General features: G+C 47.3%; 3 protein-coding genes across 10 annotated transcripts; 1 reads left to right on the forward strand and 2 right to left on the reverse strand.

Annotated features, from left to right (window-relative positions):
• Window positions 1–1,124: 1,124 nt before the first annotated feature.
• LOC116819143 (cathelicidin-2-like) lies at window positions 1,125–13,918 on the reverse strand. Its single transcript, XM_032770651.2, has 4 exons — window positions 13,656–13,918; window positions 9,449–9,559; window positions 4,522–4,608; window positions 1,125–3,690 (listed from the first exon to the last, which is right to left on the reverse strand). Exons 1-4 carry the CDS (start codon window positions 13,842–13,844, stop codon window positions 3,574–3,576), a joined length of 504 nt encoding a protein of 167 aa, XP_032626542.1. The 5' UTR covers window positions 13,845–13,918; the 3' UTR covers window positions 1,125–3,573.
• A 9,498-nt stretch (window positions 13,919–23,416) lies between these two features.
• On the reverse strand, window positions 23,417–65,498 carry KLHL18 (kelch like family member 18). 2 transcript variants are annotated; one of them, XM_032770650.2, is made up of 10 exons: window positions 65,228–65,498; window positions 43,544–43,674; window positions 43,163–43,303; window positions 40,115–40,313; window positions 36,787–36,947; window positions 36,356–36,492; window positions 33,880–34,102; window positions 30,324–30,428; window positions 29,356–29,467; window positions 23,417–26,886 (listed from the first exon to the last, which is right to left on the reverse strand). In XM_032770650.2, exons 1-10 carry the CDS (start codon window positions 65,363–65,365, stop codon window positions 26,500–26,502), a joined length of 1,734 nt encoding a protein of 577 aa, XP_032626541.1. In that variant the 5' UTR covers window positions 65,366–65,498; the 3' UTR covers window positions 23,417–26,499. The 2 variants fall into 2 exon arrangements, with proteins under 2 accessions (XP_032626541.1, XP_032626540.1); XM_032770649.2 differs by having other exon boundaries at window positions 33,880–34,117.
• A 66-nt stretch (window positions 65,499–65,564) lies between these two features.
• On the forward strand, window positions 65,565–102,973 carry KIF9 (kinesin family member 9). Of its 7 annotated transcripts, none has more exons than XM_075062145.1 (21): window positions 65,565–65,701; window positions 70,129–70,229; window positions 70,388–70,553; window positions 70,683–70,789; window positions 71,747–71,971; window positions 74,264–74,347; window positions 74,458–74,550; window positions 75,569–75,716; window positions 76,933–76,997; window positions 79,000–79,077; window positions 80,419–80,487; window positions 81,003–81,107; window positions 82,575–82,630; window positions 83,512–83,602; window positions 84,295–84,425; window positions 86,430–86,627; window positions 88,308–88,516; window positions 93,074–93,253; window positions 94,962–95,077; window positions 99,312–99,416; window positions 101,149–102,973. In XM_075062145.1, exons 1-21 carry the CDS (start codon window positions 65,569–65,571, stop codon window positions 101,254–101,256), a joined length of 2,568 nt encoding a protein of 855 aa, XP_074918246.1. In that variant the 5' UTR covers window positions 65,565–65,568; the 3' UTR covers window positions 101,257–102,973. The 7 variants fall into 7 exon arrangements, with proteins under 7 accessions (XP_074918246.1, XP_032626527.1, XP_074918247.1 ...); XM_032770636.2 differs by having other exon boundaries at window positions 76,879–76,997; window positions 101,149–101,673; XM_032770639.2 differs by lacking the exon at window positions 65,565–65,701 and adding an exon at window positions 69,527–69,642 and having other exon boundaries at window positions 76,879–76,997; window positions 101,149–101,673.
• The last annotated feature ends 30,846 nt before the right edge of the window (window positions 102,974–133,819 follow it).

Here is a 133,819-nt window from a genome sequence, read left to right on the forward strand (position 1 = left end):
AGAAGGAGATAAGGATGGACCACAAGACACACCTCCTGGACCTCTCGATGCTTCAGGTAAATCGCTCATTAATTCCTCTTACAGTCACACCCAGAAATCGAGTCATTCAACGGCAGTCGCACGAGTCACTCAATATGCCGTAATGGTTGCCTGTTCACACGCCAAGTTAAAAGACAGGTACAGGGCGCAGTGAAGAGACATTAGTAGCCATCGAATGATCCATGCATACAATAGGATAATCAAATTCAGACCACAATCATACTTTTTCAATGACATCTACCATGACTTATCTTGCCTATGCATTATAATTATGTCATAAGCCTATCATAAAATAATAATCACTGGAGAAATATGGGTTGCAGTGTCACAGACCAGCCACCTGAAGAAATATTCTCTGGAGTAACATCAAGAGGCCTCCCCCTCCCCCTAAGCGTCCTGTCTCCGCATTGGAGATATTTGGCCAGTGCCGGTCTAGGCAACCAGCATCCAAATTGTGACCTTGGCAGCCTTTTCAAGGTGCACACTCCGCGAGGAGGGGTTGGGATGGTGGCTACCCCCACCCTTTTTTATTTTTTGCTTGAGGTTGCAAACCTGGAGCTGGGCCCTGATATGACTTTTTTTTTTTTTGCCAGTCACCAATCAGCCATATCCACGGAGCAATTCTCATCGTACGCTACGTGGTTCGTACGGTTGGTACACACTTTAAGGAGGTGGCCATTTTAATTGTAATGTCATTTGCCACTTCCTTTGTTGTCTCTTTACATCCCAGCACCTGAAGCTGTGGCATTTCCTGTCTCGTGTGGTGGATGAATAGGACACAAGGGGGGATGATAGGAAGGCACCCCTGGTCCGTTAGCAATGACAAACAACGGCAGATCGGTCTCCATTCCTCACCCTCACCGAGGTTGCTGGGGGCTACGGATTCCTCACTGCTGGAGCTAAAGCAATGAGTTGCGATTAGACGTGCACGCGCTGCAAGAAAGAAAGGAGGCCCTATCACTATCTTGACAGGGAAAAGACACAGTGCGTTGGGTGAGACGCACAACGAGCGTAACCAAAAGGGTGTTGGGTGAAGGGTGCAAGTCACCAGGCTGACATTACAGCTACAGCTGATCACACACACTCACAACCGATATCTTTATTACAAACAACAAAGCTGCCCCCAACACAAACACTGGCAATGCTTTTGGCGATACTTAAATCAGACAAGATACAGATGGGGCAATTTTCAACAGCACCTAGCCCACTATAGTGAGTCCTCAAGTCCTCATCTGACTGAACACCAATTCCAGCCACTAAAAAGCGAATTTAGCCTCCTTAAAGGGTAAGTCTACACTACCGCCGTAATCAGTGGGTAGGATTGATTTTCCGGGGATCGATATATCGTGTCTAATCTAGACACTATATCGATCCTGAACGCGCTTCTTGTCGACTCACGGAACTCCACACAGCGCGAACGGTGGATAGTGGAAAGTCGACGGGGGAGACGGCACGTTGATCCCGCGCGCCGTGAGGACAGGAAGGTAAGTCAAAATAAGATACTTTGACTTCAGCTACCTATTCACGTAGCTGAAGTTGTGTATCTTAGATCTATTCCATCCCCACCCCAGTGTAGACAGCCCTAAGTCTGCCTGAAAAAATGGGACTTGGCTGCTTTTGAAAATTTTGCCCTGGATCTTCAATATCGGCAGCGATTACATTCTCGGGGGCAAACTCGGGATGATTATATGCTGTGATCAAGGAATGCAATTGATTAAGTCTATGAATTGATGCTTATTTCTATAGAGGATTGTGAGATTGCGCAGAAGCAGGCTTAAAACTAGTGTTAAATTGAGTGTTTTGCTGACAAAGTAGCAAAGAATCCTGTGGCACCTTGTAGACAGACGTTTCAGAGCATGAGCTTTCGTGGTGAATACTTCCCACTTTGTCAGATGCATCCCACGAAAGCTCATGCTCCAAAACGTCTGTTAGTCTATAAGGTGCTACAGGATTCTTTGATACTTTTGCAAAATCCAGACTAACACAACTACCCCTCTGATACTTGCTGACAAAGGGAAGTGTTACAAGGGGAGGACAGTTCCAAACTAGAGCACTAGGTGGCACTGTTTACTATGGCTCCGCAGGGACCAGCAGCCCCACTGGAGGCAGGTGCCAGCCAAGCAGCTGACCTGGGAACCTATGTAGCCACAGCATATGCCGGAGTAGCAGCAAGGGTGTGGGGCAGGAGGAGGGGAGACTGAGCCCTTCAACCTGACTGGAAGCCTTTCCCCTTTACGGATTAAGCTGTTGGACAGCCAGAGAAGCCCAATCCAAAGGAACTCGGGCAAAGCAAAGCTGGAAAGGGCTGTCAGGGAGGCAGCCCTGCCATGGGGAGTTACTGGGGAGCAGGAGAAACAACAGCAGGTGTTTCAGTTTTATTGGAATGAAGTTCTGCTCAGCTCCTCATACAAGAATTTCTGGCTCTGCCTATTCCCCTCAGCCTTCCCGTCAGGACAGCTCCATGCAGCATGTCCCTTCCCTGCAGAGCCTCTGGCCCTGAAAGATTCTGCCTTGCGTTTGCCCTTGCTTATCCTCTAGGAGTGGTACCTGGAAATCCTTGACTCCCTATTGCCAGCCCCAAGCGTTCCAAAACATAGGTCAAGGGTCCTGACAATCATGAAATGGACTTAGCAAATCACAAGGTTTTTAAACTACTGTCCTTTCAGTTCTTTTATTAGCCTTTTGATTTCTGAGCCTCAGGGCACCACGATTTCAAGCTTTTTTCTCCCACCCACAGGGCTAGAAACCTGCTTTTATAGATTTAAAATGAAAAGCTCCGATTCTCACGTCATCACATGACTCCAGGAGCTGGGTCTGTAAGAAAAGCACCAGCTGTCATGACACTTGCAGTAAGACTGCGAGAGTTGGCCAGTAACCGTGGGAGTAACCATCACCAGGATCTCTACCTTGTGACTGAGCCTTTGGTAGGACTGGGGCACCTCACATAAAGCTCCATCTCTTCCCAGCAATCTCATGTGTCACCCCTTTAGTCACACACTCAGAATTCAATTAAGGCCAAGGTTTTCAAAAGTCAAAAGTGTCTAGCAATTAAAACAGGCCTGGCTTCCAGAAGGCAGCTGCTCAGCACTTGCAGAAAATCGGGCCCTGTTAAAGGATCTCAGATTTGGCACCTGAACATGAAGGCACCAAAATGCCTAAATCTTTGGCAACTCAAGCAGAGGAGACCCTGTGAGAACGGCTGTCTCTGGAAGGGAGCGTGGCCGGGATGGATATAACGTGTGTGAGGTCTGCAAGCGAGGGGCAGCTCGGCCACACGCTTCAGTCCTTGTTGTGGCTTAGCAGAGAATATCAAACTGAAAAGGCTTCCCCCGTTTTGCAAGGGCTTTTTCAGGCATGCCTCTCAGTCATCCCAAAGCAAAGCAAAGAAAACCAGTGAAAGAGACTAGCCAAGAATAACATGGACCCAAAAGCTCTCAAATTATCTGTCGGCTGAGATGGTGGCGTGGCAGGAAAGCAAACAGGCCATTTGAAGAAGATGGCAGCACCCTAATTCGACGTCAGGCAGGCTGTGCTTTAGTCTTCTGGTCCTGTCAGGGCCGCGGTAGAGAAAGACGACGGGAAGTACTCTACAGTCACTTTGGGGACAGTCTGGGCCTTGGGTTTTGGTTTCTTGCTGGGTTTTTTCGCCCGCTGGAATTTGAAGGGATCAGAAGTGTCAATATTTCCCACCCAAAGTTCAAGTTTCTATTTCATAGTCTTCAACCAAACCATCCATCTACCCAGTTAGCTCATGATTGCCTCCTGCTGGAATGAATGGCAAATAATTTCCCAGGCCCTTGCTCAATCCTGAATGGGTCCTGGATTGAAACTAATTCTATCCCTGGCCTCACCTCTGGGGCTGCAGCCAACTCTCTGAAAACTGGACAGGGTCATTGATCTTAACCCCGATTCTACCCCTTCCAGCCATGGTCAGAGTGAAGGACGGAGGGGCCTATGGTGACTCATTCCTCCATTTCCCTCCCTTCTCGCACCAGAGAAAGGAAAACCCAGACCCACAGGGACATGTGCTGCCATCAGAGTTCGTGAGCATCTTCCACTGATGCCCACAGGAGCTGCAGATTGAGAGCAGAATATGGGTCTCTGTCCTGGGAGAGACTAATATCCCGACACCTGGTGGGCCCACAGTGCAGCTACACATCTCTACAAGGCCCACACTGAAGGCCTTAGACTTAGCAGCACCATGCGTAACCATGGGGACCACCATGGCCTCCTCCTTCTGGTGGCCCCATATGTTTCAAGAAGAGTTTCCATGTAGGTTTGTCCAAGGATGAGATGACCAATAGCCAGCCAAGGAAAACATGGACTGATTCCCTCATTGACCCGTGTTGGTTCTGTATCAGTTTCCTCTAGGGACAGTCAAGGGACAACACAAAGCACTGTAACTTCATTACCATGGGGGCAGATTGTACCTGGCTCCATGACCCCAATGGAGTGCGCCTACCTAGAAAGGTAACAGCTCACCTGCTGCTGGGTGCATTTCACAGACGTTAAAGGTGCCTCTTGTACGAAGTCCAGAACTGACACGTCGGCGGAACAATCCCTTGTTATCTGGGGAGAGAGTGAGGGAGAAGTACTTCAAAGTGGGTATCTGAGGAGCCCCGTTTCAAAGCTTCATGGAAGTGCAGTTTTGCAATCGTTTTCAACTCAGAGGAAACCTCCAGTGACAGTAATAATCATGGTGAATCATACTAAATAACACTAATACAGAACACCCTAACGGAGGCCCCATCGTGCCAAGAGCTGGACAGACATATCGCAAAGGACAATTCCTGCCCCAAAGAGCAGGCCTCACAATCTAAGTAAAGAATTATATCCGAACTAGAAACACTGGCTGTTAAACAGTGACCTCTTCTCTAGAGTTGTGCAAATCACCGATTTGTCAGTTCAGCGGCTGAATCTGTTTTTTTTCCTGAGTTGTCCCAAAGCAAATTTAAAAAAAAAAAATATGATGAAATAAAAGAGTCAGAAAAATTGTGCATCAGGTCAAATGAAGCATTTTGTTTGAGTTTTTAACCTGGTTTAATAAAAATGAAGTAAAATTCAAACCAAAAGGTTGTTTAGGATCATAAATCAAAAAAAGTCAAAACATTTTGTAATTGTTTTTTCCCCCGACTGACTCCATTTGGTGAATTCGACGCAAATTCACAAAGTGTTTCACTCGACCCAAATGTGTGTGAATAAAGTTCCTTTAGAAAAATGTTACCCAACTCTGCTGTCCTCAACCTCCATTCTAGCAGCGTTACCTGACCACTCCACTCTTCTACTGAAACAGTTCTAAGCTCTACCTTCCACTATTTCACTATATTCACCATGATAAATAGTGACCATGTCTACCTCAGTTGAAGCAGCCATTTCACAGAGCGAACCCCTTGGAATTCAGCCCCTGTTCAGAAGCTGATTTTCCAAGGTTGCTGTGCAGTTGGTTTTATTATCTAAGGAACGTAAATTATCTGACCACAAATGGGACAATGCTGGTGTTTTGTTTATTAAAATGGGAACTATGTTTTTTGGAGTCCTGTTGTACCTAGGGTGACCAGATGTCCCAATTTTTTAGGGACACTCCTGGTATTTGGGGCTTTTTCTTATATAGTCACCAATTATCCACCCCTCCACCCCGGTCGCGATTTTTCACACTCGCTATCTGGTCACTCTAGTTCTACCTCACACTGCTGGAGATGGAGCCTTCTTGCCTGAATTGTTAATTTCTTTGCAACAACATTTAAGATGGTTCAAATCATTTTACTCCTTGCAGTAACTGGTGAGTCGAATGCCTTGTAGCTTGGGACAATAGATCCTTTGCAAAGCAACATCTTCTTGAGGCCACTAGAGAGGCTGGAACATCTGGCTTAAACACATCACTCGTTTTAAGTTCTGTGGCAGGTGTAATTCTCTGGCAATGCCACGCAGCCCCTGGCAGGTGTTGTTCTGAGTCAGGTCTGAGTACAGCAGGGGTAGTCAATTATTTTTTGTCATGGTCCAAATTCCTTGGTCAAGGTGTAGTTAAAGTCCAGACTCCATAGAAGAAAATAACAACAATGATTTTGGAGTCTGTTCAAAAGCATCTGATGGTTGGGATTTGGCCTATTAACTACCCCAGGATATACAGGATCCTAAACCGTCCACAGCTCAAAGATAAAGGGCAGGTGGCTTTGACAGTGAATACACTCCCAGCTCAGCACCACTGTCCACTGAGGATACAAACTTCACATGCCCAAAAGAAAGGTTCTGCAGCACCAGTAGATTCAACCGTGTTCCCTAGAGGTGACCACAAAAAGGAGGAGAAAAAAAAAGAAAAAACCACAAGACCTACCCCTGGAACAGGCAACCTTGCAGACACAAGCCAATGGTTGAAGAGGGCTGGACACCAATTTCCTCCTTCCTTCGTTGGCGCAATGTGCAGAGGGTCAAGAGAACTAGCTTCTCTTCTGCCACTGCTGGGCTGGGTGACCATGGACCAGTCACGACCTCTGTCTGTCTGTTTGCCCTGCTATCCTTTCTCAGTCTTAGCTTCTTACATTGCAAGCTCTTGGGGGCAGAGACTTACTTTAAGGACAGCACCTAGCACACAGGGGCCCCGATCTCGGCTGGGGCCTCTAGACAGCACCATAGTACAAGGAAACTCACCAGCCCTACATTCATTTGCTTACCAAAATAACAGCAGGACTAGAAAGTCTGGGGAGGAGACCCTCTTGTGCGTGCAAATAAGAACACAGACCTGGGAGGGTGAATCATAGAAGGTTAAGGTTGGACAGGGCCGCCTGGGGGAGGGGCAAGTGGGGCAATTTGCCCCAGGCCCTGGGCCCCCCAGAGGCCCCCACGAGAGTTTTTCGGGGGCCCTGGAGTGGGGTCCTTCACTCGCTCTGAGGGCCCCAGAAAACTCTCATGGGGCCCAGGCCCCCGGAGCTTCTTCCGCTCCAGGTCTTCGGCAGCGAGAACCCCCCACCGCTGAAGACCCCAGGCCCCCTGAATCCTCTGGGCGTCCCTGAGGTTGGAAGAGACCTCAGGAGGTCATCTAGTCCAACCCCCTGCTCAAAACAGGACCAACACCAACTAAATCATCCCAGCCAGGGCTTTGCTGAGCCAGGCCTTAAAAATCTCTAAGGAAGGAGATTCCACTACCTCCCTAGATAATCCATTCCAGTGCTTCATCACCCTCCTAGTGATGTGTTCCCATGTCACATCAATCCGCGTGGGTCAAAGCCCTGGTTCCACCATCGTGCAGCAGTACCAGCCCCACACACTTCCCCTCTGAGGTTGTTTTAACAAGACATGAAGATGGCACCTGGCCATGCAAAACGCTTTACAGGACTGTTTTACATACAACAACTGCAGCCACTGGCATACAAACACCTCCCCGGCCTCCTAAAATGGGGAGGAGAATCAGGATGTGGCATGATGGATGTGGTGAGGCACGAACATCTCACCATGACCGGAGCCACGTGAAGCATGGACAGGTTTGGTCTGCAGGGAGCTGTGCCCAGATTTTCCCTCTGAACTTCTGATTTGATGAAATGCAGCTGAACCTGCCTAAGTTCCCGTCCAACAAAACCCACTCACTGTCCCCATTCCCCTGTCATGTGACCCAGGCACGCTGGACAGCTTGCAGACAACTAGGAACAGATCTGTGCCCAGTGAAACCTGAAACTCGATGATCTGCCCCAATTTCATCTGTAGGAGTTTAGCAAAACTCTAGGCGTGATGTAATGCCAGGTCAGCAGGGGTGGCAGATTGGTGTGAAACTCCATGGCTGAGGCTGTACTTAAACTTCCTTTCACCTTCAGAGCTTTCTGAGTTATAGCAACAGCCACAATGATAACTTGTGTGTTTATATACCTAGCTCAGATGAGCAAGGGCGCCCCAACTAGAACAGGGAAAACTGGAACAAAATGAATGTTACAGAGGGGCGATCGGGAACTTTTTTCTCCCAGCCCCATGACAGAAAAGCAAGGACACATTCAATGACACTTTAAAGTCAGCACAAGGAAATGCATTGTTTCACCCTCACACAAGAGCCTGTGGAACTCACTGCCACAAGACATCCCTGAGGCCAAGAGCTTAGCAGGATTCAAAAAGAGGGATCAGACATTTATATGGGTAATGAGGATATCCAGAGTGATAGTGTTAAAAGCAAACATGAGTTCTGGAAGGGATATGAACCCTCATGCGCCAGGGCTCAAGCCAATTTCTGCTGGGGGTCAGGAGGACACTTCCACTGGGGGGCTTTGTGCACCTTTCTCTGAATCAGCTGGCACCTGCCACTGCTGGAGGCAGGAGACTGGTGTGACAAACTGGGACTGTTCCATATGTTTGCTCTGAATACTGTGTTGGTGCCTCAGTGTTCCTAGGCAGTTCTTAGTATCTTGGTGTGGGATAAGGGTGTGTGATTGCTACAGAGGAAGGGCCAGTGCCCCTAACTGCCGCGGCACTCTGCTCCTAGCAACTGATGGCCTGGGCCCCTCCTCTGCAAAGGTGCCAGCTGAAAGTGTTGGAGACAAAGGGATCAGGTGACCTCCTGGCCCGGGAAAGGAGCTGAGCGAGAGGAGGGCTGGAGGAGGTTAGTCTGGAGCTACCTGGGATAAGAGTGAAGTGCAGACCTAGGGGTCTGGCTCACTGCCCCCAGAATGGACCCAGCCGAGGGGTCTGGTTCGCGGTATCTACAAGCTCTGTTTTAGACCCTGTTCCTGTATCGAATAAACCTCTGTTTTGCTGGCTGAGAGTCACGTCTGACTGCAAAGTGGGGGTGCAGCACCTGTGGCTTCCCCAGGCCCACCTGGGTGGGCTCGCTGTGGAAGCCCACGAGGGCAGAGGATGCTGAATGCTCCAAGGAGAGACCCAGGAGGTGAAGACGTGTGAGCTTCTTGCCTGAACAGTCTGCTCCACAGGAGAGGAGGCTCCCCAAAGTCCTGACTGGCTTAGTGGGGAGCAGTTCCAGAGCATCGCCCGGTGACTCCGTGACACAGGACTGACAGACCAGGGGTCTGCGCAGGCTGGCAGCTACTATGTCCAAGTGGTGCAAAGCTCGTAGCAAGAAAGGGGACAGTTTCAACAGACATACCAAACCTGTCAGAAAAATGCAGAAATTGGGCTTGGTTTTGGCTTAATTGGCTTGGGAGTTGCTAGTTGGCTAGTTTTTGGCTTAGCTTTTCCCCCCCCCCCCAGCTCCTGGGAAGTAGGAGCAAGGGGCAAGCAGGGTTAGGGGATAGTCAAGGGTGCATAGCGGGCCCACCACAGTCCCAGACTGCACGCCGGGGGGATCTAGTCGCATGGAGTGTTGGGGTTCTCAGGGACTGGCTTGTTTTGAAATGGGATTAGCTTGAGTTTTGGCGTATTGTGAAAGTCAGGGGGCTTATTTACCGCATGAAAGTTGGCAGCTGTGTTTCACACCTACCCCGTTTGGCTGATATCTGCAGTCCTCAAGGCGGTAGCTAGCCACGCTTTTCCGGCACTTCGTCTCTCTGATGGTGAAGTTGATTCTGAAGTGCGTGCCCCAGTCAAATTGCTACAAGTACAAGGACAAATCTTTTAATGGCGTCACAAAGCGATGCCTCGTGCATGAGCCAGGGCTCCCCCGGCATCCGCTACACCTGCTCGTGTCAAGGAAGCCGCTTGCTTTTCGAGGAGCATGGCAACCACACAAGGGGCTTTAAGGAGACCAATAGCTACTTGTGCGCGCATCCTGTTTGCTATCAGGCATCTATTAGGCACTGATCTCTGGGCGCATGTCTAATGGTGCACACTCGTGCTCTTACGCCAAGGTGGTAGCATAGAGACCTGCAGCACACACTCCCCTTGTTCACCAGCCATCCCTGCTTTCCCATCTGGTACCCCCCCCTCCCCCAAATAATCATCAGGGGCACAGAACTCTCCAGCCATGGACAGGGGGGCGGGGAGGGGGGCGGGAGAGCGAGCGCCTTTGAGCCCAGGTCTTGGTGGGGGAACAGACCATGCCTGCCCAAAAGGAGTCTCTCACAAACTCTTCTGCATGCCCCTGCTCGCTGCCTTTCCTCCCCCGGCACCTCTTGGTGTCCTGTGATGTGTGCTGGGACCTGGGTCAGGCCAGGCCACCACAAAGTGACACAGACTGGTGGAAGACACTAGGGAACAGCAGCAAGACATCCACCGAAGGTGAAATACACCAGGGAACTGAGTGCCCACACTGGCATCTGTGCCACTTGAGTTCTGCCCAAACCTGCTTTGAGGATTTAAATCAGGGGGCCCGAGGGCCACATCTGGGTATGGAAATTGTACGGCGGATCATGAATGCTCATAGAATTGGGGTTGGGGTGCGGGAGGGGGTGAGGGCTCTGGAGTGGGACCAGAAATGAAGAGTTCAGGGTGCAGGAGGGGGCTCCAGATTGGGGCAGAAGGTTGGGGGGGGGTGAGGACTCTGGCTGGGGGTGCAGGCTCTGGGGTGGGGCAGGGATGAAGGGTTTGGGGTGCAGGAGGATGCTCCAGGCTGGGACTAAGGGGTTCAGAGAGCAGGAGAGGGGCATGGGGTTGTGGCAAGGGGGGGAGGCTTAGAAGCATGCTCCAGGTGGTGCTTACTTCAAGCAGCTCCCAGAAACATGTACCCTCTCTAGCTCCTATGCAGAGGCATGGCCAGGTGGCAGGCAGTGCCCCGCATCTCCCATTGGCTGTGGTTCCTGGCCATTGGGAGCTGTGAGGGCAGCACTTGGGGAGGGGGCAGTGTGTGGAGCTCCCTGGCTGCCCCTATGCATAGGAACTGGGGGCGGGGGGGGCATGCTGCTGCTTCCAGGAGCCGCATGGAGCTCGAGGGCCAGATTAAAACATCTGAGGGGCCGGATGCAGCCTGTAGTTTGCCCACCCCTGATTTAAATGGTGCTTAGGTCTCTGCCCAGGGGTGAACTTCAGCCAGCAGCAGGAAAGGCACTTGCAGGCAACTGGCACATTGGGGCCAGGGGGATTGTTATGGGGATAGAGAGATGGGGAAAGAAACAGATGGCACCTGGCTCATTCTGATTCACATAGGGCCCTGCCAAAACTGGGACTGGCCCTAGCTGGGAGTGTAAATGCTCCCATCCTCCAGCGGCTGGGGGTCGATTTACTTGAGTTTCCTCTGGTAAAATAACCCTTGGTCAAACAGCAACATTCAAGAGAGGTGTAACAGACATTTCACCGCTGAAGGAGGCTGTCCCCCTGCCCACACATTATCATTTCTCCTCTCATTCCCAGCTCTGCTGGCCCCTCCCCAAGCCGGTTCTGCAGCAGCCCGCAGGTAGGCATGACCAGCAAAAAGGGACGCCGGCAGAGGCTGACCGGGCCCAAAAGGAAACGGGTGCAAAACGTAAGCAAACCTTTGACACTTCCAAGCAGCTCTGTTTACACTGGCAGCATTGGCTGGTAGGCAGAGCAAGGGCCTGGAAGTCAGGACTCCTGGATCCCGCCCCAGCCCCTTCACTCGTTCTGTGACTGAGGCTGTTTCACGCCAGGGCCTTGGTTTATGCATTTGTAAAATAGGGATGGTACGTACAGGAGTCAGACATACAGTAAAGTTCTGCGCTGAAGAGCGTCTGTGTGACAACGACAGCTCCCACCCCCCTTCAGAGTCACGGCTGCTGTGACGGAAATACCTCTTCCTTACTCCTGACACAGCTAATGGGGGAGGGAGCGGCAGTCTGCTCCCCCTCAGAGGGGTCTCGGGATGTGTAAGGTCCACTCGGCCACATCTGGGCAAGCCTTTTGGAGCCCATGGGGCTTGAGCGGGTGGCACAGAAGGCCAAACGGTGGCTTATGGGATCTGTTTTACAAAGCACACAGAAAAAGGAAAGCCGCCAGCTTGACTCTCAGAACTCTCATTTGTAAAGAGAGCACTCCAACCAGTAGGGGGCGGTGTTCTGAACTGAAGCGATAAGAAGAGGCAGCAGCAATCTAGAGGGCAAATTATGTTTCATCTCAATTAGTTGGGATCAAGTAGAAATCAGTTAAGTGGGGAAGAATCACAAGGAAACCAGAGAGTTATTTTAGCAGGAACCACTGCTTAGGCTTCCACAGTGAATTACTGTTATCTGCTGGAGATGAGTTATCTTAATTAAACTCACTTTGTAGCTAACCTCCATTTGTGAAATAAACAGAAGTCTGAATTGGAAAAAACAATGCTCTGGAACATAACCTCCACCATTCTGTTCCCTTGTCAGTTTCCATCCTCTGTAAGCCCTGAGTTTGGAGGAAAAGTTCTGCAGTGGTTTAGTCAGATCTTAAGCAATCCTCTTGTGCAATCTTTCGTTGCAGTTGATGGAATGCATTGGCTATTTTCCCTCCTGTCCTTTCTGGCTTACAGGCCCTGAGCTCTCTGACACTTTCTCTATTCCTGTCACTTCACCTTGTTTGCCTTACTGTGCTCTCTGGCTGTTTTGGATTTGTCATTCTCTTCCTTTTGCGATAGCTCCCTTCCCCACCCCTGGCTCCCCACATACTGTGTCCCTTCTTTTCCAGTGCCTGTTGGTGCCTTGCCTGCTACTGGCCTCTCCCCCACCCAGCTCTGGGCAGGCTCCCTCCAGACTCCACCAGCTGTTTCCACCGCTCTGTTTAGCCTGCTAACAACAGTGCTCTGTGTTGATGGGTGAGAGAGACTGCTGCCTGCTCTTCCCTGCTGGTTTTGATCCCCACCCTGCCTTGATGCGCCAAAACAGACATTCCAAGAATCAAGCGCGCTTAGGGTGACCAGATGTCCCGATTTTATAGGGACAGTCCCACTATTTGGGGCTTTTTTTAAATATATATATATATATAGGCTTCTATTATCTCCCACTCCCTTTCCTGATTTTTCATGCCTGCTATCTGGTCACCCTAAGTGCACCCCACTTCAATGGCTCCAGAATCTCTGGAGTTCTCTAGGTCCCCATTAAAACAAACAAAAAAAATCCTTTCTGAACACCAGGAGGCTGCTCAGAAGCAGCCAACTTGCACGGTTCCCGTGGCTCATTCGACCCACCAGCCTCCAGCACACTTGGGGATTTGCAGCCCCCTTGATCTGGCGTCCAGGAGAGAGTGAATGCAGAGCCCTGAGAATCCTCTGCCCAGTCCCTCTTCCCAGCAGGGCGACAGTGACCTGGTTTGTCCAGCGCTTTGCTAGAGAAGGAGGGCAGCCTAGTTCCCTAGGAGACAAGGAGTCAATAAGTCTCCACGGGAAAGTTGCACCAGTTTAAAGGGAATTTTGAAACCAATTTGGTGAATGTGGTACAAACCCACATGGAGACATTTCCATTTCAAGGTGGCTTATTTCCATTTAGATTAAATCCCTTTCTGGTCTACTTAAAGCTACACTGAAATAAATGCCCCCGATCCTGGCTTAAATTCACACCTTCCGCTAAACCAGTTCAGCTCCCATGTAGACAAGCTTTGCCTATGGGGAGAATTCAGCAGGAAATCTGGCTTTATATAGGATTTGTTTTATAGGCTTGCCTATATCACGCTCCTCGTTGTATCTTTAGCACTTACATTCCTGCCTCAGTTCAGTTTCAAGAGTTCTTCCTGCTATTATACATATATTGTAAAAGCCCCCATCTCCCCCCCCCCCCGCACTATGGGCTAACGTCTATGGGGAAAAGGAGAATCCAAAACCAATGCATTCTTACCGTTTTGTGGAAGCTTTTGAGCTTCAACAGCTTGAACATTGCCTGCGTTCCAGTTTCTTGATTATAGGCCTCGACCGCAGAACGAGCCACATCTCGGGGTGACAGCAGTTGAGCCTCCAAAAGGGGACTGGCAGTAACGGACACCCCGAGAGACGCCAGCAGGGCCACCAGGAATAGCACCACCGCCATGGCTGCTGCCGCTTCACTGACTCCGGTGGGCGAAATACGCCGACACAGCACTTCATTCCCAGTGTTAAAGACAGCAAGGCTAATGGGTCAGAGTCAATGAACTCACTGCATCAAACTTGGCAAGATGCATCCCTTTCAAAAACAAACCCAAGCCTTAGCGGCGCTCTCTGAGCTAGGCTTCGGGATGGTGCAACATATTTCAATGGTATTGATGCTGACTTCTTGGAATCCTAACTCTAAACAGCAATTTCCCAGGATCTCAGCCCAGGAACACTTAAACGGGGGTATTTATGCAGCTGGAAATAATTCTGGCCTTGGCTAAAGATAAAACGCAGCCAAACCCTTCGAGGTTTGTTGACGTGCAGCAAAGTTTGTAGGGCTCCTTTTTTCTCCCACTTCCTCCCCCCTGCAAGAGAGAAGGTTCCCAGCTGGCTGGGAGACACTGGAAACTCAGACCTTTGGGTGAAGTCATTCCTGTACTGAAGGAGTAACTATGCTTTATGCAGATTAATTTTCGGCTGGGAGGGCTGAGTAGAAGGTAGGAGCTTCATCTCCGTTGGTCCAAGAGTCAGAACCATAAAGCTGCACTGAGTGATGGCCAAACTCGCCTGGCAATCATGGGAGAGAAAACTTTGTAAGGGGTTTAGAGAAGCATGTGAGATTTTTGAAGGCATGTCCCCCTGCTGAAGCCACCATGGAACAGTCCACCTGGAGCTAAAACCACCTTTGCTAGCTAATGAGGTAGTGTGGGTTAGTGGATGGACCATAGGGCTGGGAGCCTGGAGTTCCACCACTCATTACTGTGGGGCCAGGAATAGGCCCCATAATCTCACGGCGCCTATTTTCCTGTCTTGAAAAACCGAGATCATGCTTACCAGTCTCTGTTGTGAGTGGGTCCGTTAGTTAATGATCGCACGGGCCATTGGAGATGCAGGTGCTACAAGAACCTATTGCAAAGCCAATTGACTTCAGTTGTCTTTGAATCAGACTCCAGAAGGGATGAGAGATGCTAGGTATTAATCTGAGTTCTCCAGCATACACAGCCAGACAGGGGAAAGCTCCACAGTGCGAGCACATCAGGACAGCTGAGGCGGTCACCAATGCTAGTCATTTTTTTGACCTTGCACCAAAAGGTTCAAAGACTAAACAGAGCATCCAAAAGGAGGGCCGATCCAAAGCACTGCCCAAACCCTCTTATCAAAGTCACGTCTACAATGCACCCAGAATCAGTGCACCCGACCGGCCCATTCCTCAGGGATGCCGCACAATCTGTGCGCTTGAAACAGAGAATCCCAGCAGTGTAGGACTGGAAGGCACCTCAGTACGTCATCTAGTCCAGTCCCCTGCACTTAAGACAGGACTAAGACCATTCCTGTCAGGTGTTTGTCTAACTTGTTCTTTCCAAAGATCATCACCTGCCTCTGAATTACACCAATTCACTGAGAAAGTTTGTTCCGTCCGCCCCCCTACCCCCCGTTCCTCGCAGCAAAATCCCCCAAGATCCATTGTGGTAAGATCACTGGTTTCCCATTGTTCATCACCTGCTTCAAAAGGAACAGCACCTCTGCCTTGTATGGTTCCCAAAGAAGAGAGTCATCAGTTAACACTAGTGATGAGATACATGGGTTAAGTAGGGACTTCAGACATTTCAGCCCTTGCCCTACTCCCACCACCAGCTACTTGGCTGCCACACGCCCCAACGCTCTCCTAAATGCTTCAACTCTGGAATGGCCACGGACTGAAAGCCCGGACTGCTGGGATTATTTTATATGTGGGTGGCACTTTACAACAGCAATGGGCTCTTCCTCCTCAGCCTGCGAAGGACAAGGAAGGTCCTCTCCATCATACATGGACACTTCTAGGGGTCATCAAAGGAAATTAATGGGCAGCAGGTTTAAAACAAATAAAAGGAAGTTCTTCTTCATGCAGCGCACAGTCAACTTGTGGAACTCCTTGCCTGAGGAAGTTGTGGAGGCTGCGACTATAACAGGGTTTAAAAGAGAACTGGATAAATTCATTGGGAGGTTAAGTCCACTAATGGCTATTAGCCAGGATGAGAAGGAATGGTGTCCTAGCCTCTGTTTGTCGAGGGTGGTGATGGATGGCAGGAGAGAGATCACTTGATCATTACTGTTAGGTTCATTCCCTCTGGGGCACTTGGCATTGTCATGCTGGTAGACAGGATACTGGGCGGATGGACCTTTGGTCTGACCAGTATGGCAGCTCTTACATTCTTATATGTTCTTTTGTACATGGGGGTGCTTTAGGAAAGTCACTGAGCTCTAGATTTTCATCCTAGGGGAAAAAGGGCACAAGTGTCTACGGTGCCTCTTTTGACAAATGGAAACAGAGTGCAACAAGAGAAAAAGTGCAGATAGTTCCGGGAAGGGGAACATATGCGGGCATTTTCAATTCAGGTCTCGTTCCAGGCACTGGCCCACTGAACGACTCTGGACTAAGCTAGCGCAGAGGTTCCAAACTTTCATTGGCGTTCCCCTCGTCCAATTACCAGTGCACACATACCCTTCAGACTTTTCACCACAGTACCTTTGTGGGATACTTGACACTACCTGTCTTTTAGCCATCTGTCCACATTTCATGGTTACGTACGGTTATAGTTACAGTGCAACGTATCCCACCAAAAAACCCTTAAGTTCTGAGTTCTTTAGACTGGGCAGTTGCTGGGCAACTGAAGCTGCCCTGTAGGTGACCGGAGGTGAGAGCTCGTACATTAGCATCTCTGTATCTGTGTTCTCATTGTACATCCCTGAAAATTAGCTGCCGCAATTTATATAAAAAATTCAAATTTTAGCTTCGACTGAGTAGTCTATAGGAAAATGAAATGAATACATACATACATAAATCTAGCTGTCACAGAGTCCCTGGGCAATGCTCTGGAACAGCTCCCCACAAAGCCAGGCAGGACTTTTGGGAGCCTCCTCTCCCTTGGAGCAGACTTGTTCAGGCAAGAAGCTCAGTCTTCACCTCCTGGGTCTCTCCTTGGAGCATTCAGCATCCTCTGCCCTCCGTGCGCTTCCCACAGCGAGCCCACCCAAGGTGGGGTCCTGGGAAGCACAGGTCCTGCGCCCCCCACTTTGCAGTTCAGACGTGACTCTTAGCCAGCCAGTAACACAGAGGTTTATCGATGACAGGAACAGGTCTAAACAGGCTTGTAGATACAGCGAACCGGACCCCTCGGCCGGGTCCATTCTAGGGGCAGTGAGCCAGACCCCAAATCTGCACTTCACTCCTCTCCCCAGCAAGCTCCAACTAACAACCCCCTCCAGCTCCTCCTCTCTGCTCAGCTCCTTTCCCGGGCAGGAGGTCACCTGACCTCTTGTCTCCAACACCTTCAGTTGGCACCTTTGCAGAAGAGGGGCCCAAGCCATTAGTTGTTAGGAGACAGAGTGCCAGGCATTTAGGTGCACTGGCCCTTTGCTCTGCAGCAATCATACACCCTTATCCCACCACCTAGATACTTAAGAACTGCATAGGGGACACTGAGGCACCAACACAATATTCAGAGAAAACATTAAGAACATTCCCAGTTCATCACACCGCCTTTATACAATTTCTCCCGTATACCTCCATATCCACTGTGGAAACCCAAGCTAGTGTAAGCCCACTGATTTCAGCCATGAATTTGGCCCCACTGTTTTCCTCCTCAGACTTTTCCTGATGAGGGCCTAATGAATCCACTGGTCTATTTTATTATCATATCCTGTTGCTTTGCACTAGGAGCCTTAGAGGGGCAGGAAGTTAACGAAGCCTGGTCTGAAATCCACATCCAGATACAGCAGCACACTTTCGCATGAGGATGGACTGGATGTTGGAGAACTTCCACGCCCTCACTTTGGTGGGAGAGGCAGGAGGAAGGGATAAGGTGGGAACATGAATCAGTTCCAGGGAAAGGGATCAGCTGGATTTTCAGTTTGTGATTACAACTTGCTTCACAAGGGTGATGGGATTAATATCACTGGGTAGAGCAGAGTACAGGAGAAGCTTCTACCAGGGAGAGAAGCTTCTCCAATGCAGTTCAGTCACATCTGCAATTGCAGGGTGGGTTCCTCCTCAGCCTCAGGTTCTGACATTTCACTTTACTCCTACAGCAGAGGAGGAGTATTCCCCATCACAGAGCAAAGACTGGGACCCAACTGTGCTGGAAATGGTATCAGTGTGTGTGGTGCTATGCAGGAATATGGACTATGAGGAGAGAAACTCACCTTATACACCAAGCAGGATCTGACCCCGGGTCTCCACTGGTAAAATGCCAACACACGAACTCCCATCCCCTGCCTAAACAGTTGTTTTGTTTGCCTTTCACCTTCTTGACACACAAGATCTTCCAACCCCCACCACATTGTATAAGTCCAGGTCTCCCCTTGGAAGGCAATTTCTCAAACTGCATCCCCGTTTGCTTCCAAATTAAAGTTAAAATCATAGAATATCAGGATTGGAATGGACCTCAGGAGGTCATCTAGTCCAACCCCCTGCTCAAAGCAGGACCAACCCCCAGATTTTGCCCCAGATGCCTAACTGGCCCCCTCAAGGATTGAACTTACAACCCTGGGTTTAGCAGGCAAATGCTCAAACCACTGAGCTATCCCTCCCCCTCATGCCAGCTAAACCAGTTTCTAAGTTAGGTCAGACAGTGTAGATGGGGCCTAGCCAAATGGGAACCACAGTTCAGTCTAGGGTTTTAAACAACATTCTAAAGCCATCTGGTCACAACGGCTGTCCCAGGACTGTGAACTGCCTTAGCTGGAGCCATGTTTAAGACCAACTCTTAAGTGTTTAATCCTAGACAAGGCCACAGTTTGTGCTGCACTCAGGTTTAATATATATCCCCCCACCCTCCCGAGATCAGGTTTAATATATTCGTCACTTCCGGATGGAAAACCACCTCCTTTCCATGTGATCGCTAGCGTAGAACATGTCTCACGACTAAGATGACACTTGCAATATAGACATGTGGAACTGTCATCTAGAACAGTTGGACATCACAAGAGTTGGACAGAAAAGACATTTCTACCATTTTTTAATATAAAAAAGGATGAAGTTACCATAAAAGTGCCCTTTTCACATACACACAAGAGAGATCATCATTAGCCAAGCGGGAGGGGAATTGGATCTTTGTGCATCAAAAAATACAATCAAAGCAATTCACATTTCTATCGCTCTGCCACGCGATGACAATAAATAGAAGCTGCAGAACCGTGGGTGAGATGCGGTTTGTTTTTTTTTTAAAGCAAACTTTAAAATTATAAAAAAGTTTTGGTTTTCTTTAACTTAAAGTCATGATTATAGTACAATGCACTGAAACAAAAGGGATGTATAAGGTGAAAATGGCACCATTCCCACGCAGTTTACGTCCCACTGGCTTCCTTAATGTTCATTTTCCAGAATCAAACATTTTTAATTTCTCCCCAGCACACAGAGAATTTTCTCTGATACTGAAGAACCCAGCTACAAAGGCCTGTTGGAGAATCAGGGGCTCAGTACGTGCTTGCATAGATGGTACCAAACGATGCTTCAGCCATCTTACCAAACTCATTCAAAACAAACTCGATTCTTCTTTGAACAGTGAGTAAACCTCTCACTAGAGTAGTTCACCCGCCATCTAAAACATGCAAAGACTAGGATCATACTTGCCTTCAAAGAAAAGGTAACCTTGGTTCTCATTTCTCTTTGGTTCAGGAACACAGAACAACCATTCACAAAGATTCTCAAGCGCAGGGAGCAGATTGACATACCACAAGGGGAATCCTTAGAGGGCTTCTTTTCCACTATAGCCTATGGGGATGTGGGTAGCCCGGTGGAAAAAAGGCCCAGATCCCCTCTTCTGTCTGGTCTGCAGAGCTTTGGAACCAGACAGAAAGGCTAGGTAGTGGCTGCAAATCTGCTAGGTCTGGCAGACACTCAGAAAAAAGGACTGGGTAGTGGCGGTGGGACATTGCTAACCCAGAGGAGGGAGATTGCATACTGAAGACCACTTTGTGGACCCTGTTTATACCTTGGAAGAGCAGGAGGCATTAGACACTTCATTTCTCCTTTGGGAATGGGCGACTTGCACTACTGGGAAACAAAAGCCCCCCTCCAATACCACATAAGAGATGGGACCTGCAACACCTCTGCCACAGGCAGAATGCATGGTACATCGTCGGTACTTCACTAATGGTGTCAGAGCCGACACTGCCAGACACGTGCTCTCATACCTGTTGAAAGCTGAAGCTGGAGAACCGAGATGACTCGGTTATTTGCGGTAGCTCAAGGCAGCTGGCATGGATAGATAAGAACATAAAAGATTTGTCAAATCAGATCAGATCAATAGCCAATCAAGCCCAGCATCCCACCTCCTGCTGCGGCCATTAAAATTTAGACATAAAATGTTTTGATCAGGGTGAATCATCACCAAAAACAGAGCCCTTGGTCACCCATCTAGTCCCATCATTTTAGCAGTTAATATTCAACCAACCTTCAATAGCTCAAGAAACCCTAATCAAATCATGTGTACAAAAAGGAGTCGTCAAAAGGCCTGGCTTAAGTCTTCTGTCTTGCCGCATGGACGTACACCCAGGTGAGCTTGTGTTGGCAAGGACTGAGAATGTCAAAGGAAAGGTGGCATTTACTATCATCTCCAAGAGTTGTTACAACTGGACACAGTTATCACATTAACAAATCTCCCAACATCTTTGAAGCAAACCCCTTCCCATCAGCTGCTCTGAGACTTGGAGCAAAATATGCATTAGCTTGGCTGAATTCATAATCTTGATGCTTGTCAGCTCTGATGCTAACCAACCATGACAGGTTTTAGATTAATCCAATAAAGAAAAATCAAAGAGCCAGATTCTCAAATATTGGTTATCAGATAACAGTGAAAAAGCCCCCGCTGTCTTATACAAGTGGCCTCACATAAATACTTCCATATGCTTTTCTGCATTGTAACAGTCCTCCTGTTATCGAACACATCCGACTGCCAAAGATGAAGCAAAAAGCATTTTGTAAAACAGAAGGCAAGTACGTCCCACATTTGCATGCCACTTGGATTAAGAAGTGGACTATGCCAGCAGGAAATCATGAGGTCATGCGAGCCGTGCTTTAGAACTCCCCAACCCAGCTGTCTGGGCATTGCTTTGGGGAGGTACCATAATTGTAAGAAGTGCGCTAAAAGCCTAGAGAAAACGCTCAGCAAGATCTGTAACACTGTTATGCCAGAAGAGCCTAGGCAAAAAATTGGAGTGGCCCGAATGTCTCCAACCCATCGGAAGCTTAGAGTTGATTTAGCAACTTCATCCCTCCCAGGTTGTCACAGACACACTCCATCCATTGGATAACTGATTAGAATATTAAATTTGTAAACACTATTAGTTTTCTATTAATAACCGATCAGCAAGAGACCTAACTCTGCACTCTTCCATGCTAGCTAATGGGCCAACAGCCTCCTAATCACCATATTTGGGTATATATGGGCATATACACTCTTCTACCAGCTCCTCGGCGTGCAGCAGTTCAAAAGTATGCTCAGAGCCAGATTCTCAGCTGGTGTAAGTGCGCCCTGCTCTGCGGACTTCAATGCTTTGATCAATGGCTCTTCTATATGTATTTGAATAGAATGGTGACCAGACAGGCTACCTACCCGTCAGGCCTGACAAGTTCAGGGCTGTGCATTTCCCTTGCAGCAGCTGGTGCTATCCTAGACACCAGGCCAGAGGGACAGCACTCCTTCCACAGCTTTGGGGGCTAGGGAGACCCTCAACTGTAGAAGGCCAAGAAACAAACGAACTCAAGTCTTGGTGAGAAGAGGAAGAGCTGAGTTTCAAGGACTTCGCTTTACAGATGTACTATTGTGATTTCATTCTGCTGTGGATTTGGGATTTTAAAACCAGGCTGGTTCCCCTTCCTTGCCCCTTGTAACAGTGACCTGAAAAAGGAAGCAGTATTATCTAGTGGCTAGGGCACTGCACTGGGAGTCAGGATACCTGGGGTCTGTTCCTGGCTCTGACATGGACTGGCTGTGTGACCTTGCGGACTCTGTGCCTCAGTTAACCCTCTCATCATTTAGATAGGCCCTGCCTCAGAGAGTTTCTCTTTTGCCAGACACCTGTCCAGCACTCAGCACAGGGGGCCCTGATCCAGGCTGTTAACTGTAATACAAACACATTGTAAAGAGAGGATGCTGCTCACTTTGTGGGGAATAAGGTTATAAGATATTCAAACTGCTGGGTGCACTCTGCATAACCTGTGTCCAAAGAGGTGGGAATGCAGGCAGCCAGAGACCCCCTAGCAACATTTCCCGCCCCATCCTCCAAAGTGTTCTCTTTGCTACAGCCTGTTGGTTCAGCTAGCCAGGAAGTGAACTTGAATATGAGTCTTTAACTGTCCCTAAATCACAGCTGTAGTGGATGAGGATTCCTGCAACCCTATGGCATTAAAGACATTATTAAAGATGTGTTTGGAGTACTTACTATCCAGATCTCTCCTGGTCTAGCTAGCCCTCAGAACTGCTCTGAACGCAGTTAGGAATCTGTTCTCTGCAAACAGGCATAAGATTGACTCAGAAAATGCACAAAGCTTCCCTAATTAGCGAACAGGCTGCTGGAGTAACCATTAGCCCACCAGCTGTTTATGGGCATGAAACAGGGTTGGTCAGGCAATTCCCAGTCCACTAGAACCATGCCAATCTCCCTGCCAAGTAAACTCATGGAATGACCATTATGGGAAGCATTCAAGGCAAGGCTAATGGTAAAGTTCATCCTTACGCAAAGAAAAAGAGTCACAAGGGTAAATGCAGTTTTGAAAGAGTTCTCCTTCTCCACTCCCCTTGGGTAACTTTTGATGGGCCTGCAGGATATTTACATACTCAGTGATGCAAATACATTCTCGCTGAGGGGAAAAAATTAGGATGATGGATTAATATAGAGGCAGGAGATAAACGATCCTCCCCCCTAGGAGAGCAACCCCATGATGATCACCATGGTTGCTCTACGGAAGTGGGCACCAAATGACTCGACAGCTGCTGAGCCTTGCTATGTCAACGCAGCGCCCCTGCTAAGACAGACACAGAAACTCCAGTATTTATAGCAGGGGCGGCTCTAGGTATTTTGCACGGCTCTAGGCAGGCTGCCTTCGGTGGCTTGCATGTGGGAGGTGCCCGGTCCCGCGGATTCGGCGGCACCCCTGCGGGAGGTCCACTGAAGCCGCAGGACCAGCGGACCCTCTGCAGGCATGCCACTGAAGGCAACCTGCCTGCCGCCCTCGTGGTGACTGGCAGAGCGCCCCTGGTGGCTTGCCGCCCCAGGCATGTGCTTGGTGTGTTGGTGCCTGGAGCCGCCCTTGTAACAGACAGGGTCCATGATCCCCTAAAGAAATGTGCACACTCAGACCCCTGCTAGTGAGGCTTGGCTGAGTGTGGAAAACACAAGTTGGGAAGATGAATGGGACAGAATGAAATTGCTGATTCCTTCCTTGCCACATACTTTACTTTCAAATTCAAATAAATCGAAAATCCCTCCTCCCCCAGCCACACACACTCACTCCTTTCCCAAGATACACAGTTTAAAAGCCTTGCAGCTAGTGGCAAACAATTTTATTTTTCTACTATCTTTCAGTTCATGGCCCGAAAACCACCTTAGTCTTGATGTCAATGTTTAAAAAAAAGTCTTAGCAGCATGGAAATGCCAAACGAATGTTTATCCTCAAGCATGATCCATTGGTTGGTAAATGTATACAAACAGGAAATAGATATTGATCCCTAGACAAACCACTCACATTTAGAACCAGACATGCTCATATTATACATCTACAATATAAATGGTACCTGAAAACAGAGACGTCCACATCCACACCCAACGAAAAAAATCCAAGCAGCATTGAGGTTTTTTATATGAACAAAAAAAAAACAAAAAAACAACAACCCACGACGACGCGCAGAAATTCAGACTCAGGACCCTGTTTGAAGAGATGCAGAGCATGCTCAGCTCCCGCTGAGTGACCAAAACTAGGGTGCTTCAGGTCTCACAGGATCTGGCCCTTGCAGAGGAAGGTTCGAACATTAAAAAGCATACACGAAAAGGAATGGACTTAAATTTATCATTTTCCCATGTCCCTTTGTGTCAATCGAAGAGATTAGTGTTGGAATACAGCATCCTTCCCTTCCCAGCTGCTCGTCCCATCAGAAGCCTGTGCTGGCATTCTCACAGACTGTGACCAGGGCTTCACTAAAGGAGCATACAGGAGGAAGTAGGCTGAGAAGGAAGCCCTAGATTAGCGACAGACCATATTCATGCAGTGAAATACTGAAGAGCTAATAAATACATTTCACATCATTTTATAACATTATTCCCAAGTTCAAAGGGGTCTCTCCTAGGCCATGCTGTCCTTCCCTCATCCTGCTGCGTCTAGATATTGCACACCACACAGGCTGTCAGTGTCATGCGCTACTCTAACCCCTCTGTGATGGAAGTTAAGCAGAGTGCTGGCTTCATGCTTGGACTGACTAAAGCAGTCATAGACCTACTTGGATTTTGAAAAAGTTGTTGCTTCTTGATTTAGCACAAAAGAAAGTTTCAAAGAATTGTCCCCCTCAGATGTGAGAGAACTCTGACAACTTGTCCACAACCATACCTTGTGCTGGCCACTCACATTTACCTCAACCAAATCATCATGGGATGATCTGCTTCCAAAATAGGGGCAAAGTTTGCCACCTTGAAGCATTTAAAAAAAAAAATCATTGTAAAGCCGGATCTCGGTGCCTGAAGTAGCTACACGGGTAGCAATGTAGGACAAGACTCAGACATGGACCAAGCCATCCACTCTTCAGGTCTACAAAGGTTAACAGGCAACATAAAGGCATCTGACACGTCTCCAGGGCACAGGTGCAGACGCGGACACTCCAAAGCATCTCTTTGTCAGGTGGTACGTGCCACTGCAGCTGCAGTAAGAACACATGGATCCATGTGTCCTTCCATTTGCAATCGTTACAGAAGAGGAGTGACAGGGATATTAAAAAGGCAAAGAACCAAGGAAGAAGGGGAAGAGAACGCTTTATCTTCTGCCAGTATAGGGGTACATGATAGGAAAACAACAATGGGGAACATCTGGGCACGGACTCCTGGGGAAAGACCGGACTGACAGCTTGGTCACTAATAGTCTTTCACATTCATCTCTCCTTTAAGTGAAGGATGTGCACAATTTCACACTTTCGCAACGGTCATTGTTTGGCTGTAAAAAAATGGCTGCATGGCTAGGTTAACAGAGCATCAACCAAGCGTGCTGTAAAGATCTTTCCAGTGTAGCTAAACAGAAAAACCTAGACACTGATTTAACAAAACCTTCGGCTGTGCTGAAAGTTTGTGCATGTTGCGATTTTCCCGGGGCCCAAGTTATGCACAAACCCTTATTGTCTTTACCTATGCATTATTTCTCTGTTAAGGACTAGTCTGTATTTGAGCTTTCTTAAGTGAATGACAGCTGTCAAACAGACCAACAATAGATGTAAGAGCTCAGAACACAACACGCCAAGTGCCTATTTCAAAACCCACAAAACATTTTTGTGAAACCAAAAACATCTGAATGCACAACAGGAACTTTCCAAAACAAAGCACATGTGAGGTGCTACATATTCATCTCTGCGCAAAAGATCAAAAGAACAGATCTTGACCATACTGCAATCGAGCTGTTTCTAATTGTATTTTGGAAACCAATGCCCTAAGTTTTGTGAAAGGATAAAGATTTAAAACAGATTTAATTTAAAAAAAAAGGATCTGTATAATTAACATTTTGGCAATTTTCCTATTTAAATATAAGTTTGCTGCTACTATCATTTATATTCAATTTTTTTCTCAGCAGTCTTTTAGTACTGTTAGATGTTTTAATCTATTTTTTTGGAGAATGTGAAAGGGGAAAACATTTGTCATCCTCTCTTAATGGTTACATCCAATTTTCCTGATCCAGCAGAATAAAGTAAATTACATTCAAAAGACATAAAATGAAACACACTGGTCATAGGGATAGATCCTCCGAAATTAAGGAAGCTACACATCTCCAAGGATTACCCCACTCATGGGCTTCTAAGGACCAATACTGGTGAGAAAGCCCCTCCTGTTTTGTAAGAGTGGGTAAAATCCAACATGCCTGCTAACGAAACAGAATGAACAGGACTGTTTGCAATATTCAAGCTCCTGCAGTGAACAATAAACTGAATCATGGCATTAGGGTCTTTTGCCCTGAACATACTGCATACATACTCTCCCCCACTGATCTGGCCAATATTAGTTTATACAGGGTCAAACCAACATATAGACTCCACCACTGCTTCCCAACAGCATAACCAGAAGTAGACCACGTCTGGATCAATGCAGTACCTGAAGCAAAGGCTAGGAGAAGGAAGCATCTACCTAGCCTTAGATCCACATAATGACCAAAGTGTGGGGGAAGGGAAGGGAGTAGGTTACACACGCATGATCTGAACGGTGAATTATTCATCTGTTGTGGAGCCTCAGCCCAAAAAATCGCAGGGCGACTTTCTTTTGAACCGTTTGTGTTCGCGAATGACACTTGAGCACCTAGAATGTACCTCTTGATATATCACATCAAAAAACCCTCGCTAAACCTCTCCAGGGATTGTTGCTTGAAGATGGTCACCAATGCTTCCTTCTCAGATGGTAAGGAGCGGTATGCACCCCACACCAACCCCTCCCTCGTGACACACCATAGGGGCCATGAATGTCCAGCGGTTGGTTTCTGGGTCGTACATCTCCACAGAGCTCAGGTTGGACTGTCCGTCATAGCCACCCACACAATACAGGCGGCCACAGTTGGCTACCAGGGAGACGCGGCTCCGTCGGGTGTTCATCGGGACAATTAGGTACCACTGATCCGCCATGGAGCTGTACACCTCGGCGATGCTGAGGAAGCCAGACCCATCGTAGCCGCCACAGACGAACATCTTGCTGCCCAGGGAGGCGGCTCCATGCCGACAACGCTTGTTCAGCATGCTTGCAACAGGGTGCCACGTGGCTGTGTGAGGGTTGTAGTACTCCACCTGCAGTTAAGAGAGTGTCGACACATTAAGTGAGTTCTGGCATTAGTATCCCTGCATTGTGCATTGCACACGGACAAGAAACGATACCTGCCCTTGAGTCCAGGTAAGTATATGTCACTAAGATAATTACAGGCAGACTAGGAAATTTTTATCATGACTTCATAGATTTAGAGTTTAAGACAGAAAGGGACCATCAATTCATCTAGTCTGGCCCTCTGTTTAACACAGGCCACTAAATTATACCCAGTTATACCTGTATAAAGGTATACAATAACTTGCACTTGGCTAACGCATCTTCCAGAAAGGCAGCCAGTCTTTGTTTGGAGATGTGGTGGTTGTGATTCCACCACCTCCATCAGTAGGTGGTGCCAATGGTTAATCACCCTCAGTTTTAAAATAGCATGTCGAATTTCTAAATTTGAACTTGTCTGGTTTCAGCTTTCAGCCATTCTTGCTAACCTTCCGTATGGCTTATAGAGGCATAGAAACGTAGGGCTGGAACAGGAAATCGAATCCAACCTTGACATGCTAGAGGCAGGACTGAGTAAATCTAGACCATCCCTGACAGGTGTTTGCCTAACCTCTTTCTTAAAAAAGATAGGGATGGGACTCTATTCCAGTGCCTAAGTATCCTTACAGCTGGAAAGGTTTCCTAATATGTAACCTAAATCTTGCTTGCTGCAGATTAAATCCATTACTTCTTGTTCTCCATGTCCGCCAAAGGCAGGATAATTGATTACCATCCTCTTTATAATGGCCCTTAATCTGAGGACTTATGAGAACACCCCTCCCAGACACACACACCGTCTCCTTTTCACAAGAAGAAACATGCCCAGTGTTATTCAATCTTTCCTCATAACCTTACGTCAGGTTTTTTAAACCTTTTATCAGTATTGTTGCTCTCCTCTGGACTTTCTCATTTGTCCACATCTTTCTTAAAGTGTGGTGCCTAAAACTGGACAATACTCCAGCTGAAGCCTCACCAGCACTGATTAGACTGGGAAAATCACTTCTGGTGTCTTACATATGACACTCCTATTAATGCCATCCAGAATGATATTTGCCTTTTTTTGCAACTCGGTCACATTGTTGGTTCCTATTCATTTTGTAATCCCCTATAGCCCCCAGCGCCTTTTCTGCAGTACAACTGCCTAGCCAGTTAGTCCCCATTTTGTAATTGTGCCTTTGATTTTTCCTTCTTAAGTATATTACTTTGCACTTGTCTTTACTGAACTACATTGTGTTGTTTTCAGATAATTCACCGTTTATTAAGTTGATTTTGAATTCTAATCTTGTCCTCCAAAGTGCTTGCACCCCCTCCCAGCTTGGCGCCATCAGCAAATTTTATAAGCATGCTTCCTATTCCATTATTCAAGTCATAAAAAAAATATGGAATAGTACCAGACCCAGGACAGACCCCTGCTGTCTAGCTATGTCCTCCCAGACTGACAGTGAACATTCATAATTACTCTTTGAGTATGGTTTTTCAATCAGTTGTGCACTCCCACCTTGTAATAATTTTATCCAGACTTGTACAAGGAAAACTTGGATCTCAAAATGGTTTTTCAACAAGAAAATACGGTCGTCAGAATGTATCTGTGGTAGATCTGGAGCGTGGCAAAGCTGTGGTCCAGGCAGGCCGATATGTTAGCCCAGATTCAGCTTTTGGGTGTCCCAGGCTGACAGACAATAGGATTTTTTCCTAGTCTGCTAGGGAAGGCAGTAATAGTCAATATTACAGCCCAGTCTGAAGGCTGGACCTCCAGTTGACAAGCTAATGTTCCAAGAGCACTTAATGGGTGGCAAGACTGATTCAGATACAACAAACCGCACTTCTGTGCCCAGTAGGACAGAAGAGAACCCTCATAACAGACTTTTCTGAATAAAAAAATATAAGGAAATCTATAAATTAGGACTGAGACTGGAATCACAGTAGGAACAGCAGCTCTGTCCTGCACAGTCAACTCCCGCTGCCTTCTGAGTTTGTTTAAAGGGTCACAATAGTTTCTGAAACGACATCCCACAAACAGGCAAAGAAAGCAGATAGAATGAACATGGCCACCTGGGAGTTTTAATGGAGCTAGAAACATGAAGGACCAAAGACACGAGGCTAAAATGATTTACTAAACGAAGAGGGAGGAACTGGTGAGAACCGAGTCGACTGCTGGAGCAGTCTCACTTCTTGGCTCAGACCACAAAAGAGCAGGAGTTGCACTGTCTCAGGCTAGCCCCTAGTGGGTATTTGGGTGGCTCAGTTAGCAGTCCCTGCTCAGGAACCATCCAGGAATAGATCAACAGGTGCCGTTAAAGACAAGGACTAACGAGCTGTATGCTTAGATTAGGGAGCTGTGTAAGCTTTCCCACCTGCCCTTTTACCGATCTCTGGTCAGTGCTCTTAGTCCAACTTCATCAGCACAAAGTTACAAGAAATCAACGTGGTACAGAACGGGCTCTAAAATTCAAACTTACGCTGCTGAAAATTTGTAAACCGTCGTGTCCTCCAGACACATAGATCCTGCCTTCGAACACGGTGACTCCAGCCGCGCTGCGATTCGAACTCATGGGAGTCGCTACCGTCCACCTTGCCAAAAGAAGCAAACAGCAGAAGTGCAAGAGTCTCTTCCTTCCATAGGCAGAGCTCATGTAGCTTCACATAAAACACATTCAGTGAGCTGCTCCATGGATTATACAAATGTTTCAGCAGACCCAGAAGCCTTTCAGATACTGAGTTTCTAGTATTTTTCACTCAACTATCCATAAGTTCTGGACAAAGCCCTTCATTCTCAGATTTTATTTTGTTTAAATAAACAAAAAAATTCTCTAGAATTTATCAGTGTTTATTACAAAGATTCATAATTGGGTGAATATCAGCACAATAAATTAACTTCACCGATTTCTGGGTAAACACTGGAGATAATATTGGGGAACAGAAGGATGGAAAAAAGCAACAATAGGGAAAAGTAAGAGTATTGAAAGTAAAAATAACGTAATGCTGTGGTTTATTTCATGAACTGGATGTTAACAGGACGTACACATGTGTCTTCGACTATGTCACCGTACTTTAACAATCTTGTATTTACACTTCATCTATTTGGATATTAACAAACAGATCTCTCTCATGTAACGTACTGAATTTTCTTAAGACAAATCAGTATTTCCATGTACCTGAATGTGGGGAGGGCGGGTGAGAGGGGGGGAAATCAGTAAAAACTGAAAACGAAGGGCCTTAGCTCTGTATCAAAACTTTACTCCATTCACTTCTCTCGAGCGAGGGCGCATGGTTTGAAGCCAAATATAGTGCTATACAGGAAATCAAAGGTTTTCCAGCATATCGTAGCTCATTGGTTTTTAAAAACAGCACTCTCAGCTATTATTTCTATGCTTCAGGATGTGGGCAGAGCCCAGTGCGAGAAGCAGTAGTACATTTAGAAGCTTACTTGTCTGTTTCTGGTGAGTACGTTTCCACAGAGTTGAGGGATGAGTTTCCATCATACCCACCGCATACATAGATCTGCCCATCCAGCACTACTGTTCCCATTGCACTGCAATGAAGTGCACAACACCAGGTTAGATTGCTTTGGGCAAACGATACATGTTGAATTACAAAACACATTTTTTCAACGTTATCTTGGCTAACACCTGGCGGATAAAACAGCTTAATGTGGAAATGGGAGTTTGACAATCAGGTCGATAGATACAGTACTGAACTACATATTTATATAGCCTGCATGACCATAGCATCTGGCTAACACTGAGATGTTCATGAATAAAGTCTACTGCAGACAATCAGAAAACTGCTTGAGAGATGTAGAGAAATTGTTAATAACATTCTGCAAATGCGCCTCGATCCTGCCCTGAAAGAACCAACTCTAGGGAGCGTAACGTTTAGTCTTTGCTCCTTTTTAACTCTATCAACAGTGGCCACCCATGGAGCTGACTGGTGGCGGAGTTCAGCAAGCTAGGTAGTAGTCTGAGATGGTCAACTCAACCAGGCACACTTTGGTCACTATTGACCTAATATGGAATCAATGAACTGACCTAGGAGGGAAAGGCTCAGTATCCTATCACCGGTGTGCTAAACCATCTGTCTGGCCCCAAAACTGGTTTCACAGTAACAGACCTTTCTACATTAAGTCCCCACAAAACGTCCCCTTTTGTTCCCCTCCCCCTTCCAACTCCCACCCCAAGAAGAGGTTTGGCCCTGAAAAGGGAGACATGCCATAGACTCTGTAGCGGGGTGAGCACTCACTCTGACCTTGGAGGGGTTGGAAAAACCCTGCAGTAGCTGGGGCTGAGTAAGGTAAAACCCTGGCTGATTGGGGGAAGTGGATGCAGCTGGGGCCATGCCCCAAACTGAGCCACAGGGCTTTATAAGGCGGCCAGGGAAGCCAGAAACAGCAGTCTCCCTCTGCCTGTAGAGGGAGAAGGGCCTAGCTGCAGGGAGCTAGATACAGGGTACCTGAGTGGAACAGGGCTGGGGAAAGGCAGAGGAGCTGGGGAGCTCCAGCCTGGAAAGCCCCAGGCTGCAGCCTAGCATAAGGCCAAGAGGTACTGGGGGTTGCAGGGCGCAACCCAAGGGGGAGGCAAAGGCAGCAGGTCCAAACCACTTTGCCTATGATGAGTGGCTGATATTGCAGTCTGCCACAGTGAACGGGGGCTAGATGGAAACTGGGCAGTAGCCAAAACTGAGGTGAAGTGGGGATAGTGGGTTGGAGGTTCCTCAGGGAGGGGAGACCTAGGTTGGTGGGGTACTGCCAGGGGCACCACCCCAGGTAAAAGGGCACTGGGGTCCCGGGAAGGGACACGAGGGCCAAGAGGACAGGCAGATCACCGGCCTGAAGAGGGCGCTCTTTGCTGGAAAAAGAGCTAATTCCTGAAGACAACCAGCAGGAGACGCCGCAGGGGTGAGTCCGCATGTCTACAGACTCCATGAAGTCCACCAGGGACGTTACTCTTACTGTTGATTTTGTGTGGAAGATGGTGATGGGCTTCAGTACAAAACCCTTATATAGACAGCAGTACCAATGTCAACTCCATTAAGCTGATCAGCTCTCCACTGTGTTTGACAGGTTAAACATTTGGCTCACAATGCACATTAAGGAATGGGATAATGGCATTCCACCTTCAGTTTAAACCTGCAGCTTCACATTCATGTTCTCCTCTTAAAGCCCCCCACCCCCTTTTCCTCTCAGCACTCATCATGCAATGAGAAAACCATTATGGACTGCAAAAGCCAAGCTCTTGGATACAATCCTTCAGGTGCACTCTGCTCTGTGTAAAACACCCTCTTATGGACACCCACTCTGCTTGGATTCAAAGGACTAAGTTTTAGTGAGGATGAAACGACAACACTCTCATCATGCAAGCTTCAGTGAAGTGCGAGCAGAACAGGATCCTCGTGGCAGGGTTGCAGCCCAGAATGTTGTTTAGGGGATTAGCAAACTCAGCTGCTTTGTTCCTAGTGCAAAGAGCAGAATAAGTCAGCTACGGAAGAAAAGCAGTCATCTTACTGTGGGAAAAACTCCATACAAGGAACTTCATAGCTATGCAAAAACAGAGTTTTCCTACTAGAGATTATGATATGCGTGGAAATGGTTTCAGGTCTTTACACTCAAGATCACCCCTGGAGCCAGACCTAAAGCCTTGGCCAGCTACCAGTCTGAACAGGGCTTACTTGGCACAACCTGCTTAACTCCCGGATTGCACACTACAGACTTTAAATTGTATTTGCTTGAACAGAGCAGCTAACCACCCTGAACGAGTGCAATCGCAGCAGAATCGCACTGATGCCACCAAGCATCTGGGTTGTACACAGAATTTCAAGTAATAAGATACATGCAGTACGCTCTTCCCAAGCAATTAGCATTTGAAACCACATTAAAATAAGGCGCACAAATGACTATGGGGAAAACGTGCTGCAAAGCTAGCAGAAGCGGGCAGTTTAAGAACTCAGTGACCAAGGAGCAGGAAAAAGAAACCAGAGTAAAAACACTGAAAGCCACAAACACATTTAAATTTGGAAGGAGATAAATGAGCCACAGGCTGCTGCAGAAGGAGAGAAAGTGCTGCCAGGAGAGTTAATAGGTGGGTTTTCAATATTGTTGGCCACATAACGCTGTGTGCCTTTCCAAGTGCCACCACAACATAATTCCTAGGTTGGTGTGAACTGCATCAACTTCCCCTTGCTCAGCATATAAACCACCAGCTCTTCCGCTCAGCCATAAGATCACTCCAGACTCATTTTGCAAAGCCTGGACTGCAAGCCCTGCATTGTGTGAACTGGCAACGCTTTCCAGTGGAGGAGTCTATACGCTCAGTGATGCATGAATGCACCACAGAGACAGAAGACCCATGTGTCCATCACCTTGCCTGTCAGTGGATGAGTGTTCCCTACAACACATTTTCCACTGCTTTATAGAGTCTAGTTTTAAAAAGGTCCCAAGCAACATGGCTTCTACTACTTCCTTTGGGAATCTATTCCACATCCTTACAGATCTACCAGCGATTCTTTCTGATATTCAGCCTGTCATCTCTGTCTCAATTTCATCTTATTTTTCTTTGTGCCACCACAAATTCTCCCTCCAGCACTTACACCAACACAGCCCTTGGTCACTGTGTAGCCACACCATAGATATGTAGCTTTTCATATCTTTCCTCATACATCAGTCCCTCTAGACTCGCCCTGATGTTCTCTGAACTCCCTCCGGTGAATCATTTTGGTAAAGAGGAGGCCAGAACGGAATGTAACATTTCAAGCGCACTTGCACCAGAGCTATGCAAAGTGCAACCATTCCCTTCCTGTTCCATTCCTTTGTGCATGCAGCCCAAAATGTGTATTGACCTTTCTCCTATTGTACTGCACTGCAAACTCTGATCTCCCAGGTCACCTCAGCCATTTTCAGCACTTCCTAGATTTTTTCCCTGCCATTGTGAACATTTCATCTCTTCCCCGCTCAAATTCTCTGTACAGAATGGAGTGTATGTCTCACGTACCTTCGTTTGCTGTTCATGCTTCCCACTTTGGACCAAGAATCCATCTCTGGGTTGTAAACTTCTACCGTACTCAGTCTTAATTGGCCATCATATCCACCAATGGCATACAAGAGTCCATTCACCACAGCCACACCCACTCGGCTACGTGCTGTCGTCATCGGCTGGCACTTCTCCCAGCGATTTGCAATGGGGTCAAAGACTTCCACCACGTTCAGTGAATCACCTGCATAAAAATTTGCTACTCAAATTTAAAAAAGTGACAGGTTTTGGGTTTCTTTTTTTTTTTTTTTGCTGGCATCTCTGCTGAACAGGGGGCAGAAGCAGAAAGTGATGGACTTTTCCCATCTGTTCATGCATGCATGGAAGGATAATGGCAATACAGGGTTTGCGCTCTGAGCATTAAGGGCAAAACCTGGACTCAGTGCCTGGAGTATCTGTAGGGATGGCCTGTGCAGGCAGCAGTGGAGAAGAGATCCTGCCCCCCAGGCTATGGAATGGTAGTGGAGCCTGTAAACAGTCCGTATTCGAGTCTCTGGGTTGGTGCAACCTCCTCAGCCCCTGCATCTCCACATTCCTACATAAACGTCAGCAGGTGCAAGAAGACCCCATCAGCACATTGGCCCATCCCCACCCAACCCCGATGGGGAACTGCTCAACATTGGAGGGAGTTCCTGTAAAACTGGGCTCCACAATCCTTGCAGACTCCTGACATCCTGCTCCTGCCCAGTCCCTGCAATCAAACCACAGGCAGGACGCTCAGAGCGGGTAGCCGGGTTTGAGACTTAACAATTAACATAGCAGGGGCCAGTCAACTCCCTGGAATCACAGCAACAACATTCCCGCATGGCTGACTTCATTCTTCTAGGGTAGGGAATCCAGGTCTCAGGAAGCAGCCCTGTAGTAAGTGCGTGTTCATTGGATAATAGGATAAATGCCATGCAGCAGCCCATTTTAAAAGCTATTATTAAGTTTCTTGGGTTTAAGCAGGTTGACCGTGGGCCTAAAGAACTATGGAAGAGACCAGTTTATCTGAAATCCTACTTGCTGAACCTGCGCTTTATCAAATCCCTTCCTTGTCCCACAAGGATCTCATGCTGGGGGAACAAGGCAGGGATTTGGATAACTGGGAGGCTCAGATAATAGAGCAGAGACCCCCGTTCAGGACTGTGAGGAAGACGAGTCCCCGGCCGCAGAGGAGGCCACCCTCCTGCTGAATGGCTCCTGTGGCAGTGCGGAGAACCCTCTGCAGCCGGGTAGTCATGGGAGAGAACGAGTGGGGTAGTAACAGCAGGGCTGCAGAGGGCTCCTTCCACTGCTGCTGGGCCGCTGACATCTGATCCCTGCAGGCACAAGGTTCAGGGATGGCTACGGTCCTGGAGGGGCAGAGTCCTGGTCAGGGGCGTTTGTGTCCCAAGGGATTGGGCGTCAATGGCTCTGTGGCAGCACAGCGAGCCCTCTGCATCCCCAGTGTCAGGGGAGCAAATGAGCAGGGCAGCGCAGACACCCCTGGCCAGGACTGCGGGGAAGAGGCTCCTGTCCTCTCCATCATCCAAACACCTGATTATTTGGATAAAACTTGTGTGCCCCCTGCTAATCAGATAATGGGGAGCACCGTCCTTGGAGTGACTCCCTGTGTACCTAAATCAAAGAGAAGCTGAACAACTAATACGTGCTCTTGTTCCCATGATGATGCTTTGCATGGCACGAGCCACGTTTTCATGGTCAAGGTACAACAGAAAGGTTCATAATGGAAATGGAAACAGCCTTTACTACACAGGCTTTGCTTCTCTGAAAGAGACCAAAGAGCACTGCAATTATTTTACCTGTTGTATGCTTGAATGCAATGCATGAATCCTGCCAATCAGGGGCAGCTCTAGGGATTTTGCCGCCCCAAGCACGGGAGGCAGACTGCCTTTGGCGGCTTGCCTGTGGAGGGTCCGCTGGACCTGCGGCTTCGGACCTCCCGCAGGTGCATCGAAGCCGCGGGCCCAGCGGACCCTCCACAGGCAAGCCACCGAAGGCAGCCTGCCTGCCACCCTCGCGGCGACCGGCAGAGCGCCCCTCGCGGCTTGCCGCCCCAAGCACGCACTTGGCATGCTGGAGCCTGGAGCTGCCCCTGCTGCCAATATGTTCTTCTAGTACTGCCTTCAGGGTTCTCCGCACTTCCACTGGACCCCATGATTTTAAAGAGACGCATGCAACAGGTTTGTGTTCAGCGCAATTTCACAAAAACTGGAAACACCCCTCAGCAATTCAGCCAGCATTCCTAGAGTGATAAAGATTCAACAACTGGCAACAGCCCCCTTCAGCATTTTATCGGCTGGATGACATGAGTGTCAACCCAGGGCTGCAGAAAAAGGGAAGTGCAGGAGAGACTGCTCACCATTGTATGGGTGAAGAATGAAGTTAACAGTCTGATGCCGTTACTCAATAGACACATCACTGTGTAGTTGTGGGAAGTGGATATGCAAGGTACCTGCTGAATTAAGACCTCCAACAGCATAAATCAATCCTGCGATCGACGTGCAGCACCGGGGACGCGTTTTGAATGCCGGGAGGTGCGGCCGGCGTTCTGGCATTAGGTGATAGTCTTTTGCTTCATCCACCAGGTCTCTGAAAATAAGACCAAACGTTAGAACGATAGTTTGGTGGGTCTTGGGACCACCGTCCAAACTGGCCCCTCTGCTGAAGCTGCCAATGATTACGTCAACTGATCTCTTCTCTACCCTACAGAGCAAATCCTTCTAGATGATGGTTTAGCCACGTCAGCAGGGCAGCATGAGAGAATCGCTCTTCTGCTACATGTTCCCATTTCATGGAGAGAGGATTTCAGTCTCTGGGACAGCCAATCCAACACACTATCAGCAGGGAGGCCCACACACACTGGACAACTCCTGAACAGCTCACCGGCATTTGTGGCAGCAGCGGACAAGGTCATCCTGTTGCACACGGTCAGTGAGGAACTGAGGTCGACAAAGGGGCAGTCGGATTTTGGACAGTAGCTCAGGTAAGCAGGGTTCCCTCTGATCTCGGTCGTACCGCACCCAGGCTAACGCAGCTTCGAATACCTGCCAGAAGAGAGAGGAGCCATTTCTTTGCTAGGTCTCTGCACCCGGGGGAGACATGAGATTTTGTTTTCTCTGTCCTGAAGCAGCTCACAAAAGGAGGGATGAGGATAAACTTGAACAGATGGACTGTAATAAAAGGAACGTCTCACCAAGGTGCACAGGTGATCAGGAAAACAAGTTACTCAAGGGATCTAGCCCAGGGTCAGCAACCTTTCAGAAGTGGCATGCCGAGTCTTCATTTATTCACTCTAATTTAAGGTTTTGCATGCCAGTAATAAATTTTAATGTTTTTAGAAGGTCTCTTTCCATAAGTCTATAATATATAACTAAACTATTGTTGCATGTAAAGTAAATAAGGTTTTTAAAATGTTTACGAAGCTTCATTTAAAATTAAATTAAAATGCAGAGCCCCCCCGGACCGTTGGCCAGGACCCAGGCAGTGTGAGTGCCACAGAAAATCAGCTCGAATGCCGCCTTCCACACACGCGCCATAGGTTGCTTACCCCGATCTAGAGCAAAGATAGTTACACTTTGCCATTCAGAGTACAGCATGTCTCAGCTAACATCCAGCTCAGCACATTATTCCTTCCCCATTCTTAGCATACACCTTTCAATCACAGAGGCTATCAATGCCATTCCTGAATCCACCAGAGGGGTCCATTATAACACAGGGCCCAGATTTGGAATCAATTCCCCACCCATGTGTCTGAAATAGCCCCAGCATGTTGACCTTCTGGGTGTGCAGCTGAGAACTTCCATTTCAGGGGGCACTGTTCCACTGGTCTAACCAGGCTACCGCCACTGCACTCAGAGATCCTGCTGGGCTGATCAGCAGCAGAAAAGAATTTAAACCAAGGTCTCCACAATACTGATGTGGAACAGCATTAATGCCTTTAAGGCCAACAGTTTACAGGGTTCGGCCCCTCTTCTCCCAAGAACTGAACTAATAGCACCAGAAAAAGTTTTGCTTTGTAAACATCTGATTATTGGCATTTGTGGTTACTGCTGCCACCTTGTGGTGCAATCTTGTCACTGAAACAGGCCACTAACCATCATGCATACTTGCTAAATATTGAGTTGTCATGGAGAAAATATGGATAGCCACACACATCAAACCGAAGTTTCCAAGCCTTTCATTTTACACTGGACAAAGCCAGAACCTCCCACTTCCGTTCTCTAGAGGGTTCTAGCATAAAGTATTTCTCCAACAGATCAGCTGGCAGTCATATCTTTAAATGCAACTTGCACCCCAGAAGACCCCAAAACATTGAACAGTAGAACCTCAGCGTTACGAACACCCTGGGGTTGGAGGTTGTTTGTAACTCTGAACAAAATGTTATGGTTGTTCTTTCATAGATTTATAGACTCTAGGACTGGAAGGGAACTCGAGAGGTCATTGAGTCCAGTCCCCTGCCCTCATGGCAGGACCAAATATGTCTAGACCATCCCTGATAGACTTTCAAAATAAAAAAAGATAAACTTTCAAAAGTTTACAACTGAACATTGGACTTAAATACAGCTTGAAACTTTACAATGCAAAAGAAAAATGATTCTTTAACCATCTTAATTTAAGTGAAACAAGCACAGAAACCATTTCCTTACATTATCAAATCTTTTTTTAAAAACTTTCCCTGTATTTTTAGTAGGTTATATTTAAAACAATACTGTACTGCATTTGCTTTTTTTTGTCTCTGTTGCTCTCTGACTGTGTACTTCTGGTTCCAAATGAGGCGTGTGGTTGACCAGTCAGTTCCTAACTCTGGTGTTCGTAACTCTGAGGTTCTACTGTAAACCCAACTGCATGCTGCTCTGCACTAAAATGCAACCAGCTCAGAGGTGGAGGGTGGCGGCCAGCCTGCTGCACAACAGTTAGAAGGGAAATGGTCACCAAGGGCATTGGGACAGAGTCCGCCCCTCACAAGGAGAGTCCTGGAATCATAACTGCTTCAGGCAGCAGGGAGGACTTCTCATTTTAAAATCCTATGAAAGATACAAAGCCTGCGCTAAAGTTTACCTGCCTCAAAAGAAGGCGGCTTGATTTGAGCATGCCTGAAATTTGAACAAGAGGTTCTAAGAAAATAAGACGTTTCAGACCTGATGCTTATACCCCTAACCAGGGCCCTCTTTTTCCAACCCGGACTTTCTAGAAGTCTGATTTCTCTCTTTAGGAATAAGCCCCCAGCACCACCAGAGGGGACGCAATGGCTTGAGAACTGGCAGTAGGATGCTGAGCCTTTCAGCTGCAGATCTCCAGTTCAGATCGGGATTGCTGCTGCTACGGGTCAAAGTGGCGACAGTTATTCAAAGTGGTGACGGTTATTTATAATGGCCTATGCGAAGTGACTTGGTGTGGTTCAGTCCAGTTCCTTGTACAAAGGCCTTCATATTATGTAAGCCACCAACCTGACCACCTCATTGGCCATTTCAGGAGGAAGAGTCATTACAAAATGCTGTAGAGAATCTCAATCCTCGAAGGAATCCCTCCAGAATAAGGCTGAAACACTGTTTATTATGTAGTTCTAGAGATTGCCTCCAGGACAGAGATCTTGGCACCTTTCACCAGAATTGAAGTCACTCATTAAAGCAAGAGGCACAATCACTAGAAGCAGCAAAGAATCCTGTGGCACCTTATAGACTAACAGATGTTTTGGAGCATGAGCTTTCGTGGGTGAATACTCACTTCATCAGATGCATCTGACGAAGTGGGTATTCACCCACGAAAGCTCATGCTCCAAAACGTCTGTTAGTCTATAAGGTGTCACAGGATTCTTTGCTGCTTTTACAGATCCAGACTAACATGGCTACCCCTCTGATACTTGACAATCACTAGAGTTCAGGATGTCAAGGTTTCTCTGCCATGAACATTTCAGCACAGTTCAGTGCCATGCTTGGCAAATAACAGATGCTCCCCAGAACAGTGTTCTGATAACTAAGCTGAGAGAAGCCCCAATTCTTACAAGTTATGTACAGAATGAAAGAGTCAGAGCACCACTATTCTAGCCAAGGGCATACACACACCATCCACAAGACCATCTTCTCAGCTTTGGTCATTGCATGGACCAGTTCAACTTCTCACCCAGATCTGCTGTGTGACTGCCCCAATGGTTTCAAATCCTCTGGTGGCAAAAGGTGCCTCTGCTATGCCATATACTGGCTGGTGCACATACCTGCTCCTCAGACTTGACGTTGAGCTCTTCCCTTGAAACCAGCTCCAGCACGTCTTCGAAGGGTAGACCAAGGAACTCTTCAGACATGGACACCTCCACAAAATGCTGGTGGATGAAGCTATTGGCAGATTCGTAGAGCACGGCACACATCATGGTTTCTGCAAACTGACGTACACCCAGGCAGTTCTTAGGATGAAGCCTTGGGGGGGATACAAATTAACATTATTTTAATAGGGGGTTAGCAATTTACACCTTTTTAATGCAGTCCAAAGAAGCAGTGAATATGAAACTGAACCAAGGGAAAACGTAACCTTGTGAAACTGATGGATGCGCCACATTAGAGAATTCACCCTTCCAACAGACACCAGTTCGCAGGTTAAACTGGCCAGTCTATGCACAGTCATGGAGACTGACACATGCCAAATTAAGAGGATGGAGAATCGCACCATATGGACAATAAGCCCCCTTGCTGACATTCTCTGAAGTAGCAAAGACTGAGTGGACCTAGAGACTGATGTACACTCTCCCCGGGCGGGTCTCCTAAAGTCAAGGCTGTGACATGTAGGAGTAGCAGTACAAGAGTCTACACAATGTCTATTCCATGCATAAGTCTGACTTCAGATTCCAGGAATGAAACCTGTTGGTTTGACAGCAAGGATAAGCGTGTTCTTCAGAAACTTACAAACCTTGTTTGTTTTCACCAGGGACCTTTGCTAATTATCGAAGTGAGATGTTGGTCACCTCTTCTTACTTGACTTTCCTGGCCAACAAAGCTTTATTGAGGATGTCTTTTAGCAATTAAAGGTCAGAATGGAGGAACAATCCCTGCAGAAATGAACTAGTGATCAGACCAGCTGAACAGGTGCTGCTGCATGCCATCATAAAGCAGCACAAAAACTGAAAATGTATTGTTCTAAACAACAGTGCGGTGCAAGGAGCTTTCGCACAGATGTTTCCTAAAAACTTGCAAAAATGCTGAAAATCAAGTCCACGCTATGGGAGATTTGGAAACTCCCATCTAAGGGAGAAATTCTGCCACCAGATCTGTGCATCTCTGTTCAACAAGAGATGACCATTCTGGTTGTTTCACAGTATTTATGGGTCATGTAGCTATGAGACATGTCAGAATACTATTGTTTGTTTCTCTTCTTCTAACCGAAATGAAAATAGTTTGTGGAAACATTTGGTACCACTCTTGCCTCACCATTAAACTAGGCCTACAATGCCCAGAATCAGATTCTGACAGAGATGCCTCAGCTTTGCCTAACTGGGGACCACAAAGTCACCAGTACCACAGCAGGGCAAACTCAGTAGTTTGAGCCAAGACCATTCACTACAGCAGCAGCAAACAGAATGCTCTGTCAGGATGGAGCCATGTATGCTTGGCGTTTCCAGAGACCACACCTCCACATTTAAGAGCTTACTGGCTGTGTGTTACCATTCAAAGACTCCATAAACTGCCAGTAGCCCAAAGGTCAAAGTTTCGGCACCTTCCTTTTACGCTCTTTCTCCTCCTTTCAGTCCTGACGCCTAAACGGAAATAAACCCTAGGCGCAAGTTTCTGCAGTCTTTAGAAGGGGTCAAGGGGAGATCCACCACAAGGAAGTTGCCTTTTTGGATTTGATCCTTTGAAGAGGGAATCTTCATGGTTGCTTTCAAACTTTAGATAACCAGTTCTGAGCATCCAAGCAACGACCACAGAGAGGATGGGACAGAACCCCTAAGGTCTGGCAATGCCAAGCTCTTACAGGGTATAAAGATCCAAACATTTAAAACAACACTGTGGTACGTATAATAATGGAGTGAACCAAGAGTACTTTACAACACAAAGAGTTAGATATTGCGAGTGGAGGGAAAGAGCAGCCATTGCCTGCCAAGTAAAGGTTTACACAACCTTGGACTTTACATCCTCGCAAGCTGTGAGGTCACCAACACCCAGAAAATCCCCAGGAACACATAGTAAAATCAAAGTAGAAAACCCCCCAGTCATCATATCCTTCCTGTAAAAACTGGAACTAGACATGCATGTTCTGGCTATTCCTGAGGCACGTGATCAGAGCCCACTGAATTTCAAATGTATCTCGTTATACATAAAAACCTTAACTACACCTCTTAAATTCATATTTAGGAGCTCAGTAAGAGTGGCCCGCCATTCAAACGTGCTCAGCATAAGCAGCTCTCATTAACTTTAGGTGGAGCTGCGGCAGCTCAGAACCTTTGGGAAAAAAAAAAAATCAGGCTACTTTTATTTAAGTGCCTAAAAATGGATTTGAGTCTCTAAGCTTGGCCCCAGCACTTCACCAGTGCAATCCAGTTCTCTCCGTTTGGTACCGAGCCCAGTGTGCAAAAATTTATTTTTTTTGCCAGGAAAAACCAAGTATGTAATATATGACTAACTATTTGACCTAAGTATCTATGTTTTACACATAATAGAGAACCCCTGGGTTCACACGGAAATATCTGAAACAGGGCCAAAGTACATTTCTTCTCTGAATCATGCATTTTAGGATAAGTCCATGTAGAATGAAAAAAACTGGTCAAGATGTTGCATTTATTATGTATGTTTGGTGCAATATCCTGGAATGAATGGAGGAGCTGTGGAAGAACATGGCATAGTAAAACACAAAAACTAAGTTTACCTAACACTACCAATGCTGAACGTATGGCGTATTTCCAGACACACTGAGTGCAGTAAAACATGTCAGTTTAGCATTTCCATTTTTCTGTCTGAGTGATCGGGATGTGTTACCTTTGTTCCAGAGAGTAACTCGTGCCCATCTAAGGTCGCATAGCCTGCCCCACCACCCACAGCTGGACAACCAGTTCTACTGAGACATTGAACGAAGATACAGAGACCTCCACCCTTCTCCTAAAGGACCAAAGGATATTTAACTTTTTCCTGAACCCACCACAAGCAACTGGAAGGAAGGACCACAGTTTAGCATCTTGTCCTCTAACAGCACAATCCCACCACCCTGTTCCACAGCAATACCAGAACCCATGACCCCATGTTCCAAGGGACCAGTCAAAGGCACAGGGTACCCTTACCTCTCTCTGAGAAAGGTACAGCAGGCGTCTTTGATATTTTGCAGCTGAAGGAAACTTGCCCCCATGAGCAAAGACTGAACATTCTGCTGATCAATTGCTAGGTGTCCGTTGTAAGCAAAGTTGATCAGAGCCTCTAGCGCACTAAACAGGGTGGAGAAGAGCAGAAAAAGGGTCATTTGCGTTCAGCTCTATTAGATTATTTCAACTTAATAACAATCTAAGATGCTAGTAGCAACATAAATTTATTGAAAAATGTGGTTTATCTTAACGCTTTAAGGCATGTTTGTAAATTGACACACTTGCATGTGTCTGCAGATATAGGCCAAAACACCATTGACAAGCCGTATTGGCTGTGGTCCCTTGCCTGTCCCAGGGAGTTACCTTGGATCCATTCCTTGCATGACAATCTCATCCTGTTTGCATTCCATCATATCATTTGTAAACATGGCATGAAAGTAAGGGATGGAAGCGGCTAGCACGATCCGGTGGGCGCTGAATTTGTGGTCCCCTACCTATGAACAGACAGAAGGGGAACAAGGGCAGTAAGCATAACTAGATGATCCACTTCAGGGCGTTGACACCTTTTGGGGTAACCGGGGGGTTAAAAAGGTTGTTCAAAAATTCTCTAATTTGACCTCTAGAGTTCGGCACTTAAATAAGTGCCTCATTTTTAGAGGCGCTGACCACCTACAGCTGCAGCTAAAGTCATTGAAAGCTGCATATGCTCAGCATCTCTGGAAAAAAAAAATCAAATCACTTCTATTTAGAGGCCTACATGTGGCAATAAGTTTCTAACCGTAGACACCAAAGCACACCTCTCTCCTATCCCAGTCTAACGTTTGGAACATTTTCAGTCTCATTTATCAGCCAGTGTGACTGCCTGTTGTTTGGGATCTGCTGGACTCTGTTGTAGATTAACAGCAGGGTCATCTCTGGATTGTTAAGAACCACCACCAAGGTTGGTAGAGTCAGTTTACCTACAATAATTCATTGGTTCAATAGTATGCGACTTCTCTAGTCCCAGATCTGTCTCTCCTACCTGCTTCAGTACAGGAAATACCAAGCTGTCTGGGGAAACTGTTATAATCATAATTTTTCATATCACCCATCTGCTGTCAGGGCACCGACGCCAGGAAAACAGTCAGGTCAGTTAGCTCTGACATGAATCATGGATTCCAGTCATTCCACAGAATTCAAAGTTGGGCTAATCAAGTTATTAGTTTTCTCTTCCCTCAGCCACCCATTCCTAGCTGCTCGTCAACTTAAATGCACATCTTTATTTTAGGGTTTCCATTCTGTGATTTCAGCCTCTGCCGTTTCCTTCATTATGGTCATTATACTCCAATGTCTCATCTGTTCGTTTACCTTCATTCCTACATAAACTCACTTCCCCACCCCTAATATATCTGCTCATATTTATGTTCTCTGTACAGCCCTTAACCACACTTTATGCTCTGGCATGTGCATTAGCAAAATGGTTGTGTGGTTACACCATATCAACACAACCTCGCTTCGCAGACAGTTGGACGACTGACCCCAAAGAAGAGCCATCAAACTTAGCACTCCTGTGATGAGCGCATTATAAATGCCGTCAAACAAACTGGGGAAGAGTCACACACTATACATAATTATCTGTAATCTATGCTTATTTGTCTTTAAAAAACAAATACCCTTACCTCTGTCATTAGTAGACGGCTAGAGATTTTAAAAGCCTATTTTTGCCACTAAGTTGCTTACCGCATCTCAACTTGTACAACAAAAGTTTCACTTTAGACTTTTGTCATCAACAATCAATTATAGAGATGTGAATTAGGTTTGTTACAAAGGATAAACATTTCCACACAAACAACATTTTCCACCTCTCACCTACTGACATAACCTTATTTAAACTGCAAATAATCAAGCAGGCCTCTAGATCAGGGGTGGGCAACCTTTTTGGCCTGATGGCCACATCTGGGTATGGAAATTGAATGCTCATGAAATTGGGGCTTGGAGTGCGGGCTCTGGGGTGGGGCCAGAAATGAGGAGTTCAAGCTGCGGGAGGGGGATCAGAGCTGGGGCAGAGGGTTGGGGCATGGAAGGGAGTCAAGGTGCAGGCTCCGGGTGGCATTTACCTCAAGCACCTCCCAGAAGCAGCGGCATGTCCTCCCTCTGGCTCCTATGTGGAGGCATGACCAGGTGGCTCTGTGTGCTTCCCTATCCACAGGCAGCACCCCTGCGGCTCCCACTGACTGTGGTTGCTGGCCAATAGGAGCTGCGGGGCCAGCGGTTGGGGCAGAGGCAGCATGCGGAGCCTCCTGACTGCCCTTATGCATAGGAGCCGGAGGAAGGAAGATGCTTTTGCTTCTGGGAGCCACACAGAGCCACGGCACGCATGGAGTGGGGCAAGCCCTGGACCCTGCTCCCTGGCAGGAGCTTGAGTGCCAGATTAAAACAACTGAAGGGCTGGATGCGGCTCCAGGACGTAGTTTGCCCACCCCTGCTCTAGACAGTAACATCACAAATAACAATTAGGAAGGCCAACTCTATAGTGTAAAGGTATTTCCCTATTATTTTTCTGTCTATAAATCGTGTAAAGTCATATGTATGCCACACATCACTTTCTAGTTCTACTGTATTATTATACACATTTCCTGCTGTAGCAGGCTGGTCACCCCGCTTCTGCCTGGAAGGGCTCAAAGCAGCCTGGGAGACGCTGTGGCAGAGAAAAGCTAGGCTGATCTGGAAAGCAGCCACTGTTGTAGTCAGTGTAATCAGGGCCTGGCTGGCCCTTATCAGAGGGCAGTGGGCCAGAAGCAGAAACAGTCTCTCTCTGTGTTCAAAGAGGGAGAGGGGCCTGGCTGCTAGGAAGCTCAGGGCACCTAGAGTGAGGCAGGGCTGAGGGATGGCCAGAGGGGCTGGGGAGCTGCAGGCCGGCAACTCCCCAGGCGGCAGGGCCTTGTCCAAGGCCCCATATAGGTACTGGGTTGCAGAGAAAGGCAGCAGGTCCAAACACCCCCTTGCCTGTGATGAGTGGCTTATACTGAAGTCTGCCCCAGGGAACGGGGACTAGTTGGTGACTGGCAGTAGCCTATGACTGAGGCAAGGTGGGGACAGCGGCTGGGGGTTCCCTGGGGAGGGGAGACCCTGAGACTGAGAGGTGCACTGCCAAGAGGCAGCACCCCAGATAACAGGGCACCGTGTCCGGGACATGGGGCCAAGCGGCAGCAGGACACTGGCCTGCAGAGGGTGCTTCGGAGGCTGGATGAGCTAATTCCCTGAGACGACCAGCAGGAGGCGCCACGGGGTGAGTCTCACATTGCTACACTTGCCCTTCAGAGCTTAGGCTGAACAAAACAACACCAGTCAGTAGACAGGAGTTCAAAGGAGACCGAGTGTGGAGGAGAAAGAGGAAAGACTGCTTGAGGAAGAAAGGAATTAGAAGTGGCTGACATAGGAGAGCAAGGAGAGTGGTCCAGGGGTAAGGCCAGCCTGAGAACATACAGGAAGCAGAGAGTGGGGAAGAGGCCAGAGGGAGGACTAGGAAGAGTTTAGGAAGGGGGAAGTAGGAAATGAGAACAGACAGGTTGGGGAGGGGGTAAGATTATGCCAAGCAAGAACAGCGAACTTGAATCAGACTTGGGAGAAGACAGAAAGCCAATGAAGGGACTTGAGTAGGCACGTGGGTTGGCGTGACTTGGTTGAAAAGGGAAGAAAAAGCTTATTTAGCAACTGCACTTTGAACAGATTGGGCAGGGGGAGAGCTGAGAGGCAGTGAGGAAAGGTTACAATAATCAATGCAAACGTGGAGACAGCGAGGAAAGGTCTGGTTTTGGAGGTATTAAAGCAAGAGGACGTAGTAAGACAGCAGCTCGCACAGTTCTGCCGTGTTTGGGTTGCAGCCACAATACAGATTTCCACATACTTCTACAGTACCCACGTGCCTCACAAACTTGACCACAGATGTCCTGCAATGGGGCACAGGGTGATAAGTGACTTGCCCAAGGTCAGATAAGAAGCCTGTGGCAGGGCAGGGAACTGAATGTAAATCTCCTGAGTTGCAGGCTAGTTCCTCAGGTTTATTTAAACCCCAAAGATTTGTTTCTGTGGATGTTAAGGAGAGCAGAAGGGTTCCTACTAAGGGTTTTATGAAGCCACTTCTGCTTAAAAGTGAACCCAAATCTTGCACTGAGCCTACCTGAGAGAACCCATGAACACACACAAGTACACAACACAGAGGGTGCTTGGTGAGCCAAGCCCACAAAGAGGAAGAAAATTTTCAGTTAGAGAGCCTCTGCACCTCAGGAAGCTAATGAGCATAACAAGCTCCTACTATGCAAATGTTCTTTTATTGCATTTCCTTTTCCATCACGGTGAATTACTGAGCTTCTGTGTCTAAATGTTGGAAGAGATTTTGCTTTTGCATAATCACTTCCATGTGGGTGAACAAATCCCGCCACAAGTATCAGGCTGTGGAATTACGCAGCACACAACGAAGAGCAGTCAGAGTGGAAATGAGACAGCCACTGAGCCAGCTTTCAGGTGAGATACCGTTATTTAGTGGCCTGAATGCACGACTGGGATGTGGGATCAGCTAGGCCAGGGGTCGGCAACTTTCAGAAGTAGTGTGCCAAATAATACATTTTTATTCACTCTAATTTAAGGTTTGGCGTGCCAGTAATACATTTTTAGAAGGTCTTTCTATACAGCTATAATATATAACTAAACTAGTTGTTGTATGTAAAGTAAATAAGATTTTTAAAATATTTAAGAAGCTTCATTTAAAATTAAATTAAAATGCAGAGCCCTCCGGACTGGTAGCCAGGACATGGGCAGTGAGCGTGCCACTGAAAATAAGTTCATGTGCTGTCTTCGGCACGCCTGCCATAGGTTGCCTACCCCTGAGCTAGGCTCTAATCTCAACCCGTCCACAGCTGACTTTGGCCAAATCACTGCACGCACCGTGCCTCAGTTTCCCTCACCTATATGACTGAGTTGATCATCACTCACCTCCCAGGACCATTGAAGGTAAGTGTTTCTACAATAGTGTGAAGGTGTAAAACATATTAAAAGTAGATCAAGAGTCAGAAGAGGTGGAAAGCAAGAAAAGTATCAGTTTCATGGGGTTTTGGTAAAACATTATTTCTCTAAAAACATCAGCCAACATGCTGGCTCTGACTCTCCAAAGCCAGCGGTCCCTGTGGTGCGACTGCAGGAGACAATGTTCTTTGAACTACTGCACTTTTAGTACATATAGCCACAGTAAAGTGGTTATTGCCACCCCTATCCTCTAAACTCAGCCCCTTTGTGCTGAAGCAGTAACGAACATATGATCCATCCCATGTCACAGGATGCCCTATTATGCAAATGATCCCCTGCCCCCAGTAACATGGGTTTTCATCCACCCACATACGTGGACCCCATTTGTTTTATTGACTCCAAAAATCCATGTACAGGCCACCACTTTATAACAACAGCATCCCTGGTCAGATTACCCGTAGTATCCCATTACAGACTGAGAAGACAGCCTGGATTCAGCCGAGTTTTGCTCGATTCCCTGTACCTATTTCACATGCCTGCCTGCACAGCACTTCACCTGCAAGAATGTTAGTGACACACTGAGAGCAGAAGACTGCAACTAGACTAGGTTTCCACCACACAACTTATTCTAGAATAGGAAAGGAACCTGCTTATAATGCAACAACCTGCACAAGCACTGTAATTAAATCAGAACGCACTGCCTCGTCAGTGCCCAGTTACACCTTGTGAGACTTTAGAACAAAACCTCTGACCTGAGCAGTAGTTTTGCTGGTGAAAGATTTAGAAAGAAACAGCAGCAGGGTTGGCTGCCAGAGGTAACCTGGCTGTGGTTCAGCTAGTCTAGATTCCAGACCAGATGTCAGAGATGCCAGGCCTGCTCAGCGGGTTCGGCATTCTTCTGTGCCCTTCCTACGCTGCATTTGAATGTATGCTAGCAACAGTCATTTAAACAGCTGTTGCTAGCCCAGGACTCCAGATCAGTGTGGGAAGGAATAATTTTTATTTGAAACACATTCTAACAACAACATCGATCGTACCAGGACATCAGACACCAAGAGATCAAGCAGTTGGTACTGGTATTGGTGACATCTCCAAATGATGGAACCTTATCTATCTAGGGTACTTATGTGGCTCCCCACTACCACAGCATCTGAGCACCTCAATCTTCAGTGAGGTACAGAAATACCATTATCCCCATTTTACGGACGGGAACTACAACACAAAGGATGTATCCAAGGTCACAGGAAGTCTGTAACAGAGCAGAGACTAGAATCCAGGTCTTCCAAGTCTAAGTCCTGCGCCCTCGCTGCTGGACCATACTTACTCTAACCTCCTATTCCTGCCTCCCCCCAAGGTCAGCTGGCTTTTCCCCTGCTCCCACAATCCACTCCCGTTATTAAAGTGGCACTTCTTAGGGGCTGCCTCAACCAAATGAGGCACTCAACGGCCTGAGCTCAGAGTGTCCAGAAGATTGCCTAAAGCTTCGGGATAAAGACTGGTCAACAATTCCACTCCCCTGGGACAACACACCTCTCTACAGTAAGGGTAAAGCTTGTCTGTGCAAGAGACAGGGCTTTCTCAGCTGCCTGCCGGAGACTCTGGAATGTACTCCCACAGGAACTAGGGACCATCACAAAACTCTTCCTCTCCAAGTGCACCTTAGGCCTTACCATCTCTAACAAACATATAGCAATGTTGGTGTGTGCATTATATATATGAAAATATACTCCACGGGACCCAGTTCTGCCCCCTGTGGGGAGGAGCAGAGAACATATGTGACAGTCATGCTGCTCAATGCATTTCTGGATGACATTCAGATACTACAATAATGAACACAGGATAAGAACCAATATAGAAGTGCTCCAGGATAGGTAGTGGTTCCTTCACAAACGCTTTTATCAAACACATTCTTTTGCAGAAATTGCACAGTGATGTTACCCCAAAACCACGTGGTCTCATTAAAACAAGTTGCCTGCAGTGCTGGTCCCAGGATATTAGAGAGACCAGATGAGTGAGGTGCTCTGTGTAGCTCAAAAATGTGTCTCTCTCACTAACAGAAGCTGGTCCAATAAAAGTACCTCACTCATCTGGTCTCTCTCATTAAAATGAGGTTTATTAGCGAGAGAACTGGACTAAAATAAAAGTAATGGTCTGCATGTCATACCAAATTTTGTCAATAGCAAGAAATGGAGACTAATTTTTCCTGCACAAGAGTTCTTTTGATGATAGATACATGCAACAGTTTCTCAATCCATCTTTACATCTCATCCAAACAAGCATTCCCACCTCTAAGGACAGTCTGCTCCTCTCTTCGGTTGGTCCTAACAAACGTGGGTTTGCATGATAGTTATCAGCCTGGAAGAATCAACATGGACTGGTCTGGCTTCAATGTTAAAGATACAGGGTTTATAACATTCTTACAATTCATTCTTAATATTAATTCTACTGTATCAAATATAAATTACAGACAGATCAAAGGCTGTTGGACAAGCATCTCTAGCGAAACCAGAAGTGTCAGCAGATTTTGTTGAAGATAAAAAAATAACACCCCTCCATCCCCCTAGTTTAGGGTTCAGTAAAGCCAAGTGAATGCCCCACAATTAGTGTGAGTGGTCAATACATGTTATTGGGGCCATTCAGTTTCTGTTTTGACTTTGTAGGGCATGGTTAACACAACAGTGCCATTTTTGGAATTGACTATTATGCCCAGCCTTTATCAGGGCATCTCACTGAGTACAGTTTAAACGCAGGCAAAGAGGAAAGGCATTTTCTTTTTGTTGTACATTTAAACAAACCAATAAATTGTAGACATTCACTGAACAGATCACTCCCTGGACTGAACGCATCTAAAGCGAAAAGGAATTAGATGAGAAGCTCAGCTGAAGTTAAAACAGTTGTTTCCAAAGAAAGTAAGAAGTGGCTAAATCTAAAGGTTTGGCGTTTTGCATAGTAGCACCCCAAAACGGGAGTTCACTGGGCAATTGCTCTCACAAGGCAAACGGAAGCATTCTACTTCAAAACATCTACACTGATGTGTCATTTTCAGTATCCGCTGTCCTTTGTTCCATGTTACTAAGTGATATTTCCCTAAAATAAGGTGTGATGTAGGCAGGCCAGATGCCAGCCCTTGCCCAGGCTGCAGGCATTAGCTAAGAATTAACAAACTCATAGCTGGAGACTGGCCAGTTCACCTGTACATTTGTTTTGCTCGAAATAGGTATCAGTCTTATAAGAATGCATCCAGTGTTTAGACTACGAAATGCTTGCATGCATTCATCTCATGTAATATGTGCATTCCAGGCTATAAGAAAATACGTCAATTTTGCTTTATAACTTCGAAAATGTTTGCTCTAAAGTTGTGAACCCAGGCACTGGAATCATCCCCACACCCATCCAAAAGGACTATCAAAATCAGATCAGCCATCAAGGAACATCCCAATATACAGAAGTGGTTACTGGCCCTGTTGCACCATGGAAATGCTATGGGCAAGGAAGCTTGTCCTGTGGACTTGGAAGCTGAATTAAGGAAATAAAACTAAGTCACAGGAAATTTTTTCCATCTTTTTTGACTGTTTGAACTCTGACAAGGCTAGAGACAAACTGAAGCCAGAGATCCTGGGCCTGTCCTGAGACATACTTTGAATTGATAGATCACAACAACTCTTCACTCTTAGGATTTAGATGATAACTCACTTGCGTGTGTATATGTTTGCTTGCTTTAACCTATAAATAACTCATTTCTTTTTCCCAGTTAATAAACCTTGAGAGAGTTTATTACAGGATTGGCTACAGGTGTTTTCTTTGATGTAAGATCAAGAGTACCAGCTGATTTGGGGCAAGTAACTGGTCTCTTGGGACTGGAAGCAACCTGAACATTTGGAGTAAGTGATCACTTATCAGTATGCCCAGTTTGTCTGGGTGGCAAGATGGACTGGAAAGTCTAAGAGGACTGTCTGTGAATCCATGATAAGATTGTTTTAGTGATCCAGAAGAAACACTTGTTACTGGCTTGATGAAATAAAATTATAGAGCACACCACCAGTTCAGGGTGTCTGCCCTGTTTTTGACAGTCTGCCCGGAGGTAGGCACTTAGTCGTGAGCCACTCCAGACAGCATGACACAAGGATCTTTAAGATTTCATCCATACTTTAAGTCAGAAGCTTCCATTTGCAAAGACCTAATCTGTGTCATGGGAACATCTGAAAGGTCATAAAAACACAGGCACTCATGTGAGTTCATACAGATTAGTACATTCACCTTTCACTTTTACAGACTAGAGTTCAAGTCAGTCTTCAGGCACAAACGAAATGCCAGGGCCTAAAGTGCTGTTGACAGGAGCCCCAGGAATAGACAGAACAGGGCACTACTGGTCAGGATTGGTAGAGCTGTTTGAGACCGCTCTGCACATCGCTTGCGTGCTCAAATTAGCTCTTCTAACCCTTCCATTTCCTGAGCAAAAATCTTAGTACTAAAGGGCAAGGAGTCTGGGAAGAGTTGACAGAAGGACAAAACTATTTTTAGAACTATTTTACAGTCCATATTAACAAGTGTCTTGACGTTTCCTTGAGAAAGACACAGTTTACAGGGACTCAGCGGAACCCATTACAGGCAGAATCACCCATGCAGTTTATTCCATTCTAACACAGGATATTATGCAATGCTCCTTTACTATGAGTACTAGACTAATGAAAAATCATTCTCCCACACGCTTAAAATATTAATTAGTTCCAACACATAATGGAGCCTTCTTCATAGAAAAACATGGTAGGTGTAATAAAAAGACAACTATTGTTTTCATTAAAACAGGAGGCTGCATAGCTGAGAAGCCATTAGTAAACCCCTTGGTGCAAAGATCTCGTCTTTTTTTTTTTTGGGGTGGGGGGGGAGGGGGGACATCTTAAGGAGCCTTTGTTAACAGGACCACAGCTACCTAACATGACACTGGGACCTCTTTTTGCTACAATTTCTGGGGTTATTACATTCTGAAGGGAAAAGTCAAAAGGAAAAAAGACCAAGCAGTCAATTCTAGTGTAAATTAGAGCAGTGGTCTCCAAAGTGGGGTGCATGCACCCCAGGAGATGCAAAAGAGGATCCTGAGGGGTGAGTGGCAGGAGGAGCGCTTTTTTTTTTCTTCGTCTGTTTGGGTGGGAGTCTGAGCAGTTTTTTTTTTTTTTTTGCTTCAGCAAAAATGGTAGAGCCAGCGTGGCAGGGGGTGCGTGCTCAAAATTTTTTTACTGATGGGGGTGCGCGATCAAAAAAGTTTGGAGACCACTGAATTAGAGAGTCAAAAACAGCATAAGCTTAGGGCAAGTCTACGCTATCACGCTACATCGGCGCAGCTGTAGCATGTCTGATAAAGATGCACTATGCTGATGGGAGAGTGCTTGCTTGTCGGCATAATTACTCCACCTCAAGGAGAGGCGGAAGCTACGTTGGTGGGAGAGCATCTCCCACTGACATAATGCAGTGTGGATGTCGCTTTAAGTCGATATAACTTACATCGGTCAGGGGGGTGGCTTTTTCACACTCCTGAGCAACATAAGTTACATCGATTTAAGTGGTAGTGTAGACAAGCCCGCAGATAGGAGGAAGGTAATCAAACATCCCAGTTTAGGGTATTGTCACATGTCACCATTCAGCCAATCACTATGTATAAAAAGATCCCCTCATGTGCAATACAGGATAAAAGTAGTTAGATGTAAAAAAAAATCCCCTCCATTGAACCCAATCGCCAGCAAAGACACCAAAAAGCATTGCATGCCTCTAATCAAGAGCAACAGAAGGAAAAACGCCTTAAGAGAATTAGTAAAGCCAACTGATAGCTTTAAAAGAGGGGGAAAATGGCATCAACAAGAAATTTAAATGGAACACACAGTGGTATTGTGCTTTAAACTCAGAGGAGACAGGTGGATTTTTTGGACTCCAATTTCTTAGATTCCTTTAGCTTTTCAAGGTATTATCTGCTGTGGATTGCCTCCAGCCTGGCATACGTGCAATTTTCCTAGATGGCCAGTGAAAAGGAATGCTGTTGATTAGTTCAAACTATGCAGAGAACTACGCCCCACTCACAACCTTTACTTCAAGATACAAGGAAGATCTAAACCAGGGGTTGGTAACTTTTCAGAAGTGCTGTGCTGAGCCTTCATTTATTCACTCTAAATAAGGTTGTGCGTGCCAGTAATACATTTTAACATTTGTGGAAGGTCTCTCGCTGTCTATATTATATAACTAAACTATTGTCGTATGTAAAGAAAACGAGGTTTTCAAAATGTTTAAGAAGTTTCATTTAAAATTAAATTAAAATGCTGATCTTACGCCGCTGGCCCGCTCAGTCTGCTGCCGACCTGGGGTTCCGTTCACCTAGGCTGGCAGCAAGCTGAGTAGGACCGGCTGCCGAGACCTCCAGACGCTCAGGGGTCCCGGCCCTGCCCACACAGAGTGGGTACCTACCTTCTTCCTGGTTTGAGCCCATTCTCTTCCTCTCTGCACTGAGCTGAGGGTGGGAGTGCACTGAGCACAGGGCTGGGGATGAAGGAGCAGGCCGGGGGTTGGGGTGTAGTGCCTGGCCAGGAGCTAAAATGAAGGAGGAGGCTCAGGGTTGGGGCAGAAGATTTGGGTGTGGAGTGCTTACCTGGGCAGCTCCCATTTGGTGTGAGGGGTGCAGGTGGGAAAGTGTCTGTGTGTGTGGGGGCAATGCAGAAGCTCCCATTTAGTGCTCAGGGTGGGGATGTTGGGGGGTGCAAGAGTCAGGGCATGGGGTGTGTGGGGGTGCTAGAGTCAGGGCTGGGGTCATGGGAGGTGCAGGGGTCAGGGCAGAGGACTGGGTGTGTGTGAGGGGGCTGCAGGGGTCAGGGCAGAGGGCTGGAGGATGTGGGGGGTGCAGGGATCAGGGCAGAGGGCTGGGTGTGTGTGAAGGGGTGAAGGAATCAGGGCAGGGGCTTGAGAGGGCGTGTGGGGGCAGGGCAGGGATCAAGGTGGGAGCTGGAACTCCTGGGCTCCGGGAAGGGGCTGGTGTCTGAGGCTTGGGAGAGGAGTGCTGGGAGCAAGGACTCTGGATTCCTAGGTTTCCAGCTGGGCTCTAGTTGTTTGAGAGGGTGGGGGACAGATGGAGACTAGGGCTCCGGACTCCTGGGTTCTGCCCTCAATGCCGGAGAGGAGTGGAGTCTAGTGACCTGAGGTGGGGAAAGAGGCGTGACCCAGCTGTTCCCAGGTCCAGCAAGCGGCGAGCCGCAGCCCCACAGGCTCGGGTTTGGGCTGTGGGACACAGCCTACCCCAGTACAGAGCCGAGCTCATCCCAGCACCGGGGATCCAATGCCAGGGCAGCCTGCCTGAGTCCAGGGAGCGGGGCCGGCCATGCTTGGGGCAGGCAGGCAGGTGCACAATGCAGCTGGGACCCAGGACCCTTCCCCACTTACAGGCCTCGCAGGCGCTGCGACTCCTGTGGGGCTGGGTCCCTCTTCTTGCCCCTGCCGACGGGGCCGCTCAGACTCCACGGACACCAGATAGCAGTATGGACACGCAAACCCAGAAACACAACCTCCCGCCGGAAGTGACGGAGGTCAGGAAAGCATGTGCAAATGCCAGCAGGAGGGGCGGAGAAGAGTGGGCCAGGCAGGATTTTTAATGGCAAACTGCTGCCTGCTGGGGTCCCGGCAACCAGCCCCGCTCAGCCTGCTGCCGGCCTTGGTTCAGCAGTGGTCTGAGAGGGGCCAGCAGCCGGGACCCCACCAGGCAGCAGCTTGCCATTAAAAGTCAGCTCGTGTGCCGCCTTTGGCATGCGTGCCATAGGTTGCTGACCCCTGATCTAAACCATGAGCTCTACTTCCTGTCTGCCCGTGAGGGTTTATATGAGGCAAGTTTATACCGACAAAACGCCTTGCTGCTAGTATACAGCTGAGCTATTGTTCGAAGTGGGCTGATTCCAAAGATGAAGACAGACTACCCATGTAATTCCTCTTAAGAACATGTAGAGAGAGACAGCCTAAAAACACTAGTTTCAGATGAATTCGAGAATCACCTATTAGGTCTATTTGCTGTAGGTAAACAATGATAAGATACCCCAGGAGGACAGAAGTACATTGTTTCTGGTGATGCCACAGATTTAAATTCAAGGCAAAGTAGACGAAGTGTTCATCTCAGTGTTTGGGGGAAGAATGCCTAGTTGAGATTAAAAAATAAACCTTATTACAGTCTCAAACAGCTGTAACTGGAACAGGGACATTTTTATAGTACTGCTTCTCTGAAAATATAATTCAGCCAACATTCTTCCTCTTGGTTCTTAGCTTCCAAGTGTGAGGCCACCAGAATTCCTACAAATCCTTAAGAATGTTGACACTTGAGGGCAGCTGTAACAGGGTAGTAAGAACCAGGACACTGTGTGCCACCACATCCCCATGCCATATAAACACTGCCCTTAACACATTCTAGTGAGTCTTCAAAGACAGTCCCGTTGTCCATGGATTTCTCTGGCACTCTCGCTCTTCTATTGTGCCTTCCCCTTTTTGATCACCACCCCGCTCCGCAGTAGGTTTCAATTGCAACACCTTTGCCTGAGCACTCTCATGCCTTTTCTTAATGTTTCAGAATTTGTTCTGCTCCAGTTTTGGACATTAATTTTGCCACTACAGTGACACTGGTCTCCAATCATCCCTTCCTTTGTTCCTTTCATATCCAGGGCCCCATTCTACAAACCTGTATTTACATGATTATGGGTCTGCAGAATCAGGCTTATACAATGTAAGATTTGTTAAAGTGCTTGGATCAAAAAATTAAAAAACTGAGACGACTGTAAGCATCTGAAATTTGCAAAAGCCAAGGTAATGTAATGTAATTATAACGTTAACATCAACTTCATTTTTCTAGGGATTTGCTTTAAATGTATTGGGAGGTGTGGGTTATGGTGGAGGTTGGTTAATCCTTGAATGAATTGTTATTTTAAATTGTGAGAGTGACTCGAGCTGGAGATAATTGGGGGCCTGGGGGAAGTTCTGTTAAGGACACTGGAACAAATCTGCATTGTTAAGAAAAGTTGCAATGATCTTTAGCGGCTGCAGAGAGCACACAGGTGCAGGGTTGTGTTGTTGGGGTTGGGTTTTTTCAGGTCTCATCTGAAATTATACACATAATAAACTGCATGGAATTCCATTTATCTACCGTGGAAGGATGAAGGAAAGTTCTGATATCTTTATGAGTCTGTTTTCTAACATGCTCCACAACTATAGACAATCAGATCTGTGCATTTATTGATGTGAAACCCTTCTAACACTGACATAGCTGACTTTGGGATAAGCATGATTAGGCTTGTCTGAACCACTGGAGCAGAGCCAGCAAGTCTATCTGCAGTCAATTTAATCTGGAGACGTTTCCGATAAAGGCTTTATTCTAGCAAGGTTACACGTCAAGTGAAGGTGTATCATTTGAGTGCAGCATAAGAGTGGGATATCCTGCCAGACCTGTACACTTTCAAATATTCTAATCAGCCATATGTAATTAGTAGTAATCTGAATGAGGCCTTCCTACTGTTCCAGTCCAGGTGACAAACAGCAACAACAGAAATTAACCCTGGTAGAACTAACTAATGTTAAAGTGGTGGGAGGGGGGCATCATTTCTGAAAGAGATACAGTTATAAAGAGCACATGTCCCGGCATGCTATTCTTCAGTCTTGCTCTGTCTCAGCTTGGAGATCAAGAGAGAGAGATTGGGACCTGTAACTTTTGCAAGACACACTTCTGCAATAACAATGACTGCTGCTGTGATTGGCTCCATTGTATATAAATTGGGTGCAGTCCTTGGGCTTCCAGCAATATGCTAATATGGCCCACGGACATATTTGAACCTGGGAACAAAGGAAAAAAGCAAACTGTAGAAAGCAGACCAGTCCAGATGATGTTTATCCTAACAAGGTATCTGCGTCCGAGAAGGCTCAGTAAGAGTGCAAACCCTTGTCAATTGGTTTTGGTTTGACTTAAAAGTCCATTGGGTCTCTCAAGCAGAGCTGAGCAAGAATGGAGTCTAACTTCATTGTAATAGCTAATTTCTTCAGTTAACTGTGATTCTTGGCACCTCCATAACACTTTTCATTTGAGAATCTCAAAAACACCATTAGTAAAGCTTCAAACGCCCCTGTGAGAGATGAGCAAGAAGGACCACTCTCATATTACTGATGAGAAAAACTGGAACAGTGAGATGAAGTAAACTGGCCAAAATCTCTCCAAGCACAGCATTTCTAATCTCTCAATTCATCCACAAGGCAAATCAATACCAGAGCTATGGGACTAGAACACACTACCATTGGTTCCCAGTCCCCTGCTTTTATCATTAGACCACATTTTCTCTGTCCAGTGTTTCTTCCAAACAAACTGCTCCAGTAAAAACCACACTGCTTTGTCTGAAGGAAGGGAGCACGCCAATACTACAACACGCCCACCAGCTTGAGAAATGAAAGAATTTAGAGCATCAAGATCTCCTTCCTCTAGGGAACCGCTTCTATCATCACATGACCACCCAATAAAACTGTTTTTATACCCAGTTCCTGTACAGAACCAGAGGGCCCCGCATACCAGAAAAATCAAATCTTTAGGTTTCCGTTTAAAAAACGCAACACAGCTGTAACTAAAGAATTATTCAATCTTATCTGACTCAATGGGTTATAATCCCTGAAGACCTCAGTACTGCAGAGTTTGTGCTGTGCTTCTGAAGTTACTAGGCTATGCCATCTTTTGCTTAGGGATGGGCTAAATGTATGAATTGCACCACTCCTAAATCTTTCCAAAGCCTCTAAAAAAGTTTAAAGTATCCAAATACTGTTCATTTTCCTGTACCTCTGCACTCTCTAGTTCTGTCCCTGAGAAAGCAAGAGAAAAACTGCTCTTGTTGTAGCTGCAGACCAACCTGGAACACCTCATCTCACAAGATACCTAGTTTGAATCTAATTTGCAGATAAGAAGTTTAAAGTAAGCACTAATTCTCAAACCACCTGAGGCACCCAGATACACAACAGTCAGGGCAGTATAAATGCCTTACAGTAGTCAATGGCAAAACAGCCCTCAATTTCCAGATACTGACATTCCTGGTAGTTGTACTTTATTCTTGGAGGCGGTCAAAAAAGCCTCTAGAAACCCTGAACTCAGAAAAAAAGAGCCCCTCTTCGCATTTGGTGATTCTCTGGTGTAAAGTCAACTGATCTACTTCACCGACAGTACTAATATTGGAAACCTAGGACATATCTTATCTGTTAGGAAACTTGCCCCAGTGTAATTAAAATTGATCTAGAATAGTTACAGTGGTGCAAGATTTCTAACAGACAAGGCTACAGACGAAAACAGAAACAAAGAACAAAGCAACCTGAAGAGATTAGAGCAGTGGGAGATGCAGAGAAGCAGGTAAGATTTGGTTCTGTTACACATAAATCCCCATATATGGGAAAGGGAAGTTAACAGCACAGTGACAGAACAGGGAATACATCCAAGAAGCCACGCTGCAGTTGAATTTCCTTTGTTTCCTTAAAGACATGCTAAAATTTTTCTTCATGGAACCAAGTAACTTAGTTGCCCCAGGGAAGCACAGGAACGCCTCACTTACCAATGTTTCGTTATGTTGCTGATCTATTAGGGAACATACTCATGTAAGTTGTGCAACGTTCACTTATAATGTCATTTTGCGGGTGGGGACTTGGAACTAGGGTGGGCTGCAAGCCCCCATTAGCTCCCGTCCGCCCCGCCCCCCAGCGCCTCCTGCCTCCGAGGCCCATGGATCAGAACCTCCCCCATCCCGAACGCAGCTGGGGAGAGGAGTGAGGATGCGGCACACAGACTCTCCCCCATCCCCTCCCTGTGCACCTCCTGCTCGCAGCAATCAGCTGTTTTGCCGCACTTGGGAGGTGCGGGGGAGGCACTGATCCGCGGGGCCCTCTGTGGGGTGGGAGACACTGGGGGATGGGTGGCGGGGAGCTGATAGAGGGGCTGATAGGAGGGCCAGCCCACCCTGGTTCCAAGCCATCACCTGCTAGATCTGATGGGCTGCTCTTCCAGAGAATCCCGCAAGTAGTGGACAAAGTACTGTATTCGCAGGCAGAGAAAAAAACATCCCTGGAACCTAACTCCCCTATTTACATTAATTCAGTGGCTCTCAAATTTTTATACTTGTGACCCCTTTCACATAGCAAGCCTCTAAGTGTGACCCCCCCCTTATAAATTAAAAATACTTTTAAAATATATTTAACACCATTATAAATGCTGGAGGCAAAGTGGGATGGAGGTTGACAGCTCGTGACCCTCAATGCAATAACCTCACGACCCCATGAGGGGTCCCAACCCCCAGTTCGAGAAGCCCTGCATTAATACTTCTAGGGAAATTAGATTTGATTACCATCGTTTCGCTTAAAGTCACATTTTTCAAGAATATGACTACAACGTTAAGCAAGGAGTTACTGTAATGGAACAGGGGCTGGGAGGAGAGGTGCCTAGCTTAAGGTGGGATCCACAATCTGGAACAGTTTGAGAAAGACTGGACTAAGGAATGGTGTTACAAGCCCCTGATCTTAGCAACCTAGACAAACCCTTTATGTTGGCGCAGAAATGCAAGAGCATGAGCCCTCAATGGGCACCTTGTACCCAAGCAGGATGCTCTTCTACCAGACACACAGCTTAACTTCTACCCCAGAAACCTTGTGTTCACAGAGATGATCATGAGGAGCAGCGACAGACTTCCCCAAACCCAGTTTAGAATAATCAGAGACTTGACAGATCCAGTCAAATCAGCACTTCTTTGTCTAATCACAGCTAAACCAAGCTGCCAGCTGCTGCTGAAACAGCACCATGGTCTATTGAGCAATCTGAATTGCAGCGGCAGTGATTCTCAGATGAGAAATAAGTTGGAAGAGAAATGTTGGTACAACGTTAAAGTTATCTTACAGGTTTCTTTTGGCAACGATCATTTGAATATTGCTGTTTGTTAATTGTGCACTTTTCCAATAGATAAGTAGAGGTGTCAAATACCTGGCCCATTTATGTGGCTTTAATGACACATTCAGATTCTTTCATTTTAAAATTAAAGTTTCTAGACACAGTGGTTGTGAAGTTATTTTTTCAAACATGAGCCAACTGTAAACTGATGTAGTGTTGTCGGCCTGAGGCCATGTCTACACTACAAAATTAAGCTGACCTAACTTATGTCAGCATTCAGCCACTGCAGTAATTACACAGCTTGTACGTGTCTACATTTTGCTCCTTGTGTTGGAGGTGTACGTCCTCACCAGGAATGCCTGTATCGATTGTGCTGTCAGCATGGGACAGCTCCTGAAAGTCAGTAACAGTCGACGTAAGCAACGCAGTGCCTACACTGAGACCATGTCGACCTAACCACATTGACCTTGACTCTATGCCACTCGTGGAGGTTGAGTTATGAAGTTGGCGTAGCGGGGCCATTACGTCACCAGAAACCAAATTTAAGGTTGACACTTCCATAGATGCAAGGCAGCTTACATCAACCTAACTCTGAAGTGCAGACCAGGCCTGAGTATGCAAGCAGACAAGAGGATGTCTGAAAGCTGAGAACTCCTCATGTCCCCTGACCTATTCATCTTATTGAGGTGTTGACTTTGAACGACACAGTCAGCTAAGTAGTCAGAAAAGAAGAGGAGCAAAAAACAGAAGTGGTCCCAAAGATTAGCCCAATTAATGAGCCAAGTGAGACACAGGAACTTTAATAACAATGTACAAACTTCCTACTGATGTCTATCGATCCAGAGTAAGGTTTTGTCCTAGATTCGTACCTCAGGCCCACAGACTACTGTTACATATTGAATTCAGCCTTTAACACAGGAGTTAAGACACTCCAAGGCTAATTCATTGTAATCCAAATAATAAAGAGAATAGTAAACCCAGAACACTTACATCATATTAAATTAGCTCCTCTTTCAGTTATGGCCTTAACGCTCATTTTTGTCACTGATTTTATCCCTTCTATCTCTACTTACAGGAAGCAGAAAGTTAGGTAGAGCTAATACTACTGAACCATTTAGGTCCTGTCCACCCAGCAACCACTACCATATGCTAGGGGAATCCCATTTACAGCCATTGTCCTCCAACACAGTTAAAGCACTGATCAACATCGGAGAAGAGACCATTATTCAACTGATCTGTACTATGGCCCACATTATTTATTCCTGCTTCCCTTGCAGGATGGAACAGTGCTTTAACCACACCAGGGCCAGTTTTGGAAATCGGTCTGCAACACAATGTTTTTATTGTGCAGATAGTACCTTTTAGGTGCTGTCTCCATTACATCTGAAGTCAGCAAATCATAGTAAGCAACAATTGTTAAAATGGTGAAACGTGTACTAACACCCACCACCGAAGGGAACCCAGTGACTAAAGCCTCCCCATGTTGTTTCTTCCACAGTTTGATGCTTGACATCATCTCTGCTAGACATGCTATTTTGCAGGCCCCTTGTGTGGTCAACACATTTCACTGAATTTAAAGTTTCATCAATACATGTTAAAAAAGTGTTCTGTACAAGATCAGTGAACAAGTACATTTCGTAAGTCAGCTATGTATTGAAGTGGCTGCTACCTCTATTTGAAAAATACACTCAAAGTTGATAAAATTTTCTTCCATAACACCCAGTACTGCATAATGAACAAAGCTGGAAAAGGCATCTTGCATTGAATGATCAGGAAGAAAGATTTGGTTTGAAGAGAATGAGAATGTCAACTCAGCTGCTAAGGGACGTGCAGGTCAGTGCTGAAAAGTGAGTTGGCAGCCAGAGGAAGTGGCAGAGAAGTAGGATAGTTCACTATCATGATTAATTACATTGAGACACACTCTTGAAGAGAACATAGTGTTAACGAAATAGTCTTAGACGTCCAAAGTCCTTTATCGACACAAAAGCTATTTCACGAGTATTGGCACTTCAAACCTCATCTCCTCCCCCTGAAATATGTATCAAAAGTGAGCTTGGGAGGACCGCTCAAGTCTCTGCCACAAAGACCACCAAGGGTCCCAACCGTGATAGTGGAATCTGTGATCTAGCTTAGGCAGATGTAATGCTATAGTGTCTAGACACAAAGGAATGCGGAATTGGACTAGTTTCAAATAGGTTAAAGACACATCAAGTAGCAACTACTTTAGATGCTACTAACATCTCAGGGGCGAGAGGCTCCCCATCTCCATCAGACATCCACACATGCTGGGACACACAACACTATACTGATAGCGATCAACACTCTCTAAGAAACTTCCAAGCATGATCATCTAAGTTGTGGAGGGGATTCTCTGATTACGGCTAGCAAGCCTATCCCAAACATTTTATCTTAGATGGCACAACTTTGCTCATGGCCACCACACAGACAATGCACTGGCGAACACTGCTTAACCAAATATTCTTGTGAATTTTTCATTTAGATGTACCCAACCCGCACTACTCAGTGTAAAGAATGCAAAGTCTATTTATTTATGTAATCTTTTTCTAAGGCAGAGGGAAATGGGTGAAGAGTCTCAACCTGTGCAGACTGGGGAACGTTTTAGTGTTTCATTCAATAGTACAACGTTGTACTCACTGGACTTGTCACATGCCTTGGGCATGGCAACAGCAGCACTGTATACATCTAAAAACTCCTATTCTGTTATTAACCTTTGCAGGGATTCTAGCATTTTTCTCTGAAGAATCTGCTATGGGCCACACTCAGATACTGATGTAGAGTGACCACCTTGTGGGAATTAGAAGGGAGTACAATGTCCATGATTCAGTCAGTGCTTGGACTCTTGACTGAGACCATCAAAAAGGGTGCCAATTGCAGCTGTAGATTTTTGTGATGTGGACACATCCACCAGACACTGGGCTGAAACCAAACTCATTTTGCTTAGGCCACTAAAAGAATTGTAACAATTTTTTGCTATCACCATCCTGGGCTACATCTGAATTAGCAGCCTACAAACAACAGTATTGGTCTTCCACTACCTAATCTCTCTATGGCTCACATACCTGTAGCATTAAAGGGTAAATCCTATGCCAACCCATTACTCTGATTTACAGGTTTAAACCGGTCTCTCTATTATAACCACCTCTACATTTTGTGTGTGTACAGATCCCTGACTGTGGGACCTAGAAGCTACTATAACACAATAAATAATATCTCCAAGCAGCAAAAACATAAGCTCCCTGAACAACGTTAATTTGTAGCATGACCATTTTAATTAAGTTTCCTACTTCACAACAGTGCTCGCATTAGAGAGAAATGCAAGACTGATAGCACTGGGAACATCTCAAATTAACAAATATTTCCTATGGCACCTCAATGGAGAACACAAAACTATTTATGGGGCCACTCCTGGCATGCAAGGATGACTAGGGGCAAGTCATCTCAACAAATACTTAGGGTGAGGAGAGCTCGGCTAGATGACTCATTGGATGCCCCTTTCCACTCAAAGGCATATGACGTGAATGGAGATTAGCAAACTGTGGCGGGGTTGGATTTCAGCTCCCTTTTGTATGTGATACAGTCACTAGCCTGGGCAACTATTTATACAGAGCTGCTACTTCTGCCTCCTGTGGGGACGAAGGCACATGGGATTGGAAAGACCAGCGCCTACAGGTATCATACACCTTCACCCAAGCTGCACACTGGTGCTGGGCTGCGCGCCAGTCTCAGTCATCCAAGACAGATGAGCTCCACCAAGCCAGGAGAGGTCCAGGGGGTGCGTGGAGGGCACAGCCCCAACTCCAAAGTCTCCCCAAACTTCACTCACCATGGCACAGAAACCAACCAGGGCGGATGGGTCCCCTGGCTCTGCACCAAGGGGCAGAGCCCAACGCTGGCGGGAGGAGAGGAGGTCAAACCCCCAAGATGCTGCATAAGGTCAGGGAGAAGGGCCCCACAGAAGACAGCACTGGTGGTGCAGACAGAGGCAGGGGCTAGATGGTGAGTGTGAACTCCCCTGTCGGCTATCCAACCCCCCCAGCCCGGGGCTCCCCATCCCATGTCACCCCCCCAGCTCGGGGCTCCCCATCCCATGCCCCCCCCGGCCCGGCCGCCGCCCCCGGTACCTTGAGGGTCACGTCGCAGAGCTTGCCCTGCCTCCGGATCTCGCCCATCACCCCGTAGCCCCGGCTGGGCAGGTCCCCCACCGAGAAATGCACCAGGTCCTCGGGGTCCAGCTCCGGCTCGGCCGCCGCCTCCAGCATCTTCCCCGGGCCCCGGCCGCCGCGCTCGCCGCAGGGAGGGCAACGCGGGAGCAGAGAGACGCCTCCGTCCGGCCCAGCTCCACGCTGGCCCCTCCCGGCCGCCGTAACCAACCAGAGCCCTCGGGCCCCCGCCGGAAACGGACTCCCCTCGCTTCCGCGTTCCCTCGGAGCACTTCCGGACGCGGCAGGAAGTGGTGGTAGTCATGGTAACGGCCTGTACACCCACCTGCCTCAGCTTCGCCCCGGTGCCTGCGGCGCTGGGGGACCTGCAGCGACAGGAGCAGACGGCGGCGGCGGTGGCGGTGGCGGTGGCGACGGCAAGAGCGGCCGCTCCCGGTCAGTACCGGGCCCCCGGGCCCTTCCCCTCTCCCCATCCCCACTCCCAGCACCTCCGCCTCCGTCCCCGGCCCCTTCCCACCTCCCAGCGCCCCGGTCCCCCGCCTCCGTCCCCGGCCCCTTCCCGCCTCCCGGCGCCTCCGTCCCCCGCCTCCGTCCCCGGCCCCTTCCCGCCTCCCGGCGCCTCCGTGCTCCTTCCCCGGGCCCCTTCCCGCCTCCCAGCCTCCCCATCCCTGTTCTCATCCCCATTTCTGTCACTGCCCCCATCTCCTCCCCTGCCATCCCTGTCCCCATCCCCCTCTCTCAGACATCCCCATCTCTCTGTGACAGTCCCCATCTCCCAGCAAATCCCGTCCCCCCCCCAGCCACCCCCATCTCTCAGCCATCACAATTACTGCCTCCACTTTCCCACTGTCCCCATCTTCGTCTCCACATCCCAACCATCTCCCTATCACCACCACCATCCCCGCTTCCCACCCATCCCTGTATCGCCACTGTTTTTCCCCTCACTCCAGCCATCCCTGTGCTGCCACTGTCTGTGCATCGCATTGTCTGGCATGACCACCACCATCCACACATCCCAACCCACCCCTCGTCTTCACCTCCTCCACCCTCGCTAGCTGGATCACACCATCCTCTTCCCCATGTCCCAGCCATCTCCTGTCTCTTATTGCCATTGCTCCCATGTCACCACCATCCTCATCCCTGTATTATCTCTGCCTCCATCCCCAATGTCCCAGATGTCCCTGATCTCACATTGCCGTGGCTCCTGCATCCCATGTTCTCACCCCTGCATCACCTTCATTTCTGTACCCACATCCTAATGATCCTCATGCCATCTCTAATCCCATAGCCCTGTGTCACCGTTGGCTCTGTAAATGCACGTCCCAGGCATTTAAAAAATCTGGTTGACTGCATGGCTTGGGAGATTGGTAATGGACTATGGAGCCTTGCACTTCTAGGCCACTGGTTAAAAGCCTGTCTGAGTGATTGCTGGCAAAGTTGAAAGGCTATTTGGTGGCCTGTATGGAATGACTTTGTTGGATCTCAATCAGTGGATAGGTGCCCATGTGACAAAAACAACCATCACAACTGACACTAATTGGCATCCTTGTTGCAATCACAGCAGAAAGGCCAAGGACTGAATGGGCTGTGGAGTCTGAACTCCCTTTCTTATCGGTAGCTGTGAACCTTCTGTCAATGGTAAAGAGTCACAGGAGTCACTTTCTTCTAACACTGAACAAGGAATTTTATTACAATAAGAAAAAATTCATTAGCCCAAAGGCTATTCTCTCCCTCTCTGTGCTTCACCTTAGAGCTTCTGTTTAGAACCTTCTCCAGCTTCCTCTTCCTGCCTGGCTTCTTGCTACAGCTTTAAAGAATACTGCACCTATCCTCACAATCTTTTTGTCAAGATAGGAACCTATTGCTGTGGTACTGTGAAAGATTATAGTATCACTACCTCAGCGGTTCTCAAACTTTTGTACTGGTGACCCCTTTCACCTAGCAAGCCTCTGAGTGTGACCCCCCCCCTTATAAATTAAATCACTTTTTTATATATTTAACACAGGGGTAGGCAACCTATGGCACGCATGCTGAAGGCGGCACGCAAGCTGATTTTCAGTGGCACTCAAACTGCCCAGGTCCTGGCCAATGGTCCAGAGGGCTCTGCATTTTAATATAATTTTAAATGAAGCTTGTTAAACATTTTTAAAAACTTATTTACTTTACATACAACAATAGTTTAGTTATATATTATAGACTTATAGAAAGAGACCTTCTAAAAACATTAAAATGTATTACTGGCACGTGAAATCTTAAATTAGAGTGAATAAATGAAGACTCGGCAGACCTCTTCTGAAAGGTTGCCAACCCCTGATTTAACACCATTATAAATGCTGAGGGCAAAGTGGGGTTTGGGTTTGAGGCAGACAGCTCACAAGCCCCATGTAGTAACCTTGTGACCCCTTGAGGGGTCCGACCCCCAGTTTAAGAACCCCTGCACTACCTGCACTGTACCTGTTCTTTGTATAAAGAAAGAACTTCATTCTCCAGGACCATCAGTCGTTCACTAGCACTAAATACATTTTAAAGTAATAACATAGAAACTGCATATTCATGTGTATCTGTTTCATCTTCTCCAGGTTTCCCCACAGGCCATTATCTGTATTAGTTGGTGAGTACTATGAGTCTGATGAGATGGTGAGAATTTTCCAATCTAAAGGTCTAATCCTGCAAATCCTTAGTTAGTGAAACTGTCAGTGAGTCCTGTGGGAGTTTTGTGCATCTCAGGCTCACAAGATTGTATCCTAAATTCGATTAACAGTATGAATTAGACACAGTGCCTGACATACCACCAGACAATGGTCACGTGTCAATGCCATAATCCTCTTTGCTGGAGTGTTGATAAAGAAGGAAATCTTGAGGTGTTTGGATCCGGATTATGCTAGGAGTTCGGGATCTAAACTGAACTGGGTTTGGATTGGGTCATTTTAAATTCTTGAATATCAGCTGTTCGTGTGAGATTTTCAATGTCTTGGGCTAAAATTTGACAAAAATAACGTTTTTCATGATATTTCTGCCATGTTTAAACCAGAGTCAGAGAACACATCTGCCATTCTTTCTGGGATCCAGTTTGGAACCACAGTTGTAGCGGTGCATTTGGATCCGATCCCCATTCCAGAAAATCCTATTGGATTTGGGTTCAGGGTGCCAGGTTTGGGCCTCATTTAGTTTTAAGGAGGAATCTGAATGAAAAGAATATTGTCATTTGGTGCATTAAGAGAGGGTTAATTGAAACTAGAATTTGACCTTCCAGATTTCCTCTATTTTAGGAATGCACACCAAAAGCATTTGCATCCAACCATTACTGAACTCTAGGGAGAGAGAACCAGGGTGCAGAATATGCGAAACCAAAGAGCCAAGGAAAATGACAAGGGAATCATTAGGTACAATTAAAGAGAAATCCCCCTCATATGAAATGAATACATATCCATGCCCTGGGTTGTGTTTCTTGAGCCATTCAGATTGTTTGTAAAGTGCTTTGAGAGCCTCACATGAAAGGTGCTTTTCTTTGATCATGAGACACAGAAATGTCTATATTTTATTATTCATTTAAAAAATGAATCAGATGGATAATAAACCACCTAAAGCAGTGTAAGGAATGCAGAGCCTTGTTCTACATGGTCAGTAATGTTGTAACCCTATTTCAGGTCATTTGATCGTAGGTGAACAATAAACAAAAGATCACCCTAGAAAGCTGATATGCTAACATACAACACCCCAGGGGTATTCACCCTGTGTAATGGCCACTTTATGCAATCCATGCCCTTGGGAGGTGCAGAGCCCCTACAAAGGGGGTGTTCTGGAGTGGTCCATGAATAGGTAGGTCCAGGCAGGAGGAGGTGTGGCCAGAGCATTCCTAATTATTCTGAATTATTCCCTTTTGCTCAAGGCCCACAGTGCCCATACTAGTTGCACAAGTTAAGGCAACTCTCAGATTGCAGGCTCTTTGGGGAAGGACCACATTCCTCTCTCTGTCTGTATAGCGCTTAGCACAAAATAGCCATAATCTTAATCAGAGAATCTGGGTGTCATAGTGAAATAATAATAATTAATAATGAATTGTCCATGGATCAGAAAATCCTATGTCTGATGTAAAACATTTTCATTAAAACTTTGTGGCTAAATTGTTGCTGCTGTAGCACTGCACCTTCAACACATCCTCCTGTTACTGTAAGAATTACATGGCTGGGTCTTTGCATTTATACTGTCTCGGTGACTTCCAGTGTTCTGTTTACAGGCGAAAAGATTATTTTTCCACGTGTCAGCATCACTTATTCACCCTGGGATCTGAAAATCAAGCTGGGCTCTCCCTGCCTCTCAATTCACCAGTGATCAAAAGTTTGCTGATAGAATCTAGGGCCAAATTCTGCACTCAGGTACGCCATTGTAAAGATGGCCTAACTGCATCAGTGTCAATGGTTTTCTACCAGATTTGTATCGGAGAGCAGAATCCGGCTGTTAGCTGAGAGTTGCATTGATGATGCATGAGACCGAATAGAATCCATCTCATTCTCCTGTAGCTGGTTTGTTCTGCAAGACTAGCAGGAAGAGAAGCTTGTTTATGTCAGTAAATAGCTAGGACTCCGATGCACAAGAAGAAATTGTAATGACTAAGAAGGTTTTTGCATGTTCTATTTTTACATGTTCACTTTAAAAATTTCTCTGCTTGGGCTAGATATGTGCCTATAGTTCCTCTTAATAAACCATGGTTAGAAACTCCAGCTTAACATTTGCAAACAGTTTATTTTAAAAATTGATGACACTGCAGCCAACCTTTTGCTGATGACAGCCTTTAAACTGTATTTTAGAGAACACAGTGTTTTCTTGTAAACCTGATTTTTCCCTTTTCCCCCTTCTTTTAGTTACAATGAGTGCAAAAGAAAGGAAAGTACATGCATTTGTGCGAGTCAAGCCAACAGCTAATTTTCCTCAAGACATGATCAAGTATGGGCCAGACAACAAGGTAAAGGAACAAGAGACATCAGGAGCATAATGGATCTAGACTCTGATTTAAGTTATGGTAGCAGAAATGAGGAGTAACCCTGCTGCAGTTACACCAGGGATGAATTTGGCCCAATATCTCTTGTAGCATATTGGCATTCTTCATCTCTGTCTTTTTAGAGCATAGATATTTACATCAGGAGAGATGTTAAGAAAGGAGTCATCAATAACAAGCAGACTGATTGGTCCTTTAAACTGGATGGTGTTCTTCACAATGCCTCACAGGATTCGGTTTATGATGCAGTAGCTAGGGACTTGGTATCCCAAGCTCTGGATGGCTATAATGGTAATCTTTTAATTGATATTTGTGTTATTTTAAGAAATACCCATCTGAGGATAAGATCCCTTTGATGTTACATTGGAGAAATTAAATGAGTTCTACTGCATTTATTATTTTGCTTTAAAACTTTTCTAGGCACTATAATGTGCTATGGGCAAACAGGAGCTGGTAAAACATACACCATGACAGGAGCAACTGAAAACTACAAGCACAGAGGAATCATACCCCGAGCTATACAGCAGGTACTGAAGATTTGAATTAGAAAGGAGGGGAAGAAGGAGAAACTAGTACATCTATCTTATCATCTGTTGTCCTCCCAGTCCTGAGAAATTTGTTGACCGCCCCAAACCTGGGCTTCAAGGTCACCACCAATCATTTTAACAGGAGATGGGTGTTATATGATCCTTAAAGAAGTTGTGGGACAATAAAACATCATTATGTTGCACCGTGATGTTCCATCGTGATTTTTCATTGTAACACTGTGACCTTGTGCCATGAGAGAGGTGACATTTCAGTGCAGTGGGATGACGTTGCATTGCGACATGCGGACTAGTCATCCTGTTGCAACATAAACATGATGTCATGACGTGCAACTTCCTTAACCTCTCAAAAGGGCACGCTATTGGGTGAAGATTCTTGTGTGCCTGCCTACAGAAGCACAGCTGAAAAGCAGAGTGTAGGGCTGACATAACCTGCACAAACCAAAGCTGGAAGGTGTTCTGCAACAGAACGTTTTATTGTTTGTTTCCAGTAGCTACTCTGTTAGGTGTTTTCCAAGCATAAAAAAGAACTAATTCCTGCATCCAAGAGCTGATCTCATTAGCTCATTGTTATATTGTCCTTAACTCCCGCCTGAATAATTTCTTACTAGTTATAATCCTTGGTGTTAGTGTAAGTGCTGTTCATGCAATTAGAAAAAAGCAATTCAGCCAGCAAATGGAATGTTCTTTATTGTTTAGAGAAATCACAGACAACTCTTGTTTTAGGCTTCCTACCCTTGACAGTGTCCCTTTAAAGGTATAATATTTTCAAAACCAGAATAATTTTGAAAATCTTATTAGAGCCGCCACAGTCCTGCTGAGAGTGTGCTATATACTGACTGACGGCTTCATAGTGAGTCACATCCTGAAAAGCCACAAATTGATAGGAACCTTGTTTGTGAACTCAGACTGTCATTGACAAGCATATGATCTGTGCAGGTGTTCAGGGCAGTTGAAGAACGCATCGATCAGTCCATCACTGTCCGAATGTCCTACCTGGAAATCTACAACGAGACTCTCTTTGACCTTCTGTCCACTATGCCTCATGACATGTCCGGTGACACCCACATGGCTGTAGTGGAGTACCCACAGGGTGTCTTTGTGAAGGGCTTATCTATGCATCCAGCCAGCCACGAGGAAGATGCTTTAAATCTCCTGTTTGAGGCAAGTTAAACAATGACTCGCTATTATTTCTCATCCTTATTTTTTATGTTTATTTTTGCTGATTTAGCTGAGGAAAGAAAAGGTGTCTAGGGTTAAAGCAGAAGATGGGAAGTCATGGGTTCCCCTGGTGCAGATACCGTGGAAAACAGCATATGACTGCTGTCCGAGAACCCCCTTGCAAGTCCTGGTATATGGGTAGCGCAGGGGTGAGGCTGGAGGTTGAAGGGGTGTGTCTGGGATGGGGCTGCATCACACAGTGGTGTGGAGATTCCAGGCGGCATTAGGGCCCAGAGAACAGGTCAGGGAAGCTGCTGTAACAGACAGGGCCCAGAGTTGTCTAAATTATGCTGGGGACCTCTCTAGCCCTGGAGCAGGCCAGTATTGGGAGTGCAAGCTGGCTTGTTTCCAGTGCGCTGGTAATCACATTTAGGAAGTCAATGAGCAGCTTAAACAGAGTGCAAAGGATAGTCTGTAAGGTGTCCTAGTTAGCAGAACCATTGTCTGAACTGTGTTGTCTTTCCTTTTTGAAAAACTGCTTGCCAGCTGTCCTGGGTGGGTCAACATTCTCCCATACCAAGCAAAGACACCTACCATTGACACTTTCTGCAGACAGATGGGGCAGTCATGGCATGCCTACATCTAGTCAGTCATACAGAGGGGACACTCAGACATCTGGGCAGGTGAAACTAGGAGTCTTACATACATCTGCACCAATTTCTCACATAGGTGCCTTAGCTTGGACGAGAGGAAGTTGAATAGTTAGCTCCCTATCTAGAAAGCATGTTTCACCAATAACTGACAAGCCCTTTTAAACCCTTCCATTTTTTGCTTTCTAATTGCTGAGCCTATGTTCAGGTGTTCTGAAAAAGCTCAGGCAGGGTAACTAATAACAATCATTCTTGATTTCTAGAATGGGAGACATATCATAGAATATCAGGGTTGGAAGGGACCTCAGGAGGTATCTAGTCCAACCCCCTGCTTAAAGCAGGACCAATCACCAGACAGATTTTTGCCCCAGATCCCTAAGTGACCCCCTCAAGAATTGAGCTCATAACACTGGGTTTAGCAGGCCAATGTTCAAACCACTGAACAAGACCTGAGAGTCAGGAGAAATGCCAGAGCAGTTTTGGAAATAACTAGGCACATAGACATCAAAATGATCTAAACAGCACCACAGTAATTTGTATCTGCAAATTGTGGCTGCAAGAAGGGAAGCTGAGTTTTGAAAAATTTGTCCTTTGATCTCTGTGCTTCCATTTCCTCATCTGTAAAACAGGGATAAGAATGACAAAGAGTCTGTGGCACCTTGTAGACTAATGGAAATATTGGAGCATGAGCTTTCGTGGGTGAATACTCACTTTGTCATATGCTGCGTCTGACGAAGTGGGTATTCACCCACGAAAGCTTATGCTCCAATACTTCCATTAGTCTATAAGGTGCCACAGGACTCTTCATCGCTTTTTACAGATCCAGACTAACATGGCTACCCCTCTGATACTTGAGAGATAAGAACATTTCTCTAAAGACACCAGCTTGACTGGGTTCCTGTTTTGGGGTGTTGACTCCTTACCATGAGGCAGGGTGGAACTCCTCTAGTTCTCAAAGGCTTTGAGACACAGGTAGGCCAGCTGCCTTTTGAGACCCACTACAGGTGCCTTAGTGGTGCCCTCTAGAACTTCAGTTCCTTTCTAGTCATGCTCCACTGTGACGCTCCCTGTCAGAACTGCAGCCATCACAGATTATCACAGCATCATTTTCAGTGACTGATTCATTTTCTTGTGGTCTCTTCCTATCCTATAAGTAATCTTGGGTGTCTGTTACATTGAGGGGAGATCTTTGCCTCATGCTTATCAAGGAATGGAAGCGGGCATAGATGCACTAAGTCTTGCCTGCCTGTTCCTCAAAGGGCCACATTTTTTGAGGGTTAGGGGAGCTCTGGCCCCTTTCACACTAGGCACCTGAGCCCCAAGGATGGGAATCCAGTTAATATGGAATGTTCAGAGAAGCAGTATGACAGATAAGTAGTGATCCCTTACCTGTCTTCATGAGCGGAATATTTGTAATGTGCTTTGAGAGCCATGCTAGAAATGCCTACCACAGACAGATGTTGGGAGCTCCTCAGATAGAAGGCTGTGGATAAGTGACCAATTTTATTATGGTCTCTACATATTAAAGATACAAGCATTGTTTATTTAACTGTGACTTTAATAGTCTTCCTTTCACATTTATTCTACTAGTATTTATTTTATTTTTTAATAAAAATAATGTCCTCAATTTTGACTTCATTTTCAGGGTGAGACCAACAGAATAATAGGTGAACATACTCTGAATAAAAATTCATCCAGGTCCCATTGTATATTCACTATCTATATTGAGGTAGGTCCGCTGGCAGGTTTCCTGGGGGCTCAGAAATCTAGGGGTCTTTAGAATTTAAATGTGTACTCTCCTTCAGTTGTGTGTAATGTTAAATACAATGTTTTTCTCAGTCTCATTCCAGAATTTTGTCAGATGCCAAATACACTGCTTCAAAAATTAACCTAGTGGATCTGGCAGGTTCAGAGAGACTGGGGAAGACTGGGGTAAGCAGATGGGAAAAAATGTTTGCTCTCGAAGAGATGGGTCCAGTTGTTAAAGTGATGCCTGTGGAGTCAGAGGACTTTCCCACTACAGTTAATGGAAACAGCAAAACTGAATTCCCTTTCTGCCACATTGAACATTTACCTCTAAAGGAGGCTGATAGTGAACAGAATTTATATTTCTGCTTTAGCCAACGGAAGTTTTATTCTAGCTTATTTCTGGGAATCTGGTGTCAGGGACGAGAAGGGGCTTGATTCTAGTGTTGGATGTACTCTTCAGTTGTTAATCCTTAAGTTTGTGTCAGCATCCCCTTACCACAGTTTTCAAAATCTGTGCTTGACACAGGGATCAACCCCCTGGTCAGTAGATAGGAAGAACCACGACAAAGCTCAACCCCACGAAAGCATCAGAGGATGCTTGGTTATCTTCAGTAGCTGTAATACCTTTTTATCAAGTCCAAATGTGCAAACGTCATCCTCCATGCAACTGTCTCCTGCTCGATCATTCCTTCCGACAATGTCATTGCTCAGTCGAGGCAAGAGCCTGAGCCATCCGCCTTTTTGGGAACTCTTTGTAATTCAGCTTCATTCTGCAGCTGCACTGAAAGCAAAAATCCTTCTGCTTCTGGTGATACTATGGAGACTGATGCAATCGCCTTTCTGGAAGAATAGGGAACAACTTAAACCTTCAGTGCTCCCCTGTGATATACAAGTATATTGTGCTGAGCAAGAAATCCCCAGGCAGCCTTGTGACAAAGGGAAGATTTCCCCTTTCAGAACTAGGAAAGCCAATATTCTGGCAGACTTGTTGTTGCCAAATCACAGCCCTGAAGAACTTGCTCTCAAATTGTAGAAAGCCCTTCAGAATCTAGAATCTCATAGTTAGTCTGTGTTGGACTCATCATCTCATTTATCCTCCACTTCAATAAGAGCTGTAAGCCCAGTCAGGGACACTCTCTATTTCGCAGTTAAACCGGAAAGATGCATGTGGAAACTTTTTGCCTTTTGGTCTTTCTTGCAGTCTGAGGGGCAGGTTCTGAAAGAAGCCACATATATCAACAAATCATTGTCATTCCTTGAGCAAGCGATCATTGCACTGGCTGATCGTAAGAGGGACCACGTCCCCTTCCGGCAGAGCAAGCTCACCCATGCCCTTAAGGATTCATTAGGTAAGGACCTGGAATCGGAACAGAGGGACAAGAAAATATCTTGGGTTTCGGTTCTCATGGGGAGATCAAGCCACGACCAAACACGCTCAGTCAATCTGATGGCTTGTCTACACAGTGATTGCATACATGGCCAGCCAGAGTGTGAATCTACAGTGCACTAGCTTGCTGTGACTAACACACTAACAGTTCCATAGTGCACTTTGGCCTCCTATCATGTCAAACAAGCTAAACCAAGGCAAAGTGATTTCCAGATCACTCAACATCTCAATGATGTGCACCCACATCAAACAGCAGTATGTCAAAGCACACTACTGAACTTACAGTGTGCTGTAGCATTGTCCATATGGCCAGTTAGTGCGCGGCACGATAGATTCATGCCCTGGCTGGCCATGCGCTAAATCACTGTGGAGACAAGCCCTCGGTTAATAGTATAACATGAAAAATTAGCAGTGGTTTCTGTTTTTCTTACCCTAATGAAACATCAGCCACATGTACACACAACCCTCACACTGATCAAGCGAGTAGAAACTTTACTAAATTTTTCTCAGCTGAGAATACTTTAAAAACACACCACAGTCGTTTCAAAGTTCTGATCCTGCAGGTGCTATCAACTCTCATTGAGTCCTGCAGGAGCTGAGGATGATCAGGACCTGGGCAAACATGACAAATGAAAAAATTGTATTACTTCTGGAATCTGTAGGACAGGTATCCACTTTAACAACACTGTGTGACACGATCTGAACAGAGAAAGTAACTGAAGACAGGCTGTAGACGTCGGCAGTAAGGAACTGAAATCATACAAATTTAGATTGGAATTTCAAAGCTGTCAGCATTGGCCCAATCCTGCTCCTCCCTCTGATTTCATTGGATTAGAGGCCAACACTGAGCACTTTTAAAATCCCATCTTTCAGCTTTTATCCCACTCCAACCATTTACAGTTTGCATTGCCGCATACTTCACACTAACTCAGAAGGCTGGAGCCAGAACATTGGCTATTCCCTTAACTCATTCCATACCACTATGCTTATGAACATTATCTTTCATAGTCACTACTGATAACCCTTCCTGTTTCCTTGGAGGAAAAATTACAAACTAGCTATGTTCATTGTAGTGGTGCTGTGTCTTTCATTCTTTACTCACTACAGAATGTAAAATTCTCCAGGAAGGAACTCAACACAGATGAAGTCACATTCCTCCCCCTTGCTGCCTTTTTCAGGGGGAAACTGCAATACAGTTCTGGTGGCAAATATCTATGGTGAAGCTGCTCAGATAGAGGAAACTGTAAGTAGAGAAACAATGAGGAGTCCTTGTGGCACCTTAGAGACTGACAAATTGATTTGGGCATAAACTTTCATGGGCTAGAACCCACTTCATCAGATGCATGCAGTCGAAAATACGGTAGCAGGTATATATATGTATACACATAATACATGAAAAGATGGGAGTTGCCTTACCAAGTAGGGGGTCAGTTTTTGCTAATACAGACTAACACGGCTACCACTCTGAAACCTCTAAGTGGAGAGAGTTCCTTCAGAAATGATGTCCTTCATTTAAAGATATTTCAGTCCTGTCTGCGCTACAGTCAGAATCATGCTAGCAATAGCCATGATTAAATTGTAGCATGCACAGCACCATAGTTTGAGGTCCAAGGAAGTATCATGTCGAAGTCAACAAAATCACTTGACATTGCATCAAATGCAGCATGGTGGGAACTATATGGGGCTGGTTTTTCCAATCTGCTAAGGCCACTTTGTGGCCACATAAGCCATCGAGGATGCTAATCTCCCAAGAGGAAAATGAGACTCGCCCAGATAAATACTCAAGGCCAAATTCAGCCTGGATCTAAGCATGCATAGTTTCATTATGTATTATTATTCTTTGTACCTTTCCAACAATGGGTGTGCCACTGTACAGCACACAGTGAAGTCAATAGTTATTCTTAAGGCCCTGTGATAATCTGAGATCTTTTTCTGAAAATGCCTATTAATGCCACGCATGAAGTGTTGATTTTCATTGAATATGCCTGGCAGCCGAGACCCTTGTGAAGTTCTGCAATTTTTCCAATGGTGTGGAGGCAAAAGTGAGCATCTCTGCATGCCAGTCTTGTGCTCAGTGCAACTGGTAGTGTGCAGCAGCATCACATTGGAAGAGCAGTGGGGTGCAGGGGCATGTGAGGCACAGTACCTGGCGCTGCCACCACTTGGAACAAAAGCAGCTGTGGCCTCAGTGGGGAGGAAGAAATGGGCATTTGTGCTCTGGTCTTATACTCAGTGTGATGCCTGGCACACATCAATGTCATGTCAGAGCAGCTGCTGGGGGGACGTGGCAGCTGGTTTTATGTGAGGCACAGTAGCCAGTGTGGCCACTGCTTGGAACACGCCCTACAAGCCACACACAGCACAAGTCTGGCATGCACGGATGCCTGCTTCCACCTCCCCACTGAGGTCGCAGTTATTCATGTTCCAAATGGCAGTGGCACTGGCTACTGTGTCTCACATAAAGCTGGCTGCCACGTCCCCCCGAACTGCTGCTCCAGTGGGACGCTGCCACCCACTGTGAGCCACACAATGCACAAGACCAGCATGCAGATGCCTGCTTCCATCTCCCCACTGATGGAAAAATCATGTTAATGGGCTAATTTTGTGATTTCCACTCAGTCTGTGAAATTGTGATTTCCATAGGGCCTTAACTATCCCACTCTACACCAAGGCTGAATTTGGTCCTTGGTAGCAACTACACAAACAATTTGCTATGTTAGTACCAGCAGTAACCTCCTCATGGTGAGATCACTTAGGCTTTGGAATAATTCTCCACAGGAAGTTGGTGGTAGCCTCATTGCTGGAGTGATTTAAAATTGGGCCGAACAAAACACTACCGTTCACCAGGGAAGGAGTTAATTAGCAGATGTTTTTGAAACTAAATGACCTATCATACAATCTTCTCTGCTATTGGGCATCATTATTGTTATTTATTATTTGTGCTGTGGTGACACCTAGAGGCCCCAGTCCCATTGTACACACATATAACAGAAAGGACAGTCTCCACCCCAAAGAATTTACCATCTAGAGTCATCATCTAAAGATGAATAATTATCTAGAAGCAACCGGGCAGTAAAGACATACTCCTGAAATGAGGATAGTGTAGAATGGTAGTCTACAATGATACAGCTTTTCCATATCTAGCTTCTGGGATCCTATAGTATTAAAATAGCAAAGGTTTTTGAGTCTGGTCTGGTGACCCAAACTTGCGTCCTGATTCATAGGCAAACTGTAATGTTTTTCAGCTGTCCTCTCTCCGTTTTGCTACCAGAATGAAATGGGTCACAACGGAGCCAGCCATCAATGAGAAATACGACCCAGAGGTATGTATATTTTTGAGGGGAAATGGAAGGAAGGAGGTTCTTTTTCTCAGATCCAGGAAAAATTAAGACAACACTTCCCAAGCTTTGCCATTATGTGTATCACAGCTTAATAGAGAAACTCTCATATGGACATCTTCCCTCCCACTGAGAGGATCATCTCCAGTCCTATCTGAGACCCTGCAGACCACCTCCTTTCCCACGGCTGGTCACACAACATCCCCGCAACAACTATAGCAATTATTTACATAGAAAAGTAACGTTAGAAAAATAATTGATATCTTTTAGCTTCTTTTAATGCACTTTAAAATAGGAGGAGACTTGGCATTTTGTGTCCAACTAGTTCTTCTCAGACCACCAGCAAGTGCTCCTATGGACCACACTATGGGAACCACTGCTGCACAACACACATGGCAGGAGAAAACCTTGCTGTACTGTACTGTCCGATTTCACGTGTCTATCTACAGTAGGTGGAAGGAGAGAACCATGTAGCGCAGCTTCTGCCAAGAGTTTTCAGACGAGGCTGTGGACTGTGCAACAAACAGTCTTTTCCCCTTCAGCTCCCTTTCTTTTGCTGTGTGATGAACTGAGTGGAAACGAACTGAAATGTATTTAATGAGACTATTACATGTGGATGCTAAGTCAGAGCTTTGCAAAGGCACAAAGGGCAGTTTGGCAATTAATTCCCACGAGTTTCAATGGGAATTGCCCCCTCAATAGCCAAAGCTTTAAAATAGTCTAGATTAGGGAGACATGCAGGTTTCAAATATGCTGTGTGAATCCGCTAGCATAATGCATTCCTGTTAAAGTCAGTGGCAAAACTAGCATTGCCTTCAGTGAAAGCAGCACTGGGGCTCTGTGCCTTCTGTTTTCAAAATAATGCCATGTAATCCAGAAAGACCACAGTATGGGGGCATCAGATCGGCAAAGCACTGACTAGATAAACAGGTGACGTTCCCTTTGAAAGCTTAATGTGACTTTACAGAGGGTGGCTCCAAGACACAGCAAAGGAGACTGCTGGAAGCTATATTAAGGCCAAGTGATTTCCAGATCACTCACTCACCATTTCAGTGATGTAAGCCCAGCAGTGAATTCTCTGGGAGCTGCTACACAGCTGAGATTTTATTCACCAGCCATAGGTTTAGTTTGACGTCTATATTTGTGGGGGACAGCTCCTGTCAAGCCAATGGGGAGGCAAATTCCACGCCTGCCTTAGGCTTGGGGCAACGCTTCCCCTGCCCCCCACCAAACTACACCCATGCCAGCAGCCAATCTGAAGTGGCTTTGGACAGTTATTTCTCTAGTAGCACTTGGTCACTTGGCATCTTTTTGTTTTCCTGCTAGCGGATGGTCAAGAATCTGGAGAAGGAGATTCTTCTTCTGAAGCAGGAACTAGCCATGCATGACAGCTTGGTAAGGAACAGGCTGTAGCCGTTAATTGCTGCCTGTGCTTTCTCTCTAAGCCATCTTGCTGGGGATCTTAGTGAGTGCTTTATCTTAATTTTAATTTATCTCTAGGATCAGTTATATCCATGCTTGTCAAGCTTTTGCTTTCCCACTGTGTCCCTGTGGAGTCCTTTGAGTTTAGACAGAGTTCTGAGGGGTCCCCACCAGTTTTCCCTCTTGTTAATTTCCCATTCCACAAGGTTCCATGTCATAGTCATTAACCCGCAGAGTCCTGGATGCCAGAAAGGATAGCCTTTCAAAACCCATCAGTACCTGTCCTTAATTTGCTCAGAAGGGAGAGGCAGAGAGTGCACCACTCCCAGCCAATTCCGGAGTCTAGCGCCCAGCCAGTCTACAGGATGAGAAAAAGAGAACTAAACCTGCCATGGAAAGGCAGAGCACAGCCAGGTGACTGTCAGGCTAGCATTTGCCCAGCTCATTGTAAATTGTTGCAGTTCAGCTGTTCACCTTTTCATCCCTAGGTCAACCGCTCTCTGGTGAATTATGACCCTCTGAATGAAATCCAGATAGCAGAGATTAACTCTCAAGTCCGCAGGTACCTAGAAGGAGCCACAGACGATATTGATGTGAGTAGCTACCTAACTGACAGGGGCTTGTACACATTGTTCAGCTGGTTATATTTGGCTGGATTCCAGGCTTTTTCAGCTAGAGGGAATGAAATCAGTTTGTGGAGGAACTGAATTTAGAATTAAAGGTGGCACTAACTTTTTGAACACTTCCCTGGTATTTACAGGAAAACTCTGGACACCTGCCTTCTCCTCTCATTCTTATCTCCCCTTAAGTGAGTAGGAAGCTCTAGGAGGCTTCCACCTGACCTCAAACTCAGTGGGATGGTCTGCTTTGAACTTCCTTAAAAAGACAGTGTCAGAATTCTCCATCTGAGTAAAACCATGTCATAAGAACATAAGAGCAACCACACTAGGTTAGACCATCTAGCTCAGTACCCTATCTTCCAACAGTGGCCAATGCCAGGTGCCCCAGAGGGAATGAACAGAACAGGTAATCATCAAGTGATCCATCCCCGTCATCCACTCCTAGTTTTTGGCAAAGAGATGTGTTCCCAAAGTATTGTTCAAAAAGTGTTCCACCTTTTCTGGGAGAGGGGAACTTCTGGGGCACTACAGTCCCGTCTCTCTACTCTTTGCTTTTCTCCCACCCTCAAAGGTCCCAGAAAATTTTGCAGCTGATGGGGGTTGGGGAGAGTTGGCTTTTGTGGAATCCAGGGAATCTTTTAGGGCTAGGGATGGTCAGCCTAAGTAGGAGCAGGGAAGGACTAAGGAGTTTCTCAGAGGGAAACATGTCCTTAGTGGGGTCATGGAATCTTTTAGTGGGAAGGATGCATCTCTGGGAGTGGGGAGAATGTACTTCAAGACTTCCTAGAGAGGAAGGATGGTCCAGTGGTTAGGCCACTCGCCTAGGACTTGGGAGATCTAAGTCCCAGACTCTATGTATGACCCCGTGTAAGTGCCTTAAGCCCAGATCCGCAAAGGCATTTAAGCTCCTAACTTCTATTGATTGATCTGGGCCTTAGTATGTACAATGGGGATAATAGCACTGCATTAAAGCTTGTGAGGGGCTCAGATGCTCTGGCGCTGGGAACCAGATACGTACTTTAGATAGACTTAGCAGCGTGTGAGTGATGAGAGAGCGGCATGGCCTGCCTCCTGCGTAATGTTGTGTGTTACACTTTGGCTGATAATTGGCTAACAGTTCCTGACCTCTGGGGTCGTACAGGATACCTACACAGCTGGCACCTGCCTCAGCCTATTGGATAGATTCCTCTGTTCTTAAAGCCCACTTAAGAAGCATGAACAATGAGTGATGGTCATAGCCACATGGGGCCTGATTTTCCCGGTGCAGGATTCAAGGGTTGAATTATGTGTATCCTAAGGCTAGAGAAGGGGGCCCTGGGATTCTATAGTATATGAACCAGCCTTACAAAGCAAGTTTTTTAAACATTGCACAGTGAATGTAACCATAGTGAATGTGACCTGTCTCCCATTATATCTTCAATGTACGTATCTCTTCCTCAGATAATGAACATCAGGCAAATCCAAGAGGTATTTAATCAGTTCAAAGTGATTTTAAGGTAAGATATTGTAGCCAGGGTGTTTGCTTTGGATAAGGAGATTTAGAAACTTTCCACCAAGCAAGCATCTGTCTGTGACAGCACAGCACGGTGTCATGACACCGCCAGTGATGTCATTATAGAATATGCAGAGAATAAGTTGTAGTTGTGAGACACTCAGACCAACTCCTGATGGCTTGGTCAGGGGCAAGCTGCTGCTGGCTAACCCAGTGGCACCTATAGATCATGAGGCTGGTCTTTGGATGATGGGCTCCATGAATTGGTTAAGTGTGCTCTGGTGTCTGATCAGGAGGGGTCAGATGCTACAGTTACAAAAGTAACATGATGTCACTGCAGGAAGATTTGGGCTTTGAGGAGGGAAGTGGCAAGTCTGTGGTATGTCACCAGGTGAGCATTCCTGTTCCACAGGAATCCAGACTGGTCCAGATCCATGTGTTGGTGTTTTGCATGGATTTTGTGCCTCAGAGAATCCTTTTATGGGACTAAAATAAAACATGAAGATCAGGTCTTATGGTGGTTCCACCCTCCAGGGATAAACTACTGTGGAGTCGTGTTATTTGGGCCATAAAAAAGGCTCCCTAAAGTATTTCAAAAGCTAGTGAAATGTATACGTGTCTTAACAGAAGAGATTTCCAGGCCTAAGGGACAGTGTGGGAAAAAGGTGAGAAGAAGAAAATAGGAGGTCAGAACAGGTGCATGAAGGAGAGCGGCTTGGGAAGAATACAGGAAGCAGGAGGGGGAGTAGGAGGAAAGGAGAGCGGAGGTAGACATAGGGGTGATATTAGACACAGCTTTCTTTTGAAGTAAGACACATTTACAAGTTTGGGGCTGTATGAAATTTTCCCTTGAGCACAATGAAAAGGGTGGTTATCTCTCCCCAGCCAACAGGAACAGGAAGTGGAAGCCAGACTACGAAACAAATACACCCTGATAGACAAAAGTGACTTTGCAGCCATTACTGCTGCTCAGAAGGTAGGGCTCTGGGACTTGACCTTCTGCCTCAAATTCTTCTACACTACTTGAGAGGAACCATTTAAATCCAAGGCCCTGAGCTACCATGGTGATGGGGATAACAGAAGAACACAGCTGCTACAAGTCAGTAGAGCTGCACTAGTGAAGCAGATTTCGGTGCTGAACGGGCCATTTAGCCATGCTGTTGAGTCACTGACAGAAATCAGATTTTACTTATGAAATCCTCTTGCAAACTCCTTCGTTGAATGAAGATAACCCCGAGTGCGTCATTCTCTGATATTATTAGCGATACCATGATTACAGTGAGATTTCTGGTATTTGTGAGGTGTCAGAATGAAGCATTCTGGGATACCAACAAAGACAGAAAATACAGTAGGATTTAATAAAGGCGTGAGGATGAAATTTTAAACATTAGTTTAAACCTATTTCTGTGACCTAAGTCCGTACTTCCTCCAAACCTAGTTAGTGGGAACGCTCAGCACATGAATCTGAAAATAATTCCAAGGGCTTTTTTGCTTCTCAGTTCACCTTTAAGATGATTTTTTCCACCAAGATGCCATGAGGTGAATCTGGATTTAGATTAAGGAATTAGACAGACTTACCCCTCTGAGCAGAGTATTTAGTTCTCACAAGCTGCACATCAGCAGGGCTAATACTTCTGTATTCACATCTTCAGTCCCCTCTGTTTTCAGGCAGGCCTGGTTGATGCAGAGGGCCATCTAGTGGGGGAAGTGGATGGACAGGGCTTCGGGATTGGAGTTGTTCCTTTATCTAAACCCGGCGGGAAGAAAGTTAAAGCCAGGAAAGCCAAAGAGCAGCTTAGGTGAGTTGACCTGTAAAACACCTGTTCCCTCTCCTTTTGTCAGGTTTCTTTCTCCACTCATGAAAATCTTCCCTATGGCAGTGACATAACAAGGGATTTATGGGCTACTTTGCACCTACAGGGGTGAGTAGCTACCCAAGGGAGAAGGCTGTGGAGAAACAGCCCCAGTAGCCCTCATGATATTCTGTGTTTGTTTCAATGAGAAGGTCCTGGCCTACTAGGATTGGTGTTGATACAGGGTTGTGGCCTGATCACAAAGACAATGGGCAGTGGGAGAAGCTTCCCCTTGGGGAGGTTAGACACTGCCCCACCTCTTCTGGCCAAGGCTGTGTCCCCACTTGCTGCTCTCAGCCCCTCCCCACAATGGCCCTGGCTGGGGTGGGTGCGAAGGGGGCTGAGAGCTCCACCCTGGCCGGAATTCCAAGCCCTGAGCCTCTTCCCCATTCTACCCCTTCTGCCCAGGGCCCCACCATAATCCGACCTCATTCCCCTACTTCCCCCCAGGCCCTGCCCCCATTCCACCCTCACTCCGCCTCTTCCCCCCAGGCCCTGCCCCCACTCGCTCCTTCCCTCAAGCTGCCCGAAGACCGGAAAAGCTCTGTGCCCCTGCCATGGCCCCAGGGTCACAACAGGGAGTGAGAGCGCCTCTTGCCCTGTGGCTGTGGCAGGAGATTTTTCTGGGGGCCTCAAATCCACTGCTGCCCCACTGGTGGCATGAGATTTGGGCCTCCGTTACGTACCGCCCATGACAAAGACCAAACCTGCCCCTAGGAATGCGTCTTTGCACAGTCAGCATCAGACTCAAATCCGTTTGGTTTTGTGGAAGTCAGGTATGTGCAGGATTTACTGCAAACGACTATTCATGTTTATTACAAGTGGCACCTTAGGACAAACCAAGAATGGGGCCCCATTGTGCTAGGTGCTGTACAGACTCAGAGTAGTAGATAGTCCCTCCTCCAGGCAGGCACAGGATGGGGAAGGGATAGAACACATCAGCAGAGTGACCAATGTGATGGCAGCACATGGCATGTTAGTGGCATGGTTTTGTTGTTGGGTGGGTTTAGTTAGAAGGTGATCACCAAAATGGGAACGGAAGTGGGGTGAGAGGGACAGGGGAGGGGAAGCAGAGAGTAAGAGGAGCAGATGTGGAATGAACCTGAGCTAAAGAGACTAGAGGGAGGGTTGGTGCAAACAGCCCATCAGCACAGGGCAGAGAAAGTCCAGTCAGAACAGTAAAACGTCCTCTGAATGTCCAGAGGCCCCTGTTCTAGCTGCTTCTGCTCCTGCTGGCTGGAGTCTCTGGCTGGTTTCTCCTTGTAGTTGTTCCCCAAGACCACATGGGGGAAGGAGGCACCACCTCAGTCCTAGTACCCCTGAGTGGGGGGCATCTCCCCTGCACGTTTTTGGGTCCAGGAGGGGTGCTGGGGTGTGCTGCCCTGGTTGATGCCAGAGTGCTTCTCCACACTAACATGCAGTGTCCATTGTCATCTCTTTCATCTCGCACTGGGTGTCCCTTGCTGAACAAACTCACGGAGGCCAGTTTAAGGAGACTCTTCACTCTTCTTCCTTAAACTGGACTGGGGGCTAAGCCAGGTCTTCTGGACTCTGCAACGGGGCTCCCTTGAGGGTAGATGGGGGTCCACTGCCTGCTGCTTGCTCCAAGCAGACACTTGTATATTCAGTCTCTTAATGTGCCCTAGCCAGGTCCGTGTAACCTGTGCATGTGAATGGACTTCATGAGAACCTTCACAAGAAGTTGATCCTGCGTGTGCTGCTGTTCCTACAGATTTTATATTCAGAGAGGTCCCTCTAGGTTTGCAAGTAGGGAGCTGTGACAGTAGAGACAATGGCTCCTGGCCCACTGAAGTTGGCAGAACTTTCACTGTTAACTTCAGAGGAGAAGACTCAGACCTCCAGTTCTTGAATCAGAACTGGTTTCTGCAGTGTAGTTTTAGTATCAGTGTTTTGTCATATGCCGGAAATTAACCATCTCTTTCCTCTTAGCCCCACTACCAGGAAGGAAGGATTAGGAAGCCCTGTTTCGGGGAAAGATCTGGATTCTGTTTCCCCATCAAGGAGTCAGCTGGTAAGTTCCGCAAAGGATTTGGATGTGAAGGAGGGACTACTACGGGAGCAGGATGCAGCTAGTATTGAAACACATCGCTCGGAGTCAGTGCCCAAGGAGGAATCCCACCGACCAAGGTAACCTTTCCCCTTAATGAGGCACTTTCCATTTGCAAAGCTAAACAGGTGGGGTCATCCAGGCTGCAAAGCCAGACAGAGTGCCCAGTCGCTGAGCTGGGTCTGTGATAAGGGCACAGGGGACGGGGCCAAGGCTGAGAAAATAGTTCCGTTTAGCAAAAGGGATGCGTAGTGTTAGCTGTCCTCACTCCATGGTATTTGGCCTAGGTTTCCTGCTCTAACACCTTGCTGTTTGCAGTGGTACTGTAATGGGGCACCATGCACATACATGGGGAGTGGCCTGTGTTTGCATTTCAGTGCAGTAATAATCAGTGTGGTGTGTCTCCTGATTTTCTTCTCTTGGATTTGGCATTCCTGTCACTTGCCACCTGGGGATTGACTTTGCATCCTGGCTTTGGATCCAGCTCCCACTAGCTTCAAAGTGAGCTGCAGGGTAAATTCCAGCCATTGCACCCAGCATCCGCCCTGTTTCTGCTCTCGGCTGTCGAAAACACGTCCCTGCTGCCAACAAAGGCAGCAGTCCCCTTGGACATGTTTTTCAGTAAGCGATAGCAGCCCTAACATTTTGTTCTGAGCTACTAAAATGTGACCATTGTTCAGTAACAGAGCTGATGCTGCTCTGGGGCTTTAGATTCGCAAACGCTTAACACTCATTAACTAATTAAGCCTCACATCCCCCTTGTGAGGTAAGGCTGTCTTATCATCATTCTCATGGTGGGGATATGAAGGCATCTGTCTAGCTGTGTCACAATTTTTAGGGGATCAATATAGGGTAGGCTCCTTTAAGGTAAGAGATGAATAACTTGCCCCTGTCAGAAGAGTTCTCTGAAGGTGAACCATTATTTCTATGGATTCACACTCCTCACCCCTCTTGTAGGTTCGCCCAAGAGTGTGGCTTCCTAGGGGATACCTGTGGGAAGGTAGCCCAAGGGTGTGGCTCCCTAAGGGAGACCGTGAGAGGTTAGCCCAAGGGCGTGGCTCCCTAGCAGAGACCGTAAGAGGTTAACCTAAGATGTAGATCCATAAAAAATACCGGCACCATCTTAGATCTTTGCTGACCACTTTCTGGTTCTCCTCCCCTGGATTCCCAGACTGGCCTCAGAGGCAACAATTCTCAGAAGTTTGGATCCATAAGATCCAACATTCTGGGATGATTCAACTGAGACAGCTGCTAGGGAACTTTGCTTCTGCGTAAGTAACCCTTCTTGGTGTGGTCGGGCTTGTCTACACTTAAAAGGCTACGCCTTTGCAGCTGCACTGCTGCAGTGTGTCAGTGAAGACGCTATGTGTGCCAATGGGAGGGCTTCTGCTGTCAGCGCAGGTACGCCACCTTTGCAAGAGGTGGTAGCTATTCGACAGGAGAGGCCCTCCCACTGACATAACACCGTCTCCACTAGGAGTTAGGTAGGTGTAACTGCGGCGCTCAAGGATGTGGAAGAGCAATGGAGTCATACCAGCATAAATTGCTTGTATAGGCCAAGCCATCCCGGGAGAGAAGGAGGCCTGAAGGTTAGCACAGTGAGAGCACCGTGAGGCTGCAAGTGTCGATAGGTTCTGAAAGTGCCCATGAGGTGTAATTTTTAGACACTGATTATCAGTCCAGTCAGGTGCAATAAGTAACCCTGAAGCTGGAGCAACTGACCCTTCCTGTGTTTTCTCCTTCTCTGAACCCTGGTGCAGTTCCCCTCCCTCTAAGCTGGTGGCATTTGAGGAGTTTAAAATCGAGCGAGGGAGTGAGATCAACCGGATCTTTAAGGAGAACAAAGCCATCCTCAGCGACAGGAAGAAGAAAGTGAGCGAGATCACCCACAGACTGAATCTAATAAAACAGGAGATGGACATCACCAAAGAGGCCCTCGGGGCCCAGAAGAAGGAGAGGGAGGAGCAGGGTAAGTGGCATACAGAATGGATCGGACAACACAGATCTGAGCAGGGAGAAGGGAGAGCTTGTTTCATTTCTCTGAGCTGTAACTGTTGGAACACGTTAAAGGACACTACTGCTGTGCCACAGGCTGGAGTGGCAGCCAGAGGGGTCTGTGCTGTACCTCTGCATCCTGGCCTTGGGTTCAGCAGCCAAATCCACTGCCTCATCCCCTTGCACTTCAACCACACGGAGCCCAGTGACTCAGGCTTTCTGCAGCCGAAGTGAGTTTCAGCCAGACTGAATACAAAGATATAGGGTCTAATTCTCCACATGGACTTCAGCAGAGTTATGCTGGCATAAAATCGGTGTAATGAAATGGAGAATTAGGCCAATTCACTGTAAAACCCATTAGATACAGGGTAGACATCATTCTATTTGATTTGATGGGTCTGGCTCAGTCCCTGACATATGAAACACCACGCTCCCCATCTGTGTGAGAATGCCTCAAGCATAAAACGCTCTAAAACAAAACAAATGGAAAGAAGACTCGAAACGGCACCAAATTCTAAGAGAGTCAATTCTTTCAGGCCCTGATCCTGCAGCTTCTTGCTCATATGTACTGCGACACCTGCACGCTGTCATGCAGGTTCCTAGAGTCAGAGATTCTAAGTCCAGAAGAGACCACTGTGATCATGTAGTCTGACCTCCTGTATAATACAGGCCAGAGAACATCCCCAAAACAATTCCTAGAGTAAAGCTTTTAGAAAAACATCCAATTTTGATTTAAAAATTGTCAGCGACGGAGAATCCAGCATGACCTTTGGTAAATTGTTCCAACAGTTAATGACTCTCGTCATTAAAAATATACACCTTATTTCCAGTCTCAGTTTGTCTAGCTTCAGCTTCCAGCCATTGGGTCATTATACCTCTTTCTGCTAGACTGAAGAGTTCAATATTAAGTATTTGTTTCCCATGTAGCTACTGACAGACTAATCAAGTCAACCCTTAACCTTCTCTTTGTTAAGCTAACTAGATTGAACTCCTTGAGTCTATCACTATCAGGCATGTTTTCTAATCCTTTAATCATTCTCATGGCTCTTCTCTGAACCCCTTGAATTTATCAACATCCTTCTTGAATTGTGGACACCAGAACTGGACATGGGATTCCACCAGGAATGACACCACTGATTTTTGCCCAATCATTATAGCAACTCTTTTACCAGGAGCATCTTCATGTAGGGTCCAGTTCTGCAAAGTGATGAGCTCTCTTGGCTAGCTAATGAGCAAACTCTGCTCCTGTTGAAGTCAGAATGAAGTGAGGGTGTTTAGCACCTCCTAAGATCAGTCCCTTAGTTCAGTGACTTGGGTCTTTACTCTTGTATTTCATATCTACAAACTGGTGGGTTTATTCTGGAAGCTGGAAATCACTAAAGTAACATAATCAGAGCCAAACATTAGAGAAACAACTGCAAACTCTCCAGATGCAAAGGCAAGACAGGAAGAATAGTAAGAGGCCAATATGGCTCCATCAGGAGCTCTTTAATGACCTGACAATCAAAAAGGAATCCCACAGAAAGTGGAAACATGGACAAATTGGTAAGGAGGAGCACAGAAGAATAGCACAAGCATGTAGGGGGGAAGTCAGAAAGGCTAAGTTACAAATGAGTTACACCTAGCAAGGAACATAAAAGAAAATAAGTTATTTAAATACATTAGGAGGAAGAGAAAGAGGAAGGAAAGCGCAGGTCCACTGCTTAGCAGGGAAGGAATACTAATAACTGATGACATCAAGAAACCTGAGGTGTTCAATGTCTATTTTGCTTGTTTTTACTAAAAAGGTTAATGAGACCAGATACTCAACACAATATAAACAAGGGGGAAGGAACACAAGCCAAACTAGGAAAAGAAAAGTTTAAAGAATAGTTAGATCAGTTAGATGTGTTCAGGTCAGCAGGGCCTGATGAAATTCATCCTACGATACTTAAGGAAGTAGCTGAAGCAGTCTCTGAACAGTCAGTGATTATCTTTGGAAACTCCTGGGGGACAGGTAAGGTCCCAGAGGACTGGAGAAGGGAAACATAGTACAGTAAAAGCTGTGTTATCTGGCACTTTGTCAAGCTCTATTAACCAGCATTTCTGATATGTCCCAATACAAATCTTTGGTCTAGTAACTGGGACTGGTATACTGCCCAGGAGGTTATGCAATTGCATATTCTGCACTCTACTTTTCTGCAAAAGAGGAAGAAGACAAGCAAGCAAGCTGATATCAAGGATTTATTCAAAAAAGCAGCTTCCAGGGGGTGTCATTGGGCTGAATCTGTAATGACCCTATCTCCTATACCGTCTACATCTATAATAATTACTGTTGATGATGACGACCCTGAGGCACTGCAAGATCCTGAAGTGCCTTCTGAATCATCAAAGATTAAATAATGTTCAGTATAGTTTTAGTATTAACTGTATTTTTAGTCATCTGGGTGTACACCATGCGCTGCCCATAGTGATATGTAGTGTCATAATAACCTACCGTAGAGAAAACTTTACCTGTATACACCTAAGTGCTTGGAGAAACCAACCACTCTGCAGTGCAGTACGACTACTGGATTGGTGAGTACCTGTAAATTATTTTGTACTTTATTCATGTTATTGTGTTCTAATTCTTTGAAAATTGGTTCCATTGGTAAGTATAACCAAAGTTTTTGATTAACCGGCACCCCCCATTTCCCCAACATGCCAGATAACAAAGTTTTTACTGTATCTGTCTTTAAAAAGGGGAACAAATTGGACCCAGACAATTTTGGACCAGTCAGCCTAACTTTGTTTAATTTATTGCAGTATCTTTCCAGGTATCAATCAGTTTGTAAGCACCTAGAGGATGATAAAGTTATAAGATTAGCCAGCATGGATTTGTCAAGAACAAATCATGCCAAGCCAACCTAATTTCCTTCGTTGACAGGGTCACTGGTCTAATGGCTGGGGGGAAAGCAGTAGACACGATGTGTATTTTGATTTTAGTAAGAATTTTGACAGAGTCCCACATGACAGTCTCAAAAGCAAATTGGGGAAATGTGGTCAAGATGAAATTACTGAAAGGTGGGTGCACAACTGGTTGAATGACCCTAAGCAAAGAGGAGTTATCAGTGGTTTGCTGTCAGACTGGGAGGGCATCTCTAGTGGGGTCCCGCAGTGGTCAGTCCTGAGTCTGGTACTATTCAATATTTTCATGAATGACTTGGATAATGGAGTGGAGAGTATACTTATAAAAATTTGCAGATGACACTAAACTGGGAGGGGTTGCAAGCACTTTGGAAGACAGGCTTAGAATTCAAAACAGCCTTGACAAATCAGAGAATTAATCTGAAATCAACAAGATGAAATTCAGTAAAGATAATTGTATGACATTTAAGAAGAAAAAAATCAAATTGACAGCCAAAATGGGGACTAACTGGCTAGGCAGTAGCACTGCAGAAAAGGATCTGGGGGTTATAGTGGGTCACAAATTGAACATGAATCAACAATGTGATGCAGTTGTGAAAAAGGCTGATCTCATTCTGGGGTGTATTAACAGGAGTGTCGTATGTAAGACACGGGAGGTAATTGTCCTGCTCTACTCAGCATTGGTGAGGCCTCAGCTGGAGTACTGTGTCCGGTTGTGGGTACCACACTTTAGGAAAGATGTGGACAAATTGGAAAGAGTCCATAGGAGAGCCACAAAAATGGTAAAAGGTTTAAAAAAATCCAACCTATGAGGAAAGGTTAAAAAAAACTGGGCATGTTTAGTTTGAGGGGGGACCTGATAACTGTCTTCAACTATGTTAAGGGCTGTTATAAAGAGGGTGGTGATCAATTGTTCTCCATGGCCACTGAAGGCAGGACAAGAAGCAATGGGTTTAATCTGCAGCAAGGGACATTTAGGTAAGATATTAGGGAAAAAAAATTCTAACAATAAAGATAGTTAAATTCTGGACTAAGCTTCAAAGGGAGGTTGTAGAATCCCCATCGTTGGTGGTTTTTAAGAACTGGTTGACAACCGCCTGTCAGAGATGATCTAGATTTATTTGGTCGTGTCTCAGCTCAGGGGACTGGACTTGATGACCTCTCGAGGTCCCTTCCAACCTGACATTTCTAGGATTCTGTGGAACTATGATCAAGGAGAGGTTTTCAATGTGGGAGATAGCTGGATGCTAACGGTCTCTGGAGGGTGACTAGTTTATCTCCAATGTCTTGCCTTAACAGGCCAGTCCTGCTCTCAGTGACATCAGTGAGAGTTCTGCAGTAGGAACAATGGGTGCAATCCCTAAGTGATACCTTCACACAGTCTGTCTTGCAAGAGTTAGCAAGGCAACCCAATCGGCCCACTCTTAGTCATGTACCTCTTGGATTAGGAATGTATCATAGAAGATTAGGGTTGGAAGAGGAACTGTGATCTCAGCTAGTTCAGTAACCCATCCCCATGCCACTGGGAGTAGAACAGTGTATCTAAGGAAATCTCAGTTGTGTGGTCAACCTCCATGTATGATCCCTGTTCTTTGGCACTCTCCTTCCACTCGTGAGAAGCTGTCACGTCCTTCTCACCTTGCAGGGGAATATATGAATGAGGAAGGACAGATCATAATTGACGAGGAGGAATTTTTACTGGTCATGAAACTTAAGGATCTGAAGAAACAGTACAGGTCTGATTTCGATGAACTGCGGGACCTGAAAGCAGAAGTCCAATACTGTCAGCATCTGGTGGATCAGTGCCGCAACAGACTAATCTCAGGTACTCATATTGCTGGCCAGAGGTTTGGAAATGGCATGCACTTTTTGCTGGTGCATTCGATCACACTCAGATCTCTAAGCCCTGCACTGTGCTCACAGAACAGGTGGGCATATTTTTAAATGAAATAATTTGTCCCTGCAGAATTGGAAGTCTCTAAAATTCACAGACCCTTGAGTCCCAGGGACTCTTGAGTCCCAGTGACCCTGGAATGTGATTTTGTTAATCACCATTGCAGCTCATATTCTATAAATGTTACCCAATTTCTAATGAGACACTTAGCTCCTACCGATTCTGTCCTCCCATGTTAACACAGTTACTTCTGGATCAGATGCCAAGATGCAACTAGTAGTAATTGAATTCAGCGAGACCAGGATTTCACCCATCGTTTTGTTTGACACAGAGACTTGTGGTGCAAGCACAGCACTGGGCCAAGGCTTGAACCAGGTGCTGCAATTTTTGCACCTTTCCGAAGCCCGTAAGAGGTCAGTGCGCCTCAAGTCCCAGTGTTGCAGGATGGGGCCTTGTGTCCGTGGGCTTTGGTCCATACACTTTAGCATGGTACCCTCCCCACTCGGATAACACTTGTTTCTGGTATGAGTTAACTTGGACAGATATGCAGCACCCCATCCCAGGCACCCAGTTTGGGCCTGGTTCTATGCTTGGGTCCTGGATTTGACCCAGTATTTCTGATGACATTAGATGTATCAGTATCAAAGTCCTCGGCATTTGGAAGCTGCTCTGTTTTCTACAAACATGCCGGGGCACAAGCTTGCATCTCTCAGGAGCAGCCCACACGGAAACAAATGCCTTGTGTTATTCAGGTAAGTACACACAGGACCAATTCCTAACCATTGGCTCAAGCGGGATCAGGATTTGGCCGATATTTGGAGCAGCTGATGTGCAAACAATGGTGTGACCATTGGTACGAACACACTTGGTGTTTTCACGGAATGCAGAGGTGACTTGTTTGGACCCAGGTATAAAGTCAGTGGCATTATAGACATGTCAGTAGTGCCTAGGAAAAGCAGGGCTCCGTGTTTGGCTTTCTTCATTCTTCCATACTTTCCAGGACATAAAACGAACACAGGACATTCCTGGGGAATTACTGTGCTTCTCAGGGCTTAATTCCCTCGGATTAGGCCCTAAAGCAGAACATGCCAGAGGAACAAGGCTTTAGAGACGTGTGCCAGGGAAATGCATATTATATTAGTAATAAGAACACAGGTTCCAGCAGCGCTGCACTGCCTCTTGTGCATTCTCAGTTGCTATTATGGGATGGCAAGGGGCTATGATGCTCATTTAGCACTGGAGGCGAAGTCTGACCAAAAATGTGCTGACTGCTTAAAATTGCTTCTTCCAAGTTTCCAAATGTCAGACTGAAAACTGTTTTCATCTCTAGCAGTATAGGAAGAGCAACCTCTAGAGGCCACTCAGATTGTTCTGATCCGCACATTCCCTATGGCTCTCGCAGGGGGCAGAGACTGTTTAGTGCCTGCTTCCTATTTAAAGGTGGAGGAGTATGACTAGCCCCTAAACAGCATATTTCCGCTGATTGCGCCGCTCGGGTCACCAACTATGGTACAGATTTAGATTGCTGTGGAGGTGCATGTCTAGTCATTGTGCAGCATGCCAGGAAAAATACAAACCTGGCCCCCTTTGTTACAACAGCCCTGGTTATTGTCACCCCCCCACCCCCCTTGTCTTACAGAATTTGAAATCTGGTACAATGAGTCCTTCCTTATCCCTGAGGATGTGCAGGAAGCGATAAAGCCTGGAGGCAACATCAGACCTGGAATGATTCCCATGAACAGAGTCCTGTGTCTGGTGAGCTGTGTTGGGGAGTCCTGCTTCCCTCCCTGCTTGACAGCGGTGTGTCATCTGTCGTCACAGGCACGACCAGTGCTTGGGGGAGGAGGGAGGTTTGCAGCTCTGGCCCTTTTGGGGGTCAGTGAGGTGTAGCACTGGAACGTCAGCCAGGAGAAGCAGACGGCAGCTCCTGGCACATGTCTTGTTTTTGTGGTATTGTTTTCTTTTATTCATGGTCCCATGAACAAACCTTCTATTGATCCAAGGGCATGACCATCCACTTGATGTCAACAACCAGGCACGTGGTCAAGAAGGCACAGGGAGTGACTGAGGGGTTATTTCTAGTCTCTATCATCAACTAAATTAAGAACATAAGAACAGCCATACCGGGTCAGACCAAAGGTCCGTCTAGCCCAGTATCTTGTCTTCTGACTCTGGCCAACACCAGGTGCCCCAGAGGGAACGAACAGAACAGGGAATCATCACGTGATCCATCCACTGTCACCCATTCCCAGCTTCTGGCAAACAGACGCTCAGGACACCATCCCTGCCCATCCTGGCTAATAGCCATTGATGGACCTATCCTCCGTGAATTTATCCAGTTCTTTTTTGAACCCCGTTAGTGCCTTGGCCTTCACAACATCTTCTGGCAAGGAGTTCCACAGGTTGACGGTGTTGCATGAAGAAATATTCCCTTTTGTGTGTTTTAAACTTGCTGCCTATTAATTTCATTTGGTGACCCTTAGTTCTTGAATTGTCATGTCTCCACCTATTGGCCACTGCCACTTAGCCAGACCGCTGCAGAGAGATGCAATCCCTGAACTTTTCTCCTGCCTGAACATGGGCAGTTCTCCTAACAGTTCTCATTCTCCAACCCTTTTCTCATTAATATTGCTCTCCTCTGAACACACTCTCCAGGCTTCTTCTTTTTTTTAAAATGTGGGATTCAAAACTATAATGCTGTTTGACATTGACCTGGGGCCACCAATCCCAGAGAAGCTCAAAACACTTCTCATTCTATAGCCATACAGAACCACTGAAATGCAGCTACCTCTGGGGTATACCACAACAGCTGAGACCCAAATAGTATTGAGAAGGGTGGAGTTACTTTGTATTACATATTTGCATTATCCCTGCTTAATCCTGCAGATCCTGACCATAGCAAGGGGATCTGGCAGGTTTATTTTTTTAGAAGAAAAATTGAAAAGGAATGATTTTGCCACCAAATGTTCCCTTATTTGGAATATAAAGCTCAGAATTAAGCATTACCTCCCAAACTGCTCTAGAAAGACACATTAGAGGATTTTTCAAGGGCAATCATGGTAGGTGCCTTCCCTCCCTATTGAATTACTCCACCTCCAGAGTATAAAGAGCAGGTATTAAGTGAGGGCAAATGAAGCAGGTTTGTTCTTAAAGTTATCGTTGAACTACAGACAAATACTTATACAAGGATCATGGTAGATTAAAAAAAAAAAAAAAAAGGAGTTAACTCTGTCCAGAACAGCCCAAAGGGGATAAACACTCATAGTGAATGCACCTATTGAAGTCAATGGCAAAACTGCCACGATGCCAATGGGATTAGATTTCACTGTTCACATAGACAAGAAGACACATCAAAAGTAACTTCTATTAGAAGTAACGTAACCCTGTCTAGTTCTAGGACTATTCAGAAATTGGACTAACCTCATCTCACCTAGTCATGGTTCACCCGGAAGACAATCTCTGGGCTTTTTTTCCAACATCTCTTAAAGGAGAAAACCAGCTAAGGTCATGCAGCCTAGACTTGGCAGTTCAGATGTCCTGGCTTCTCCTGTGCTGTTTACCAGCTCAGAAAGTCCAGTCCACCAAACACCTCCTTAGAGTGTGTTTTCTAGCTCTGGGCTCCCAACTTTGAATCACAGCCTTTCCCCACACAGGCTTCCTGAGTGGTTTCCAACCCTGGACTACTTGTCCTCCTTACGAGTCGGGCCCAAAAGGTGCGGAAAAGGTGCCTCGCAGCTCCCTCCGACTTTTGATGCTACAGGTTTACATCACAAGGTTGTCCTGTTTATACAAACCAGTACAGCAGTTGCTTTGCATTGCATTATTCTTTTCTATTAAGCAAGCCCCAGCTCTGGCTCTGTGGGAGCAACACCCAGGCCTGTGCCCTTTGGTTTATAGTGGTGTATTTGATCATGTCATCCTATTTTGCATTTGTCTGTATTGAATTTTAATTTAATGATTCCATGCCATTGCTCCAGTGCCCTGGAGCACCCCCTTCTGGGCAAGCATGCTTCTGCAGCACTCTATGTGCCTGTGTTTCCCCACAAATTAGGGTTTCCAAATTTGGATTACACCAGGATTATCTGCATTTTTGCCCAATCCAAGTTTCTTTATTGGTACAGTGTCACCTTATCCTTCCCCCAAACAGGAGGATTTACCTTGTTCTAAAACCCAGCATCCACGGACAACAGTAGTCTCTCCTCCTTACAATTCTCCCCATTCACCTGTTCTCAGGGCTCGCTCCCTAGAGACCAGCTTCACCCCTAGCTCAGGAGTCAAACAGTCTTTTAATATTATAGGTCCTGCCACCTTTTCCCTTTCCCAGCTGGAGCCCAGGACTCCAGGTGCCTCTTACCAGGCCCGAACACTCTCCTTACCCTTCTGCTGGAGGTTTCAGCAAGCAGCCCCTCAGCCCTGCTGCTGTGTCCCTCTTGATAAGGCCAAGGTGCTTTCCATTTAGCCCAGTTGGGCAGCTGGTAATCAGTCACAGGTGCACCGGCCTCTCCCACTCCCTTTTAAAGGGCCAGTCACCCTCTGACATTCATACTGTAGATTTAAGCCCATTCTCTACCCAATTTCTGACCCCTCCCATTTGTATATTGTTCATGAACTTGACTTCCACGTTCTCCAAGACGTTCATGAAAAGACAAAATATATTCCTGAGAGTGATCACTTGAGACCTGACCCCAACGCACTACCAATCACTGTCAGATTTGGGTATCCTTCAAACGCACATTTCTCTTCAGTGTCCTCATGCCCTGTGTGCTGGCGTGCTGGACAAGGCGAGTTTCAAAGGTGAGCATTAAAGGAGAGGGCTGTTCGGGTAAATGCATCAGTGGGTGTCTGTCCAGCAGCTTCAGTGAGTCAAAGCCCACCAGGCACATGTGGCATTAGACTTTAGACTCTGCAGATTAGTCCTTTTCCTGCTCCAAGACACCCCACGCCGTTCTTCTGGCCTGCAGCAGAGAACAGGGTGTCCTGGATGTAGCTAGCGATAGAGCGCAGCTGTGAGAAGAGTTGCTTCTTGCCTACACCTGCTGCTGTGGCTGGCCAATAGAGAAATAACAGAACCGCCTGTCAGAGACTAAGGTGCTGACTGGCTGCCTGTAAACTGCTCAGGGTTCCTTGTATACCCCAGGCACTGAAAGGGGAAGGGGTCTCATCTCCAGTCCATGTCTTTCTAGCCTCTTATTTGGCCCCCAAGATCATACTGTCTGAGTGCAGCATCACAGGAGATTAACTTCCATTCATGTGAAGGGCCTAGATTGCCCTTCATTGATGAGAGAATCAACTCTTTCATTTGCAGTCGCAGATACCTCTGCAGCCTCCTGTCTAATCCCCCATTGTTCATACAGGGTTGGCATTATGGGGCGCATTCACCAGCAGAGCGTCCCCTCAGGTCAGGACACAGCATTGCAGGGACTTTTCCCACTCTGTCGCCCCCCTCCACCCCTTTGTCAGCTGATCTGTTTCTGCAGTTATCTGTTCTGAGTAATTCAGCCCTCTGGACTGGTCACAGGTAAAGCTCGATCCCATTCCAGAGTAACCGAAGTCTAACCAAAGAATCCAATTAAATGTCCAAACAGTGATTCTTCTGCCCCTCTCGGGTTATGTTGCATTTCCCCTACTTGCAGGTCCTGCAGCATTCCTTCTCTGCTCCCGAGGCAGAGTACGGCCTCCCGGGGCATTCTCCCCAGAGGCCCTGCATCTTAGCAGGTTTCCCTTCCCCTTCTCCCAGGGACATTCCTGATTCTCCCAACCCCAATCTCAGGGCTTCCCTGGGGTTCCGATCACTGGGTCTCTGACTGCGTTTCCTTGAGTCTTTTAGTTCTGAGGCCCAGGTGTTCACCCTGCTAACACCTGACCCCTTAGTCCCACCCCCTCAGGCCGGGGTGCAGTTAACTGCTGCACAGGTGGGGCTGGCCCTAATCCCCCTCCAAAGGGCCAGTCACCCTGTGACAGCTGAATTCTCGCCTTCTCTTCCTCCCAGGATGAAGATGAGCAGGAACGGTTTGACCGGCTGCAGGGGGAAGTGCTGCCAGCCTGTCCAGATTCCACCTCTTTCTACAATGCCAAAATGAAGACTGATCAGAAGGTAGCGTGAGTCGGTGCCGGGCTGGTAGTGCAAACCTGTGCCAGGATTTTCTGTTGGGGGTAAACGTCCCCTGTGCACAGATGGGGCATCAGCAATACCCTCTGAAACGGCCCCCGTTCAGTTATCCAGCACAAGGAGCTGTTTGCAGCCTGTTCACCGCTCCCTCTCCCACCTCGGGCACTGGCTGAACTCTGAATTTCTTCCTGTCACCTCTGCTGATAACTCTAAGGGCCAGAGCCTCAGCCAGTGTAAATGGCTGTGATGACAGTGGCGCTACACTTACTTACTGCAGCTGAGGATCTGGCCACCGTGGCTTGGTTTCTAGTGCTCTGGCACTGCTATGGGGCAGTCTCATAATAACGAGACACTCAGGACTTCCCCTTCCATGCCTGGCAGGGGCTGGGAGCACCAGGCAGTAGGATGCCCTTGACATGTTACTGTGGACGATGATTCTTGCTGTGACTTTTAACAAAGCCCGGGAAGGGACTCAGGATGTAGCTGTTCTCTGGCTCAATGGGGAAATTCTACATATTCAACTCTGTGCTGGGGAGCAACTAGGAAAACTGGTGAGAACATGGTGCCTGGCATAATCAGGTGGGGCATATCCTACAGTCAATCACAGAGCAGGCTGACTTCGGGCCGATGTTCTCACCAGGGCAGCTAAGGCAGTGGGAGCAGAGAACCTGGGCTCTGCGAGCAGATCCACCTGCTTAATATTGTAGCAAACACGCACAATATTAGGTGCTTCAAAATATCACCAATTATTACACGAGGCACAATTAGCCTGTGGAACTGATATCAGGATATCACTGAGGCCAAGAGCTTAGCAGGATTCAAAAAGAACTGTATCTGTATGGGTGATTGTCACAGGATGGCTGGCCACCCCGTGACTGAAACAGGTACAGCTCCCCTGTGCCAGAGCCACGTGCTCCCCGTTAGCCAAAAGCAGGAGATGAGAGCAAGGGGGCGATAAAGGATCAGAGGGAGTTCAGTGAGGGCACAGAGAGAAAGGGAACTGCAGAGTAAAGCTGCAGGGAGACAGGGTCTCATGCAGGGAGTTGGGGCCAGGCACTATAACCTAGCTGAAAGCTTTGTTTTTACTTTGGGAGAAGGCAAAGAAGACAGGCCCAGCCCTGCATCTGCTCAGGCAGCAGGAAGGGGCAGTACCTTGGGGAGGAGGGGACATGCCCAGCTTAAGGTGGGGTGGAAGATGGGTTTTTGTGATTGCGTTTAACACCTTTGTGTTAATACAGAAACGAAACCCCAAGAAAGAGTGTGATTGGCCGAGAGGCTGTGTAGAGTTTGTTTAAGGAGCCCTGGAGAAGGGGAAACGGGGCAGAGCATGGCAGAGGCAGCCCTGGCCCCATGGGCTGCTTGGGTGGTAGCCACCACGTTACAGTAGTGGCCACATCCAGGCTTACTTAGTAAGGATTCTAAACCAAACACCCCCAAACCAACCTTCAGCTGGGGACTGGTAATCCCATAACTGCCCACCAATGGGTTTCTTACCCCTTCTTCTGAATCAGGTGGGATGGGCCTATGTTGGAGATGGGCTATGGATTAGGAGGGGCTCTGGCAGTTCCCATGTTCCTGATGAGAAAGACTTTTCCAAATAAGTGTGATGCTGGTGAAAGTAATTTTATGCCGGCTCCCATAACCATCTCTGCATCTCAACTGTAGGCCTGAAGAACCGACACCATTTTAATAACTAGATCTTGTTTTCTGTTATCAGCACAAGTACTTTAGAGCCATGGCCGCCCTCCAGAAAATGCACAAGAAACCTGGACTCATCACAGCTACGGTGAAGAACAAACCCCCAGCGGCACTCCATGTCATATAGCAGGTGCAGGGCAGAGCCATTTGCGTTGTGTTCTATACAAGGAAATGGACAAATTGACCTCAGAAAACTGTGAGCATTGATTTCCACAGGAGACTTCTCAACAAATAAAACTGGGCTAGTGACAAGCTGTTTTGGTTCACTAGAATGAAGGTTAGTGCTAGCTAAGGTAGAGGAGTCATCAGCCAGAGAGGAAGATAAAACACGTTTGTTAATTGAACTAGGAGAACTTGTTTCCCTGACTCTGAAAAATGCAACGCCTTGGCAGGGCAGGAGTGTGCATATTACAGGTACGCTGCAGAGGAAAGAAACCAGAGCTTGTGCCTCTTTGTGACAAGTGAAAAGGCCTGAAGGGTTCTTCTCTTTCTCATATATTTTAACATTAGAAATACCAGGAGTGGCCAGGCCAGGCCCCTGGTGGGGTGGATCCAGAGAATTCGGAGCTTCTGAAATGTTAGAATCTTACCCCCCACTCCAGCCGCTTGATGCCAGGTAAAGTGGCCAGAGTGACACAAAGGAGCTCTCAGCATCTGTCTACGCTGCACACTGAGCCCGGGTCTGTGGGAACTGGGCTTCTAGTGTTTCCAAGCCCATGTGTGAGCAGCCTGCTGCACTGCAAGCCTGGGGTTACGGTTACTGGACCAGGTCTCCCAGCCGCGCTAACACGTCCATACTGCGCTACGCTGACCTTCTGACTCAGGTCTGTGGCTTGAGATGCATCCAGGCTGCATAACAACAGGACTGGGACCCAAGTCACAGCAGGACTCGGGCTCTGCTAGCAGGGTCCTAGGAGCTGAGTGCCTGCTGACCTGAGAGACTCATGTGGGGGGGGTGGGGGGCTTGAGCTCAAACCTGAGTCAGAGCCTGGACTTAGAGTGCAGTGTAGGTATACCCTAAAAGCCCTCGATCCAGCCGATGGAGCAGCTTTGTGAAAGAACGGAAGAATGCAGCCACAGGTGGTCCTATGAGGACCCCCTTCCTCTTGATCTTGAGGGCACAATATTAAGGGAGAAGAAAGAGTCAAAATCTAACAACCTACTGCTGCTGGGGCACCTTCAGCTAGTACTAGTCAGGTATCATGTTGGGCCAGGATTTTAAACAATCTTTTGACTTCGTGCACAATTGCTTCTTGGTACAGCTGGTTCTAGGGCCTGCTCTCAGTTTGGTGCCAAATACATAAGAATGGCCATACTGGGTCAGACCAAAGGTCCATCAAGCCCAGTATCCCATCTTCTGACAGTGGCCAATGCCAGGTGCCCCAGAGGGAATGAACAGAACAGGGAATCATCAAGTGATCCATCCCCTGTCGCTCATTCCCAGCTTCTGGCAAACAGAGGCTGGGGACAGCCTCCCTGACAAATAGCAATTGATGGCCCTATCCTCCATGAACTTATCTTGTTCCTTTTTGAACCCTGTTATCGTCTTGGCCTTCACAACATCAAATAGCAGAGTCCTTGGAAAACCTGCAGGAGGCGCTCTGTCAGATGCCCCAATGGAAAGGTGAGGGTTGCCCCTGCCTATCCCCAAACATTGCCTGTGCAATATGTCCAAGGCTTTAGCCTGGTTAAGGAACATCTGAGGTCCTGTCTACAGGCCAAATTGCAACCACATTGTAACTGCGTCTCCTGCCTGGCTGTACAAGTGGAGATGAGTCAGGTCTTTACTCGTGTGTAGTCTTCTCCCTGAATAAATCTGCTCTGGGTTTTGTTCAGCCCTCTAATTACCTGCTCGATCTCTCTGCTTTGTAACCCTGTCTGTTAAAAGCTTTAGCTGCCTCTCTGATTTTCCAGGGACCAGATTAGGGACCAAAATCTGTTCCCCTTTGTCATGCAGGGTGGCTCTCCTTCTGTGGAAGGCAAGCAGGATTTGGCGTTAGCTCAACACTAAAGAGAAGGATCCACACCCTAGATCTCTAAAAGCCTTATGTCACCATCCCAAAGTGAGCGAGATCTGAGGCAAGGCATGGCTGGGTGGTATGTGTGTAGGCTTTCTTGGTGGCCTTGCCATATGCCCTCTGTCCTCCAGAAGCAAAGGCATGATTCCTCTATGACTCCCCTTTGCTCCAGGAGCATACCAACTTGCTGCTAATCCAAACCAACTGTAAATTACTACCCCTGAGATGCTGGCTCAGCTGTGCTGGCTGGCCCTGTGCGGGTGGGAGCCCTTCCCCACCCATCTACTCATTGCATGGGGTTGGTTCACCCCCTTATTCCTCTATACTCTATGCTCCACTTAGGAAGGAACAGTCAGTTTCACACATACAGAATGGGGAGAAACTGTCTAGGAAGGAGTATGGCAGAAAGAGATCTGGGGTTATAGTGCTCTATTCTGCGCTGGTTAGGCCTCAACTGCGGAGTATTGTGTCCAGTTCTGGGCACTGCATTTCAAGAAAGATGTGGAGAAATTGTGAGAAGGTCCAGAGAAGAGCAACTAAGAAGTGATTAAAAGGTCGTTGAGAACAGGACCTATGGAAGGAAGGCTGAAAGAATGGGTTTGTTTGTTTGAATAAAGAGAAGACTGAGAGGGGACGTATGATAGCAGTTTTCAGGTATCTAAAAGGGTGTGCATTCAGAGGAGGGAGAAAACTTGTTCCACCTTAGCTCTAATGATAGAACAAAGAAGCAATGGGCCTAAACTTTGCAGCAAGGGAAATTTAGGGTTGGACGTTAGGAAAAAGTTCCTTAACTGCCAGGGTAGTTATAGACACTGGAATTAGATTGGCCTAGGGAGGTGTGGAATCTCCATCTCTTGGAGGATATTAAGAGTAGGTTAGATAAATGTCTATCAGGGATGGTCTAGACAGTATTTGGTCCTGCCATGAGGGCAGGGGACTGGACTCGATGACCTCTTGAGGTCCCTTCCAGTCCTAGAGTCCATGAATCTATACAAGGTCTGGGTAGCCTGTGTGGGGGCACAAAGGGATCTTGCTCTCCCTATCACCACTGCATGGGCCATGGACCAAGAAACAGTTGAGTCCAAGGTCTGTTTTGCACACACTCACACCCCAGCAGCTGAGAAGCAATTCTATTTACCTAGCTTATGTGTCACAGTATTGATTTAAAGCAGCATCCCCCTCAACGCAGAACTACCCCTTTCCCAGAGATCTTGGCATGATCTTTCCTGGAGGTTCTCCAGGCTCTCAGGAGGAAGGCTGACAGCCAGCAGCCTGGAAGTGCCACAGCAGACAGTGTTATTCTCCCAGCCAGCTGTAATCATCTGCCACTGAGCAGAGCGTCTCGAAGGCCTGCTGGAAATCCTCCTCCTCGCGACCGTATCGCCAGTACCAGTGGAGGTAGGCATTGGTCTTGGACATGGCCTCTGCTCTGGCCACCACCTGCTGCAGGAGTTCCGCTGAGCTGCTGTGGTTGATGCAGACAGTCAGCGAGTGGCTGTGACATCTGGGCTCCATGATGTTGAGAGAGTCTGTGGGACAGAAAGTCATCTCTTCACCCAGACATATTAATCCTTCCCAAGAGGTCTTCTCCCACCCAGAAAGGGTTAAAAGGGACATATGGTACCTCCCTCATTCTTGGCAGGGGAAAGCCCTCTGTATTCTAAACATCCAGCCTAGCTAAACTAAACTGAAGTTCCATCTACCACTGCGCAGGTGTAACGTTGGTCTTGCAGCAAAGTGCAGAGCGGAGTTATACAAAAGCTCTATTTCTAATACTACGCACATGTGAAATCTTCCAGGACCTTATCCCACTCCCCTGAAATAAACAGTCACCATGTGACCGGGTACAAGCCACTCCTCTACCTCCCTCTCTTTAAGGTGGGGATCATACTTCCCTCGTTGGAGTGGTGTGATGCTTCATTAATGCATGTAAAGTAGGGAAGATCCTCCAGTGAAAGCTGCAGCATAAATTGGCCCTTGAAACACAACTCCACTGGCACCAGCTCAGAGCCGAGGACATGGACACACCAGTGGGTTTAGCCTCTACTCGCTGCTCCTCAGTCGCTATCGGACAAGGGCCTCAAGAAGTGTATTGATTGCACTGGGCCTGTTTCACACGCTTGGCTAACATCACAAGGCAGAGGTGTGTGCAGCTGGCTGTTCTCTCCCTTAACATAGGGTTACTGATCTGTGTGTCTATACGAAAACTAATGAATAAAAAGCTAATGACCCTACTTCTGAGTGTGCAATTCCCTGCTGGTTCTTCCTAATGTCACACTGAGGGTTGGTCTGTGTTTGGACAGCCCCCAGCATAATGGGCTCCTGGTCCATGACTAGAGGCTACGGTAACACTGCTAATAATGAACACACGGATTCAGAGGTTTCTGCAGCTGTCGTCCCTGCTGCTGGACCTGTCTTTGTCCATCGGTTTTTGACAGGCAAACAGCTGGGTCAGAAGGAAGGAGCCTTCCCCCACAGGGTCACTGCAGCTCCTACCCGTTTTTGCTTTGTTTTGCTGCCTTTTCTCCCTCCTTTCCCATTTTGCCCCAATCTCTTCCCCTGTCCCCTCTCTCCTTCATTTCTCCCTTCCAGTCCCTCCCACAACTGCATCGTTTGGGTGCGAGGGGCCTATGCACCTTCTAAATGAGGAGGTTTGAGGGATGAGCCAGTGAATCTGAGGTCACCTCTCTCCAAATGTGGGAGACTCGACAGTGCTCCCGGTGTCTCTGCTCAGCAGGGTCCCAGGACTGGACTAGCGAGGGTGCTGCGGCCAGGACAGGCTGCCTTACAGTTACGGGAGAGAAGCTCCCACAAAGCCAGCAGCACCAGCTAGCTCTGTCAGCCTCTCCCTCCTGAGCACCTCACTATGGAATGGACCAAGGATCCGGAGTCCCCACATTCTGAGGGAAGCTACAGAATGAACCGGAGAGTTCCAGGCTAGGCCGCAGCCTGGGAGAGTGTGGGAGGTGAGGGCACTGCTCCGTGGGTCAGTCATGATCTATGCTTAAGCACAGTGCTGGGTCAGCAGCTAGGACCCCTCTGCTGAGACCTCTGCTATTAACTCTTCGAGCCAAGACACGTGCTTGAGTGGAGTCTGAAATTGCACAGCGAGACTCCCGAGGATATCTGAGGGCAATATTCACTAGAAGTGAAGTGACCTAACAATGGTGGACTAACTGCGCACAGCAGTAATGAATCGTTTGGCATGTCATGCTATGCTCTTGTGTCAGTGGCTGCCCCACTGGTAGGGTGACAGATGTTCGATTTATTGGGACAGGTGCCCAATTTTTGGTTTTCTTATATAGACTCTATTACCCCACCATCCCAATTTTTCAAGTTGCTGTCTGTCACCCTACACAGGAGACTGTCATTGTGGGGCACAGTGCTGGACGCTCTTCGGAAAAGCAGCAAACGGGATTGTCAGAACAGGTCACCAACCATCGATCGCGCTCAGTCTGCTCAATCCGTGGGCCTCTTCAGTCGATTATGATTCTGACCACGATGGTGAAGTGCGGCGCTTGCCCAATCCTCACTCTCTGAAGCGGCCAGACAACCAGAGCCTCTGCAGCCGGGGGGGGCAACACTGCTTTCGCCTCTGCATGAAGCATTGCCCCACAGCTTCATTGGCCAGGAAGGGAACAGGTGACAACGAAGTTGGAGGGGTGCATCCAAGAGGGGCAGCGTGCGGAGCCACGTGCCCCCACGAGGGGCTGCAGGGGCATGTTGGCCCTCGGGAGTGGCATGGGGCTTGTGGAGGCAGGGAGCCTGCATGCCTTGATTGGGGGGCGGCATAATGTGTACCCAGGGGAGGCACAGCCACCTTGAGCCTGCCCGATGCCAGCCCATACCTTCAGCATCCGAACCCTGCCCTCAGGCCCCAGCCCTGAGCCCCCTCCTGCATCCCGAACCCCCTTCTGCACCTCAGGCCCCTGCCCCAGCCCCGAGCCCCTTCTCAGAGCCAGCACCCCACACCCCTACCCGAACCCCCGCTGCCGGGGCCCAGTGAAAGTGAGTGAGGGTGTGGGAGAGCAAGCGAGGGAGAGAGGAGGGGGTGGAGTGAATAGGGTGGGGTTTTGGGGAAGAGGTGGGGTAGATCCCATGTTATCCTTAAATTCAAAAACTGATCATGAGCATAAAAAGGTTGGAGACCCTTGATCTAGAGTGAGACTGTGTTGACCTAACTACATTGACCAAAGCGCTACACCTCTCACGGTGGAGTTCAGTCAGCGTAGTGGGCGAATTACGGCGGTGGGCGTGCCATTTGAGTGTAGACATTTACAGAGTTAGGCTGACTGGAGCTTCCTTGTGTCAACCTAAGGCTGTGGTGTAGACAAGGCGCTACTCTACTTCTCTTTCCTTCCTTCCTCAGCTCGCTCCAACCAGATATTGCCCACCCCACCTCACTCACTGCCCCTCTCCATCCCTCCCTCCCCACCAAATCCAAGCCCTCCCACATCTCTGTCCCTCACCTCCATCCTTCCACCTGCAGGGACCCTTCCCCTCACTGCCAGCATCCTCCCCCTCCCCTTAGCCTGAGCCCCTACTGAAACCTGCTTCCCCAGGCTGGCTTCTAGCCACTCGGACACTGGCCAGTCCTCAAGGATCAAATAGCCCCTGGTTCCCTTAGAGCGAGTAGGGATGTGAGCTGCAACCTGGCTCATTACATTCTGCCTTCCTACATAGCCCACCCAGCTAGGCTGGGCACAGTAGAGATTCTCAGGGTGTCTCCACAGCAGTGGGCCAGCCGCAGGTATCTAGCTGCTGTGTAGACGTACCCACAGTGACCTCGACCTGAATTCAGTCCAGGGATACGTGGAGGCAGCTCCACTGAAGTCAATGTTTCTGCTTCCACCAGGCTTGAAGTGGTTCCTCATGTACCAATAGAAAGGACGTCTTTGTGGTTAAGGCCTGGGCTTCAGGAGACCTGAGCCCAGTTTCTGGCTCTGCCACAGACTTCCTGTGGGACCTTGGGCAAGTCCCTTAATCTCTGTGGGTCTCCCTTCCCTTTCTGTAGAATGGAGAAGAACGGTCCTTCATTATGCGTCTGCCAGGATAAATGAAAGTGAGTTTCTGGGGGGCTCAGCTGCTACGGTGCTGGGTGAGATGCAAGTGCTTAGACAAGACCAGCAAAGAGTTCAATGGACTTGGTGAAGTCTATGCAGGTTTTCAGATGCCTCCCCAGCCTGTGACCTTTTCTCCAAAGCAAAGAAAACCTCTCTTGAGCACAAGGAATGTGTGACGCTCTGGTCTGACCTTTGCAGACTGGCTGCATTTGTCAGCCTGCCCGATATCCCCAGCAGCCACATGCACAGAAGAGGGCCCAGCAAGACTGACCTGCCCAGCAGTGGAGAGGGAAGGGGTTCCAAGGAACACAGCGGTAAGCTTGCTTCAGCTTCCTCAGCACCGAGTCACGGGACAGAAGAAAGGTGTCCTCTTGGTAGCTGTGGGCTACAGCGAGCACAGAGGTGCTATAATGCTGCAAACAAGGCAAGCTAAGGGCAAAGCAGATCCAGGGATGACCTTCAGAGCTCTCCCCCAGCTGGCAGGGAAGGGTTCTCCTGTCCCATCTTGAACACTTCCTGCCCTAGAGTTGCCAAGTGGGGTTTGACTCTGAGGGACATTTTGATCACAAATCTAGTTGTGTAGGGAGAGGGATGCCAATGGACTCGTATGGCCTGCTGGCTAGAGCAGTAGACTAGGACTCAGGAGACCAGGTTCTATTCCTGTCATGTTCCCATTTTGGTGTCCCAGTGGGATGGGGTGAAGGTGGTGTCCACACCAGCACCTGTACGATGGGGACAATAATACTCCTTTCCTCCCACCCTCTGTCGGGCTAGACGGTCAGCTTCTAGACACCTGCTAGGGGTCTGTCCAGTGCCTGGCGTAACGGCCTCAGACTCGGTTAGGGTCCTCTAGCTTAGAGGTTCTCAAAGTTCATTGCACCATGACCCCCTTCTGACAACAAAAATTGCTACATGACGCCATGAGGGGGGACTGAAGCCTGAGTCCGTCTAAACCCCACTGCCTCAGGCAGGAGGGCCAGGGCTAAAGCAAGAGCCCCACCACTCTTGGCAGAGGGGCCAAAGCCAAATCCCAAGGACTTCAGCCCTAGAAGGGGGGCCTGTAACCTGAGCCCCCCCCCCCACACTCAGTGGGGTAGCCTTTGGGCTTAGGCCCTGGACCCCAGCAAAGCTAATGCCAGCCCTTGGTGACCCCATTAAAATGGGGTCATGACCCACTTTAGAGTCCTAACTCACAGTTTGAGAACTGCTGCTCTAGCTGATACCCGTGATACAGACCACAATAGGTATGGGAGGGACAATCGCACAACTCTACCTTCTCAGCAGATCAACTTTTAAAGAGACCAGTCCCCCAGGCAAATTTCTGGTTGCCCAGAGGTCCCATCCTGGCCTGCATTTAAATTTAGAGGTTTCCAAATGTATTTCAAGGCAGATGAACAGAGGTAGGGTTTGTCCCTGCAGGTAGCTGGGATGTTTTGGAATGTGCAATCTTGATGACCCTGTATCTCATCTTGAAGGTTGCGAGGCATAAACTCGAAGCCAACTGGCAGCTTAGCTTTTTCTCTTCTCCCTCCCCCAGCCAAGGGCCATGGAACACTACCACAGGGCTTTCCAAGGGCCTGTTGGCTCAGGCCAGACGCAGGTAAAAGGGAACTTGTCTATCTGGTTGATGTTCTCTCCTTCGACTACCCGAGTCGTCGGTTTCACTGAAAACTAAGGGGCAGAGCCTGAACTTAGTCAAACTAAGGTAAGTCCGTCACTAGGCCTCCAATAAAAAGAGCACAAACAGCTGCATGGGTGCAATGTGACAGTAACACCAGAGCATCAGGGAACGCAGCAACGTGAACTCTCCCACACTGCATGGGTCTCACTCCCCTCTCACACAATCAAGCTGCCCAACAGGTACCATACAGGGGGAAGTGTCTAATGGCCGTGCAATGGGTGCGCAGACACCACGGGTGCAATGCACATGTGCAGTCATCCCAAGAAGAACTTTAGTTTTTGCATTTAATTTCCAAACAAAGGGGAGATAAAAGTGGCCCAAGCCCATTAGAAATTAAATAGGTCCCCACTCAGCCTTGACCTCACTCGAATGAGGTGGGAACGAAAAGCAGACCCCATGTGTCACTGACGATGACTGGGTGAGGTAGGGGCAGGGTCAAATCATTGTTGCTTTGATTCCCTGAGAGGTGAAAGGCATTTTCTGCCAAGCTATGTTAGCCAGGCAGCGGTGCACCTGCAGTCTTGCCAGCCCCAAGTGAGTGGGGGTCTGGCTGTGTCTCCCCTGCAGCGTGTGTCAGCAGAACATATGCAGCTCAGGGCTGTGAATAAACCACCCCCAGGCTGACATAAGTGCCGGCGTGGACAGTACTCAGAGGCTTTCCCGTCGCCATGGCTACTGCCTCTCACAGTGGTGGTTTTGTTATGCCGATGGCATAGAGCGTCTTCACCAGACATGCTGCAGCAGCACTGCTGTCACAGGCACCAACTTCACCTCTTTCCTCTGCGTGTGCGACCCCCTGCTTCTGCTCCTGGTCCCACCCCCACTCCACCCCTTCCACGAGGCCCAGCCCCCATTCCAACCCTTTCCCCCAAGTCCCTGCCCCAACTCTGCCGCCTCCTCCCCAGGGCCGGTGCAACCATTTAGGCGAACTAGGCGGTTGCCTAGGGCACCAAGATTTGGGGGCACCAAAAAGTGGCGCCCCCCCCAAATTTTTAAATGGTCCATTTTTAAAATGGAGCCGGGACCAGCGCGGGGGGCGGTGAAATTGCTGTCTGCCTAGGGCGCTCAAAATCCTAGCGCCGGTCCTGCTCCTCCCTGCCCCTATCCCACTCTTTCCCCAAATCCCAGCCGCAGCCCCACCTCCTCCCCTGACTGTGCCACATTCCTGCTTCTCCCCCTCCCTCCCCGACAGTGCCAATGTTTGGCAGTGGCCGGGTGAGAAACGCTGGGAGGTGGGCAGAGGAGCAGGGATGCTCAGGGGAAGGGGAGGAGGAGGAGGAGGAGGTGAGGTGAGGTGGAGGGGGCAGGGCTTCCAATGGGTGCAGAGCACCCACTCATTTTTCCCCATGGGTGTTCCAGCCCCGGAACACCCACAGAGTCAGCCCCTATGACCACTGTTTGTGTAGACAAGCCATCAAAATAATCAAAATAATTAAAAAAAAAAAAAAAAAAAAAAAAGACTTTTAATCTCATGAATTTAAAGCTAAACAAATAATCAACATTGGCTTTTTCTTTGTCTGCTGTTTCTGAGCTCATAAGGTTCATATTTCCAAACTTTTCTCCAGACCCATGAGCCTAGAAATTTACTGAAAACTGAAATTCTCGTACAACTACATGTTGCCAGGAGGAGAGGCTTTAAGAATAGCCCCAGCTCCCACAAGACTTGTGATAAAATGGAGACAGCCTCTGCGGGCAGCAGCAACAGGAACTTTTCATCTTCTGGAGGACTGTGCAGTGTGTGTTTGTAAGAGGATTGCTGACAATCTCCCTCTTGTAAGCGGCCCACCATCCTCACAGGCCAGGTTCAGACAGGGGGATGTCACAGGAGTTTCAGAGCGTCACAGGCTCTGCTTAAACCCACCGTGTGGGCTTCTGTACTTAAAATGTGGCCCACCATCAGGTGAGAGACTCCACAAGAGTCTTGTATTGGTCTCTTAAATTAGCTGCTGGGCTATGGACTGACCTGGACAATTAGAGTGAGACTATTAGACTCATCTGAGAGGCTCAGAATCTCTCCAAGTGGTGGGACAGGCCCCGTTCCTACCTCTTGCAGGCCTGAGCCATGTGAAGGAATTTCAGAGTTGACGTGGGGCAGACAGACCTCAGCAGCTCCCAGGGTTCTGTCCCCATGCTGATCCCACTGAAAAGCAAGGGAGAGACATACAGTCATCTACCACCACCACCACGATACTTCAGCAGCTACTGAGTAGTGCAGCCTTCTCTCTGAACCTCTTTATGTCCCACTCAGACACGCTAGGGTGACCAGATATCATGATTTTATAGGGACAGTCCTGATTTTTGGGTCTTTTTCTTACATAGGCTCCTATTACCCCCCACTCCCCATCCCAATTTTTCACACTTGCTGTCTGGTCACCCTAGACACAAACAACCTTGCTAGCCTTTGCTGGCTTCTCGGTTTCCAGGGAGAGTGTTGTGGGCTAGTTCCCCTGTAATATCCAGTTAGCTATTGCTGAGTTATTAATAAGGTCTTTGGATGTAAAGGACTCATGCATGCTGCTTTTGCTTTCTATGTTCAATTATCTATGCTCCCTTGGTCCCTCTGTTCGCACACTGGGAATATTTAGACCGGCTCCATGGGTGCTCCGGGGATGGAGCACCCATGGGGAAAAATTAATGGGTGCTCTGCACCCAACAGCAGATAAGCTCCCCGCCCCCCCCACCTCCTCCACCTCTTTCCAGTGCACCATGTATCCGTTCCTCCCTACCAGCGCTTGCCGCCACCAAACAGCTGTAGGAAGCGCTGGGGGGGGGGGAAGGAGTGGGAATGTGGCACACTCAGGGGAGGAGGCAGGGCAGGAGTGGAGTCAGGGCAGGGCTGGGGGCAGAAGGGGGTTGAGCACCCACCGGCACCAGAAGAAGTCAGCGCCTAGGCCTCCATGCCAAAGGATTCGACAAAAGCTTTTATGCACCAGATCCTCAGATGGTGAATACTGGCACAGCCCTGCTGTAACTGATACAATCATGCCAATATATACCAGCTGGGGACTGCAGCACGTCTAGTGGCATCTGCAGAGCACCAGCAGCTGTTGGAAAGAAGACAAATATCTGTGCTCGGTTCACCTTCCTGTCATGAAAGCCTTGAGAGGGTAAAGCAGCCCAGCAAGGCAGGAAGCAACATAAGTGTTCACGGCGGAGAGGGAGACCTGGGGCTGCATGTCAGACACTGGCGCTTTGTTCCCAAGCAGGGCTCCCGTCCTCCTCAGCATGGCATTGTTCTGGAACAGGAGGATGTCTTCGACATGTCTAGACAGACAAACTGGAGTCACTGTTCCTTTGGAGTTAGGATCTCAGCCACAAGTCCTTAGGAATCATGCGGAAGTTAGTGGAACTTCTGCTTGGATCAGGACTGAGCAAGTCCTCACAGCTCGCCCAGGGGCTACATCAGATGACCATGTGAGTGAAACTCCATTCGTTTATGTATTAGAGGAGTGCTTACAGGTCCCAGCCAAGATCAGGGCCTCATTGTGCTAGGCGCTGTACAGACACATGACGAGAAACAGCCCCTGGTTGAAAGCTAAAGAGGCAGGACAAAGGGCTGGGGAAAGATAGTGTGATTGAGACGACGTCACTTGCCCAAGGCCACTCAGGCAATCTGTAGGAGATGAGGGAACTGAACCCAGCGCTCCTAAGTGCCAGGCCAGCACCTTACACCTGCGACCATCCCCCCATCTCAGCAGTAGTGCCAAAATTTCCCGCGCCTAATAGTACCAGTTACTCCAGCATCAGGGGCTGCAGGTCTCAAACCCTGGTCCACAGGGCCCTTAGAAAATGCTACGTTCCAACCTACCATCCTGTGATCTGCTAGGAGATGCCACAACTTGAAACTTAACTTGGGCAGAGGACTCCTGGGCTGGGCTCTGACTGGCAAAACCCTGAGGGTCCTGATTGGTCCTCTGCTACTGTTTAAACCAAGCAGAGGAACAGGAAGTTGTCTGTGTAACTGGGTTTTCCCTGCTTAGAATGGCCAGCCTGCCCTGTGCTACCTGTTCCTGCTGCCTGACTGACCTCCTGGTACCCTGACCCTCACTCCCAGCCTGCCCTCTGGCCCATCTCGGACCCCTCTGACCTCCTGGTACCCTGAGGCTCACTTCCAGCCTGCTCTCTGACCCATCTCAGACTCTGACCTCCTGGTATCCAGGCCCAGCCGACTGCTGCTCCACCCACTCGGTTAGACAGCCCAGCCGTGACATCCAGTCATCGAGAGCGCTTGCCAGGAAAAGCGGGGTAACTTAAGGGCTGGTCTACACTATGGGATAAAAATCGATTTTAGATACGCAATTTCAGCTACATGAATAACGTAGCTGAAGTCGAATATCTAAAATCGATTTACTCACCTGTCTTCACCGCACGGGATCGATGTCCGCGGCTCGCCATGTCGATTCCGGAACTGCGTTGGGGTTGGTGGAGTTCCGGAATTGATATAAGCACGCTCAAGGATCGATATATCCCCGTCTAGATTAGACGCGATATATCGATCCCAGAGCAATCGATTTTAACACGCCGATACGGCGCGTAGTCTAGACGTGGCTTTATAGTGTAGGTTGTTCCATAGTTGCCTACTAGGCAACAGGTCTTACACTCTCTATTTCTCAGGCAACGAGCTCTTTGGAAGCAGAGAGTGGGCTTTTGCTCCACACTGTGGGAACCACCCTAGTGCACGGTGATCAGCGTCCGGCTCGTAGTGTCACGCAGCCCCACAATTCACTGCTGACCTATTGTCACTGCCCAACTCCTCCAGCAACGTACCTCTGGAGCCACGAAAGGCACAGCAAGGAGTTGTAGTGCTGCAGAGGGCTCTTGCCAGCATGGTGCAGGGCTACCATCACCGACAGGATCTGACCCAGGGAGTACTCGTCTCGGATTGCTTCACACAGCTGGGAACTGAGGCCTATGGGATAAAGCCCCCAAACCTGTTCATAAACACGATTAGCCTGGCCTAGGGCAGAGAGCTCTGGCAATCGCAATGCTGGTCTCCTCCATGCATGCCTGAGAGGCAGTGTGTTCCAATGGGAGCCAGTAGCCCTGGACGCTAGTCCCAGCTAAGCTACTAACCCACCGTGTAACCCCAAGCCAGTCAATTCAGCTCCGTGCCTCAGTTTCCCTGCCCACCCTTCATTTGCCTTGTGTGCTTGGACTGTAAGCTGTTTGGGGTCAGGGACTGTCCTAGTAAAAGTATGTACAGTGCCTAGCCCAGCAGGCCCAGAATTGGACTGGGGTCTCTCTGTGCAATAGTACTCCCCGGTAGCCACAAGGAGGTGCTCACTGCATGGTGCTACTTAAGACCTGATTGTGTATTAGAATAGTAGCAACTCTTATAGTTAAGGCGGCATAAGCATTCCCATTCCAACCCCCTGTTTTCAGTTGGGGGGGTGTGTATAAATAGAACTTTCACCTTTCCTGCTGAAATCTTCCAGGATTGTTCTCTTCCTGGCAGTGAATTTTTCTGGCAAGTTTGACCAATAATGGTCTAGGCCAGAGGTGGGCAAACTATGACCCGTGGGCCACATCTGGCCCACGGGACCGTCCTGCCTGGCCCTTTAGCTCCCGGTGGGGAAGGCTAGCTCCCGGCCCCTCCCCTGCTGTCCCTCCTTCCCCATAGCCTCACAGCTACACCAGAGTGGGAGGGGGCTGCAGTGCTGGGGCAGGGGAGAGCAGGAAGGGAGACTCACCTGCAGCCTCAGGGGAGCAGGCGGGCAGTGTGGGTGGCGGGAGCGCGGGCAGAGGACTCAGGAGGAGCACCGGGTGGCTGCGCAGCTGGCTAGAGAGAGAAGCAGCGCTTTGAAGGGGAAAGCGCCACTTCTCTCTGGCTACACCTGCTCCTCAGCCCATGTTCGCAGGGCTGCATTCTGAAAGAGGCTTTAGAGGCCGGTTGCTAGGTGGTGGGTTCCAGGGGGCTTTGATAGATGTCAGCATCAGGAGCAGGGGGGATGGGGGTGGGGTCCCAGGAGGGGGTGGTCAGGGGACAAGAAGTGGGGAGGTTGGATGGGTTGGAGGTTCTGAGGGGGGCAGGAAGTGGGACGGGGCAGATAGGATTTAGATCAAAACCTAATCTTATCTGCCCCGAGTGGAAGTGGGACGAGGCAGATTAGGATTAGATTTCTGCAAAGAAATCTAACTACTTCATTCCCATTCCTGTACAACCTTCCCTACCCAGCCCTCCATATATAGTTTTGCAAACCTGATGTGGCCCTCGGGCCAAAAAGTTTGGCCACCCCTAGCCTAGCCACTTTTGAGTGAGAGGAGAGTGGGGAAAAATACACTTTTGTAGTTATAAAAAAACCTCCTGAGATATCCTCTAGCTGATCTCACAAGGTGTTCTGCTGAGGCAGATTAAGCTGAGCACAAATGTCAAACTCACTGAGCTGTGCAGAGAAAAAAAAATGTAGTGAAAGCCTTCAGCAAATGAGGCAGGCTCTATTGGCGTTCCTGCCTTCTTCACTGCATGTCTTGCCAATGCTGCACAGGGCCTCATAAGGAGATAGGCTATTCTGATGGTTTCTAACCGAGCATCTCCATATTATAGATTTTTTCCTATCCTTCTTCTGTAAATAAAAAACCTTAGAAATTCCATCAATAAACTATGTTAAAAATGTTAACGTTGCCTGTTAAACATTCAACATCCAGGAAGTGACAGTTGCATGTAGAATCTTAACTCTGCCCCCTTGAGTGCTTGCCTAATTACGGTTTACCTAATATTTCTCCAGTTATTTGTTCTAATTAATACCATTTTTCTTCTACAACCTTAGGTAGATGTATGCAGCATCAGCTTGTAGTGTGCAGGGGGGTTGTATGTCAGTCCTTTGGAAAACCACTTTCATGAAAGGTACAGAGTACCAAATATGCTGCAAGGAACAATGAAACACCACAACAGTAACAGTGAAAATGTGATGGCAAATGTAATCCAGATAAATTTGCTTCACAGTTACCTGCCATTTCCCTCCAATTGCACCTGTGGAAAGCAGGCTTCTGGGTGGAAGGAAGTTTGTACGATGCACATGGAGGGATGTGTGAAATAACCTGGCAGGACCTACTGAAAAAGATATGAGTTCTCTTGTTTTCCCATCACAACATCTACCCAGCCCTCCAGCCATGAAGCATCCGAGCACCTTCCACATAAAACCAATTGCAAGGGCAAAGTCCCTACACACAGCTCCTGTACCACCACTGAGGCTATGGAAAAGCACCGTCCCACAGTAACAGTCTCTGCGCTCGACCTCCTTCCGCAGACTCTCCGTTGTGCTTGTTCCTCTCGCTGGCTGAGTGCAGGCCGTGGTATCCTGTCAACATTAAACCAATTAGAGGCCAAGGTGAGCTCATCTCAGCTGTTGATGCTCAGACAGATCCATGCTGCAGGGTCACACGACTTAAGAGTTTTGTTATGATTCAACTCCTCATCATCTCTGCACGGAGGGCATATTGCCTGCATCTGAATCCTTCTGCATGTCACTGGCTCTAAACTAATCTCAGCAGAGCAACAGCTGTTTCCAGTGCAGGATGAGTGAAGGCCAGACAGCACATACACACTTCAGGCTACTCTGGTTTTACACCAGGAGTTTACACACAGGAGAGCACTGGCCCCAGGATCAGGGGAATCTAAAGCCACCCTAGCCTCCCACCCCTAATGCCAGGCCCCAAACAACACTCAGTGTGAGCGGATAGATTTACTTCCACACATTCAGGAGCCTCAGCTCCAGCTACTTCCAAGCACGGTGAATCCAGATCCTGTGTGCACGCATCAAGAGCGTCTGCTCTACCGCGGCCACACAGCTCCAGGGACAGAATGGAAGATTGTCCCTCCCAAAACACAGGGCTGCCAGGATCAGGATGGAGAGGCACTACTGGAACACAAGCAGGGAAGGGCTGGCTTTGACTGCAGATCTGTAGGTGGAGATGGGTGGGGCAAGAGGGCTGAAAGTCCAATACGGAGGCTTGCAATTAAAAAGGTGGGGGGGGGCCACTCTGAATTGTGGACAAGAGAGCAGAAGCAACCTCCAAGGAGGTAGAGGAAGGGCTGCTTTGTCTGTGGGCTGAAAAGGGACTTTTTATTACAGTTTGTGATGGATGTGGGCATGGTGGGAATATTTTTGATGCCTAGGTGTGCCTCAGTTTCCCTCTGGGCTTTGCATTGCCATGCACTGAGTGTAAAGGAAAGGGGTGAAGGGTTGACTGAACAGCCTGGCTGAAAACTAGAGTCATAATAAACTGAACAAAATTGGCACAGGTGAATGGAGGATCCAGAGAGAGAGACTGGAAACCCCAAGAGCCAGGACAATCACGTTGAGTGACCACTACCAAGCAGAAGCAGAGTCTCCCCCTGCTCAGCCCCCCAGGAAGCTGAGCAAAGCCCCCCTGCCCTGGAGTGGGAGCACAAAGGGGGAAATGGTGTCAGGTGAGTGCATAAAAAGAGTGAGCTCACAGAAATATCCTGTGCACAGTAGGAAACAGAGACAAAACAGAGAGAAAGAGACAGGGCAAAAATGGATTCTGCAGGTTTGCCTGGAAGACCCTGATGCTGCCTTAGCCTTCGCTTCTCTAGGCTGACCTAAGGACTTTCCGAGTCTGTGGGCCAGGTGGCTAATGCTCCGTTACTTGGTTCTGAAAAGGCTGCTTGGTGTCCCCAAAAATACTCACTGGGAGCGTGGGAGAGGTACAGAACAAGCCCACTACTGGAGTCTGGCTTTGCTGGAGGGAGCCATGGAGAGGGGCATGGTTGGTTGGCATGTGATGGCCTTAGTAATAGACGTTGGGATGTCACTGGAGCAGTGTTAACTAATATCGGGTGAGGGTCTCACCCATCTTGGTTTGCTGATGGAGGATGTGGGATGACTCATTTTCTCAGAGAGCTAAAGGAGAATTTCCCTTAGCTAGCAGCAGTAGTAAGGCTTTTACGGTCTTATCAAAACATGTAGGACCAAGAGCCCATTGTGGTAGGCACCATGCAAACAGAACAAGACAATTGCTGACAAAAAGGAGCTCACAGCCGAAATACAAGACAAGAGATCGACGCAGACAGATGGACATGGGAGTACAAGGAAGCAGTGAAACAACACTGATAGGCTGTGGTCTCTGCACAGCAGCAGCCGAATCTGTTAAGCTATAATGAGAGATGAGTAGCTTTCCTTGCCTTGCTTCCAGCAGAGCACAATGCCACACATACATTGCAGCCGCAGGTGTGAGGGAGGAGCTGCCTTTCCTCAGGAAGTAGGTGGCTAAGAGCTGCATTGCAGAGACATTTTTTTCAAACCTTGAGGGACATTGTCCACACCCAGAAACAGTTCATCGAGGGGGCACTGAAAGATGGACGCTCACCAAAAGCCCAGTTGTTGCCTCTTCCTCGCATCCCCATGACAAGATTGTTCTCCCTGAAAGAGCTGGGAGAGGAGTTAGGATCTAGTCCAGGCCTGCACAACTCGTAAAGTGGCGAGGGCCATATTACTCCAAAGAAAACAGCTGAGGGCCAAAGCCCCCTGGCCCCACGGAAATACCCCCCAGCGCTGCCCAGCCACACCGAAACACCCCCTCGAAGCACATTCCCCACCCAACACAAACACAGGGGCCGCAGGGAGCCCAGGGCCGGGGCGGGGGGGAAGAGATGGACAGTGTGATAGGGGCCGAGAAGGGGAAGGTCCGTGGACTAGGGGAGGGGGCAGCACAGTTGAGACAGGGCAGGTGCAACACACACACACACCCTCCCCACCAGAGATTTCCTGGCTGCCCACAGACAGTTCAACACCCCCCCCACACACACACCCACCATCACTACAGAGGCCGCCCTGGGACCAACCAACACAGTAACCACCACACCCCCAACCGAAGGGGAGGGGGTCTCGGCCCAGCCCAAGCTGAGGCTTGAGCCCAGGCCGGGCGCCCCTTCCCTCTCTGGGCACTTACCAGCTCTGCCTCCTGCCCAGCACTTCCCACCTCAGTGGGCCCCGGAAGTGACACCTGCTGTATGCCAGACGGGGGGAGCGGGAGACGAGACACGTGCAGTTCTGGCCATTAGGGTGGTTGGAGCATGAGGTGGGCCGCCCGGGCAGGGGGCAAACCCAGCAGCCCCACCCCGCTGCTTGCCTGCGGGCCACACAGTTAGCCCACAGGGGCCACGTGCAGCCTGGGAGCCGCATGTTGTGCAGGCCTGGTCTAACCTGTGCAGAGGACACTCACACTGAGTATTTCACACATGACTGTTGAGCAGTTTTACCAACGTGACAAGGGGAAGCCCAGAAGATTCTCTTGCGAGGCAGGGGGAAGCAAACAGAGGCCTTGACTCCCCTTGGCTCCTTGCCCCAGGGACATACTAGGTAGGTAGGTGTGAGTGTGTTGCTCCCACCAGGCACACATAATCTAAAGGGGGCAGGAAAGGCAGCCGTGCACTGTGCATTCAGCCTGTGTTTCAAATGAATGAGACAAACCACTGTTCTCCTGCCCTCTCACGACTCCTTTCTGCAGCTTCCTCACCACTTTTGGTTCACTGTCCATGCAGATAGCGCTTAGCTTTCCATCGGGGGAGCAGAATGGATATCTGAAAAGGACACAAGCTGTGTGTATGGGAAGCCCTCTTCCCTGAAGCGTGATCTGGACTCCACCTAGCAGGGTGCTCAGCACAGGAGTTCAAGAGCATCCATTCCTGAAGGCGACTGGGTAAATACACTGCAAAGGAGTTCCCAACAACTCTGATCACCATAGCAAATCCTTCCTGAACTCAGGGAACAGTCCAGCCCTGCCCTACCCTGGGAAGATGAGCTGGATGACTTACTAGATCTTCTCCAGCTCTCTTTTCTAGGCAGCTGTTACTTCTCAGTTACTCCTGAGGGCATTCTGCACCAAAACATTAAAAATTCTGCAAAGTTCTGCAAATTTTATTTGTTAAATAAATGTGGAGGCTCCAGCATAGCAGTGAGGAGCACAGGCCACAGGCTGCACAGAGGTGGGAGATCACTCTGCAGCTCCCACCCTGGTACACAGACTCAGTGGTGAGGGTGCACCCAACCCTGACATTGCGCAAGAACTGGGCCTGCCCCAGAAACGCCCCTGAGCCAGATGCCCCAGGTGTGGGCAGACAGGCTTAGCAAGATAGGATCCAAGTGTGGAAGGGTTTAGTGTGGGGGATCTAGGTATGGGTTGAGAGGGTTCTGTGCGGGGCAATCTGGGTGCGGCTCAGAGGGGGATCCGGGTGCAGGGGGATCTGCATGCACAGGGCCTTGATGAAGGCTTCTGGGTGCAATGGCAGTGGGACTCTGCAGGGGGGGTCCAGGTGAAGGTGGTTGGGGTTCAGCAGGAGGTGGTCTGGGTGTGAGGGGGGATAGAGCTCAGCAGAGGGGTCTGAGTGTGGGGGGTTCAGATGCTGGGGAGTGGGGTGAGGATCTGGGTGAGAGTGGCTCATCGGGGTGGTCCAGGTGCAGGGGGAATGGGACTCATCAGGGGGATTCTGAATGCAGGGGGGTGATGCTCAGTGGAAGGGTCTGGGTATGTGGTGGTCTGGATGCACAGGGGTTGGGTGGATGGGGAAAAACATCTTTCTCCCTGGAGCTGAGGAGTGATGGGTACAGGAAGCTGGAGGCGGGCGGGGGAGGGGAGTTTGCAGAGCTTCCTGCTGCTGGGGGAGAAGTCTGGGGGTGAGTCTGACACTGTCCTGGATGCTGTGCAGGGGAAAAGGAAGTCCTGTCCATCCCAGCCCAGCCAGGACTAGCAGTTGAGCCTGGCATGGGATAGGAGCAACCAGCTGGGTCTTCCCCCTGTCCCGTCCTGAGTCTGCCCCACAGTGATTTGCCTCTCTGCTGGCTTCCTTGGGCACCCGAAACATACTACTGGGGATGACTGAATGATTGCTCTTGTGGGTCCCCTTTGTTTCCCCATCAGAAAGTCATTTTTCTGCGGGGAAGCAAAGACATCTGCGGGAGACAAATTCTGCACATGCGCAGTGGTGCAGAATTCCCCCAGGACTACTCAGTGCAGTTCCAAGGGTATTTTCCTCCAAGGGTAGAAACAGTTACATTTATTCATATTTATATTGGAATTTGGACTCTAAACCCAGAGTTTTACATACCTTTCCCTTGGCTCAACCATGCTGGCAGGGGGAATGCCTGCCTTTGATCGGAGGCCAGCAAGGGAAGATTTTGATCAACACCATTAATCCTTCTGCCCCATCTTGCAGCGTGCCTGTGTTTAAAATGGTCTGTGGAAAGTGAACTGGAACAATGATCTTATTGTTATCAGAAATATAAAGCTAGGAGTGCTCTACAAGGCTGCATGCGGCCTTGTGGTAGGACTGCCAGCTGCACAGAGACTGCAGAAGAACTACAATTGCCCTCTGTTAAGAGCTGGGATGGATCACTTAACTCATTTGACTCCAAGTACAAGCAGGTATAGGCTTATGAGTAGCTTAAAACTGGTTCCCTTCTTAGAACTGCAGAGGTACCACACCCATCAGCCTCTGCATGCGGCACATTCTCACTGGTTAGGATCTGCCACCACTCCTCGCCAATCTGATTGCCACATTGGCCAATGTGTAGCCACACAGCAGACATTGCCCTGAGAGCAGAAATACACACAAAAATGTAGGCAGTACATACTTTAAAGAGTCAATGTCAAGTCCTTAAACTCAATTTCTGACCTGCCAAGAATGTATTATAATCTAATACAGCGGTTCTCAAACTGGGGGTCAGGACCCCAAAGTGGGTTGCGACTCTGTTTTAATGGGGTCACCAGGGCTGGTTTAGACTTGCTGGGGCCCGGGGCTGAAGCTGATGCCTGAGCCCCAGTGCCCTTGGCTGAAGCCAACACCTGAGGGCTTTGGCTTTGACCATGAATGGTGGGATTCAGGTTAAAGGCCTTCCGCTTCCCCCCACATGGGGTGGTGAGACTGGGGCAGGCTCAGGCCTCCTGGGGTCGTGTAGTAATTTTTATTGTCAGAAGGGGGTTGCAGTGCACTGAAGTTTCAGAACCCCTGATCGGATACATTGCTGCCAAGAACTAAATATACACAAACTACCAGTTCTGCAGACCCTACGATAATCCCATGTTTTGTGCTTCTTCTGCAGGGGCAATGAACTAGCAAACAGAGAATTGTGTGCGACACTAATTGATGAGGCTGGGCCAAAAGAAAGCATAGGCCAGATCCTCAGGTGGTATAAATGGATGTTGTTCCAATGAGAAACAGACAATATATTTCATGCCTCCAAAGACAAAAAGGACGGAGGTTCACAGGACAGCCCCTGACTTCAGCCAGGGTTTGTGGGGATTCACCACTTCTGAAAAGAATCAGGCCCGAAAAGAAATGTGAGTTGTTGTTAACTAAACAGTCATCATCCAAACAGACTCTATGCTCCCCCCCTTGGAAACACAGGGATGGAGCGGCCAAGGAGGAATTGACATTTGCAAGAGGGTAAATGCTACAATGAACAGGAAATCATAATTTTTAAATTCTCTCTCAGGGCCAGAGCCACAGGCCCTTAGCGCAGGTCATTGCCTGTCTGTAGCTGTAGGGGACAGAATCAAAGCTGCCTGGATGGCTGATGAAAGACTAGCCCCCACCTTCCAGACACCCCCTTGGTTTTATTCTGCCTCAGGTAGCTACTGGCAGGGTAGTGGAATCCAGCACCTACCGCGATAGACAGAACGTTCATTAGTAATGTGGATAACATTTGGTCTAATTTGGACATATTGGTCACCCTAAAAAGGTGGGGAGGGAGTTAGAGGTTGTCCCTCTCCTGTCTGGAGTCAGCAAAGTGCAACCCACACTCCCGGATGGCAGAGAAAGGTCTAAGGAGGAGACGAAGGCTGTGTCCCTTCCACTCCGTTCCCCTGTCAGAAGGTGCAGGAGGAGAGGTTTGCACCTTACGCACTCTGGCCTTCTCATCCGCTGGGACCGGGGAGGATCTGCTTTGGCCCCCTTCTCTGACCCAGGCGTCAGCTCCACAGGTGCTCCCCACCTGTGGGGAGTCTGACAACCAGGCTGAGACTGTCTGGAAGGATGATGGGAAAAAGAAGAGAGCCACCCAACCACTGGAGGCGCTTGCACCAGAGGACAGGGGCCTAGTGTGGGGAAAACCATAAGCAGGAGTGGGCAAATCCACCACAGAGGGCGCAAGGAGTGGCATAGAAGACCACTTGTGACATGCATCCCTGCATGGCACAGATCATCTCCTCCCCTCCCCCGGCCCTTTCCCTGCTAAGCAGTTCAGTCTCCATCCCTTAGGAAGTCAGGAATTATGCATGGACCTCCCAGACTTCCTGCTCAGGGCAACAAGGAAACAAAACCACCAAGCACGATTCAAAGCAGTATTGGGCTGTTTAGCCCCAGGGGGGGCTCTGCACTTGGGTTGCTGGAAACCCCTTTGGATATGGAGGTCCTTGGCAGCTTGGAACATAGCATGTCTGGGAAGGCCCCTCTGGCAGAACACTTCACGGGCAATCTGAGGAATAGAAAGGTTGGCAGGAATGGGCGGCGGAGGGAGCCTAGGCTAACCAGACCCCACTTAAGCTGCAGTCAGCCATTCCACAGCTGCCAGGCTAACAGAACCCTGCTCACTGACAGTCAACCAAGTTCCATGGAGCCAGCCTTGGAGGGCTGAGAGGGAGGGTTGAGAAGGAGGGCAGCCCAGAGGTGGAGGAACAAACAGGGGGCAAGGGGACCTCTGGCCCATCACTTATTTCTGACTACATTTATCTGCCTGCTTTAACCCAGGTGTGAGTCAGCCCTCCTAGAAGCCAGAGCGAGAAAAGGGATAGCCAGCCTTACAAGCCGCAGTATCCTTCTCACGGCTACTTCTCGAAGCACAGAAAGCGAGGCTACAGCAAAAGCAGATGAAACAAGTCTAAGTCAGAAAGGGAAGAAGATTTCTTCCCTTAATGCAAATTCCAACACTAGAAGTAACCCCTGACTGTGGTCAGGAGAGGGCCAACAAGCCACTCCCGGGGACAGGGGGAAGGGGAGGATACTAAAATGCAAGGACCAGTGCCCTCTCTCAATGGTGGATAGATGGGTCCTGGATGTGGTTCGACAAAGGAATGGCAAACTTTTCAAAGAGTCCGAACCAGCCTTTTCTCCCTTCTCCACTCAAATCTGCAGAAGATGCAGAAGGCCACAAACAATCATTTGCAAATAGATATAATAGAGAGAGTTCCTGAGGTGGAGGAGATGTTTTCCAGCCATTACTCAATCCTATTTCCGGTACCCAAGAGATCCGGACGGCTAGATCGGTGTTGGACTTAACACCTGAACAAGTTCATAAGGAGGACCAGATTCAAGATGGAGACCTTGAAGTCGATACCAGTGGCGATTTGCCAGTCAACTCAAGGGATGCTGTCCTTCATGTTCCAAATCACTAGCTGCACAATAATAATCAATGGACATGGTAATAAGAGGTACAAAATACATAGGAATGAGAGTAGGTTATGCTGGCAGGGGAATGGCACTATGTGAAAGAAAGTCAAATATAATAAAAATCTTAAGTTAAACTGTACCATAGAATCTCTATGGATAGAAATTCCATGCTTGAATAATAAGAGTATAGGAGTAGGAATATACTCCTGACCACCTGACCAAAATGGTGATGGTGATTGCGAAATTCTCAAAAAAAAGTTAGAGAGGCTACAAAAATACACATACACGAAAACCCAACAACAACAACGGGGGATTTCAGCTATCCCCATATTGACTGGGTACATGTCACCTCACATCGGGATGCAGAGATCAAATTTCTAGACACCATAAATGACTGCTTCTTAGAGCAGCGAGCTAGCCTCTCCCCTTCTGGGTTCCAGGGCAATTCTTGATTTAGACCTAAGTGGCATAGGATCTGGTCCAAGAAGTGACTAGAGCTGAACCACTCAGTTATAGTGACCCTAATGTAATTAAATTTAACATCCTTGTAGGGAAGAAAATACCAAAGAAACCCACCACAGTAGCATTTAACTTTAAAAAAGGAAACTACAAAACATTAGGCTACTTAAACAGAAATTAAAAAGGAACAGTTACAAGAGTGAAATCCCTGCAAGCAAATGTTTTAAAAACCACCATAGAGGGCCAAATTAAAAGTATACCCCAATAAAAAAGGACCAAAACAAAGACACCGCCATGGCTAAACAAAGTAGAAAAAGAGAAAGAGAAAGGCATCCTTTAAAAGCTGGATGTAAAATCCTATTGAGGAAAATAGAAAGGAACAAACTTGGGTAAGCGTAAAAGTATAATTTGGCAGACAGAAAAAAGAATTTGAGGAGCAATTAGCAAAAGACGCAAAAACTAAACAGCAGAAACATTTAAGTATATCAGAAGCAGGAACCCTGCAACAATCAGTTGGGCTACTGGATGAGCAAGGTGCTAAAGGAATACTCAAGACAGACAAGGCCATTGTGGATGAGCTAAATACATTGAATTTTCACTGCAGAGGATGTGATGGAAATTTCCAAACCTGAGCTATTCTTTTTAGGAGACAAATCTGAAGAACTGTCCTAGATTGAGGTCAGTAGAGGAGGTTTTGGAACAAATTGATAAATTTAATGGTAATAAGTCAGCAGGATCACAAAGTATTAATCCAAGAGTTCTGAAGCAACTCAAAACTCAAATTTCAGAACTGTGGTACATAACCTATTGTTTAAATCAGCCTCTGTACCAGACATCTGGCACCTAGCTAATGTGACACCAATTTTTTTAATAGACTCCAGACGCAATCCAGGCAAATTGTGAAGACAAGGCCTCTATCAGTTTTAATTCACATACTTTGTTATTTCAGTGCACATCTGGATGTGGACACTTATTTTGGAATAAAAAGTTCTCCATTTCCAACTTTGCTAAAGACATTTACCATGAGTTTAACTGGAGTTTAAGAACATGTCCAGAGGGTACTCCTTACAACTGTGATAGTAGCTGTACTGTAGGTATAGATTTGGAGGGAGCTTTGCTCTAAGACATGGAGATAAGAGATCAGATCACAAAGGGTCAAGGTCCCAAGGCACAACTTATGAGACACTTTCATAGAGGAGGCCATTAATTCTCCCTGTCATTCTACTAAGGACTTGCTTTCTTTTCCAAAAAGTTTCTGGGAGTGGCATGCCTTCAGAAGGGTGGGAGGTCAATTAGGGCTGACGGTCAGAGTTTTGCTTTAGCAGCAAAGTGCCGGTAGAACTTGGCTAAGTTGGTAGCAAGGGCAATGCAATTTCAGGCATTGCCTGGGTGTTACTGAGTGCATTGGCAGAGAGTGGTGATGGATCGAGTCAGAGTCCTTCTCTGCCAAGATGAAGGCAAGCTCCCCAGAGACAGAAGACCTTCACCTCATCAGCTAAGAATGCTGGTAATATTCCTACATATATAGGAATCCTCTATCAGGGAAATGAGATGGCTCAGGTACTTCCTTTGGGATATCCTCCAATTCAGATCCATCAGAATCTGTGTCCTATGCCAGTTTAGGGCACCCTATCATCACCTCAAATGACAAAAGTGGGAAGATGGAGCTAAAACTCTTAGCAATGCCCATCAGGTCTTCATAATGTGTGTCCACGGCATTAAAGAGAATGTTATTAGAGGTTCCATGAGCCAAGATAGCTTGACCTTGGGTGGCAAGCTAACAGATGCTTTCTTACATGATGCAGCTGGCGTGCTTATCTTAAGAAAGGGAGGAAGATATGAAGGCCCTTCCTTCAGTCAAAGTTTTACTTATGAAAGAAATATGATTAAGAATAAGAGACATTGGAAGGCATCTGATGAAGAAATAGCCGGGTGAGATTTCTTCCCTTTTTAACAGGATGACTGCTGCTGAGAAAGCTCTCTCTGGGCTTCCAGACACTGAAGACTTGGAGTAACAGAAGCCTCACAGAGCATCTTGGATGACAGAGTCCTGTGAACATGAGACAAACCAACCTGCAAACAGCACATCAGGGGGGTTCCCAGCAAGATAACCAGACTCAACTTCCCCTAAGTTCTTCAGCCTTTTCAGTCACATTTATAAACAGTTCATTGTTTGGTATTTACACAGAAGGAGCAGATATGGGATTCTGTGACCCAGTGAAGTAGAGTAAGACTGGAGAACTCTGAAGATACAGGGTACGACCTAGAATTTGTTGCTTCTGCCTAGGTCACCATCAGCCTAACCACTCCAGAAAGTGGAAGTGGAGCTGCAGAATTCCATGCTTGTCATGATTTGTTTTGCTGCCTTGAGGCTTCCACTTATTGGCAACACCCTTTTAAAGAAAGCGAAGATTTTTTTATTTATTTTGCAGCTGTGGTATGAAAAAAAGACCAGAATGAGAAACTGCCTTCCACTCACCAATTACAAAAATGCTTTAATTCTCAAGACTTATATAATTATGAGAGCAGCAAAGAGTCTGTGGCACCTTATAGACTAACAGACGTATTGGAGCATGAGCTTTCATGGGTGAATACCCACTTCGTCGGATGCAGAAAAACCCACAAGCTCTTTCTGCTAGCCCAGTTCTTGTAATAGTTTCTCAAGAAGCTACACTGTACCTGAGGGCACTGGACATTTATGCCCTACGGAAAGTTTGAGTTTAAAAATAACCTCCAAAGAAGCTACAAGAGAAGTCAGCTCAGGTGCACCATACTCCAATCGTATAGACCTGTCATTTACATGAACAGCAGAAACACCTGATGCAGTGCAAGGCGCCACCTTTGCCATCTACTCTGTTTTAACATACACAAAGCCCTTTAAAAGTCATGATGAGTGGCAGCATCTCAGCACTTGCATGACTCATGAGTAAACCACCACTGACATTTTCTCATCTCCCTCTTCTCGGTTGCATTCAGTCAGTCAATTACAGCTTTTCAGTATTAAATGGAGATGGTGATTCAATAATACATTTCCCCTTTGCAGCAATTGGGCTGCACTATTTGTTTCCTGTTACTTTAAACACTTTGAAAAGAGTCTATGGATGCGAATCCCTTAATGGACAATTGTGCACTAATGAGATTCTTCAAAGGGCTTCAGATCAGGGCCTTGCATGCCAAAGGAAGCAGTATCTTCCCAATCCTGGGCAGTAAGAGGTCAGCGTATGTTCTGAAATACAAGGGTTTATAGTCCTTGTAGATTTTTATCCTAATGTAGCTGCAGATTTTCTTGTTATTCATATAGCCTCCGATCCAGCAAAAACACAAGCTTAACTTTAAGTCTCATTGGACTTTGATGGCACTACTCATGTGCTTAGAGTTAAGCACATCTTTAAGAGCTTTGCTGGTTCAAAACTAGCAAAATGACTAGATAGAAAATGGACCATTCTTTATCACTGATCTTACCAGGGACTCTCAAATTCTCTGCCTAGTGTGGAGCACATCTTAAAGGGCATTATCTTATGGACACTTCTCTCTTGTTTATAATCACATAAGCCACCTCCACTCCCATTAGTAATCGAATAACACCCTTTGGCAACTATGGCAATTGCTTCCATGGAAAAGGACTATTAGGAAGGTATTTAATGTATTTTTAGCTGCCCTTCCGTGCAATTAAGTAGCTGGAAACAAGGATCAGAGATAGCACTATGTGACCAAGTGGTGTTCAGTACACAACCACACTTCAGGCATTACGTTTTAACCAATGACTGATCCATGTCAGTACTTTACTTCTCACTCTTATGACTCTACTTAGTTTAAGAGCCTCTAAGGATGCAATTTATCCAAGGCATTTCAGAAGTCCAAACAAATTAGACCTCCCAGTTCTCCTTTATCTGACTCTCTTGCAAAAGCCCAACTAGGATGGAGAGGTATATTTAACTACATTCAGTATAATATCTATAAACATTTTCTGCGCACCCAGGAAAGCTTTTGTTCAGATAGAACATCTGGTATCCAGAGAGGTTTTTTTGTTTTTCAAACTTCACTTTCCAACTGAATTGCACAAGGCTATGAAGTGACTGATTCAAGGCCATAATAACTAAAAGCACTTGAATGGGTATTTCACTTTATTGCCTTTGAAATCACCACCAGGTCATGGTGTCAGGCAGCTTTTGCAATACTATGTAAAGAAAAAACCCTCTTATAAAGGGAAGTTCACCAGATACAATCCAATAACTGAGTCTAGTCACAAATTAGGAGGTAAAATTGTTTGCCAGTTGTGAGAGGTAATCCCAGCTGCTAGTTCTCTTAGATCTTCCAGCCTCCCATCTTTGACCATGATGTACAGTTCAGTAATGATGGGGAAGCTGTGGTATTTGATTTCATAAACGAACTTAAGATGGAAAAAAACAAAGTCTAAGTAATCCATCATCTGGGCCTTCTAGTGAGGGACTATGCTCAAGTGCTGAGTGAAAGACATTATTAGGGCCAAGTAGTTGTCCCTGCAAGTGGCAGAGTTTTCTGATGGGAATCAAAAAGAGAACCCTGTAGTGATAATCTGCAGCAGGACACCGTTTGACGTGCCATCAGAGCTATAGGAAAGGGTAGCAAGGTGGGTTTCCTCTCACCTGTAGTGCAGGTAGGTAAACAAACCAACCAAATACTGTTCTTCCCTTGATGTGGGGTTTCATCTTGTTTTAGAAGGATTCTCCTAGCCAGCCCCTTCCTGTCTCCAGAGTACAAGCAGAAACAACAACCCCCCACTACACTGTACCCTGGAAAGGGAGAACTAACAGAACTCCCTCATCAGGCCCAGTTCACCACTGCCCAGCCCCTTGTGCAGTCTGCCCCCATGCAAAGTGAGTATAAAAACACCATTCTGATTTGGTAGCATTTTACACACACTATGCACTGGTGTAAATACTGCACAAGGTGCAGGGCAGTGGGGAATCAGGACCAGAGAATTCTCATTGTTTGAGAGTGCAAGCTGGACCAGCCAGTTTCCCTCTTCAGGCTGAGGCCTGGTCTATACCTAAAAACTTAGGTCACCCTAGCTATATTCCTCAGGGTTGTGAAAAATTCTCTCTCCTGAGTAACGTAGTTAAACCTAAGCCCTGGTGTAGATACCACTAAGCTGACAGAGGAATTCTTCTGTTAACCAAGCTACTGCCTCTCAAAAGGGTGGGTTTATTACAGTGACAGAAAAACCCCTCCTGTCACTAGAGCAAGTGTTTACGCGACAGCAGTGGCTGTGCCCTAGGAATGCTTGTAGGCAGGGCTGGATTACCCAACAGTCAGACTAAGCATGTGCTTGGGCACCAGCACAGCAAGGGGCACAAAAAAAAAAAAAAAGAAAAAAAAAAAAAAGAGAGAATGGAAGTTTCTTGGGATTGTTGGAGCTTATGGCCTGCTAAAAATGAGTCAAACTAAGCCACATCTCAAAATATTGGAATGCTGACAAAGGTAACCCATCATACTTATCCAAGACAATATGTGATGAACTCATTGGTCTAATGAGTGACAAAGTTCGTTCAGCTATTGTGAATAGAATAAGTACTGCTGGGTATTTCATTTTATCTGTTGACTCTGCACCTGATCTTTCACATATTGATCAATTGAGTATTGTATTAAGATGTGCCTCCCACAGATGGAAAACCAGTTGAATGATTTATAACATTCCTCAATTTGAAAAGCCACACTGGCGAAGAAATGGCAAATCAAGTACTGCATTATCTGTGCCAAGTTTGCAAAATAGATTTCTCAAAGTGCAGAGGCCAATCTTATGACAATGCTGCCAACATGTCAGGGCGTTATCAAGGAATGTAGAAGAAGCTTTTAGAACAGAACAAATATGCTATATTCATACCATGTGCTGCACACACTCAATCTTGTTGGCCACAGTGCTGTTGATTGTTGTCCAGTGGCAGTAAGGTTTTTCTCAACGGTCCAGTTACTTTATACATTTTTCTCTGCCTCAACACACCAATGGGTGGTTCTTAAAACATATTTGGGCAATGATTGTGTGTTGAAATCTCTTTCTAATACTCGCTGGGAGGCACATGCAGTGGCAGCAAGTGCAATTCTGGAGTCCTACTCAAAGAGCGCGGATGCATTAGAAAGTATAGCTGAAGACCAATCACAAAAAAGGAGAAACTATACGAGAGGCAGAAAACATTGCAAACAAGATGCAAGAACTAGAGTCTGTATTCATGTTGACCACGTGGAATGAAATTTTACAACCCTTTTCCCACACAAGTCAAGCTCTCCAAGAAAAAGAATTGGATTTGAAAACATGTGCAGACCTCTGTCAAACATTAGCAAACCACTTACACACTTGAGGAAGGATTTCGAAAGATTTGAAGACATATCAAAAAAGATATCTTGCCTGATACTAACTACAAAGAAGCCCAGTCCCGCAAGTGAATCAGGAAAAAAAATCAAGCAAATGATAGCAGTGCAACAGAAACAGCATTGAATCCTAGAGACAAATTTCGCGTATCTATTAACTACGCTATAATTGATACACTTGAAGCTCCTATGTAGAGGAGAGGTGAAGTGTACAAAGAAGCATCAAGTAGATTCTTTTCTAAACAATATGGACTTATCTGACAAACAATATTCACAAGGCTCCCAAAAGCTAGTTGACTCCTACCCTGTTGACTTGAACATTAATCTCTGTGGAGAAGTACGGCAGTTCCACTGTTATATGCACACAAAGTTTAATGAAACAGGAAAAATGAAATTCAGTCACATCGATCTTCATGACGCAATATTAAAAGACAGAATACAATGTGTACTTCCAAATGTAGAGATCGCACTACGTATTTTTCTAACATTGATGATTACTAACTGCTCTGCAGAACGCTCTTTCTCAGCTGAAAAGAATAAAAAACCCTCAGAGAACAACAATGTGTCAGGACAGACCTGATTCACTTTCCCTGTTGTGTATGGAAGCAGACATGCTTCATTGAGTCAGCTTCGATAAACTTATCCAGAATTTTGCAATCAGAAAATCTAGAAAGAAGCTATTTTAATTTCAGCGTACATGTAAGTAAGTTTTATTTTACGGTATAGTATTGTTTTTATTTTGAATTACATATGGGGGGGCGCCATAATCTTTTCAGTGCTTAGGGCTTCTAAAGGTCTTAATCCAGCCCTGCTTGTAGGGTTGGCATACCCCGAGACTAGCATTTCCGATCATCCAGACCTTTCCTATTTCTCCTTTTTTATAGTGCGCACTGGACACTAATGTAAATTAGACCCAGCTATATCAGTTCTCCAGCCATTTGGCCCCTTCCAGAGCTGGCTCCTGATAAGCACATATGTAAGTCCTGGCACTAACTGTATGCACTTTGAATACAGCCATTGAAATCAATGTGATTACCTGCAGTGCTTAAAGCACATGGGTAAGTCTTTGCAGGACTGGGGCTCTGGTAGGAAAACTAGGCGGTGAGGTTTAGCCCTACCTGGGCAGTGTTGCACCAGATGACTGAGGACCCCCTGAGAACCAGATGGCTAGCATACCTGGCCACTGAAAGTCAAACCGAGGGGCAAAGGGGAGTTTCACCATTGACTTCAATGGGAGACGGATCAGAACCAGAATTAGGGTAGCCAAAACTAGAAAAATACTCTGTCATCAGTGGGAAGAGCATAACCAGTGAGCTATCAACTACTGGGAACCTGGCATATTTAATTAATGTCAGTACGGTGCTTTGAACATGTTTCAAGGACAATACGAATACTATTATTAATTATTACCCCATTAAGGCTTATGGTTAATTACTACATTTCAGACTGGTGTAATTAACTATGCAAATATGCTGGTTGCAACAGTATTATTAGAAAAACGGGGCCAAAATTTGTCGGTGACATTACATCAGGGATGAGACTGGCAGATTCTCTTTTCAACGTTTGTTCAGCAACTAGTGTTCGATAAGTGAAAGTTGCAGAATGTTACATAGATGTGGCAAGATGAACCTACACTGAGGCCAGGTCTACACTGCGACTTTAAATCGGTTTAATGGCCGATATACCGATTTAACGCTGTATCCGTTCACATGACGTCGTCATTAATATCGATTTTACCGCCTCCTTAAATCGATTTCGGAACTCCTCCCAAACGAGAG

Source organism: Chelonoidis abingdonii, chromosome 2 (genome assembly GCF_003597395.2).
Source record: "Chelonoidis abingdonii isolate Lonesome George chromosome 2, CheloAbing_2.0, whole genome shotgun sequence".
NCBI lineage: Eukaryota > Metazoa > Chordata > Testudines > Testudinidae > Chelonoidis > Chelonoidis abingdonii.

What these genes read in the sequence shown, in the direction of transcription:
- KLHL18 (XM_032770649.2), bottom strand. Translation starts at nt 65,365, where the DNA reads ATGCTGGAGGCGGCGGCCGAGCCGGAGCTGGACCCCGAGGACCTGGTG. An exon ending in ATGCAAGGAATGGATCCAAG is followed by an intron (nt 43,304 to 43,543) that starts GTAACTCCCTGG and finishes CACCCTGTTTAG; the next exon opens with TGCGCTAGAGGCTCTGATCA. An exon ending in AGCATGAACAGCAAACGAAG is followed by an intron (nt 30,429 to 33,879) that starts GTACGTGAGACA and finishes ACTTCATTGCAG; the next exon opens with TGCAATGGGAACAGTAGTGC.
- KIF9 (XM_032770636.2), top strand. Translation starts at nt 65,569, where the DNA reads ATGGTAACGGCCTGTACACCCACCTGCCTCAGCTTCGCCCCGGTGCCT. An exon ending in TAGCCATGCATGACAGCTTG is followed by an intron (nt 80,488 to 81,002) that starts GTAAGGAACAGG and finishes TTTCATCCCTAG; the next exon opens with GTCAACCGCTCTCTGGTGAA. An exon ending in CCGCAACAGACTAATCTCAG is followed by an intron (nt 93,254 to 94,961) that starts GTACTCATATTG and finishes CTTGTCTTACAG; the next exon opens with AATTTGAAATCTGGTACAAT.
- LOC116819143 (XM_032770651.2), bottom strand. Translation starts at nt 13,844, where the DNA reads ATGGCGGTGGTGCTATTCCTGGTGGCCCTGCTGGCGTCTCTCGGGGTG. An exon ending in GCAGATATCAGCCAAACGGG is followed by an intron (nt 4,609 to 9,448) that starts GTAGGTGTGAAA and finishes CTCTCTCCCCAG; the next exon opens with ATAACAAGGGATTGTTCCGC. An exon ending in TGAAATGCACCCAGCAGCAG is followed by an intron (nt 3,691 to 4,521) that starts GTGAGCTGTTAC and finishes TTCAAATTCCAG; the next exon opens with CGGGCGAAAAAACCCAGCAA.